We start from the raw sequence: 144179 nt of genomic DNA, 5'->3' as shown, positions 1-144179 counted from the left end.
CAATATGTGGTGGAACGTGTAAGGATGTAAACTAAGCTCATAACCTTATCAAATCAAGTGAAGATGAATAAATCCACTTTGTTGCTAGATTCCCTAAAATGTCTTCACAGGCATGGAGATGAGCTACAACATAAGGTTACCAGTATTGCAAAGGAGTCCAAGCTTTGGCATGCATACCTAGTACAAGAATTGCATTTGAATGTCCCAGATCTCTCTATAACTAGAATAGCAGAGTAGGAGCATGTCTTTCCTTTCATTTAATATGTTAGTAGTAGAATTTAGATTAGGATAGAGTATAGAGTCACATGATAATGTAATGGGTCATGGGGCAACTCGAGAGTCACAAGGGTAGACAAAATATCACCCGTTTTTCTATAAATATGATCTCATGACCCAATGTAAGGGACTTTTAGTTTTGGACTCATTGGTGCATATTGTTTGAGAACTAATAGATATTTTGGTAAATGCAAGAAGTGATTTTATATTTCCACTCATGGATTTAATGGACTTCTCATGTGATGTTTCTATGGATTTTTTGAGCTCAATGTTTCAAGATTTATGACCCTTAGCGTGGAGTGCTTTCATGTGTCTTCATATATTGTGGTATTTCACTCATGATGAATGGATGGTATATGATGTGTTTATTTTGTGTTTATGTCAATAAATTGTTTTATTGATTTGAGCATTATATCATTATGGGGTTGTGTGTTTACTTATGCTTTCATGGTGTTATTGATCACACACTTATTCATGATCAATAAAATTATCTTTTTAATATGCATGGGTTTTATTTGAAGCTTTGCTAACACTACTTCTCTTGAGATTCATGTCTTAATATTATGATGTTGATATTCATAGTGTCTCATGTGTTATTTTTCCATAAGTTGCTTACTTGAATTTGTTAACGCTTTATTTGTTCTCTAACGTTAGTACCTCTTTCATCCAAAGTGAATCTCAACCAAATGTGATGGAAGTCGGGCCTACATACTAGATGTGACTCCTAAACCAAATGGTGTAGAGTCTAATTTCGATTCTGCACTGGCGAAATTCCCTTGTTTTTGGCAGAACATTCCAGCCCTTCAATAAATTTTTGGTGCTAGAAAAAGGGCCCCTCTTATCTAATGGCTAGCATAAATACCTGTCTTCACCCCGAACCCTCTTAGCAAGCTAGTAATGAGCCTCCTATTCCTCCCTTACCTTCTCATCATCCCTCTCCAAGACCACTTTTTAGTGACACTCCTCCCATGGATGCTCAACCACCCCCACTTGAACATGTCCCAATTGATGATAGTCCACCTCCATACGAGGTCACATATGAGAAAATGAGAGCTTTACACCTTGTTACTCATCAATTTTATAAGAGCTTTGGAGTTATCCCTGCTATAGCTTCCCTTCCTCATACACCCTCAACGAAGCTTTACCATACCTGTAAGGGAGTCCTAGTAAGCTCAGTAGAAGATTTGATTAATATTACCTTGGATGACTATGCAGACATTGTTGAAAGACATTCTATCCAGGGATTATAGATCCCACCTAGTTCCGAAGAGGAAGATCGTGGGGGAGAGAATCTAGAATTTGGGAACCATCATCGACGCAAGAACATCGATAATTTTCAAATACCATGAGGTGAAGGGAATAATAGGAACCAAGTAAATTTATGGAATGAGGAAGACCCCCAGAATGAAATAAATCTTATAATTGAGATAAATATGAGAAACCTTAGGGAACCAAGAGACATAAGGAACGAGGAGGATCTCCCTCATAGTAATCAAGGCTCGAGGTCTGATTCTGAGAGTGACGGGGGTGGGGAGCGAGGAGGGAAAAACTAACCAAATGGCTCTTAATCCACCAAGAGATAACCAATGGATCAGTCTCCTTTGGACATCTAAGGTCATCTGCATGATATGCCTTGACATCCTGAGAAGAATCTCTCGAAATTTGATCTGGAGAAAGGAACTACCTTCGAAGACCACATCAGTAACTTCTATCTATCTCTCCAGATGATGAGAGTCCAATATGATGATGTTTCATGCAGGTCATTTCCACATACCCTAGAGAACAAGGTTGTTACATGGTACCACTACCTAATTGTAGCTTCCATTCAAAATTTGGATGAGTTTTAAAAATCCTTTATAGAAAAAAATTTCAAAGCTAAGACACCTTCCATGCTCCTCACAAAGTTGAGTTCCTTGAAGATGGGTAAGAAGGAAAAGGTTAAGGACTTCAATCAATTATTTACTACTATCTTTAATAAGTTTCTCTCGACGACTCCACTGTTGTTGACTATTATACTAAGGAAATACCTCATGATATTGCAATGTTCATGAAGAGGGAAGCAAAGGCTACATTGGTGGAGAAATTCGTGAAGGCTCTCACTGTTGAGAAAGATATGTTTTTGATAGGAGCACTTAAGCATGACACTCATGAAGATTCAAAATTTGTTGGTAAGAAAACTCAGGCCTCGTCTAGTAAATCTCATGACAAAGATTCTTTTGATTTTGAGGCTTATGCTAAATATCTAAAGTAGTTAACTAATGAATTGTTTGAGTTAAAGAGAAAGCCTAGTGAGACCTCACTAGGCAACAAAATTTACAAGCCTTTCTTCAAGAATACTAATAATATACCCGCGAAGTCATCTCAAAGCTCTAACACGAATTTAAATTTTGAAGAGCTTGGCATGGACAATTACCACATTTTTCGCCAAGCCGCTCACTCAGAAAATACATTCCCGCAATGGATACATAATATGATTGCGATGGTGAGCAAAGTGCCTAAGGATCAGACAGTTGGAGAAAAATATGGGGGAGAAAAATATGTCGAAGAGGAAGCTTCTCCTCCCGACGATAATACCGACTCCCCTATTTTTTCATTTGAGGTTATTCGAGGGGGTGAGTTTCAGTATATCCAAGAAGCCCCCATTAGGGAATCCCCTCCTCCTAAAACTGTAAAGACTTATCATTTGATTACAGGACCGATAACTAAACCCACACTGGAAGAAAAGAAGAAGGCGTTGTTAAGAAGGATTTTGGCCCCGAGCAACCCTACCCAACCTTCAACTCTAGCTCATAAACCTTCAATCAAACAAACCTAGAAGAGAAATTCAGTAACCAGTAAAGGTAACTCTAACACTCTGGAAGCTCCTTCTAAGCCTTCACAGCCTACTACTTTTCATCAACCATCTAAATAAGAGACCATTTATTTTGATATCAGGTAGAATACATGAAGAAGACTCGAGAAAAAATTTCATTATACGAACTCGCCAAGCTAGCCGGTCAAAGAGAGCTAATTTTCAATATCTTTGTTGCCATGTCATCCACTGGTAAGGTTCATATCTCTTCAAAATCTACTTCTTATGTTCAGTTCAAAGCCCCCATTAATCTTCAATCCATTGTCAGTCACAAACACTAATTCTAGAGGTTCAACTCCTCCTTTCCTGTTAACTTTTGAGATCTTTAATTACAATGTGCATAATTGTCTTGTCAATTCCGGTGCATCTACAAATGTCGTGCCCTTGTCGATCTATAATAAATAGAATATTGAGACAGAAAATATAGATGCCAAGATCACCCAACTTGAAGGTCTCAAGTTCTTTCCATGGGAGAGTTTAACAACATAATAGTTAAATTATCTTTTGATTTTAGAGTGCTTCAATGCATAGACATTGTGATCATTGACATAATTGAGGTGTATGAAGTGTTGCTATGTAGGGATTAGTATAGCAAGCTCCAAGGGTATTTTACTAAATATTATTTGCATCTATGGCTCCCCTAAAAGGGTAAGAATAATCAAATCAGTGTAAATAGTGAGCCATATATGAAGCATACAGTCACTTGATTGGAAGCACCAAATGAGCCCATCAATATTTCTTAGGAATAATTGGGAATGTGCTTCTTGGAAATTGACATCGAGCATTATGAAGTTATACAATAATTCGTCTCATTAGATACACATTTGGAAATCTTTCCTTGTACTTTGACCGATGGTAATGAACCTTGTACTTTAGATGTAAATAGTTTTAGTTTAGATCTTAATTGCAATGATATGTCGATTTTATATTAAGATGGATCTAAGACTCAAGATTGAGTCAATTCTATTTGTATTTTGATGGACCCCAAAAAAATAAGAACATGGGGCAGACATTAAGAATGAAATAATATGCTCATCAGCTCTTATTGAGAATTCATCCAAAACTAAGCACCACATATGCCTTGAAGACACTAATGTCATAATTGATGAAGATCTCTATTTCAAATGCAAAATTAGAGAAGCATTGGAGATCATCAAACACCCTAACAATGTAAACAAAGATGGTGGTACTGAAGTAAGCACTGGCTAGATACCTTTAATCTCACACATCTAATAATAATTTCCTTCCATTCCTTTTTCTTCCCTTTACTTTTCTCGCCCTCTTCCTTTATCCTTCTCCTCCTTCCTTCTCTTTCCTTTTCTTCTTTTTCCTTTTTTTTCCTTGTACCTCCCCCTTTTCCCTCTTTCTTTTCATCACAACATCCTTATTTTTTTGTTAGTTTTTTCTCATTATTTTTATTTTATTTTATTCTATTATTTTATCTTTCTTATTATTTTTCTGGTTGTTTCCTCCTCTTTTCCTTTTATTTCATTAAATTTATTTTCTTATTTTATCCTCCCTTTCTTTTCTTAGGTTCTTTTATCCCCTTCCTTTCTCTTTTATCTCTTATCATTTTCTTATTCTTTGTCTTTACCATTTTTACTATTTTCTTTTATTATTATTATTTTTATGTTATTCCTTTCTTAATTTATTCTATTTTTTTGTTTCTCTTTATTTAATATTTTCTTCCTTTTTATATTTCTTTCTTTCTTTAGTTTGTCAGCCTTCACTTTGCTTTTATTTTCTCTCTCATTCTCTCACTTTTACTACTATTATTATTATTCTTTTCCTTTTCTAATATTTATTTTATTTTATGTTAATTCTTTCTTTTTATTTTATTTCTTTGTTTTATCTCTTTATTTATTATTTACTTATCTTTATATCTCTTTCTTTTTTTTTGTCGGCCTTCACTCTACCTTTATTATTCCTTTGTTTGTAATGTGTATTATTTATTTCATTTTTCCATTCTCTCTTTCTCTCAACATCATATCCTGATGATGAGTCATGTTTGTGACTCAAAACGCCGATATAAAAATGACTACTATGGAATTATGAATCCTCACTCACTAAAACCCTACCACATAAATATTCAAACAAAAAAAGTTTTTAGTTTCTTGCAAGTTAGAATTCCAGTGTACTAACAACATCGCAGAGTATGAGGCACTAATCCTTGGACTGAAGAAGGCTATTGACCTCAAAGTTTAATTTTTAAAGGTAATTGGTGATTCAGAAATCATCACAAGGCAGGTACAAAACACCATTCATTATCTATCACCACATTGAAAAAATTATCAACAAGAGGTATGGTGACAAATTTCTTCTTTTAAGGCTTTTGGTATAAAATCACTTCCTAGAATTAATAATGTCATTATTGATACTCTAGCTAATATTGCAGCTAGGTTTACACCGTTAAGGGACAATTTTTCTATAGAGATTATTTATAAACCTATTGTCTCAAATAATGTAACTAATCTCTATGTTTTTAATGATGATCAGCAGATATTGGATTTTATGGCCAACACGGATGTATTTAAGGATGAAAAGATAGATGAGGAAGAGCATGAAAAATATTTACAAGAAGAGGTTGATACGCACAAGGGCAACCCTATGCCTAAAGGTGTTGTTACTCTTGAGAACCTTTTTGACTTACAAAATCGATTTCAGGGACCAACAAACACTAAGAATCAAAGTTCACATTGTTGCACAAGAAAATCAACCTTGGAATGGAAGTTGATCCAAATTACATCCTAATTCTTTAGAATTTGTAGAGAATTAGTTTTCGTCAATAGGTTTTTCTTAAAAATCATAATCTTGCTAACCACTAATCAACTCTTCAACCATTGCTTTACTGGCGGAAATTACTTCTACTTATGTTGTAGAAGTGCGTTATATAACATCTTTAGATGTTTGATCCAGAGGAATTTTGATCCGAACTTATCAAGGGTATGAAATTTAATACAGATTTAAATCCAAAACACAGAGATACAATAAAACTTGACTTCAATTAATAAATGGAAAATGATGAAATTGTATACATGCAGAATGGAAGAAAACTAGCTCGAACGATAGTAGCTTATCTCTGGGAAGATATTTCATCGCTACTCACCTTCCTAAACTATGTTACAATGAGCCTTGGAAGCCTTTTTATCATGAATAAACAATGTGAAACCCCAAACATCCAAAACCCTAACCCTAGGAGATGAAGCGTCAAAAGCTTATGGGCCCTCATAGGGTAAGTTGGAAGTCAATTTCTCGAGGTCGTAAATTTGGCATATAATCTTCATTTCGTGTGCACAACAACCCATTGGAAAGGTCTATCTAAGGAGTACAACTTTTGACTGAACTACCAAAAATAGAAAACTGCCAAAATAGGAAAATTGTGATGTTAGCAAGTGGAATAAATGGGTGGCCACCAATATCGACCTGGATCAAATTTCCAACTCAAAACTCTCTCCTTCTCGCTTTTTATTACCTACAAAATTATTAGCAAATTGAGGGGATCTTACTACACCTTTCCTCGTGATCTTGGATTACTAGACCTTCTCATGCATCTATATGCATCTAATTTTATATGAAAAACATTTAATATGTGGCTTTACAAAGAGGAATGTCAATTCTTCCTACAATGCAAACATCCTTACCCTATGTTATCTAATTCCCAACACTTTTAAATATCTTTTACCACCTCAAAAAAATTCTAAGAATGAGAAGTTTGCTATATACCTTATTGGGACTATTTCCTAGCTTGGTGTTTATGCATTTCTTAGAAGTCCAATTCTGTTTCTAATGAAATGAAAATGACTTAAGCTACATGAAATAAAATAAAATAAAATCGTCAAAGATAATGTTGAAGACTAAAACATGTATGATGATTGATCATACATTCAACAATATATAGTTATGTTAGCACATATAATGTTCTATAGCAATTGTTTATCAGTGAAATTTTGGAAAACACTTCCCTATCAATCTATACCAAAAAATAAGAGAATTAAACTATATGATTCATAACAACTATAAATTACATATAATAACTAATCAAAAGAAAATCAACTATTACGGAAATAAAATTAACTATTAATTGCAACATATGCCTCTCTACAGTGGGCCCTACGTCTATAGAGCTATGTGCTCAAATGACTTCATTTATTAACAACTATTCGCAATACTATAGAGATTAATTAATTCATAAGAAAAATACAAAAGATGAAAAGAATGCAAACTATTTTACAAAATATATTACACTAAATACCAAGTCTTTCATATTTCCACAATAGCATCACATAGCATAACATATTATGATGATACAAGAGAGAGCGCTCTTTTGTAACAACACACAACTTATCCTACTAACAACCACTCAAGAATTGAAGATACCTTCAGTGGTTAGAAAACATTGTTTACATGAAAAATAGAAAATTATAGCATAAAGCTATAACCATAGCGAATTGCTTGGAATTGATCAAAAATCCTAAACTTATATCTCATAAAAAAATAGGGTATTTTTGGCAGATAATTTGATGATGGTCTAATCGGCAACAGAGTCTCCCAATTACTTGTAGTCTACTGAGTGAAAAATGGAATATTCATTAAGTCACCACCAAGCATTTCATGTAATGAACCCTCCAATTTTGTGACAATAAATGCATAGTGATCTACACTTAAGATCCTTCTTGTAGTGGAATTAACAACACTATTGTGCATCACAATAATAGTACACATCATCAAGCATCCTCTAAGATGGAAAAAATGGTTCTACAATAGTGACTCATTCTTTGGTAGCATCACATATGTAGCATTTACAACTTATGAACGTGTAACAAGAAGTGTGGTGGATTTGTAGCAACTGACTTGTTGATGAGAAGAATACTTGTAGCATCTCACATGTTCTACAACAAACCTTATCTTGTGAGTTAGTTCTCAAAGCATACAAATTTCCCCTAATGTATTAGGGAAATATATCAAGAGTTTGACTAGATAGTGTATTGGTCTATTTGACTATGTGTACCTAAGGTGATCAAAGTTGACTATGTCTCCCATATTTTTTGAATATTAGTTATATTTTAAAATGTATATATAGACGATCCAACATATTTAAGTGCATATATCTGTGTTTGTGTGCGCGCTTAAAGACGTTGGATCATCTATATATACATTTTAAAGTATAACTAATATTCACAAAATATGGGAGACATAGTCAACTTTGATCACCTTAGGCACACCTAGTCAAATAGACCAATACCGTATCTAGTCAAACTCTTCATAGATTTTTTAATCAACCTCCCACCATCTCCAAGGGATCTAGATATATGATAAGCATGTAGCTCCAACGCCCCTCACCCTCCCAAACCCCATCAAAATTATGGTGTAATAGTCAATGGAACTAGAATTCTTCAAAATTTCAAATGAATCATTGCTTCGCAGTCCACAAGAAGGATTCAATAAAGCAATGTCTAAAACCCACTCATCAAATAATTTCTTATTTGATTAAAGCAAATAACCCATAGGGTTTTGACTCATCAAAGTATCGCACCATATAAAAGCATGGCTCTCATCCATCCCCTTATACCCATCCTTTGGAATATTACCAGGGAAAATTTTAAGGATGGAAATTTATCTTAAAGTTTAGAAACCTTGGCGAATCCCACTAGTCCATCATATGGAATCTATAAAATGTTTGGAGATATTTTTGTAAAAATATTCAAATTTATAATATTTTTATATAGTCTATATATAATTTTTTGGCTATTTTTAGGGTAAAATAATTTCACTCTATAAAATTTGGGCGAATCATTTTTACAAAAAAATGGAAATTAGTGAATCTTTTTTTTGGAAAAAGTATAGAAAATTAGCCCATGGGTGAATATTAGCCCCTAAAATTTTCCCTGAATATTACCCCAAGCTATACATCAAACACTTTGACATAGCGTTCCTACCATTCCATTTTTTAAAAGTCATCATTAGGGGAAACTAAGATTTAAAATGGGTCACTTAAGAAAACTATATATATATATATATATATATATATATATATATATATATATATATATATATATATATATATATATATATATATATATATATATATATAATCTTATTTTCAACCAATTCTTATTCTTATTTGTTTAAAATAATGATGTTAACCCCATGAGTGAATATTATTAGAGAATAAATTAGAAACCTACATTTTTTCATGTATTTTTATTTTATTTTCTTACAGGGTTACTAAAAGTATCAAGTATCAAGTCTGATATCCTTTAAATGCATAATTTTTTACATCCAATGAATACATATTCTCAATAATGTAGTAAAGCTACAAGGAGATAATAAAAATTAATGAAAATGTTTTATTTCTCTCACGACATTATTTATAACTCTTATTTTATTATTTTCTTTGGGAACGTGCATTTTATGACCCAAATTTCCCCTAATTTCTCAATCTAACATTGTTTATACTCATGTTTTGAAGGTAATTTAAACATGTTATAGCCACAACCCAAAACCCTAGTGGCATTCCTATGTAATGAAGCACACTATGCCATTTCGATCAAGGTCTAATTATTCCTTCGTACAGCAACATGTTATTCAGATGTGTAAGAACAAATCTCCTTGAAGAGATACTATTTGTCACAAGAAGCCCTAAAATTTATTTCTTACATATTCCTTTCCATTCTCAAATATTATACATTTCACAAGTTGACTATATTGTTTTTTATTGAATGCTCTAAATTCCTTGAACTTTTCAAAAACATGATCCTTATTCTTAAAGAAATATATACGAGTAAAAATATCATCAGTGAAGGTCAAAACATACCTTGCACCCATTATTGATGATAAATTCATTATACAAATGTCAGTACGGAAAATTTTCCAATGAGTCTTTTCTCTCTAAAAATTTCATATTTCAAATGTAACATGACATTAGGGGAATTTTGAGGTCTAAAATGGGACTCCTAAGGAAATTATAAAATAATAGTGGAAATAATAAAATAAGATTAGATTACATCATCAAATTTTAGAGGGAAAAAAGAAAAAACTATTTTTTCAACTCATATTTTCAACTTATCTCCCTATGGATTTACTCAAATTTCGAGCGGAAACACTCATTCGATGCAAAATTTGATTCCTCATATAAGGAATGCCCATGTTGCATACTTTCGATGGACCCTATTACATGAAAAATGAGAAATATATTAAAAAAGTGATTGCAATCACGTGTTTTCATGTAGTAGGGTCCATCAAAAGTATGCAACATGGGTACTCCTTGGATGAGAAATTAAATTTTGCATCCAATGAGTACTCCTACTCAAAATTTGAGTAAAACCTTAGGGAGATAAGTTGAAAATACGAGTTGAAAAAGTAGTTTTATTATTTTATTATTTTTTAATCTTTTTACTTTTTTAGTTCAAAAATGGTGAATCATCCTCCATGGTTGACATCATCATCTTGAACCTTATTGGTTCTTATAGAGTTTATTTTGGTTGTACATTTTTCTTAGGAGGCCCATTTTAGACCTCAAAGTTCCCCTAATGTGATGCTTTCCATGCACATACCCTTTGCATCCACCTTGAAGGGCAATTGTCTTAAGAATTACATTAACTAGAGCAAAATCCATTAAGTTCATGCTTCAAAAATTAAGATGTTCAAGTATCTCGCACTAAATTTTTCTTTGGTCATAAATCCTAACCATAAGTGTAGTCAAACTTAGATCCTACTCGGGGAAATCACAAAAATTTATCTATATAGGGACAATAATACCGTCAACAACAATAACAAAACCATTCTTAATACATTTCACAACACATTAGAAGAATTTTGAGGTCTAAAATGAGCCTATTAAGGAAAAGAATAAAATAATAATTAAAATAATAAAATAAGAGATGATTTTTTAAAGAAAAAGAAAGGAAACTAATTGTTTACTATATATTTGAATTATCTCCTTATAACTTTACTCAAATGTCAAGTGTAGACGCTCATTGGATGTGGAATTAAATTCCACATCCAATGGGTGTCTACATTTGACATTTCAGTAAATCTATAAGAAGAAAAATCAAAAATATAATTCAAATTTATAAATATATATATAACAACAACAACTTATTTTCCCTCCAAAAAATTTACCCTAGTGATGAAATCATCATCTTCAATCCTATTGGTTTTCTTAAAGTTGATTTTGTTAGTACATTTTTTGGTTTGAGACTCATTTTTTACCTCAAAATTCCCCTAATGAACCTATCAAAATAGAATTCAACCTTCTTGCCAATGTGGGTTAGTTATGGTACAAATAACAAAATAACACTCAAACTTGATACATGATACACATTAGTTTTCACACCAATCTTCAATCTGTAATGATCCTAAATAGGAATACAAGTGATATAAAGCAAATAATTTGTGCAGCAAATTATAAAAACGAAATACACATTAAACATTCATAGAAAAGCTGCAAATATGGAACTGTTGAGCCATTTTATTAATTTTCTGAAGGCCAAATACAATGGATGACAAGATGGTGCCCCTGGGCTTGTCTCAAGGACAAGCTGGACTAAACCCAGGTGATGGAACAGCTGAGATGATGGTCGTTCAGTTGCTGCACCACTTTGCACTGTGTTGTCCCAGCAAACTGCTGATCTGCAACTTCGACCTGCTGGAATGTGCCCAAAAACTGCCTAGAAATTTATATCCTTCCAACCTTAGACTCCTCGGAAAAAACCGAGAAGGGAATTTCTCTGGTTTTCACTTTGGGTTTTCGGCCTCCTTGGAGCCTCTCCCCCAACGGCTACAACCAAATTCGACATGCAGGAAATAACTTGCAGCTCTCTCCCAAAATACCCCTTGAATGTTGGGCTCACCTATACTGACTAATTCCTTTCTCCTTGGATGACCCTTGGTCCGAGTGACTGCTCTCCCAGCACCACGAGTTTGCTGCTACAGTAGCCTCTGCGCTGGTCCAACTTGTTGCTACTCCAACAGTGTTTCCTTTTTCCACACTGCCTCCTCAACTCCTGGCTCTCCCAGCAAGTTGTGAATCCCTTTTGATTGTCTATTACTGGCTCTCCTAGCACGTTGTGAGTTCCCCTCGCTGATTACCAACTCCTCCTGCGTGTTCTCTGGCTACCCAGGAATACGTAGTTTCTCCTTGTGATGAAGGATGAAACGTGTGACTGTACTAGACTCCCTGAAAACCCCTATGTAACAGCCTCCCTAGGGAAGGCACAGATGGTCCCCCGAAGAAGAGGTTGAATCTTCCCCACAGAAGACTCGTGGCTAAACAGTTGGTAGACTCGCTGAACAACAGAGCATACAAAATGAGTTTGTTTGCCAAAATAATTAGAATCCTCCAAAATGAGAGCTTATCTCTCTTTATATCTCCTTAGGCCCCCTTAGCCTCATGTGGGCCCCTCAATCCACTAGCTCGAATTCCCTCCAACGTATCTTTGGCCAATTTCGAATTATGCATGTGATGGCCCCCACATTCCAGTTGTTGCCAAAAATAATTCAAACTGCCTATAGTTCCTAAGTTTTTTTGTGTCGGGTCCTTCTCCTAAACCAAAATTGCTTCCAAAATTGTGTTGTTGCATCCCGTGACTAATCCATTTGAGAAGGGACATGACAATCCTCCCCTCCCAAATGTTGCTTGGCCTCAAGCAACCTCAAAGTTGGGTGCTCTAGTATGTTCTCACCCTCCTAGGTGGCATCCTCATTCGGTAAGTTCTTCCAGCGTACCAAGAACTCCCTGATGATTCTGCTCCTCAATTTCCTCTCCCTACTCTCCAATATGGCCTCTAGTTCTAGCACCAAATGGCCTTCATCATCCAATGGGGGTAGATCAACTACTGTAGTCACTTGTTGTCCCAGCACCTTCTTCAGGCATGAGACATGAAACACGTTGTGGATCCTGCTCCCTGGAGGTAGTGCTAGCTCATAGGCCACCTCCCCAACCCGCCTAGTCACCTGGTAGGGCCCATAGAAGCGTGATTGCAACTTCTCGACCCTCTTTTGTTTCAGCGTGGACTGTTTGTACAGTTGCAACCGAAGGTACACTAAGTCCCCCTCCTCAAAGTGCCTCTCTATCCTCGTTGATCTGCATACAGTTTTTGCTGATTTTGGGTTGTCGCTAGATTATCCTTGAGAGCTTTGAGGATATCTTGGCTCTCTTGGGCCCAGTCTTTAGCATTTGGGGACCAACTGTCTTCGAAAATAATATCAGAAAAAGTTAGAGCATCATAACCATAAAGGGCACAGAAAGGAGTCATACCAATAGACATGTGGTGCGTGGTGTTGTAGCAGAACTCACCCAAGTGCAACCACCGAATCCACGTCCTCTGCTGACCTGTCACATAGTTCCTCAGGTACCCCTCCAACCACTAGTTGACCCTCTCTATCTAGTCGTCCGTTTGAGGATGGTAACTGGTGCTAGGAGTAAGCTCCGTCCCAACCATCTTGAAAAGCTCCTGCCAAAATCCACCCATGAATCTAATGTCTATGTCACTAACAATGTTCTTGGGAAGTCCATGTAGCTTGAAAACCTCCTGGAAGAACAACTCAGCTACATGGGTTGCCGTGAATCTAGTGGGGATGGTGAAGAAGTGGAAAAATTTAGTCAGCCTGTCGACCACCACAATCCTTCCCCTGTACTGTGGGGAGCCCCGTGATGAAATCCATCGAGATACTTTCCCGTTTCCCCTCTGGAATTCAAAGTGGTTGTAATAGCCTTGCAGGGTGAGTCAACTCCCCCTTGTTCCACTGACAGACCTCACACTCCCTTACGTGTTGCAGCACATCCTCCTTGAGGCATTTCCACGTGAACCTCTCCCGAACAGCCATGTAAGTCTTCTGGAACCCCTAGTGTCCAGACAGTGGTGAATCATGAGTTACCTGGAGTACCCTCTCCCTCAGCTGCAAGTTGGGCACTAAGTATATGTGCCCCTTGTAATAGATGACCTCATCCATCACACGGTAACGCTCATCTTCATGTGTCCCCTCTAGCACCTCGCAGGCCCTCCTATCCTTGGAGTACTCAACCAACAGTTGAGCCTTCCAGTCCTAGAAGATGCTCATAAGAGATAACCCAGCTAGCCTCGTGGATAGAGCATCGACCACCACATTGTGCTTGCTCCGCACATACTCAATATCAAAGTTGTAGGCCTGCACCTTGCTGACCCATCTATGCTTCTTGTCATTGAGGCCCTGCTGCCCCATGAAATGTTGAAGACTGTTGTTATCAGTCTTCACTCTAAATCAGTTTCCCACCAAGTACTGGCGGAACTTGGCCAATACATACATGATGGCCAGCATCTCCTTGTCATATAAGGAATATGACAACTCATGCGGTAGGAGCTTCTGACTCTCGAAAGCTATGGGGTGCCCCTCCTATGACAAAATGTATCCAACTCCCACCCCTGATGCATCACACTCCACCATGAATGATTGGGAAAAATCCGAGAGTTCCAAGATAGGGAAACTACTCATCACCTCCTTGATGTGATCAAAAGCAGCCTATGCTCCCTCAGCCCATGTGAAGGCTCCTTTCTTGGTCAAGTCGGTAAAGGGCGTTGCCAATTGTGAGAACCCTTTGACAAAATTCCTATAGTAAGTGCAAATGCCCAAGAAGCCTCTTAGTGTAGTCACGTCTCGGGGTACTAGCCAATCCTGGATGGCCCTGATCTTCTCCTCATGAACCTTCACCCCGTCTGCTCGAATGATATGCCTAAGATCAAGCATCTCTGTCAAACCCAACTTGCTTTTAGAGAGCTTGGCATAGAAATATTGCTCCTCCAGAATGCGCAATACCTCCTCCAAGTTTTGGAGGTGCTCCTCCCATGTCTGGCTATAGAACAGAATGTCATCAAAGAACACTAGCACGAACCTCCTCAGCTACCCTCGAAATATGCGGTTCATGCAAGACTGAAATGTGGTGGGAGCGTTGGTTAGCCCAAACGTCATGACTAGAAACTCAAAGTGCCTATAGTGGCACCAGAATACTGTCTTTGGGATGTCCTGATCCTGAACTCTAATTTGGTGGTACCCCAAAAGTAGATCGATCTTAGAGAAGTACTTTGCTCCTCTAAGCTCATCAATGCGAGGAATGGGGTACCAGTTCTTGAGGGTCTTCCTGTTAAGGGATCTGTAGTCTATGCACATCCTAAGGGTCCCATCCTTCTTCTTCACCAGCACTACGGAAGAAGCAAAAGGACTGGAACTAGGCCTGATGTGACCCAAAGCAAGTGGCTCCTAAATAGCTTTCTCGATCTCGTCCTTATAATATTTGGGGTGCTTGTAAGGAGTGATGATGACTGTTGTATGCCCGGTTCTAGCTCAATCGTGTGATCAAACCCCCTATCTAGTGGCTACCTTGGTGGAATGTCCCCGAACACTACTGCATACCTGTCCAGAAGAGCCTGTATGTCTGCCAGTGGTCACTGTGCCTGTCCCCCATACCTCTGAGATCCTCAACTCGACTGCCCATGCGATGTCCCCAAGTCGAAGATCTGCCTCCATCCTGTGGGCCAAAACTGTCTGAGGCGGATAAGACTACATGCCTCTCAAAACCACCAGTTTGTCATCTAGCCCCATGAACTCCATCTCAGGTTTCCTCCAATCAATCGTAACTCTCCCAAGGGAATACAACCACTAGACACCCATCACCACATTGGTGTCTGGCACATTGACCACAAAGAAGTGGTATGTCATCGAGTAGTTCCCCATAACTACTTTCAAGGAGGGCACGTATTGGGTATACAGGATGGTATGGTCACCTGGCACTAGGACGGAAAATCCCTCAAACTCTCTCGTGGCGAGGTCCCTCCTCTGGACCAGTTGTGCATCTATGAAGTTATGGGTAGCCCCATTGTCCACTAGTACCGACACCCTCTTTCCCTTTACCGTACCTCTGATCCGGAGTGTCAAAAACTTAGGAATCTCGTATAGAGAAGCAAGGACTCCTCTTGATGAGGCAAGAGATGCCCCTCCCTGTGGAGGTGGTGGTGGTGGTGGCCCTCTGTCCCCCGAACTCTCTCCATCTACCCCACCGCAATCCTACTCCACCTCGTCCTCCTGGTCACTGTTAGAAAAGACCTCAATGTAGTGTGTTGTACCCACTGTGCACCTATGGCCTGGTGCCCAGGACTCCCTTCATGTGAAGCATAGCTTCCTCCTCTTGAGGTCCTTCCATGTCTCCTCATCTAGCTACCCCCTCCCCTGTGTGGTCCTCGATGGTGGGGGTCTAGTCTCATGCCCTCTCTATGGGAAAGGGGTTTGTGCAGGAAATGGCGCTCTAGTCTTGGGGATGGCCCCTTGAAAATATCTGGCACACACCATTGCCTCCTGCAGCGTAGAGGGTCTGTGTGACTTCACCAATCCACGCATAGGCTCAAGCAAACCTTCAATGAATGTGTATACCCTCCTAGCCTCGGAAAAATCCGGGACCATCACTAATACACACAGAAAATCAAAAGAATACTACTCTGGGTTACCAGTCTGGCGCAGTTGTGTCAACTCCCTGAAGGATGCCTTTGGATCCCTCTGATCAAACCGCTCCACCACCCTCTTGGTGAAGTCCTCATATGAAACTATCGGGGCATGCCCCAAAGTGGTTAGGTCGTGAAACCACCAGTCATGGGCTTCCCCCTCCAAGTGCAGCGTTGCCATATTAATGGCCTCCTGTTTTGTCATCCGATTGAGCTGGAAGTATGTGTCCATCTTTTCAACACAAGCCCTGGTTGTGCACTTGGAAGTGCCATCAAATGTAGGGAAGTACATCCTCCTTATGGTTCTCCACAGCTCATAGTTTTGGGTCCCCTATCCTCTATACCCCTTGTTCCTCTCACTCTTCTTGAGCTTGCAATAATCTCTGAAGGAGAGGACTTCTTTGAAATCTTCATCCATCGCCTTCCATTCTCTGAAGTAGTCCACCATTTGTGGAGTTTCTTCCTCCCATGTTGGTTCGATTTTTGCCAACAACATGAAGGAGGGTAGTGTGGCCCTAGTGGGCACACTCACTGAAGGGCGTTGCATTGCTGGTGAGGGCTGATCAAAGGGATGAGAAACCCTGGAGCTCTCTCCACACAGAAACCCTCTAAGTGTGACTCTATCTCGACTCTATGATTTGATCTCCTCTAGCATGTCTTTTTTCCCTTTGGCCAAGTCACTCAGAGCCCTCAAGAGGCTATCGAAAGCCATCTCCTCCCGGCTCTTGGGCTTTGTCATTTCCTCCTCTTCGACCACTGTTTTCCCTCTTTCCTTCATGTCTGGTGTAATTTCCAGCTCCCTTTCTCTGCTCCTGTACCTCTGCCCTCGATAAGTGATGTTATCCCGGTCTTCTCCTCTCATGGGAAACCAACCCCATAGCTGAGCCAAGAATTAGGCTCTGATACCACTGTAATGATCCTAAATAGGAATACAAGTGATATAAAGCAAATAATTTGTGAACCAAATTACAAAAATGAAATACACATTAAACATTCACAGAAAAGCTGCAAATATGGAACTACTGAGCCATTTTATTAATTTTCTGAGGGTGAAATACAATGGATGACAAGATAGTGCCCCTAGGCTTGTCTCAAGGACAAGCTGGACGAAACCTAGGTGATGGTCATTCAGTAGCCGCACCACTTTGCATTGCGTTATCCAAGCAAACTGTTGATCTACAAATTTGACCTACTAGAATGTGGCCAAAAACTGCCCAAAAATTTATACCCTTCCATCCTTAGACTCCTTAGACAAAACCCAAAAAAACCCAGAAGGGAATTTCTCTGGTTTTGAATTTGGGTTTTCGACCTCCTTGGAGCCTCTCCTCCAACTGCTACGGCCAAATTCGACTTGCAGGAAATAACCTACAAATCTCTCCCAAAATACCCCTAGAACGCTGGGCTCACTTGTACTGACTAACTCCTTTCTCCCCGGATGACCCTTGGTCTGGGTGACTATTCTCCCAACACCACAAGTTTGCTGCTACAATGGCCTCTGCACTGGTCCAGCGTGCTGCTACTCCAGCAGTGTTGCCTTTTTCCACGTTGCCTCCTCAACTCCTGTCTCTCCCAACAAGTTGTGAATCCCTTTTGCTGGTCTATTCTCGGCTCTCCCAGCATGCTGTGAATTTCCCTTGCTAATTACCAACTCCTCCTACGTGTTCTCTGGCTGCCCAAGAATATGCAGTTTCTCCCTGCACTGATGGTTGAAACGTGTGATTGTACCAGACTCCCTGAAAACCCCTGTGTAACAGCCTCCCTAGGGCGAGCACGAATGGTCCCCCGAAGAATAGGTTGAATCTTCCTTGCGGAAGACTCGTGCCTAAACAATCAGTAGACTCGTTGAACAGCAGAGCATACAAAATGAGTTTGTTTGTCAAAATAATCAGAATCCTACGAAATGAGAGCTGATCTCTCTTTATAGCTCCTTAAGCCCCCTTAGCCTCATGTGGGCCCCTCAATCCACTAGGTCGAATTCCCTCCAACGTATATTTGGCCAATCTCGAATTATGCATGTGATGGCCCCCACATTCCACTTGCTGCCAAAAATAATTCGAACTGCCTGTAGTTCCTAAGTTTTTGCATCCGGGGTCCTTCTCCTAAACCAAAATTGCTGCCAAAATTGTGTTGCTACATCCCATGACTAATCCATTTGAGAAGGGACATGACACAATCTGACCACATCTATCGATAATAAGTGTATAATCATCCACAACAAATTTTTTTTTGTAGCTTTGTTTAATGAGAAAAGATAGAAGAATCTTTAGTCGTATAATGAATTCAACCAAAATCAACTAGCCACTCACTTTTTAGAAGTGTAAGCATGCAATGCATAAGAAATACTAATGGATAATGTATAATTATCTCCCTTAGCTTATAAAAGTCAATGTCGCATATCATTCAGTTGACTAATCACACCTTATTTCCAAACTTCTTAACCTTATCCTCAAGACATTTGGTCTTCTTCTAGCGAACCTTATCAACATGTCATATCTTTCCAAGGTATCAACAAGTCTTATTCCTCCTACCTTTCTTTGGTGTTCATCATGCTTCTTCTTTTCAATCTAGTTAGCACTATCTTTATCATGGTAACCATCTTGAACTTTCTCCTTATTGTATCTTTGACCTCTTTCTTTGCAATTATATATAACTTTGCCCTTAAGGAGATAAAATCATTGTTTCTTCTCAAGATTACTTGATCAAGCAACTTTTCATGTGCCCTATTTAGCGTAACATAAAAAGAATCAAAAATATAGTCCTTACCATCTTCTTTTCTAAAATCCCAACTAGCACAAAATGTCAAACAAAAAGAATCATAGGGTTTCTTTGAATTCATCAAGATTAGTTCTATAAGTTAATCATTTTTCTTCAAAAGGTTCTTTTTGTATTCATCCAATTTAAACTAAAGCTGCTCCACACAATTCAAATAGCCTTCAATCATATCAGAGGGAGGATTAAAAGAGATCAACTCTTTCTCAATCTTCACTCGCTAACTCTTGTCACTTTTGTGGAATACAATTTTTGGTGACTTCTAAACTTGATTCAAACAGTTAATCTCACTTATATGAAAATGAATCTACCTAGATTTGTAGGTCTATTAACTATTATAGCCTCATCGTTTTTCACATTGTTAATGGACTAATATTGATCATCCTTAGAGTCAAGAACCACAAAGTTTGTAAGTTGCCAAAGTGCCTTACTTTTAATGTGTTTCCATGTCTTATGGTCACATGTCATAGGGATGGCCATTCACTACCACAAGGTCTTGCTTGGAACTCATAATTAATCTGGAAAACTTAATCCAGTCTACAAGTCGAAACCTAAGTCAATCTACTAAATACATTTGACTCAACAAGGGAACATATATAAGCAACAAGTTTCAAATTCACTACAAACAAGAAGCTAGATCTCAAACCAACAATTTTGATACCATGTTAAAGAGATGGGAAATTGCAAAACTGAAAAACGATGAGTTCCAAAAAGAGATGATGTTGATAAATATCATTATAGCATTAAAGCACTAGCAACCATAGCTCTACATAGAGAATATCACACATAAACTATATTACCTTAACATATAATAAATCAATTCATGGGATTATCTATATATACCTCTCACAAAATAAAAAAGATAGTGAACTTTGATCACCTTAGGCACACCCAAATTTCTTGCATTTCTATCTAGAACTACAAACTAGCCAACTTATTCATAACCAACTTTGGTCAATCCCACAACCTAATCAACATTCCACTGTTAACAACATTACATCATCCTAAAATCCAAAAATGTGACAAACATGTTCTAACAACATCCATCATTCATCTAATATCAAAGTATATTGTCATACATTCATTATCTTAATCTATTATAAAATTTTATAATTACTTAACATGACCGAAGCAAATTTTGACTATAACATATTTATGTCCAACTTCACATTATAAATAGCTACAAAATAAAATAAAAAATTGAATATTTAACAGATTATTATTTTTTCCTAAATATTAGTAATTGTGCAACATTGAAGATAAAAGAATTATTAAAAATATATATATAGAAAATTTAAAAATAAAAAATAATATATATATACAAATAATTACATAACAGAGTATTTCATAGAATTTTGAAAATCAATTCTCGGTCATATCGAGGGCTGTTAATGATAAATAATTTATCTGGTCAAACTTAACATTTTGTGGCCCTAACCAACCTTGCTTCCTTTATGAAAGAACGAATTCTCTTGTGATCCCACATTAATTTAAAAGCATAATGTGATGAAATAGAATAACTCGAAAAATAATTTACAAAATTTAATAAATATAATAAATATAATAAAATAGAATAACTCGAAAAATAATTTACAAAATTTAATAAATATAATAAAATAGAATGCTCTAACAAGTATTCACTACTCAACATGGTTTATATGTACGATTACACAGATTGAACTTTTAGCATTTAATATGGTTGTGTACGATGGAAAAAGAAAATGAGCATAGACCTTGATTTATAACCTTCTTACCCACAATCACTTGTAACATCTTAACACCACCACAACATTAACTGCAGTGATGCTCAACACAACACATTTAGTACAAGGTGTTGGCATATTTGGAGTAAATGAGATTATTGATAATACAGGGCATTTAATAGTATGTAAAATAATCTGGATTTTGAAGGTGTTTCGACACCGGCCATAATGCCAAAGCAATGTTTTTATGTTGTTACAAGTCTTCTCAAAACACACTCCCAATACGAAGTTAATCCAATAATGTGAAGGGTAACTTGTGAAAAACAAGACCACATAGTTGGCAATTCTTAATACAAAGTTAATCTAATAATGTGAAGGGTAAGTTAGCATACTTTGCCGTTTAGTTTAATAAAATATTTTAATGATATGATGTGTTATATATACTCCAAACAATAATAAAGTTATAAAATGAGTTATATGAATATTTGTTTAACTTTTTTTAATTAATTTTTTAATATAATTAAACATTTTTTTTAGATAAAAGTTATATAGATATAATTGGCATTGAAGAGAATATAACAAAATAATAATTATTTATTTAATATTGAATGATGACAATTTTTTTATATAATGTTCATATTATAATACACATGTCATGTCATTAGAGTATAGATTGATATAATGAGAGTTGTACAAATTGTACACATGTTATTTTAACATATTTTTTTCAAATTTATATTTTTTAAATCATTTTTTTTGTAAATTAAGAGATAAAACCCATAAAAATTGTCTATTCAATACTTTACACCAATGAAAAGATAAAATTTTTGAATTTAACTACAATCATTTGTGTTTATGGTACATAATAATTAATATATAATGATATTCTTCAAATTAATTATATTTATTGTACATAATAATTAGTGATATAGTACATAGTAATTAATAATAGAGTACACAAAAGTCAATTCTTGTCATCATTACACAATAAGAGGAGAGACATTTCAATCAATCATATTTGAGACAAATAGAAATAAATTTTATTTAAAAATAATAAATTTAATTTCATAATGTTAAACTTTGGATAGATTTTAAAAAAAATTAGTCAAAGAAAAACTAATAGCAAGTCAATAAAACATTGAATATGTTATATCCTGCCAACGGCAGGTATAATTAAAAAGATGGAAAGTATATTTACTCACAATACGAACTTTGTTAATTATCTTGTAAATTTAGCATCTAGCAAACCATTAACCTAGCAAATTAGATCACTGAATGAATGTACAATTAGCAGAAGCAAAATAAACCAATCTCACAAAGAAAATGATACAGATCCTATTTAATCAAATCAGTCCATCGTTAAAATTTTCAAAACCTATTTGGGCTCCCATCCTAAGATAATGGCTCAACTGAGAAAATACATGTACAACAATTAGATTTAACCTAGTTGATCAGGCCCTTCTTTACTGATCTAAATCTCCTCTCCTCCTCACTACTCCCTTCCTCAAACCCAACACACTAGAGTATTACACTCCTCATTGAGATGTCTCTCTCAATCTTGTGTTGATGTATGATGTGTGACTTCTCCCTCTCCTTTGTGTCGTTTATATAACTTTTTATTGAGCTAAATCTCTTAACCCTTATCTCCAAAGTGATTGACGAGCGCAATTAGATCTTGCCTCACTTGAGATCAGGGGTTGAGATTTAAACATAATGATTAAAGAAAATACTTTCTTTTTTCTAATGTTTCTTTAGCTCAATTTGCCAACATAACAATTATGTGCTTTTTCGAACTTAGGCTAAGTTACAAATGCAACTTGCTCACACTAGCGCAAGCGTCTAAGGAGACTTTGGGTGACTTCTGCATGCTTAGACACTTGGGCATGTGCAGAAGTACCTACACAAGCTACAAACATCAACACTTCCTCTTAGTGAGAGAGGTGATCCTACCCCTTGGAACTGGCTTCAATCATGAAATTGCATCTATTGCCATGGTTGCTCCCTTTGAACGGATAGACTTTCCTGCCAACTGATTTGGAAACAACTTGAAAGTTATGCTCCCCTTGTCCTGGTTCCTAGAAACCTCCTACTCTTAAACATCCTATAAGGTCATCTCATACCAAGAGACCACCTTGACAAATTTGGAGGAATCTGTCAACTACTTCTCCTCTCCTGAACCTAGGGGTTGAATCACTCAAAGTTTCTCAACCTTCGAAGCTTACTACTTCGTTTCATGTGTGGTTGTTCTACTTCTCCTTGTGGCCCCTGTGTTAAGTCCTCCTAGTACCCGTAAGAAACATGTTAATTTATAGATCTTAAAAAATCTTCGTAGATCTATCTCGATACTTCCAAGCATCCACTAAAATTTTTTCCAAAACCCCCAACTGGTATAGTCTCCCTCTCTCCCTCTAAGGACTGACCTCTACCAATCTTACTAGTGCTTTCTGTGATACCCTATTTTTGGTTATAACTTCCAACTTGTGCATGTCGTGGAAAATCCCTTGACCAACAACTTTGCACCATGTTTAGTAACTCTACCAGCAACCCCTTATTGGCCACTACATCCCGCAGCTACTCCATCATGCCCAACATGACACTCCTCCCATGACATGATCCTTCATGATGTCTCTACTCTGCAACACCACTTGCATTGAACCTAGTTGCTCCCTTTGCAATTTACCCGTCCATAGCTCAATTCTTGCACCAACACGCCCGATTGCTTTCTCCTACAACGTATGTGGCCCTGTCTTGTAGCAATTCCTTGTGCTTGTTTGACCACTATGGGATTGATCTTTGTCTGTTTTATTGCGCTCGCCTGCTACACCACCAGCAAAACCACAATCGTGCACAGCAGCACAATGCAAGCCATAGCCAAACCCAATGTTGTCTTAGCCATAACCCCCCTCAGAGGCCAATCCAACATGTATCTCCACAGCCATGGCATCAACCAACTGCCTCAAATGATGCAAAGGAGTGGAGCATCCCTTCCTCAGAATCCTATAGAACGCCCACCACACGGTTCTACTTTCTTGAGTGCCTCACCCACCTTGCATGGCAGCTCCTCCCAATAGCAAACCCCAACAATTATTACAACCTTTACTTGGTTGGTCAACCTGCAGCACTACATTGCCTCTGTAATCTTCTGTGTTGTTAATTGGGTTGGCCAACAACCTTGGTCACACTCCCTCAACCTACGAGTTCCCTCGCAATAAGCACATCCACATCTATTTGTGCGTTGGTTGGGTGGTCACTAACCTTTATTACCTAGATGGCGACTGCACCCACAAACGGAAACATGTCGCTCAACCCATAGCACGACCTCTACTATTCATTGTGACCGATCACGTCATTGTCTACTACTTAGCCAAATGTGTCCATGTCAATCACCTTACTTCGGTACCAAGCCATCCCCTAATCTATCTATGTCATCTATTGTAGTCAACCACCTTTTTCTTCTTTTCCCTCTCTACCTGAATCCATAATTTGCTCAACCCCCCGCACTGTCCTTCCTTTGTCGGTCTGCGACTTCTTCTTGTGACGACAATTGTTGCTGGTCTGATAGCCCTTGTCAGCCACCACGGGTTGTGTCCCCTAACCAATCCTTGTCATCACTCTACTGATCTTTGCTACTCCTTGTAGTTGTCGGGCCTGACAACCCTATTGATAATTGACCTAGTCTGCTAGCTAAGATTTTGCACAAACTCTAATTGGTGGCTAGCATGTCAGCCACCATACCCCCCTCCCCCAAATCCCTTTCTTAGCAACCTATGCGGGTTAATCGATCATTTTTCCTCTAACAATGACCAAATTCTGCAATTGGTCGAGTGGCTAGCATCCTTGTCAACCACTCACACCTTTTTTTTTCATTTATTTCAACAACAACAAAAAAATTGAATTCGGGCCCAAAACATGTCTCCCATTGTATAGATTCCATACAACCTTAAATTTATTTTTGCTCTGTACATGATCAAACCTAATCCCCACGATCCTATATGAACATGATACCTTGAGATCAGTTCTGAGAGTTTACAGCGATAATACCAAGTTAATTCTTCTACAAACCTAGCACCTGTAAAACCATTAACCTACTAAATTATAGATCTATTGAATGAATGTAGAGCTAGACTCTTAACATTACTTAGCATAACCAATCTCACACAAAATTTGTTGATTTCTAGTAGCATCATATGCGCTCTAGCCTCAAGATTTTCCATGGAGGTTAGAACACATGCATTCCAAAAAACCCAAAAATCTTTTTGGGAAATTCCACTCGGAGGAGGTTATTAAAATAATTAATTATTTTTAATGGATGCCTACGTCTAAACTTGGGAAATTAAAATAATTAAAGGGTATTAATTAAACTGGGTGTGAATCTTCTATAAAAAAATGAGGATCAAGTCAAGATGATCTGATTCATTGATTAGAATCTAATATGGGTTGTTGATAGATCAACGAGAAGATTATAAGAAGAGGCTTGATGGGCATTTGGAAAACACATCGAGAGAGATCAAGAGATCAATTTTCTCAAGAGAACAGCGCAGTAGTTGCCAGAGAAGTCATCGAGGAGATTTCTTGCAATGAGGGGTAGAGATAGTTTTCTGGCTGGAGAGTTTCCTGATCTAGGGATACATTGCAGAGGAGGCAGAAAGAGATCCAGAAGAGACAGTGTAGAGCCACATTGGGAAACGTAGAGCCACATTGAGGTAGTGCAGAGCTTGAGAGGAGATCTGCAAGTTCGCTAAGGAGCAGATCAGATCTAGTGCCAAGAGTCGGGGTGTGAGACCAAAGGGCCAGAGGATCGAGCATCCAGCCAGCAAATTGATCAGCGAGAGAGAGTGATGCAGTCCCCATCCGCCGTGACGCAAAGCAGCGAAGTGATTGCGCAAAGGCTACACAAAGGAAGTGTGGGGCTAGTCATTCAGTGGTTGGATCAGTGTCGAATCGCCAGTGGTAGTGTGAGGTATTTCTCATTAATTTCTCTATTAGTCAGATTCTCTGTAGTGGATAGCTAGTAAAGCATCCAAAGATTGTATTCAAAAACTATTGCATAATAATTAAAACCCTCAGTTGTTGCACAATTTTTCCCGCATTGGGTTTTTCCAAGGACATTGTCCAAAAACAACGGTGTCAATTGTGTGTGTTATTTCTTTCTTGCTCAATGCTTGTTTCCACATATTATTTATGTTGTGAAGGTTGCAGTTGTATTTATTTCGATGTTTACTATGTAACACTGTAAATAACTTGATTCAGAAATTATCAAGTAGGAGAAATTTAATCAATTGTTGTGGTGGAAAATCGGTCACAAATTTCTCACATGGTATCAGAGCACAGGTGAAGCAAGGGAGCAGAGCCGGAAGAGCCCAGTGTTGAGCTGAAGAGGGAAATCAAAGAACTACGTAGACAGCTAATCGAATCCCCAAAAGCATTGCGTAGTCTAGTGCCAGGAGGGCAAGATTCTCTCGGAAAAATCTCTCTGAGTGAGTCGACGGAGAGAGATTTTCCATATCGATATTTGTCAGCAGCAGAAGGATCAGCGTAGCAGCAGCTTCAGCAAGAGGAGTGTTCAGGTGGGACGCAGTTTTCTACGGCGATTGTTGGGGCAGAAAAACGTCAGAAAAAAGAAGGCGCACTAAGGGAATTTCTTCCTTAGAGAATTCTAGCAAAGGAATTAGATTTCTCATTCATAGCAGCAGTAATCGGGTACAGATCTGCTTGATCCAATAGGGAGTGCATAGAGCAAGCCAGCAGCGATGCAGAAGAGAGAGGGAGCAATTCGACTTTTTCTTGGAGAGATGGCAACAGGAGGATTGAGAGATCAAGATCAGTTGGACAGAGCTTCCAACTATGTGATCTGGAAGGCTAGGATCTCATGCCTTCTAGATGAGCATGATCTCAAGATGTATGTCAATAGTGTGGTAGTTGTGCCTGCCGATACAGATCCACTCAAAAAGTACAAGGCTAATATGGCGAAGACTAAGAGAATCATTCTCGACAACTAATATGTAGTATCCCATATAGCTAGCAAGGACATTGCCCAGCAGATGTGGGAAGCCTTAGCCAAGCTATACGAAGGATCTTTCGAGCAACGAATGACGTACTTGGGAGAAAAGTTGAGATGCACGAGGATACAGAAAGGGGAGCAATTAGTCCTCTTCCTTAAGAGGCTTCAGGATGTCCGAGATCAATTGGCTTCAATATGGTCAAGGCCCCAACTCACAGAGTTTGTTCGATTAGCGTTGAATAGTGTTTCTAAAGATTGGCAAGTGTTTGTCCAGAGCATCCTGGGCAGAGAGCACCTGCTAGATTGGGAACATATTTGGGTTGATATGTAGTAAGAGGAGGTGAGGTGTGATCTGGTGAAGGCCGCAATCAATGGCAGTAGTAGTAGTGGGACAAAGACCGTAAAGGAAGAGGACGTAGCGCTTGCATCAAAGGGGTTGCAGGAGCAGTGCAGGAAGAAAAAGGGCATTTCAAAGATCAAGTGTTTCAGGTGTGATGAGATGGGCCACTATAGCACTCAGTTTCCTCTCAGAAAAAGTGGCAAGGTGGAAACGTAGGGTCAGCAAGCTGCATTTGTTGATATTAACAGGCTTTCCTCTAGGCTGGAGGAACAATTTGCCATGATTACCAAGATGCCTCCAGGGGTGAGGTGGGGTGATCTGGAGTTGTAGCCTCAGAGAGCTATAGGATGGGTATGATCCTTGAGGAGTCCAACTCTTGGATCAATACTTTGTCACGGGAGCCCATAATGAGCAGTAGCAGGATGGACCAGTGTCAATTGGTGCAGTCAGGTGCCAGAGTGACGAATGCAGTGGCTAGTAGCAGTCAGACACTGAGCAACACAAAGCAAAGTTGGCAGCAGTGCAGATGGCGCAATGTAGATTCAATAGCAATGTAGAGGCTTCAGTGACAGCGTAGAGGCTAGCAGCGATCAGATCTCGAACAACGGATGCATCATACTGAAAACAGTGAGTTCAGTATTTTGAATGCTTTTCCGTTGCACAGGGTGTAGTGGCAGCAGCAACAGATGTTATGCTCTTAACCTGCAAAATAATACCCAGATACAGAATATGCGAAGAAAAGATACCCAGAACACAGAATAGCAATGATTTTATTATTCAAAGAGCAATGTTCACATGCCTCTTCGAGGGGGCAACCTCCAATAGAGCAGAGCTCGATTACAAAATAAGACACGATGCTCCTCGCAGGGAGTCTCTATCCTTTATATATGACTCATACATGCAATACCACGGGTCAATACCGTGAGTTTTATTAATACCATCTATCTAATACTACGGCTACGGCCCATTTGCAACTAACTGTGGTCCCGTCATTAATTTCGGGTTAACCACTTACAAAATATATGGGCTTTATTGACTCTTTGACTATGACGTGATCCCAAGGGTTAGGGTGGGACCCTAACATGCCCTCCCCCTTAAGACTAGCCTTGTCCTCAAGGCTGAAGCTGCCGAAACTGCTGAAGAATAGTAGCTGGTTCCCAAGTTGCATCTTCCGGAGAGGTGTCTTTCCATTTGACGAGGACTTCCTTAATCATGCGCCCGCGCAGGTGCTTGTCTCTTGTGGCGAGGACCTGTTCGGGTTGAAGCCAGATTGACCCTTCGTCGTCCAGTTCAGGTAGACTGGTTTGAACTCTGCAATTGTTCCCAATTACTTTCTTGAGGCATGATACATGGAAAACTGGATGGATTTTTGTAGTAGGTGGCAAAGCCAACTTGTAAGCCACTTCTCCAATGCGCTGAAGTACTTGGTAGGGTCCGTAGAATTTTGGAGATAGCTTCTGACAACCCTTGTCTTTGAGTGATGTTTGCTTATATGGTTGCAGCTTCAAAAAGACTTGGTCCCCTTCTTGAAACTGGCGCTCTGAGCGATGCTGGTCAACCTGTTGCTTCATGCGGTTCTGAGCTTGATGAAGATTCTCTCTAAGATGGGCGAGCATGGTGGCGCGGTGTTGTAGGAGTTGATCCACTGCTTGTACTTTGGAGCATCCCTGGAGATAAGAAATAGGGGAAGGCGGAAGTTGACCATATACTGCTTCATAAGGAGTCATTTTAGTACTGGCATGATAGTTGGTGTTATACCACCATTCCGCCAGCGGTAACCACTGTACCCAAAGGTGTTGCTTTTCTTAAGTGAAACACCTGAGGTAGGTTTCTAGACATTTGTTGACGGCTTCGGTTTGACCATCCGTTTGCGGATGATAGGAAGTGCTGAGTTTGAGTTGAGTGCCCTGTATCCTGAAGAGTTCTTGCCAAAAATTACTGGTGAAGATCGGGTCGCGATCAGACACAATAGAAGTGGGCATGCCATGTAGTTTGAATATCTGATCCATGAAAGTTTGCACAACCAAAGTTGGTGTAAACGGGTGGGGTAGGGCACAAAAATGAGCATACTTTGACAAACGGTCCACCACCACCATGATGACTGACTTGTTCCCTGATTTGGGAAGACCTGTAATGAAATCCATGGAAACCTCCGTCCAAATTGATGTCGGAATGGGCAATGGTTGTAATGTGCCGGGTGTGTTGACGGTTTCTCCTTTGTGGCGTTGACAGACATCACATTCTGCGACAAAAGTAAGGATGTCCTTTTTCATGCCGGTCCAAAAAAATGATCTTCTGGTGCGAGCATAAGTTTTCTGAAAGCCCGAATGTCCTGCAATGGGAGATGAGTGCAATTCGGCCAATATGCGACTTTTGAGGGTTGATGTTGGTGATATTACTACTCTGTCCCGATAGCGAAGAATATCATCCTGCCAGGAGTAGCCCTTGATGGAATTTGGATCGACCTGCAATTGAGAAATGAGTTGGGATAGCCCTGGATGTGAAAACCATTCTCTGCGAGCTTCTTCAATCCATTCTGGAATGGGTAGGGAAATTGCTAGCAGAGTACTTTCTTCCTCAAATTGGCGAGATAATGCATCTGCTACCCTATTGTCTTTCCCTTTCTTGTAAATGATCTCATAATCATATCCCAACATTTTAGCTAGCCATTTATTTTGTTGTGGGGAAGATAGGCGTTGCTCCAGAAAATATTTAAGACTGTGATGATCTGTGCGAATTTGGAAACGTCGCCCCAATAAGTAAGGGCGCCAGGTGTCGACTGCATGTAAGATGGCCATCATTTCTTTTTCATAGGTAGATTGGCCCAGATTCTTCCCACTTAGTTGTTGGCTTGTGAAGGCCAAGGGTCGCCCTTCCTGTATTAAGACTGCCCCAATACCTGTCCCTGAAGCATCACATTCAATGACAAAAGATTTGTTGAAGTCAGGTAGTGCTAAGACTGGAGTGGAACACATGGCATTTTTTAGGGCTGTAAATGCCTGTTGGGCTTCCTCATTCCAGAAGAAGGAATTTTTCTTTAGGAGTTGAGTGAGGGGCTTCGCTATGCGGCCATAGTTGCGGACAAATTTACGATAATAGCCGGTGAGTCCCAAAAATCCTCTCAAGCTCTTCAAGGTCTTAGGTTGAGGCCATTCTTGCATTGCCTGGATCTTTTTGGGGTCCACCTTGACACCTTCCCGCCCCACAATGTGGCCCAAATACTTAACTTCTTCCATGCCAAACGAACACTTGGACAATTTGACAAATAATTTATGTTGGCGGAGCAGTTGCAAGAGTAGATCTACATGGTGAAGATGTGTAGCCCAAGTGCCACTATAGATGAGGATGTCATCGAAGAAGACCAGGACAAATTTCCTGAGATATGGTTTAAGAAGGTGATTCATAAGGCTCTGAAAAGTAGAAGGGGCATTACAAAGACCAAATGGCATGACCAGGAACTCATAATGGCCTTCATGAGTTCGGAACGCCGTCTTGGGAATGTCGACTTCCTTCATGCGAATTTGGTGGTAGCCTGAGCGAAGATCCAACTTAGTGAAGAATTGAGCCCCATTGAGTTTGTCCAGCAAATCGTCAACCACCGGGATGGGAAATTTATCTTTGACTGTCAACTTATTGAGGGCCCTGAAGTCGGGACACATCCGCCACTCTCCGTCTTTCTTGAGCACCATGACCACTGGGGATGAATAAGGACTAACGCTGAGACGAATGACACCTGCTTCCAAAAGTTCCTTGATTATCTTTTCTATTTCATTCTTTTGGGTGAATGGATATCTGTATGGCCGCACGTTTGGGGGTTGGGCCCCTGGAACCAATGTGATGCTATGATCATGTTCCCCTCGCGATGGTGGAAGCTCCTTAGGCTTGTCAAAGACCTGCCGATATTTATTTAAAATTTGTTGCATCTCAGGATGAATTTGCAGGGACTGGGTTTCAACGACCTGGATGGCATTGAATTGAGCTACCACGCCATGATTGCCCTTTTTAACAATTTTTCCATCCTATGCGAGCTGATGATCGAGGGGGCTCCCGCCTGGAGGCCACGAAGGGTATATGTGGAGTTGTTTTGCTTAAAACTCATATATAACTCCTGGAAATCCATTGTGATTGGCCCAAGAGTGCGAAGCCATTCAGCGCCGAGGACAATGTCGCATCCGCCCATGTGGATGGCAAACATGTGTGTTTTCAACTGATAATCCCCCATTTGAAGTTTGACATTTTCGCAACGGCCTTCACATTTCATTGTGCCCCCATCCGCGATTTGGACTTGGAAGTTAGAGACTGCGTGTACAAAACAATGCACTGCGTCGGCGACTTTTTGATGGATGAAATTATGGGTACTTCCACTATCAATCAAGACTACTACTGGGCGATGTTTAAGAAAACCCCTGATTTTGAGAGTTTGAGGTGAAGAAATTCCTGCCAACGCATTTAGCGAAATAACTGGTTCGTCATATACAATCTCCTTTTGGTTGTCTTCTTCTATCGCCTCAGGTTCCTCAAGTGGTGGATCTTCCTCGGTTGAGCTGTAGTCGGTGGCATCTATTTGAAAAAACTTGGGCTCCTTGCATTTATGACCAGGGGAATATTTTTCATCACAGTAGTAACATAGTCCTTGCTTCCTTCTTTCGGCCATTTCCTGAGGTGACACCTTTTGGACCTTAAGTGTCTGAGTCGTGTTGTGAGCTTGTGGGGGACGACCTTTAGTGGGGAAATTGGGGCGGCTGTATTGGGCTGTTATGGCACGTTCCACCTTACGAGCTATCTGGCAAGCCTCCGTCCACGTGGGAGGGTGGTGGAGTAGAACTTGAGCTTTGATGGCTTCTTTAAGACCACTGATAAAACATTCCGTGTAGAACTCATCTGAGAGACTCTGAGTGCGGAAGGCTAAGGCTTCAAAAGCGGTGATATATTCATCCACTGTCCCCGTCTGTCGAAGCTTAGTGAGACGTCCCAAAAAGAAGTCTCCCTGTTCATAGCGATCTCGAAGAGCTTTGGTAAAGTGGGCCCAACTCTGAAAAGGTCCATTGCGACGTTGATGCCATTCCGCCCATTGCCATCGTTCATTGTCCAAGTACATGGTCCCCACCATAAGCTTAGTCCAATCATCTTGGAGACGATTCAATTTGAAATACTGGTCCATTTGTGCTAGCCATGCGGACGTGTGAGAACTGTCAAATTTCTGCATATCCAACTTGGGGGGTCGCTGACTGGGTGGTGAATGGGTGTGCCAGACGTGAGGAGAGTGGCTAGACTCACCCTCATGGTGTTCATGGCCATTATACGGTTCCTCGAGGGCTGGCTCCTTGCCCTTATCAAGTGCTTGCCGTACCTGGCTAGTTAGTCCGCTAATCATATTTTTGAGGTCGTTCATATCTGCGTCAATTTTGTCTAGCCTTTCATTGGCCATTGCTTGAGCTCTAGTTTCAATTTTTTTTATTTTTATTTTTTTGAAAACTCCTAACGGAGTTTTACTCCTTCTTCATCAATACTGCAGTCGCCAAATCCTCAAAATGTCAATGCTGCCAAAAGTCCTGCGAAAAGTATACCTCGGCACAGGAACCCTTCACACAACTCCGATCTGGTGGATCTGAGAGATCTGAATGGTGGAACAACTGCTGCTGCAGATCTGATGGAGCTGCGGGACTGATGTCTGCTGCTGCGGCACGTCTTTGCACACGCGGATCTGGAATAGATGATGTGTGATCCCCCAATAGAAAAGGGAACTATGGTCTAGAGGAGTGTCAGGTGCTACAGATCGCAATATACATAAGGGTCTGACAGTAGTACTCGGCCCAATGTTTCAGGGCTCTAACTAAGGAGGATCGACCGTACCCTTAGCCGTACAACCCGACTACCCTATCGTACGGGCGAGTAATCTCTCCGAGTGTTGTTCTCGGTGTACTGTAGTCCAAGACGGCCGAAGGTTTATCTATGGCGAGGTTTCAAGGAGCCTAGGGGGCTTCCTATATACCCAGAGGGTACGTGGAAGACAGTCCATGCGCGGTTCTGTCTAATGCGCTACTACTCGAAGGGGTACCCACAGGGGTTACAAGGGAGTCCAACAGACGTGACCACCTCTTGTATTTCCTACGTGCATGCCTCCCCAAATCCGCAGGTTTATGCGCTTAACGACAGATCCCGTGGTTTAAAGACGCCGGAACACGTTTCTAGCCAAAAAAAATTTGCTAAAAATTGGAGATCCCACCGAGCCCTGGAAAGTGCTCTGATACCACTTGTTATGCTCTTAACCTGCAAAATAATACCCAGATACAGAATATGCGAAGAAAAGATACCCAGAACACAGAATATGCGAAGAAAAGATACCCAGAACACAGAATAGCAATGATTTTATTATTCAAAGAGCAATGTTCACATGCCTCTTCGAGGGGGCAACCTCCAATAGAGCAGAGCTCGATTACAAAATAAAACACGATGCTCCTCGCAGGGAGTCTCTATCCTTTATATATGACTCATACATGCAATACCACGGGTCAATACCGTGAGTTTTATTAATACCATCTATCTAATACTACGGCTACGGCCCATTTGCAACTAACTGTGGTCCCGTCATTAATTTCGGGTTAACCACTTACAAAATATATGAGCTTTATTGACTCTTTGACTATGACGTGATCCCAAGACATAAATAAGGGGGTTAGGGTGGGACCCTAACAACAGAGTTGCAGTGCAGATGCAGTAGTTGACAGTGGTTCAACAAAGTCAGCAACAGCATGGATGCAGTGCAAATCAGAGTTGTGCAGTGGTTGATGAGCAACAACAGCGAAACATCAATGGCGCAACAAGAGATGATGCAAAGGCAGAGTGATGCTTTAGTTGGTTGCAACACTAGAGAACATTCCTCGCTAAGGAGTGTTGATGTTATGAAACCAACTCAAGAAAAGATAGATCAACACCTTAGAATTCAGCTTCTTCGAGGGGGCAACCTCCTTTACATTACATAAATGAACAATTCTTGGATGATTCAAATGAAAAAAACTCATTTCTATATATAGGAGTCTAAGGAGTCACAATATAACCCAGCCGACCTAACAATAATAATATAAAGCCACAAAAATAACAATAGAGGGATTCTATGGGGCACAGTAATAACAATATGGGACAATTGGGGCACAACAATATTAATAAGGGATGAAACTACAATAATAATGGGGTAATCACTAGTATTATAGCGACCCAACATGCCCCTCTCCTTCAAAAAAGTGTTGTCCTCAACACTTGAGTAGTTCTGGATGCTTCTGTATAAAATTCTCATCCTCCCATGTGGAATCTTCAACGGATAAGTTCTTCCACTTGATAAGATACTCCGAAATTGATCGATTTCGTAGCTGTTGAGTTCTTGTTTCTATGACTGCTTCTGGTTCCAATATAATTTTCCCTTCCTCATCAAGTTCTGGCAATATTGTTTGAACTGGGAGCTTGTCGCCTATAACCTTCTTTAAACATGAAACATGGAAAACTAGGTGCAATCGAAAAGCTGCAGGAAGCTACAATTTGTATGCCATAGTACCAATCTTTTGCAACACCTTGTGCGGACCATAATACTTTGGTGATAATTTATTATCCTTCTTAGCTTGCTTGAGGGACATTTGCTTATATGGTTGTAGCCGTAGGAATACCCAATCACCTACATCAAAACTTCTTTCGCTGCGATGTTGATCTGCCTGTTGTTTCATTCTATTCTGTGCCAACACGAGGTTATCCTTTAAGAGTTGGAGGACTTGTTGTTGATGTTCGATGTGATGTTCCACTGCTTGAACCTTAGAATTTTCTCTCAAATATGATGTGATGGATGGTGGCTGATATCCATAAAGTGTCATAAATGGGGTCATTTTTGTTGTTGTATGGACGGAAGTGTTATACCACCATTCAGCCAAAGGCAACCATTTGACCCATTGTGTTTGTTTATCATATACAAAGCAACGAAGATATCCTTCCAAACATTTGTTTACTATCTCAGTTTGCCCATCAAATTGAGGATGATAAGATGAGCTATGAGCTAACTGAGTACCAAGACAAGAAAATAATTCTGTCCAAAAATTTCCAGTGAAAATGGGATCTCTGTCACTTACAATAATCTTTGGGTTTCCATGTAGCTTTTGAATTGTTTCCATAAATGTAGTAGAAACTGTACTGGATTTAAATGGATGCGATAATGCACAAAAGTGTGCATACTTGGTAAGTCTGTCAACTACCACCATGATGACACTCTTTCCCTCAGACTTGGAAACCTGTGATAAAATCCATTAAAACCTCCTCCCAACGCTTGGAATGGATAAAGGTTGTAATAGACCTGGTGTCTTAATTGTTTCAACTTTATTTTGTTGGAAAACCAAGCATTCCGCCACAAATTTTTGAATATCCGATTTAAGGCCATCCCAAAAAAATTCCTTCTTAACCCTGTAGTATGTTTTTAAAAATCTTGAGTGCCCTCCTAAGGGAGAAGTGTGCAATTCCATAAGAATCTTTTGTTTTAGTTGGGAATTCTTACAGAGGTATAAGCTATCTTTGTACCATAATGAATCATTTTTCCAGCGAAATGTATCAACGTATTGGAATCTTGTTGTAACTTTCAAATAAGTGCCCACACTTCTTCGTCATTCTTCCATTCCTCCCTTGCTTCGTTTATCCACTTTGGTTGGATAATAGAAATGGCACACAACAATGCTTCCACATCCTCATCCTTTCTTGAGAGTGCATCTGCCACCACATTTTGTTTCCCTTTTTTGTAGATGATTTCAAAGTCATAACCCAACATCTTTGTGACCCACTTTTGTTTCTCTTCAGAGGATAATCTTTGTTCTAAAAAGTATTTAAGGCTATCATGATCCGTTTTTACCTTGAAGTGTCTTCCCATTAGGTAGGGTCGCCATTTCTTAAGTGCATGGAGTATTGCCAACATTTCATTCTCATAAATAGCTTTGTGTAAAAACTTTCCCTTGATTGGACGACTTTCAAAAGCAATGGGTCTTTCATCTTGCACTAAAACAGCACCAATTCCATTCCCTGAAGCATCACATTCCACAATAAAGGTTTTTGTGAATTCCGATGTAGCTAAGACCGGTGCTTGGCACATTGCCTCTTTAAGATGTTCGAAGGCCTTTGTTGCTTCTGGAGTCCATGAAAATGCATCTTTCTTCAATAATGTTGCTAGAGGTGCTGCTATTCTCCCATAATTCTTAACAAACTTGCGATAATACCCTGTCAACCCGAGAAATCCTCGCAGATGCTTTATGGATGTGGGGATTTTCCATTCCTTAATGGCTTTAATTTTGCTAGGGTCTACCTTAACTCCTTCATGAGATACAATATGACCCATATATTCCACATCTTGTACTCCAAAGAAACATTTGGATCTTTTTGCATATAATTGTTTCTCCTCCAATAGTTGTAGCACCCTGTCAACATGTTTAACATGATCCTTCCAAGATTTGCTGTAGATTAGTATATCATCAAAAAATACTAACACAAATTTTCTAAGGAATGGTTTGAAAATGGAATTCATCAAACCTTGAAATGTTGAAGGTGCATTGGTAAGGCCAAAAGGCATGACCAAAAATTCATAATGACCCTCATGAGTTCTAAATGTTGTTTTCGGAATGTCTCCAGTCTTCATTCTGATTTGATGATATCCTGAACGAAGATACAACTTGGTGAAATAAATTGATCCATGCAATTCATCCAGTAATTCATCAATGAGAGGAATGGGAAACTTATATTTAATAGTGAGCTTGTTGAGCTCCCTATAATCCGGACACATGCACCATGATCCATCCTTCTTATGCACTAATACTAATTTTTGCAACCATACGTTCAATTTCACTCTTTTGGGCATAGGGATATCTGTACGAACTGATGTTTGGAGGAACACTTCCTGGAATCAGATGAATTGCATGATCATGATCACGAATAGGTGGGAGACCTTTGGGAGTCTCAAATACCTTGGAATGATTATCCAAGACTTTTTGGAGATCTGGAGAAATAGATGATTCCAATGTGGAAACATCTGGCGAACATAATTGTGCAATTACACCTCTTTGTTCCTTTTTTAGAAGCTTTGTCATACCGTTAGAGCTAATTATCTTTCCCGGTTTCCCTACAATACCCCTTAATTCAACTTCCTTTCCTTCCACAGAAAATTTCACGAAAAGTTCTTGAAAATTAAAAGTTGTTGTACCCAAGGATTGTAGCCATTAGACTCCTAGTACAACATCAGCACCTCCCATTGGAATGGAAAGCATTGGGCTAGTCAATACATATTCTCCCATCGATAGCTTGATATTATGGCACTTTCCAAAGCAATTTATTGTTCCTCCATTTGCAACCATCACTTGACACTCTGGTGCTGGATATAAGAAACAATTCAATTCTTTTGCTACCTTACAATGAATAAAATTGTGGGTACTTCCTGAATCAATCAACACTATTACCTTTTTCTTCTTGATTTGTCCTTCTATCTTGATGGTTTGAGGAGTGGTAATTCGCGCCAATGCATTACAAGATATGGTCGGATTCATTTCTTCTTTATCTAGGCTTTGTTCCTGGAGTATATCCTCTTCTTTTGACCTTTCTTGCTCCTTTTCTTCTTCCTCTTCGCAATCTATGTAGAATAATTTCTTTTCAGCACACTTATGACCTTTAGTGTATTTGCTATCACAACTGTAACAAAGCCCTTTTGCTCTTTTTTCTTCCAATTGTTGCGCTGTCAACCTTATAGGTTGTGGAAGACTAGGGGCAACAACACTTCCATCTTTATAGTTGTGAGTGGTATGCTTCCTGGTTTCCATAATTTTGTTTTCCATATTTCTTGCTAACCTGAATGTCTTCTCTAATGAATCAGGTTCTCAAAGGCGAACATCATGTTGGATATTATCATTTAAAGACCCTATGAACACATCAATCCTATGCTCCTCTGGAATATTTTTTACCCTTATGTTCAATTTTTGGAACTCCTCAATGTGCTCCATTATTGAACCATTTTATTTGAGACTTATCAATTGGCTAAAAAAAGTGTTGCTTTTTGTATCCTCATAATGTGCTGTCAATTCTTCCGTAAAAATTGTCAAAGTAATAATGTTTACGAGAGCAAAACCATTGATACCATACAAAATGATTTGGTTCCAAATATAAAGTTGCAATATGTACCTTTTGTGTGTTTTGCACATTATTGAGATCGAAAAATTTCTCTATCTGTAATATCCATGTTGCGGGATCCTTGCCATCAAACTTCCTCATATCGATTTTTGGAATATGTTAGGTCTTCGATCCCACATTAGAGTCTATGAAATCATGATTAACATTTCTTTTGTTCGCATCATGAGTTTCCTTTACTACTTTTTCACCATTAGTAAGTATTTCTTGTAGAAAGTTTGTCAAATCCAAATCTACCATGTCTGTCTTCAAATCTGTCATCAAATCTGCCATGTCTCTCTTCAAATCTATCTTCAAATCTATCTTCAAATCGTCCATCTTAGCTTCCATGCCCTTTATCTTAGATTCCATGCTATTTATCTTAGCTTTTGTAAGAGTGACATTTGTTGCACTTGGTCTTGTAATTTTGATATATCATGTAGCATTTCTTCCTCTTCTTCATGAGTCATGCTCGAGCTTTCAGGTTGCTTACTAGGTGTTTGCATTTTCTTTCTTCGGGGCATCAGTGACCGATAATAACGCTATACTATGTCCTTTGAATTCTTTCAAAATAAATTTTCAAACCAAGCTTAAGCAAAAATTTAAAAGAATCTACACACATTTTTTCACTTTGTAGGAGCTCAATATTGCCTCTGATGTATCTTTGTACTTTCGGATCATCCAGTTCTAAAATTGCGACCTGCAGTAGCCCTTTGTGTCATCTTTTCAATGCCACCAGTGTGATCCAAATTGGATTCTCTAAGGAAGAGTTATGTGAAATCGCCCACAATGACCTGATTATAGACCAGTTCAGTAGAGCGAAATTGTACGACGTGCCACGAGTCACTGTTTCGACCTTTGGCTCTAAAAAATATACACAAGAAACTACAGTGCGTCCTCTTTCTGTACCTTCTTACGAAATTTCAATCCGATGCTCAGAGAGAAAGTTATGACGATTTTCTCCAGGTCACCTATTTGGAATGTAATTCATGAGTCTGCAAAAAGACCAACTTCCTCAAATCATATCTCCGCAAATATAGCGCGAAAAGCTCTGAAATTCGGACCCGAGGTTCAGCGCGATTTCTTCTCAAATGGGTTTTTTTTTTAGCTTCTGAAACGTCGCAGAAGCGAATAAAAAAAAAAGGAATAAAGTTATAGGGAAAATGCCACGATGACCTATTTGGAGCAGCGAAACCCTAGAATCCAAACCTCTGATACCAAATGTTATGAAACCAGCTCAAGAAAAGATAGAAAAGATAGATCAACGCCTTAGAATTTAGCCTCTTCGAGGGGGAAACCACCTTTACATTACATAAATGAACAATTCTTGGATGATTCAAATGACAAAACCTCATTTCTATATATAGGAGTCTAAAGAGTCACAATATAACCCAGCCGACCTAACAATAATAATATAAAGCCACAAAAATAACAATAGAGGGATTCTATGAAGCACAGTGATAACAATATGGGGACAATAGGGGCACAACAATATTAATAAGGGATGCAACTACAATAGTAATGAGGTAATCACTAGTATTATAGGGACCCAACAGTTGATTTCTAGTAGCATCGAATGTGCTATAGCCTCAAAATTTTTCATGTAAGCTAGGACACATGCATTCCACAATACCTAGAAATCGTTTTGGGAAATTCCACCCAGAGGAGGTTTAATTAAAATTATTAATTATTTTTAATGGATGCCTAAGTCTAAACTTGGGAAATTAAAATAATTAAAAGGTATTAATTAAACTGGGTGTGAATCTTCTAGAAAAAGATGAAGATCAAGTCAAGATAATCTGAGCCATTGATTAGAATCTAATCTGAATCATTAATTGATCAACGAGAAGATTATAAGAAAAGGCTTGTTGAGCATTTGGAAAACACATCGAGAGAGATCAAAAGATCGATTTTCTCAAGAGAGTAGCAAAGTAATTGTCAAAAAAGTAATCGAGGAGATTTCTTGCAGTGAGCGACAGAGAGTTTTCCGGTTGGAGAGTTTTCTTGATTCGGGGATACATTTCAGAGGAGGCAGAGAGAGATCAAGAAGACACAGCATAGAGCCACGTTGAGGCAGTGCAGACCCTGAGAGGAGATCCGCAAGTTTGTTGAGGAGCATATCAGATCCAATGGAGTCGGGGTGTGAGACTGAAGAGCGAGAGGATTGAGCATCCAACCAGCTGATCGATCAGCCAAAGGGAGTTATGTAGTCACCATCAACAGTGACGCAGAGCAGCGCAGTGATTGCGCAGAGGCAACTTGGGGCTAGCCATTCAGTGGTTGGATTAGTGTCGGATCGCCAGTGCTAGTGTGAGGTATTTCTCACTAATTTCTCTACCAGTCAAATTCTCTGTATTGGATTAGTCAGCAAGGCATCTAAATATTATATTCAAAAGCTACTGCATAATAATTAAAACCCTCCACTGTTGCACCAATTTTCCCACATTGGATTTTTCCAGAGACATTGTCCAAAAACAAGAGTGTCAATTGTGTGTGTTATTTCTTTCTTGCTCAATAGTTGTTTCCACATATTATTTATGTTGTGAAAGTTGCAGTGGTATTTATTTCGATGCTTACTGTGTAACATTGTAAATAACTTGATTCATAAATTATCAAGTAATAGAAATTTAATCAATTGTTGCACTAGGGAATCGGGTCACCGATTTTTCACAACATATCACATTCTGCCCAATCAAATCAATTCATCATTGAAATATTCAAAACCTACTTAGGCTTTCGTCTTAAAATAACAACCCAACTGAGAAAATACATGCAAAACAATTAGATTTAATCTAATTAATCAAGTCCTCCTTTGTTGATCTAGATCTCTTTGCCGCCCCCTTCCTCATACCCAACACACTAGAGTATTACACTCCCCTCTAAGATGTCTCTCTCAATCTTGAACCGATATATCGTGTGTTGCTATACGCTATAATTATTGAACTAAATCCCTAACTCTAATCTTGAAAGTTCTTAGTTATCGAGATTATATCTCACCTCACTTAGATCAAGAAATGAGATTAAAACATAATGAATCAAGCAAATGCTTTACATTTTCTAATGCTTCTTTCGCTGAATTAGCCAACATAACACTAACCTAAGTTATATATGTTATGTTTAATCCATATGCATAATTTTAATGCAACTTGATTTTCTATATTCCATAAAAGGTGATATTGCATTGACATTTTTAAATAAATAAAGCTCACTTATTGTTATTCATTAATGATGGGTCCATTATTGTTTCTAGTAAATAAAGTTCTATATGTTATGTTTAATCCATATGCATGATTTTAATGCAACTAGATTTTCTATATTCCATAAAAGGTGATATTGCATTGACATTTTTTATTAGAAAAAGCTCACTTACTGTTATTCATTAATGATGGATCCGTTGTTGTTTCTATTAAATAAAGTTCATTGACTCATCATCCACAAATAGTTATAGTTTCACTAATTCATTAATGATGGATGGATCCATTATTGTTTCTATTAAATAAAGTTATATAATAAAGTTATATATGTTATATTTAATCCATATGCATGGTTTCAATGCAACTTGATTTTCTATATTCCATCAAAGGTAATATTGCATTGACATTTTTAATTAAATAAAGCTCACTTACTGTTATTCATTAATGATGGATCCATTATTGTTTCTATTAAATAAAGTTCATTGACTCATCATCCACGAATAGTTATAGTTTCACTAATTCATTAATGATGGATGGATCCATTATTGTTTCCATTAAATAGAAATAGTAATAGTTTCACTAATTCATTAATGATGGATGGATCCATTATTGTTTCAATTAAATAAGGTTCATTGATTCATTAATGATGGATCAATGAGTAGTTACAGTTTCACTAATGAAAGTATAAGTGGTTGCTATTCATCAATAAATAACTGCAATCTTACTAATGAGAATATGTTTATACAGTTTCACTAATAAAAGTATAAGTGGTTGCTATTCATCAATGAATAACTGCAATCTTACTAATGAGAATCTGTTTATAGAGCTGCAATCTTACTAACGAGAATATGTTTATACAGTTTCACTAATAAAAGTATAAGTAGTTGCTATTCATCAATGAATAACTGCAATCTTACTAATGAGAATATGTTTATAGAGCTAGAAAGTCATATATTAAAAGTTTCCTTACTAATGAGAATATGTTTATAGAGTTAGAAAGCCATATATTAAAAGTTCCCCTTGATATTATAATATTATCAAAGTTTATTTTACTCCAAATTAAATAAAAATGAGTTAGGCCTAGAAATCTTTGTTTTTACATGATAATTCCCATCAACTTTGTAATAATATAAGAGTACCCATCATTACAATTTTCACATATTATCTATTTTCCTTTGGAAAGTAAAATTTTCTAGCTTATTTTACTCCAAATTAAATAAAAAGCATTTAGGCCTAGAAGTCTTTGTTTTTACATTTTACATCACAATACTCGTTAACTTCGTAATAATTACAATTTTCACAATTGTGAAAAAATGGGAAAGCAATTCACACAAGAAGGAGATCTGCTTTGTCATCAAACATTAAAAAGAAAAAAGCAACAAGATTAAAGTAACAATCTATCTGTGCAAACCTCTTAAACACACCCAACTGTACTGATACCCAAGACGATAAGTACTAGAAATGCTCAAGTACAATTGACATATAAAGTGGATGAACTTCCTCAATAGATCCGCTTATTCATCAAGCACAAGAAAGGCCACAGGACTAACGTAGCAAACTATCTAAATTGACCTCCGATACCAAGACTCCCAATTACACACAACACATGGGACATAACTCGATAACGATCAAATTGTATCCAATCAGCATTCCCTTTATACATATCTGTACAACCCTATCACAGAGCTAACAGGCCAAAGACTGTTACATCATTGGCAACCTACTCTTTTAACTTGGTCACTTGTGTGTTCCACATGGGGCACCCTGACAATGCCTCGTTTGATAGGCTCGTTAATCAAAAAGCAATGAGCCATTCCAAAGTCAACAGGACTTGCAACAATTCTGTCGCATGTGCATTAAACCAAAATCTTTTGAGGTTAAGTCCACATCCACACTTGGCATCCCTTGTAGTTAAACCACACCTTGATGGTGAACCAGTGAGGCACTTAGGTCAGTGCGGAGAAGCCCATGGGGCAAGTCCTGCTTTTGATTCAAAGCTCATCCAATTTTCATCGTATATTATTTTCATCATATATTTCAAAAATGGAAGAGTTCTTATATAACATATAGTATAAGGGTTCTTATATAACATATAGTAAATGACTTATTTAAGTTATCTTGTGATCCTTTGGTCATATGATATGTAACATTTTGAAAGTAGTCCCCACATGATGATTATAAACTGCAGTGGAAAAGGCAACTTGAAAACAGCCAATGCATGATGGTTTTTAAAGTGCAGTAAAAATGACATTTTCACTGATACAAAATGCACAGACGACAGACAAAAGAATCTATTTACAAAATAGATTTGGAAGTTATAATTTTAGCATGCCTGCACTAAAAACATTTCTTTCATACACAACCTACTTCTTTACTTTTTCATCTGCAACACTGCATACCACATCCCTTACAAAGGAACCAAAGCATTCATTACAGCACATAGGCATCAAGCTGGGAGATTGTCTCTGCTGGTTTAAATGGGAACAGGATATTCTTTGGAAGGGATGCACTCTCTTTCCATAATACTCTAATCCACAAGCTGCGAGAATTGAGTGCGTTGATATTCTTGCGATCTCCCTGAATTGATCAGCTCCTAAGCAAATAATCAAAACACCAGATACACTTAAAGTGAGTCAGTGAAACGAACGTAAAATAGTGTTTCAGACAAAAATTGAAATTTCAATGGCATATTCATCTACTAACCCCAAATAGCATAAACGTAAATTGACGCAGAACTCTTCAAAGAATTGAAGTTTAAATAAAATCAATCATATCCATCAAAAGTGAAGTATAAAATTGCGACAAGAGACGTCTTTAAGTTGAACGAATGAGAATAGCACAAAATTATAACCCATTGAAATAGAGTGCTTTAATTTCATAATCAGACGTTTGGCATGCACAGTAAAGCATCAATTTCTTCAATAAAGCATACATAGTATCAAACCATACCTAACTTCTTGCTTCTATAAATTGGGTGCAAGTGAGTTTTCACCATCGATAAGACTTTTTCTTTTGCACTGGAACCAACTTCACGAGACTGCGAACCAAAACAAGCAGAAACATTTGGACTAGAACATGGATTGTGGGTTCCAGTAGAGGCTCCAGAAATAAATACTATGCTTGGAGGATTAGTTCCTTGAAGCACATTATTACGACTTGGCCTTTGCAAGATATCTGCTGATAACCTATCGACATTTTCCCTCCCATTCATTGTAGTTGCAGCACCTTGATTGCCATTGTTTTCACAATCACCTTTTTGAGTTCTTGAATTTTCAGAAGACAGTGACATTGATCTAACAGGAGGAATTCTACTTTTTGAGAGAGAATTGTTATGTGGCACAATGGGTGTGCTACCTGATCTTGAATTTGGACCAGAAAATGTCCTTGAACTTGCATTTTGCTGAACATGAAGGGATTCTCCTTTAACCCGAGAAGATGATGAAGCCTGATGAGAGCTTTTGGCTTTCTGGCAATCATCAAAACCTGCATCCCTGCCTCCCAATGATTTTGCACGTTCCATCAAAGCCCACGCCTTATCAATATCATTTTGATTGTCAGGTCTTTGTGTATTTGCCTTTATGCAGTTATTGGAGGCAGAATGTACGTCTTTTCTGGATCCATCATGTGTCGTATCATTATGGGAGAAAGGATATGAAGAAAACTGCAGCTGACCACTTTGCAGTGCCCTCCAGTTTTCACGCATAGCTTGAATTCTTTCCTGCAACATGCGCCGATGAGAATGAGTTCTTGCACCTCCAGAAGGTGGTATGGACACAGACCCAGTTGCCTCGGCTGCACTGGCAGAAAGTGACACTTGGGACTGTGCGGCAAAGGCCCTGGTTGTATTTGATAGTCTTGGTGGTTGTCTTCGAATTACCCTCCTTTTCACTCTTTTTGGTGTTGAACTTGCCATATGCCTAGATGATAGCGATGATGATACAACAGGTTGCTGACAAACTTCTGACACAATTTCAGCAATTGCAGCCACTTCTCTTAACTCAGCACCTTCATTATGAAAATCAAGCACAATGTCATCAGCCTCATCTTCTGATGAACTGCAATTGACATTCCTGGATTCTTCACAGGAACGGCAAAACCAATCTCCCAGAGGAACAGCCCTACCAAGGCCAACACAGAATGTATGTGCTGCTGAATCGCACATGTCACAGAGAAGTAAAAGATCGTCATCACCACAATTGTTACATTCAGTACAACATACATCTCCATAAGGATCCGGAAGTGTTCCAATTTCATCCTCAGGTATGTAAACCTGCAATATATATACATCTTATAATTTTTCAGTAATATAAACATGCAAAAACAAAAGGAAAACCTCATATTTCACAGAAAAAACAAAAGAGACCATCTCTAGAGTCTTCAAAGGATGTGCATGGCACCTGACTGAAGGTGTTGTGTAAAGAAAATTATAATAAACTTGCAAAATGCAGGGTATTCATGTGAACAATTGGTTGAGAAGAAATCCAAGGAGAACAGAAAAATGATTTGAAGCTCCATTTGAGAAATTTTGTTTTACTAGTATGAATTGATCAATTCTGGTTTACTAGTATGAACCTCAAACATATAGAAGTCATTGTCTGCTATCTAATGCTGCTCTTTCTTTAAAAATTGGCATAGAAGATGGTTTATATGAATTGAGATGTTTTCCCTGGGGAAGCCCATGCTTATTAGACAACCATGTTATCAGTGTGGTTTGGTAGGTCTGGCATCTGCCCCTTGGAATTTTTTATCATTATGGTCTAGCCCCGCTTTAATTTCACTAACTGTGTTCTCAATGACCCAGGATACTATGCAGATCACTCTAGCTGAAACAATCCAATAATATCTCTTGAAAAGGGGCGATCCATTTCAGATCACTCATAATTTGACAATTTGTCATCTATTTTGATACTTTAGGGGGCCTCTTAGGGGTAGGTCTTATTTTGGTGATTTGTCATCCTAAAACTTCTAGACCCTTTATGGAGTACTCAATAGCCATTTTGGGGAATCAAAACTTTGCAGACAAAGTTGGCAGCTCTCCAACATTGTAGTCAAAATCTTTCCAATGGTGCAAAGATCATCTAAATTGGAATCCATATGAGAAAGTAAGCCTCCTGCAAGTTCACTTATGCTTTTAACCACCATGGCAGCGAGTGAATGTCATGTCAGGTCCATTACCCACGCATCTGGAGCTAGACAAGCGTAGACAAACAAGAAAATTCTAGAGAATCCAAAGCCCTAACCTTAATCGGGAGTTGAGGCATGCAAATCCCCTAACCCTAAACTTAGACAAGTATCAGGACATCTTAAATACTGAGCTGCTAGGAAGAGAGGAAGGGGTTCCAGTCTTGTTGTATTGATTGACTATTACATAGTTGAGAAGAAAAAGGACTGGGGCATTGTGAGCAAAACAAAGGAAATAGAAGACCCTATAGCAACAATAAAAAGTCAGAGTGTCTATAGCTTATCCCTATAGCAACAATAAAATGTCAGTGTCACAATGTCCATACTGTGTTTCCTAGAATATATCTTGTGTTCATTGTGTGGACGATGTGATGTTTATTGTTGTAGCTCTTTTTACTGCATCCTTAGTTTATCTCAATAATTTGATCACTACACTGAACTCTCGTAATATTAAGTTATAAAAATAAATAAATACTACATAATAGAGATATTTTGCAAAATATCTATTGTGACAAATTGTTCCAATGGAATATCCAGCGTCATTTACAAATCATATTGGTATCAGAGCAGTTTTCTTCAGGGTTTGTGAGAAATTGCAAGATCCAAATTGGCTTAAAGAAATAAGTCTCAAAACCCAACCCCGATGGATAAGTACAATAACGATACAAGGAATGACATAGTGTTAGAGAGCAAGTTTGAAGCTTATAGGGAATTTTGTAGCTCTAGGACTAGCTTTGACGAGGGATCTAGAGACAAAGAAGATCCAAAGTTCCAAACTAGAAGCCAAGAAAAGAGCCGAGGAACGAGAGAAATTCCACCATCATCTCTACCCAATCTATGTTCAAAGTGGAAGCAAAAGTGAACATCAAACCCTATCAAGGTGAGATAAATATTGCTAAGTTGATTAATGGTTGCAACATTTGGAAGTTTATTTCAATGAACATAGGGGAAGAGTAAAGGATATAATTTGCTTGGTTGATGTTAGAGGTCTATGCCCAAACTTGGTGGGAATGCCACACAAAGATACTTATGCTGGAGAGTAATCCCCCAATAACTAAGGTGGACGTGTTGAAAACTATTATTAAATCCCAATCTAACATTTTTGGTACAAAGGGAACCAATGGATCCATTGGCATTACTCCCATAGAAGTAGGGGTAGAGTGTACACGAGTACAACACTGAGTTCAGAAAAAAGTCATAATGTTGTAAATATCTTCCAAGAGCTCAAATGTACTCGAATATTTGGGCTTTCTCCACATCTTTTAAGGAAGTGATGCTCTTTAAACATAGGATCATTGATGAGGCCTGGGTCTAAGCACAATGACTAGAGATAAACAAGAAGAAAGGACAACCAAATAATTCCAAGCAGATAGGCCACCAAGTGCCTCCAATGAGGGAAGCAAGAAATGAAAGACAACAGACACTACAAACCAGTGTAAGAAAAGCAAGCATTGCGACCATTGTAATATCAATAGTCATACTGAAGACAAGTGTTGCAAACTACAACCAGCACTGAATCCAAAGAACCACAAAAAGAAGAACATGATAGTCATGAATTCAGGTAACCACGTAGACAGTAACTCAAATGTAGATGAAAAGATTGTTTTCACTATAATGTAGGAGGTTAACCTGAGTAGGCTCCATCCCAAGGAAGAAAAGGAGATAACCAACTTTTCCATATCAAGATCCAACACAAGAAAACAAAGGTGGATGATCTATTTCATTTTGACTCACAAGCCAAACTCATAGCAAAGGATCTAGTAAGGAAGCTTAGATTGAAAGTTCATGACTATATTCATCCATATCCATTAGGATGGGTAAATAAGGATCTAGAGCTTGAAGTCACCATGCAGTGTAAAGATCAAATTTAGTGAAAACTACATTAATGAAGAGCAGAGAGATGTACCACTTGATGTGTGTTGTGTAAGACACCTTTATAGACATTAGTAGTCAAATCGATGCACAGAGGCAGGTCCCTTGTCCCACAAACAAGGGGGTCTCATACACCAATTTGGTGTATGGCTTGGCCGTGACCTTAAAATTAGATTACTATTGTTAATATTATGGTTGGTGTTTGTAGCTCAGACAAGTACTTCCACACATGTCTAAGTGTCTAGATGTGTGGAAATCGTCTAATTGACACTTAACCTTAGCAACTATTTTAATTATTAACATAATTTATTTTTATAAAAGAAGTGAGTTAATCAAATGAAATGCCAAAATTATCTACATTACTGAATTAGATGAAACTCAACCGTTGATCTCAAGTGATGTTGAGATCTAATATCAACTGTCAATCATTTAGGAGATTAGGATTGTGGATTCAGTCAATAGCTCAATTTTATGAAAGGAAGGTTAGGCTAAGGAAAAAGAGACAGCGAGCACTAGAGAAAAGGAGATTTCAGTGATTGGGTGAAGGGCTTTCATCCAAGTGTTCAGGTTCCGAAGAGGAAATAGCAAGAGAGAATTCCACAGCAAGGAGTCAACCCCCAGCAGAGTCATACAACAGTTTGGAAAAGGCCGAGTCACCTGCAGGTCCAAGGGAGCACAGAAGTATAGCCGCACAGCCTCACATGTGTCGCGGATCACACAAGCAGGTCGCATGTGCGAGTGCAGCTGTTAGAACAGCGCACGCAGAGTCATATATGCACGGCCATACAAGCGCAACAAGGTTGTGGGGTCAATCGAGGGAAAATTCATAAGGTCGTACAGCTCATACAAGTGCCCAGAAAAATTATGAATTTGTTGTAGCTTGTATTTTTCTCATTTGGGCCATTCTCCCCATAAGGGAGCCCTTGTATGCTTTAAGATTAATAAATGAAAAGCATATTTTTGAAGGGCAACAAAATTTCTGTGTATTTGTGGAGATTGGGTTATAATTTTAACTTCCAGAAGTGCCCAGAAAATTTATGAATTTGTTGTACCTTGTATTTTTCTCAGTTGGGCCATTTTCCCCATAAGGGAACCCTTGTATGCTTTAAGATTAATAAATGAAAAGCATAATTTTGAAGGGCAACAAAAGTTCTGTGTATTTGTGGAGATTGGATTATAATTTTAACTTCCGTTGAAAATTTATTTATTTGCTATTTAAAATCCCCAAAGGTATTGTTTATTCAGCATAATGGCAATTTAACTTAAAATTAGCAAGGAGATTTACTAGGAAATAATTAGTCATTTAATGAGATTAGAAAATTTAACATGGTATCGAAGCTTACACTCTTAGAGGGAGGCCAATTTATAAGTTTTATACAAATCAGCCAACAATGGGATCCATACTTCAAAGGGAGAGAGGGAGGCCATACTAGTCAAGAGTTTAACAGAGTTCAATTTTAGTGGGTGTTTTAAAAGGACCAAAACACAAATCCGCAAATACTTGCAGCAGATCTATCATATCTACAAGGAGATCTTAAAGAATCTATAAACCAACAATATTTATATTCTTGTGGGTGATTGAAAGAATAAGCACACAGCAAATTTTTATCAGATCTAGAAATGGAAACAATTGGTCCCAAGTTTGAAGACCAGTTGGATGGAGCATCTAGCTTCCTGTCTTGGAAGGCGAGGGTGACCATGCTTTTAAAGGATCATGTCCTTCGGAAAACTTTGGAAAACCGTTGATAAGGAAATTCAACCACCAAAAGATGCAACACAGTTGGCAGCCCATGAAAAGGACATTAAAGCTCAGCAGATCATCATGGATGTCATGAAGGATCACTTGATCCCTCGCTTGGAGGAGGAGGAGACAACCAAGGAAATGTTCAAGGCTCTAGTGGACTTGTTCCAGAGTGACAACACGAAAAAGAAGATGATCTTGAGAAACAAACTCATATCTATCCAGATGTTGAAGACTGATAAAGTTACTAGCTATCTCATAAGGATCACCTAGACACGTGATCAGCTTGCAACAACTGGGGAGAAGGTGGAGGGCATAAAGCTCGTGAATGTGGCACTGAATGGCTTTCCCAAGTCATAAGAACCATTTGTCAAGGGACCCTGCTCTCGGGAAAATCTTCCCAAATTTGATAAGATTTGGGATGATTGCATCCAGGAAGAGGCTTGTGAGTTGTCTAAAGCCACCAAGCGAGGAGATGGAGAGGAGAACCTAGCCTTGGTTATCTATGCCAAGATATGCAAAGGAAAGGGTTCTTGCAAGAAGGGTAAGGGTGAGGGATCAACAACAGAGTCAGGCAAGGACTTGGGGAAGCTCAACTGCTTCATTTGCCATAAGAATGGGCAGTATGCATCATAGTGTCCCAAGAAGAATGGAAGGGGAATTGGTTGCAAACAACGGCATCAAAAGAAGTACAGCATGATGAGTTTGCAACAAAATTTGGAATGGACTTTTCAATGGTCCCCTGTATATCTACCAACATTATCATTGAGAGTGCTTGGTACTTGGATAGTGATGCATCACACCATATGATAAAGGCTAAGAAGGTGCTATATGTGCCAGGGTTGAGAAAGAACTTTCACTCAGTCTCAGCTATGGAGGACAGAGGATTTGTTGTGATGTTTCCGAAGGGATAGGTACTCACATGTCTAGAGTCAGCTAGTCCTAATACAGCAGGGATCATTGGAATTAGAGAAGGTAGTCTTTACAAGTTGCAGGGGAAGCTAGTACAAGCCTTGGTACATAGCAGTGACAAACTGTGTCAGCTGTAGCACAAAAGGATGGGACACTTGCACTACAAGGTGTTGCCAATTCTGAGGAAGATTGTCACTAGTCTCCCATAGTTCAATATTAAGCAACATGGAATGTGCAAAAGGTTTGCACATGGAAAGAATGCCAAGGCTACTTTTCCAACCAGGGAGAGAAGGTCCAAGGGAATCTTGAATCATGTCCATTCATATGTGTGTGGACCAATGTCAATGGCATTAGTGCAGTGGTCACTACACTATGATATGTTTATAGATGACTTTATCAGGAAAACCTGGGTCTTCACATGTTTATAGATGACTATTCCAGGAAAACCTGGATTTTCTTCAGGATCTTCTTCATGAAGACCGAGGATGATGTCCTTAGTTGTTTCTGTGAGTTCAAGGCATGGGTAGAGAACCAGACAGAGAGGAGGATCAAGGTCTTGAAGTTAGAGAATGGGAGTGAGTACACCTCCAATGATTTCAAGGATTTATGCAAGGAGGTAAGGATCAAGAGGGAGATAACAGTCTCGTACAACCCTCAACAAAATGGAGTTGCAGAGAGAGAATAGGTCCATCGTTGGTTCTACCAAGGCAATGATACATGACCAAGATCTACCTATGTTTCTTTGGGCAAAGGCATGTAACGTTGCAATGTATGTGCAGAACAAGAGTCCTCATAGAATATAGGGAAACAAAACTCCAGAGGAGGCATTCACTAGGTTGAAACAAGAGATAGGACACTTGAATATCTTTGGTTGTCCAATATACATTCGTGTGCATGTGGAGAAGAGGACAAAGCCGAAGCCTTCAAGGGAGAAGGGGATATTTGTTAGGTATAGTGAGACCTCAAAAGCTTACAAGTTCTTCATGCCAACACAAAGGAAGACAGTTTGTGAGCAGAGATGTCAAGTTCAAGGAGAAATTGTAATCTAGGAAGTCTCATGAGTTGCCACTAGCAGCGACAAAGGACGAGGAGCAAGAGGCTCCAAAGGTAGAACAATGTGCAAAGACTTCCAGATCAGGGAATCAACCTTCAAGTCGAGAGGATTCATTAACTCCCTCCAATTCATTCATGAGACCCAAGTGGTTTGAGCAAACATTGAGGGATGCTCAGGAGCACGTGAAGGCTCCTAGGAGCACAGTGAGGGTGAGTAGACCTCCGAGAAAGTTTTCAAACTACATGGCACTTATGAGCAACATTATTGATTATGAACCTTTCCGATTTTCAAGAGGCAACAAATAAGCAGGTTTGGAGAGATACCATAATTAAGGAGTATAACTCCATTATGAGGAATGATGTATGGGATATAGTGCCAAGACTAGAGGGCATGTCAGTGGTGAGTTTGAGGTAGGTCTTCAAGATCAAGCATGTTGCAAATGGTAGCATAAAGTACAAGGTGAGGTTTGTGGTGAGAGGATTCTCCCAAAAAGAGGGAGTGGACTATGGGGAGACATTTTCTCTAATCACCAAATATACTTCCATTTGAGTTGTCCTCTATCTATTGCTCCAGTCATGAAATGGAGGATAGATCAGATGAATGTGAAGACAGTGTTCCTCAACATGGTGATTAAGGAGGTATATATAAAGCTGCCTTAGGGATTTAAGGTACATGGGAGGGAGTCTCATGTGCGCAAACTCAAGAAGGCCTTATATGGACTCATGAAGGGATGCAGGGTGTGGTACTCTAAGGTTGATAGGTATTTATTAAGAATGGGCTTCACCAAGGGTGAGGCGGATCCCAAGTTATACTTCAAACTTGTTGGAGATGATCCACTCATGTTGGCATTGTACTAGATGATTTGCTTCTCACATGTGCAAAGAGGCTCGTAGTAGGGTTCAAGGCAAACTTGGCTACAAAATTCGAGATGATGGATTACTTCCAAGGGTTAGAGACATGGCAAAGGTCAGGGAAGATCTTCCGTATTCACAAGAAGTACACAGTAGATAAAATAACATAAATGTATTAAGGTCCAACCGATGACCACAAAGTTGAACAATGGGATTGTGAAAGGTAAAATAATATCGATATACAGCAAGAGCACTAAAGAGGCTCCTATATAAGACAAAAATCAAGAAATAAAAGAGCATGCTAATTTAAAACCCTAGATAGCCAACTCCAAAGAATGAAGAGGTGATTTAGGAGAAGGATTGTAATGTCCCCTATGGATTAATTGCTAAAGGGACGAAGTACCCTATCAATCCTCATAAGCTATCGTCTTTGATAAAGGGAAAAACCCCAATTACCCAATGTTTGGGTAACATGGGGTAAGTTTTGGTGTAGCTAGGGCAAAAAGCCCAAAGTTGGGGTTGTCTTGAACCCCTCTCAATTAAGGAGGGAAAACCCCCACAAGAAAAGCTATAAATACAAGAGAGTAGAATCATTTTGATCATCATTGGATTGGATTAATTTGTCTCCGCTTTTCTTGAGCCTGAAGCTTTGAGGCTTTTAAGACCCCTTCCTCTTCTTTGACTAGTTTCGGTGGAGGTGATCCCACCCTACCTAGCCATCCTTCTTGTCCTCGCACAATTTAGGAAAATTGTTCTAGTTTGAGGAAATTGAAGATTCTATATGGTCTTGGCACAAGTTATTCTTGAGCAACTCGGGTCTGGACTGAAGTGGTTTCTTATTGTCAAATGAAGTCCTTCGTGTGGCTTCTCTTAGAGCGTAGTAATTTGTCTAAAGAAGACTCGCATTAGGGCACCTCTAAAGTAAATTGGGCGTCTCTGGAGCAAAATTCTGAGGCAATTTTGAGCACTCCTGAGCCCTTTCGAGGCAAACTTGGCATCTCTAAGGCACTATGGCACATTTATGAGGCAACTCGGGCATTCTCTAAGGAAAACGTGGCACCCTAAGGCAACTTTGAGGCATCTTTGAGGGTTTTGTGGCATCTTTGTGGCCCAGATTCGTGGTCTGAGGCAATCTCGGAGGGGTTTTGTGGCATCCCTACAGGCTACAACAAGATTTATAGCATGAGGCAAACTCGTTTGGTGATATTCTCTACGTCATTCTGTTCAGGAAATTCGGGCAGTTAGGGTTGTGGTTTACAACTAGGAAGAAGAAATCCAAGACAGCGAGGTAGTAAGGATGAGATCAGCGCATTCATGATTGGAATTTGGCCCACCTTGGCTACGAACTGTTATAGGATTTCTTTAGTGTATTAATCAAGCTCTGTAGTATATGATAAACTGTTAATTTTTGGAAACAATCGAATTGTTGGATTAGTTTATTACTCTTGTTACAGTATTGGATTGTAAACTATTTATATCTCTGGTTAATTGGACTACTAATTCTTTTCAAGATTTCTATCATTTTTGTTGAATAATTGTGTGACATGAGAAAAAATATATGTTATTTGTATCCATGAAATTTTTATATGTTGGGAACCCAAACTAGAAATAAAACCCTAAATTCCCCTAGGACATTACAAGTACGTACAAGATGAGTGGCTCATTGGCCTATGATACTAGATGTAAGAGGCAATCCTAGAGCACTATATCTCTCTCCTGAGATCTAAGGTCGAATGGAGAAACTTGGTGTAGATGTTTGTCTTGAAGAATAATTGGCCAAGGAGCTTGAGCAAATATTGTGCAACTATCTGCGAGAGCGAACCTGTCACGAAAGTCTAGAAAGTCTTAATGTGAGACTGGACTAACTATTGGAATGAGGTGTAGTTTAGGGGTTTCTCTGGGATCTCACTGGGACAAGAATGGAGCCCTATGTCCTTGTTTATCTAGAATCATATATCTCTAGTCATCGCTTGGTGCCCTAAACCAAGGGCATCATAAAAAAGGAGGTAATTTACCAAGTAGAAGCTAAGTATATTTGAGATGGAGGACTATAGAGCTATGGCTACACCTATGATCACTAATTTGAAGAAAGCCTTGACTTCAGATTCAGAGTTGGCGGATCCCACTTTGTATAGATAGTTGTATGGTACTTGATATATTCGATCAACACCAGGCTAAATACTCATTTTGTTGCAAACACCTTGATCCAATTCATGGTGGAGCCTAGGCAGGTGCATTGGGTAGCAATGAAACATGTGTTGAGGTACTTGAGAGGTACAATGTAGTATGGTTTATAGTATCTTGGAGGTGGAGTGAAATTGCAAGGATAGACAGACTCAGATTGGGCGACAATGCAGCCAATAGGAAGAGCACCTCAGGGCGCTACTTCAGTCTTGGATCAATGATGATTTCCTAGTTCAACAAGAAGCATACTTTCGTGGCACTCAGCTCAGCAGAGGAAAAGTATATGGCAGCAAGTATTGTTACTTGTGAGGCCATTTGACTTCGCAAGTTTCTTACAAGATTATTTGGTCAAGAGTTGGAGCCTCCAATGATACATTGTGATAATCAAAGTTGTATCAAACTCTCTAAGAATCCAGTGTTCTATGACCATTCCAAGCATATTGAGATTAGGTATCACTTCATCAGAGACAAGATCTAGAAAGGGGCATTAAAGCTTCAATATATCTCCATACATGAGTAGGTTGCACACATTCTCACCAAACCATTGGTGAAAAGGAAGTTTGTGTTTTACAAGGACAAGCTAGGAATGGTGTAGAATACCTTCCCCACTATGAGGGAGTGTTGATGTTTGTAGCTCAAACGGGTACTTGCGCATAGGCCTAAGTGTCTAGACCTGTGGAAGTTGTCTAATTGACTCTTAACCTTATGCAATTACTATTAATTTTTCTCAAGTTTTATGTTGTTATAATTACTTAAACAATGTAGCATTCAATTTCATTCACCCCAAAATAGTTAAGCAATTATAGATAGAACAGTAAATAGTAATGCACAATAGAAGATAGCCAAGCAAAATGAGACACAAAGATTTTTGGTCAAAGACCAGGGCAAAACCCCACAAGGAAGAAAACCCAAATCAATTCTTCTTCTTCTTGGATATTCAATCAATGTTCAGCTGAGATACGTAATCCAATTTGTACATCCATAACAGTGGACTTTCCCAAGTCAACCAATTCAAATCCAGTGAAATGAGAGAGAATTATCAACAATTTGTTATCAATCAACAGTTTGGTCAAAGGGTCGAATTTCAGTCTCCTACAACTCTATCAAAGGGCCAAATTTCGGCCTACAATTCCACAAAAAAATCTTGATCGAAGTCAACAGTCAACCTTGTGGTCAACGCCCAAAAACAATCTAAATTTCGATCAACGCAAAGAGTTAAAGTTTCAGTGAACACATCAAAATATTTGGCCTTCTTTCCTCCGTCAAAATTCGATCAAACAGAGTCAAAGACCTATAATTTTCAGCCTCCAAGACAGTCAAACCCTAGATCCAACAGATGACAAATAGCCCAAGTCAACAAAAGTTGAACAGAGAGAAAAGAGGTTGGTCAACGTGGTCTTGAAATGTCTCCCTGCTCCTTCGCACATGTGGATTGACTTCTCCGAATTTCAAATCAGATGTGATGTTATGTTGTGTGTCCAGACTCCAAATGAGGTTCAGCGATGCTCTATATATATGCATTTTAGGACATGGCTTTTCAAAGTCCTCCTGCAATTTTCAGCCTCGAGATAGTCAAACCCTTTGTCAAACAGATAATAAATAGCCCAAGTCAACAAAAGTCAAACAGAGAGAAAAGAGGTTGGTCAACGATGTCTTGAAATGTCTCCTTGCTCCTTCACACGTGTGGATTGACTTCTACGAATTTCAGATCATATGTGATGTTATGTTGCGTGTCCAAATGAGGTTCAATGATGCTCTATTTGTATGCATTTTAGGATGTGGCTTTACACACATGTGGGGCTGACTTGGTCAAACATAAAATAATAATTTTTCCTTGTCTAATTTGAATTTTCTCTTGAAGCAGAATAGTTCTTCCTTGGGGTAGTTGGGCCTCTCCTTGGGGAAATCCATCTTGTCGCTGTCAATTTCAATGCTCCCTCTAAGTTAGGGAGGAATTTCCAACTGCATCATAACTCTCATCTCAAATGTACATGTCTCGACATAATGGAAGTTGATAGTTGCAGCACCATCTCATCTCATCTCAGTGGAACAATGATGACTCGATCCACAGAAGAAGAAAAATGATCCACACTGGCAATAGGGAAGATCGATGTACCACAACCAAGTCCATGGCAATCATAAATGACCTTGGTAAAGATCACACACACCCTATGTCCATTGATTGATTCTCACCCAGCTTGATCCTTGACAATCAAGTGGTAGAACACTTGCATCCAACACTTAGGGGAGATCAATTTACCACAACCAAGTCCATGGCAATTGCATCCAACCTTGACAAAGATCACGCACACCTAAGTCTCCTCACCCACTAGCCAAATGGGTGGCAATCCCAACATGCTTAACCATCTTAATATGGCCCTTGGTCAATAATGACACGAAGGTGACTTGCGGGTAGGATGCTTTGGGGTATGTACTCAGCCAAGTCCATGGCTCCAAGGAGTACCCTCACAACCCAGGAGCCTCATTGCTCACCCCCCCCCAACCAAGTCCATGCCTAGTCGAAAGACTAAGGGAAGGGCATATGCTCAATGTTCTCAACCAACAGTGTTCCCTCCCAAGGAGGGATACATTCTCTTGCACTCCAAGCTACTCTATGAAGAATAAGAACTTCGCTTTCGGCAAAGGCTTGGTGAGAATGTCTGCAACTTTTTCATCTATCAAGATGTGTTGGAACATCACTGCTCCTCTCTGTACCATATCTCTGATGTAGTTGTACCTGATCTTGATGTGCTTCGACCTATCATGGAATACTAGATTTTCTAAAAGCCTGATCCCGCTTTGACTATCACAATATATCACGGTCGTATCTGGCACATAATCAAACTGCTTTACAAAGAGCTTCGGCAGCCACACTGCCTCACAATTAGTCATCCTAGCTATAATATGCGACAGATCTTTGCTTCCTGCTCATCCAAGAAATCATCACAGATCCCAAGCCAAAGCAGCACCCTAATGTGCTCTTCCTGTCAATAACACTACCATCCCAATCTCATCTCTATATCTATGTAGTCTCAAATCATCACCGGAGGCATATCTCAGTCCATGACTGATCGTCCCATGTAGATATCTCAACACATGTTTTGTGGCCACCCAGTGAGCATGCAAAGGTTCCACCATGAACTAGCTCAAGGTGTTAATAGCAAAACATATATCTAGATTAGTGTTGACTAGAAACATTAAAGCCCCAATCAGCTATCGGTATATAGAAGGATCCACTAGATTTGGTCCCGCAGCTTCACCACATAACTTCTTGAAGTTTTCCTCCATCGGTGTGGCCATGGATTTGCAATCCACCATCCCAAATCTCTCCAAGAGTTTGACAACATATTTTCCTTGGCTAAGGAAAATCTCTCCAAGTTTCTGCCACACTTCTAAGCCCAAGAAATAGTGCATCAACCCAAGATCTTTCATCTCAAATTCGGAGGCAAGCTCCCTCTTACACTGGATGATCAGAGGCTCTGCTCCTGTCATGAACAAATCATCAACATATAAAACCAAAATCATAGGCATACCTTGGACAACCTTGAAGTAAAGGTTAGGATCAGCATTGCTTTTTTTAAATCCAAGCATCATCAGGTATCCATCAATCTGAGCATGCCAAGCCTGAGGGGCTTGCTTCAGTCCATAAAGGGATTTCTTAAATCTAGAAACAAGGGTTTCCCTGTCATGTTCCTCAAAGCCCTGAGGTTGTTCCAGGTACACTTCTTCCTTATGTATACCATGAAGAAAAGTTGTCGTCACATCCATCTGATGAAGACTCCACCCCTGATTATCAACTAGAGCAATGATAGACCAGATCGTAGTGTATCTGGCAACATGAGCAAATATCTCGTCATAATCTTTTCCCTTTTTCTAGGATAATCCTCTAGCCAAGAACCTCGCTTTGAACTTTTCAATGCTACCATCAGTTGCATGTTTGATTTTGTATATCCCACTTGGAAGCCACTACAGACTTCCCCTCAGGTCTCAGAACAACCTCCCATACATCATTTTTCATGATGGACTGAAGTTTTTCTATCATGGCATCTCAACAAACTTGTTCCTTCACTGCTTCTTCATAATTGGCAAGTTCAGATTGTATGATGTTGCTCTTCAATGTAGAATATCCCTAACATCTGCAAGGCTTTTTGTTGTCTCTAAAGGTCCCTCTAGGGGTTGAATGTTTCTTTGCATCCTGTAATGTATCACGAAGCCATAAAGGTCTCTTCCTAAAGGAAGAATGTGTTGAAATATGTAACTAGGTTTGGCCTTCATAATGAGATATGTAATCATGCTTTTATGTATTTGATGTAATGAGAAAAATAAATTTATTATTGTTGTTCTTGAGGCATGAGTTTCATGCTCAAGAAAAAATTTAGGTCAAGCTCCCATTGTGAGCTTCTAGAGCTTGCATTAACTCTACAAGTCAAAAGAGTCATTTTCATGTATAAAAGACCCTTCTTGGGCAAGAAAATTTTTAAGTCAAGCTCCCATTGTGAGCTTCTAGGGCTTGCATTAAGTCTACAAGTCAAAAGAGTCATTTTCATGTATGAAAGACCCTTCTTGGGCATGTTACATATTGTAAAGAAAATTATTTGAGTCAAAAGACCCTCCTAGACCTTGTCAAAGTGTAATGAACAGGTCGGCCTAGAGACAGTGACAGGAAGCCTATTTATAGGGCACTCGGCCTCATTCAAGAACCCACTCACAACTCACTTAAGTTCAATCAAGGAAGAGGAGAAGTGCGAAAAAGAGGAGGATGAAAAGAAGAGAAGAAATATCAAGTTTATATAGGATTGTTTTTGGGTATTCTTCTCACACGTGCAAAGTGGATTAGGGCATCCTTCTGCAGCAGCAAGTACCAAAATTGTAGTCATCATCAAGGGCCAAAATTATGGGTCAAGAAAGGCCTCTCTAGCTAGTTGAATTGTCAAGGAAAGGAAGTCAGGTCAAGCGAAGTTGAAAGGAGGAAAATCTGACCATTTTCAAGCCACACGTGTGACCTAGGTTTTCTGCAGAAGAACCTAAAATTGCAGGTCCGCAACAACAAGTCAAAATTCTGAACTAGGGTTGAAATTTGAAGTTGTGGAACAAGTTTGACCAGTGTTGACTTGAAGGTAGAGAAGTTCATAAAGAAGAAGCCTTGACTTGGTCTTGGAGGGGTTTTTGGTCAACGGTCTAGGTCTTCGAATTCGTAAAGTGAAGATTTTATAAGAAGAAAATTCTTGTGGGTTTTCCTCTCTGAGTTGGAGAGGTTTTGGCCCTGGATGATCGCCTATATCTTGTGTCCTTTGTCTTATTGTTCTTTATGGTTTGATAGTTGTTTGATTGAAGAAAAACACTGATAATAATCAAGTGAAAGAAGAAGCTAATTAAGTGAAGTAAAAACACACCACAAACAGTTATCAAAGCAAGAGAAATCATCCTTTGTCGTTGCCCCTAGATTTCCCAACATGATATCAAAGCTCAGGTGACAAGACAAGGAAATGCTGCTAAAAGCAGGACACTCAAAGGCGAAAACCCTAGGACTATCAAAAGGAGTATCAAGAAAGATCAACAATTGACATCATACCATCAAGAAGACGTTCACGAGGACCGAGTACAAGCAAAGAAGACCTCAAAACCTAGCTTACCAAAAGAAAGGTTTCTCACTTGAAAAATTGTTGGGAAGCTCGCACATCATCATCAAAGAAGATCTCAAGGACCCTACCTAGAAGGACTACACATTGAAGCATCTTGAAGTCTCTACATTCAAGGGAAGCAAGAAGAGGTATTGTCATCATCATCAAATCAAGGTGATCTCCCTCTTTGAAGGATCACTTTTGAAGGAAGACATCTTCTATTATCAACATCATCACCAAAATCAAGAACGTATCAAGTTGAAGATATTGTCATCGAGGAGTATCTTCACTTGACAACTAAGTACCTTTATATTTATGAGTGAATTTGCTATCAAAATGACTTCATTTTGCAAGGAAAGCAACAATTTGGTTGGGTCATCAAACTTTCTTGCATTGAAGAAGATGACAGATTTGATCCTCATAGAAAATGAAGTCGTTGAATATGTTAAGGGATCAATTACTAAGCCTCCAAAGGAAGAAGTTTAAGCTCTAGCAAACTATATGAAAGTGGAAGTAAGAACTCAAAGGATTCTCATTGAATCCATCAAGGATTCCCTCATACCTTATGTATCAAAGTTGGAGACATCAAAAGAAATATATGACAAAGTTAAAAGAATTGTTCTTCGTAAGTACTGCTAAAGAAGTGATATCATTAAGACAAGAACTCTACATGATAAAGATATCTAAGGAAGATGGAATAGCCTCATATTTTATGAGGGTATCAAAAATAAGAGACCAACTACAAGAGTTGGGAGAAATAATGTCTAATAGAGAAATGACCACCATAGTGCTCAATGACCTGAGGAATGGGGCAACTTTACATCAAGCATCTATGGAAAGAAGGAAGCTACCCCATTCAATGAACTTTGGTCATTGTGTACAATTGATGAAACCCCGCTGAAGGCAAAAAGCAATGTGGGATCAAACGAGCAAGCACAAGCATTTTTTGCCATAGCTAAGAAGAAAGGAAAATTTGGAAGGTTTGGTCCTCAAAAAAAGAATAAGAAGGATATGTCGAAAATTATCGAAGAAGTAGAAGAAACTAAAAAGAAGAAGTCAAAGAAAGAGGAAGTAAAAGATCTCTACTATGATTGAGATAATCTCCTCCACCAAGTTCTTTTCAGCTTTTGTAAAGTATAGCTATCATGGTAGGAAACATTAGAAGCATGATAAGATGCATCATTTTAGGAGATGGCATCATAATAGCATACAATTGAAGCAAGAGATCATAAGAAGCTTGAAAGATAGCTGAAATAGAAGTCTACCATAGTCATCAAAGGAGCTCTTGGTAGCCTCATTGAAAGCATAAGTAATACTTATGGGTAGCAGAAGACTATCTAGCATAGAGTTCATCATACATCATCTTCATTAGGAAGGAGCATTTGCAGGATGAGGATTCTACCTTGTATGGGATTCATTGTTTAGAATGATGACGGTATGGTGACAAAGGAATGCAGCATGTTGATATGGTTGAAGTACTCTCAATCAAGAAAAGGAAGTTGTTGAAGGAAGCCTAGATGACCAAAAGAAGGAAAGAGGTATATATGCATGTATTTAATTGAGTCATGTCAGCATATGGTTGCATGGGTAAATGCTCTATCTCATGAGCATGATCAAAGAAAAGGGATCTCCTCCTTTGAAAAGATACATAAGGCATAGTTCACATATTGACTAGATGAAACCAACATAATATGTCCTCATATGGAACATGAGGTAGTTGACAAAGATAAAGGAACTATGGATTAAAGTTCCTAAGAAGCAATATGTGAAGAAAGAAAGAAGAGATCGTGAAAGATGCAACTTCAATCACCGCAAGTGAACATCCGACGACTAGAAGTATTGATCATGACATCTCCATAGAGAAGAAGATCATGATAAGGTTTGTAAAGAAAGGAGACCCTTGACATATGAAGTCTTGGGGATGTGTTTATGAATGTGTAGGATGTTGTAGGCAAGCTAAATGTCATGATGAAAGGCCATCACAAAAGGTAACTATGATTTGATGTTCACTTTTTATTTTGAACAACATCTGGATGGGCTGATACATGGCTACCGAAAGAGGGTTGTAGATGTCACTTACAACTAGCAATCATGTGATTAGATGAAAGATCTTAAAGGAAGCATGAATTGGAAGAGGTCGATGCCCTACAAAGAAGTCCCAAAGATGAAGGCTCCATAAAGTTAAAGATGAACTTCATGACATCAAAAGAAGGAGCCCCACAAGCAACTGATAGTCCCATGATCTCCACCTAGAGAAGAAAGTTGTTGGAAGCAAGTTCTTGGTTAAGAGGGAGCTTGGTCAAGTCCCTGAATAACAAGGACCTTGGCTACATTCCTTTATAGGAATGGGTATATCCTCCCTAATTGAGAGGGAGAGATAGACACATCATTCTTGTTTTCACTTTGGGAAGAAAGAATGGAGGATTCGGTAGCAACTGGCATCTGATACTCTTTGAGGATGAGGTAGGGCATCCAAGATAAGCACAGTCATAGAGGACCAATATTCTTTGAGGACTGGGAATCCAAGATAAGAATAGTCCTGGAAGGACATACTCTGTGAACACCCAGGTGGGGTATGTACCTTGAGAGACAATGATGTTGGTGTCTATAAGTCATTGGTCTCACCAGCGTTGTGCTCTAATCTTGTAGAGAGAGAGTTGTTAGTAAAAGCCTTGCTATGTGACAATGTTGGATGATATGATGCTAAACAGATTGGTCACCAATTCGCCTCTTCTTCTAAGAATTCTTCAGTTTGAGAATGTCCAAGTACCTTGTATGGATTATGAATACCTCCCTAGTTAAGAAGGGGTGTTGAAATATGTAACTTGGTTTTGTCTTCATAATGACATATATAATCATAATTTTATGAATTTGAAGTAAAGAGAAAAATAAATTTATTATTGTTGTTCTTGAGGCATGGGTTTCATGCTGAAGAAAATTTATTTTTAGGTCAAGCTCCCATTGTGGGCTTCTAAGGCTTGTCATTAAGTCTACAAGTCAAAAGAGTCATTGTCATGTATGAAAGACCCTTCTTGGGCATGTTATATATTGTAAAGAAAATTATTTGAGTCAAAAGACCCTCCAAGACCTTGTCAAAGTGTAATGAACAAGTCAGCCTACACAAGCAACAAGTCGGCCTAGAGACAGTGACAAGTTGCAGCCTAATTTGAAGTGACAGGAAGCCTATATATAGGGCACTCGGCCTCATTCAAGAGCTCACTCACAACTCACTCAAGTTCGATCAAGGAAAAGGAGAAGTGCGAGTAAGAGGAGGACAAAAAGAAGAGAAGAAAGATCGAGTTTATAGGATTGTTTTTGGGTATTCTTCTCACACGTGTGAAGTGGATTAGGGCATCCTTCTGCAGCAACAAGTACCAAAATTGTAGTCATCATCAAGGGCTGAATTCTGGGTCAAGAAAGGTCTCTCTAGCAAGTCGAATTGTCAAGGACAGGAAGTCGGGTCAAGCGAAGTTGAAAGGAGGAAAATTTGTCCATTTTCAAGCCACACGTGTGACCTAGGGTTTCTACAGAAGAAGCCAAAATTGCAGATCTGCAACAGGAAGTCGAAATTCTGAACTAGGGCCGAAATTTGAAGTTGTGGAACGAGTTTGACCAACATTGACTTGAAGGAAGAGAAGTTCATAAAGAAGAAGCTTTGACTTGGTCTTGGAGGGGTTTGTGGTCAAGGGTCTAGGTCTTCAAATTCGTCAATTAAAGATTCTATAAGAAGAAGAATTCTTGTGGGTTTTCCTCTCAGGGTTGGAGAGGTTTTGGCCCTCACTTATATCTTGTGTCTTTTGTCATATTGTTTGTTATGGTTTGATAGTTGTTTGATGAAGAAAAACACTAATAACAATCAAGTGAAAGAAGAAGCTAATTAAGTGAAGTAAAAACACGCCACAAACAGCTATCAAAGCAAGAGAAATCATCCTATGTTGTTGCCCCTAGATTTATCAACAGAGGGATCACATGGAGGAGGATCTAAATGATCCAAAAGTGCCATAGGCTCTTCTGGAAGGTCAAGCTTTGGCCTAGATGGCTCTGCTTCTACATTCATAGTATCATCTCTTCTCTCAGTGCTGGCAAGGACAAGAGAGTCCCTTGCTTTTCCAAGGGAAGCATCTTCATCAAACGTCACATCCCAGCTAAACTAAATGTTCCTTTGTCCTAGCACATATATCCTGTAAGCTTTAGAATTTTCACAATAACCAACAAATGTACCTTTCTTTCTTGAAGCCTCTAGCTTTGACCTCTTCTCCTTCGATACATGAATGTAGACAGGGCAGCGAAATATTCTCAAGTGTCCAACTTCTGGTTTCACACCTATAAAAACTTCTTTAGGAGTCTTGTCCCCCAAGACTCGATGAGGGCTTCTATTTTGGGTATATACTGCAGTCTGCAATATTTGTTGCTTCTTCCCATAGAAACATGGGAAGCTTTTGATCATGAATCATGGCTTTCATTGCTTTCAAGATGGTCTTGTTCTTCCTCTAAGCAAGTTCATTTTGTTGAGTGTTGTATGGAACATTCACCTCCCTCTTAATCTCGACTTCCTTACAAAATTCCTTTAATTCGTTTGAAGTGTATTCTCCTGCATTATTTGTCCTCAAGATCTTGATCTTCTTTCCATTTTGATTTTCCACTAGAGCTTTTAAGTCCCTCAACATGTTGAAAACATGATCCTTGGTCTTCAAGAAGAAGATCCAAGTCTTATGGGATAAATCATCAACAAATATCACACAGTGTAAATATCCTCCAAGAGTTGTCACTGGCATGGGCCCACAAAGGTCTAAATGAATAAGTTGAAGAATCTCATTAGACCTACTACTGCTAGAAGGGAATGGTCTCTTGACATTCTTTCCACTAGCACATCCCTAACATACAGCTTCATGATCTAACTCAATCTTTGGAATTTTTGAAACCATTTTGCTTAAACTAGACAAGGCCCTGTAATGAAGGAGAGCAAATCTTAGATGCCAAAGCTCACACTGATTTGTGTTATCATGGACCAATGCTTGAATTGGTCAACCACACATTCTATATAGGCCTTCATTTCTGGCACCAAGTGTGAAGGTTGCCCTTAAGATGGATTTCCTTAGCTATGCAAGGACTTTTCCATTAATGAATGCAACCCTAAACCCTTTGTCTTCCATAGTTGAAATGGAGACAAGATTCTTCTTCAAGCCTAGCGCATATAACACATCCAACAGTTGAATGGTTTGACCTGAATCCACACAAAAAGACACAGAGCCAATTCGTTTGACGAGATGAATAGAATTATCACCAAGTATAATGTTCAAATTAGTCTCCCTCTCAACCAATTTTGAGAGGATTTCACGATATCTAGTCAAGTGTCCAGATGCCCCACTATCCACCAACCAGTTATCAATGTTATCTGAAGATGCACTAGAAAGCGCATGATCCAGGTGGATATTGGTGGCCACCCACCTATTCCACTTGGACCCCCAACACTGTCTCTTTCAATTTTTCGGTTTCCTTAACTGTAGCAGAGTTTACTATTTTTGGCAGTTTTTCCGGTCCTGAACTTCCAGAGCCATTTTGAGGCCCTATATGACATTTTTAGGGAAAACAGAGAGACCAAAAACATCACAAACTGGCTTGCCTGTGTGTTTTTGGTCGTCTCTTCAAGATCATCGAAATGAGGTATTATGATAGTCAAACGGAGATCGTATGCCAAAGTTACGACCCCGGAAAGTTGATGTACCAATTTACCCAAACGGGACCCACAGTTTTGGCGCTTCATCTCCAAGGGTTAGGTTTTTGGATGTTTAGGATTTTCCATTGTTTCTCAATAATAAATAGGACTTTGGGCCTCATTGAAACACAGTTCAGAGGTATGTAGCTGCCACATCTCTTCTCAGAGATAAGCTACCATTGCCCGAGCTAGCCTTATTTCCATTCTGTTTGTAAGCATATTTCAGTGTTTGATATTAATGAAATGAAGTGTTATTTCTACTCCATCTTTGTATTTATGGTTATATCTGTAATTTGTTGTGTTCCTGTTTAAATTCGGATAAGTGGTATCAAAGGGGTCTGCTCTTTCTCTGTTTTTCTTTGCATGTCCTCAACGAAGTTGAGATATAAGGAGTTACGGATCGATCTGGTCGAACCTTTGCAAGATTAGCCTCGCAAATCCCGACGGCCTCCCATGGCAAAAGAAAAGAAAGACGAGGGGGCAGGAGATCCTTTCAAAATGTTGCTCGAGGAAGCGCTTGAGCAACAGAGGGACGCAATGATGGATAACTTTGCCCAAATCCTTCGACGACTACCCACAGGCGATGCATCTTCATCCAGGAGCCACTCTAGAAGCGCCACTCCTTTTAAGGTACAAGTTAACTTCGATATTCCCATATTTGAAGGCCTGATAGATGCAAACATCGTAGATAAATGGTTAAATTTGTTGGGAGGATATTTTTCACTTCATGACTTTTCCAATCGGGAAAAGATTACATTTGCACTTCTCAAAGCCGCCAACCTACTATGAACAAAAGGACGAGTGAACCCTCGTTGTTCTCAGTCGCACGCACTTAGGATTCTTTCCGAGACGCCATCAAGGAACAATATTACCCTATTGGGAGCTATGAAGATAAATACATAAAGTGGACCACGCTACGACAGGGATGGGCCAAGATGTGCCGGAGTTCACAAATATTTTCCATACCCTTCGCACGACGCTGGGTATCAAGGATACTGAGTGGCGTTTGGTGCTCAAGTACTACGGCTATCTACACAAGTACATCCAGGACGAGATGGAGTTCTTGGACATTTCCTCGCTCAGCACGGTGTACCGGTACGTTGTCAAGATTGAGCAAAAGTTTAAACAGAAGAAGCAAGACTTTGGATCCGCGAATCCAAAGCAAGGAAAAGGCACCCCCAAACCACAAAACAAAGGACCAAGCCAAGGCGGGGCTACCCAGGACAACCCGCCGAAGCCGCAAGCAAAGAACAACACCATGAAGACAAAGAAGGACACGAGAAAATGGTGTGAGTTCCATAAGAGCTCCACTCACAATACGAGTGTCGGGCCAAGCAATCACTAGTGACCGAGCTAAAAGCTTCTGAATCAGACGCACATTCCGACTCTGAATCAGAACCTGATAAGGGAACTAACAAATGGAAGCAGATCATTAATGTGGAGTCCAGTGCCACCATGGCCACCACCAAGATCCAGAAGATTGAGCCTAAAGATCCAGAGCAGGGGGAACACCTCTTCCACTCACATATGTGGGTGAAGGGTTCTCCACTACAATTCATTGTCGACAGCGAGAGCCAAAAGAACCTCTTTTCAACAGAGGTCGTGAAGCTGTTTGGCCTAAGAATACAGCACATCCACAGCCATACACCATTGGGTGGCTTCACCAAGGACAAGATCTTCGCGTCAGCCCGCAATGTCGCCTTCCCTACAACATCAAGCCCTTCATGGATGAGGTACTATATGATGTTGCTCCTCTTGAGGTTTGTGATGTATTGTTAGGACAACCATACTTGTGGAAGCGACATGTTGTATATGAGTCTAGACCTTGCTTTGTGATTATTACCTTGGTCAACAAGTTGTACATGATACCGGAGGTAGCCCTGCCTACGCCAACTCTTTGATCACTGCAAAGCAATGCAGTAAGATCATTTCCCAGACCAGGAAATTTGTTTTCCTTATGATTCGCCCTTAGGGCAAAAAGAAGGTCGTTACCACGGCTTCCACGCAGGGCTCCTCTGCACAGCAGCAGCAGATGGACAAGGTTGTGGAGGAGTACAAGGATATTTTCGCCTCACCTACAGGGGTACCTCTGCACTATCAGGTCAAGCACTCCATCGATCTAACCTCGACTGTGTCGCTGCCCAATGGGCCGATCTATCGGCGCTCTGTTCTGGAGAACAATGAGATCAGGAGGCAGATTCAGGAACTATTGCAGAAAGGGCACATCAGGCCAAGCTCATCACCCTGTGGGAGCCCGATTGTATTGGTACAGAAGAAGGATGGGACCTGGAGGCTCTGTATTGACTACCGAGCATTGAACAAGATCACTGTCTGGAATAGGTACCCAATCCCACAGATTGATGACCTTCTTGACCAACTCAAGGGGGGCAAATATTTCAGCAAGATTGACTTGAAGTCAGGTTATCACCAGGTGCCTATTGAACCCTCTAATGTGTGGAAAACTGCCTTCAAATCCAAGGAGGGCCTTTTCGAATGGTTGGTCATGCCGTTTGGATTGACGAATGCCCCTACAACCTTCATGAGACTGATGGACGACAACTTGCAACCCTTCACCAATGCATTCGTGGTGGTGTATTTGGATGACATCTTGATCTTCAGCTAGAGTTGGGATAAGCACCTCCACCATATTCAACAGGTTCTTCAAACCCGATGACAACACAAGTTGTGTGCTAACTTGGAGAAATGCACCTTTGGCCTGAACCAGGTTCAATATCTAGGGTACATAATTGATGAGCAGGGTGTACATGTGGACCCATCCAAGATACAAGTCATTCGGGATTGGCCAGCCCCAACCACTCTAACAGAGCTCCACATCTTTTTGGGTCTTGCCAACTTCTACCGTAGGTTCGTGTTGGGGTTCTCTCATATCACTTGGCCTTTAAGTCAAGTCACTAAAGGCGGAGCAAAAGCAAAGGTTTTTTGGTCTGAAAAACAGCAGCAAGTGTTCTCCGAGTTGAAGAATCGCCTCTGTTCTGCACCAGTTCTCACATTACCAGACCTACAACAACCATTTGAGATTGAGACAGATGCCTCTGACTATGCTATTGGTGTGGTTCTTACTTAGCACGGGCATTCGGTGGCTTACCACAGTAAGACACTTTCAAACACAATTTGAAAGTACCCGACTTACGACAAAGAAATGTATTCCATCGTGTAGCCCTGCCGTCAATGGAAGCATTACATTTTGGGGAAGGAAATGGTCATCCACACAGACCACCGACCTCTATAGTTCATACAGACACAAGGGAAGTTGCAGAACAATCGCCATCAGAAATGGTCCACCTACCTGCAACAGTGTCATTTGAACATTAAGTATAAGAAGGGCAGCACCAATAATGTCGTTGATTGCCTCAGCTGACCACCGGTCATGGTGCTGATCACTGCGCTTGACTCCTGTGGGCACAAGACATCGAGGTGGCCGCATCTTTACCAGAGCGATCCAGAATTTAGCAACACATACCAGACACTCCTAGGAGGGAAGCAAGTTCCAAGTTTTCACCTTCAGGATGCACTGTTATGCCACCTGGGACACATCTGTGTTCCTTCAAGCGAGCATACCAAGATGATTTGGGAGGCGCACTACAGTCAGGTCGCTGGACATGGAGTAGAGAAAATAGTGGTGATATTGCAGAAGTATTTTTATTGGTCAAAACTTCGTCAGGATGTTGGGAAGTACATTAGATCCTGCATCGCCTGCGCCATTGCCAAACCAACCATCAAGAAGCAAGGCCTATGTACTCCTCTAACAACTCCTAGTTGTCCTTAGGAATCTATCTCCATGGATTACATGTCGGGCCTTCCTTCTACTAAGTATGGCAACGATTGCATTTTCGTGGTCAACGACAGATTCTCTGAGATGGCCATCATGGCGGCCTGCAAGAAGAGTATCACAGCAAAGGCCACTGCTAAGCTCTTCTTTGAACAAGTGTGGGTACACTTTGGGATTCCACAGTCCATTGTCTCAGATCAGGACAACAGATTCTTGAGTGCATTTTGGTCAAGTCTCTGGTCGATGATGGATACAAAACTTACTAAGTCCACGGCTTTCCATCCCCAAACTGACGGCCAAATAAAGGTTGTCAACAGGATGATAGTACACATTCTACACATGTACAACTCGAAGCATCCACGCACATGGGATGAAAGCCTCCCCTATGTCTAGCACAGCTACAACAGAGCTCTCCACAGCTCAACGGGCCACAACCCCTTTTAGGTAGGGCTGGGATTTCAGCCATTATGAACCATTGATGTGGCCATACCATTTGCAACTACTCAGGCAGATTCGGCTTATGTCTAGTCCACAGCCGATAGGGCCAACAGCGTCATTGAGTGCATCCAAAACATCTGCCAGTAGGTCCATGATATATTGGACAGAGTCAATGCTAAGTACAAGCAACGCCATGATCAGCACCGAGTGTCACACAAGCTCCAGGTGGGCGACAAAGTTTGGCTACATTTGCAAAAGGAGCATCTCGCAGGACCCCATCGCAAGCTTCGCCCACTCCGATATGGGCCATACACCATCACCAAGGTTGTAGGGACAATGCCTTCGAGCTTAGCATTCCACCGTTCCTTCGTCTAAATCCAGTGTTCAATGTAGACCGCCTTCGGCCATACTTTCCACCATTGTTGGACACATCCGTCGTTGCAGAACAGCTCACACCAACAGAGCTAAAAACCCAAACTGCATGGAACAAGCCACCACTGGTCGGATCATGGATACACAAATCAAGAACACTCGCCAGCAAAAGATCCAACTATATCGGGTTGTCAAAGTTGGCCAACTCAAGTGGCTCACCAGGGACCAAGTTCCGCAGAAATTTCCCCATCTCATGCTCAACACAATGGGGACCATTGCTTCCTAAGGGGGGAGGAATGATCCAGGTGGATATTGGTGGCCACCTGCCTATTCCACTTGGACCCCCAACACTGTCTCTTTCAGTTTTTCAGTTTCCTTAATTGTAGCACAGTGTACTATTTTTGGCAGTTTTTCAGGTCCTAAACTTCTAGAGTCGTTTTGAAGCCCCATACGACGTTTTTAGGGAAAACGGAGAAACTGAAAACATCCCAAACCGGTTTGCTTGTTTGTTTTCGGCCTTCTCTTCGAGATCTTTGAAACGAGGTATTATGATAGTCAAACGGAGATGGTATGCCAAAGTTACGACCCCAGGAAGTTGACGTACCAATTTAACGAAATAGGCCCCATAGTTTTGGCACTTCATCTCCTAGAGTTAGGTTTTTGGATGTTTAGGGTTTTCCATTGTTTCTCAATAATAAATAGGCCTTTGAGCCTCACTGTAACACAGTTCAAAGACATGTAGCCGCCACATCTCTTCTCAGAGATAAGCTACCATCGCCCGAACTAGCCTTATTTCCATTCTATTTGTAAGCATATTTCAGTATTTGATATTAATGAAATGAAGTGTTATTTCTACTGCATCTTTGTATTTATAGTTATATTTGTAATTTATTGTGTTCCTATTTAAATCTGGAAAAGCGCAGAAACGAGAAAATATTTAGATTGAGTATTAACAACATTATCAGCATACCTTGTATTTTTGTACTTCTTTTGAGGGCACTAAGTCTCTTCAACACTTCCATGGGCACCAAGACCTCTTCCTCTCCTATTATTGGAGTTGATGTTGTAGCTCTTCTTGTTGGTATTGGGTCTCTAAGCACTTTCTTCAGGACAATCTTGGGCTACGTGGCCAAATTTGTCGCATCTATAGCATTGGACTTGGGACAAGTCACTTCTATTTTGTTGAATGTTGGAGCTGACTTCTTTGACTTCCATTTGGAGGGCCTTCCTTTCCCTTTCCCTTTCTTAGTATTGGTTGCAAATGTTGTAGCCTTTCCATCTTCTTGTCTTTGAATTCTTCCTCTAGAAATGAGTCTGAATTCTTCTCGAGTAAAAGAGCCCAAAAGTTCATAAAATGAAGGGAGCACATTTCTGCTACTAATGCTTGTTATGAATGTCTCCAAGACATGGGAAGTCCTCCAAGGGTCATGTGCACTAGCTATTTGTCAGGTATGATTTCTCCAATGGAGAGAAGTTGATCTCTTATTTGAAAGATTCTCATGAAGTAGGTTGTTATGGATTTTGACTTGGACATCTTGATGTCACGGAGCTGACTCTTCAAGGAAATAATGTGGCTCACATTGTTGACCTCATATATCCCAATCAAATTGTCATACATCTCCTTTGACTTCTTCAGCTTGGACACATAAGTGATGAGTTGACGTCTAAAAGAATCAATGATGATCTTCTTAGCCTTGATCTCACCCTTCTTGTACTTGGATTTGACATTGGTATTGGCATTCTCAGGGGGTTTAGCTACCTTTCCTTCCACATACTCCATTGCATCATTCTCTTCAAGGGTAAGATCCACTCTAGCCCTCCATGCTGCAAATTTGGAGGCATCATTCAACTTCTCTTCAATCTTGAAGTAGGAGGAAGTCATCTTGTCCAAGAGAGTTGATCACCAATCAGCAAGAGAAGTGTCTCAAGGGGTGTATTCTCTATTCTCCAATGGCTAATCTTCACCTCAACTCTGATGCCATGTTAATTTTTCTCAAGTTCTATGTTGTTATAATTACTTAAACAATGTAGCATTCAATTTTATTCACCCCAAAACAGTTAAAAAATTATAGATAGAACAGTAAACAGTGATGCACAATAGAATATAGCCAAGCCCAATGAGACAGAGATTTTTGGTCAAAGACCGGAGCAAAAACCCCACAAGGGGGAAAACCCAAATCAATTTTTCTTCTTCTTAGATATTCAATCAATGTTCAACTGAGATACATAATCCAATTTGTACATCCATAAATAGTCAAAGTCAACCTTTGACTTTCCCAAGCCGACCAAGTCAAATCCACACAAATGAGAGAATTATCAACAATTTATTATTAGTCAACAGTTTGGTTGTTGGCTTGAAGGGGCTTGGACCCAAGTTCAAAGTTAGTTGCGCTAACCAACAAAACCCTACACTACCAGCCCTTTCGACATCAACCCGCTTAGCGCAAGTTGCAGTCTCACCCCAAGCAGTATGGGGGGATGCTAGACCAAGTTTCTGCATCCACAAGGCTATGTGATGTGGGGGCAACGCGTTTCTTCAATTTAAGGCTTGATCTGACCTTCGCAAACCCTTATTCTCAAAATCCCCAAACTTAAAGCAATTTCCAATTAAACAAAGTTATGAACTTCGCCCTAGGGTCTAATCATGCATAAAATAACATATAACAGTAGATCCAAATCTTCACAGTGTAATTAAGACAATCTTACAGATAAATGGCATTCAAGTTTTCAACTGAGCATAAATACAGAAAACACATAAGTATATAGTTTGGACATAGAATTGCTTCAAATACTCTTTATTATTCTGAATCTTCAATACATATACTTTTCTGACCCTGCGCACACATCTACAAGGGCCCACGCACTCAGTTGCAGACTTACCAAGGCCTCCACGCACACAGCAACAGGGGCCTTGCTCTTTGCTCGAATACAGAAAAGAACAATTTAGACTCTAAGCATCAATCATAGCATTGAACTTACTTCACTTAACTCCTTAATGACCACTCAAAGACTCCCTTTTATAGTGTTTACATTACACTACCATGGTCCGCGAACCATGGGCAGAGCTTAATATAACTCGTCCCTTTACAAAATAAGGGGCTTTGACTTGCCTAGAAAGCCCCTTTGACTCTTAACAACCTGCACTACTCGCACTCCGCTCTTCAAAATGTGGATTCTTTATGATACCTTGTCAAAATTTGACTTAAGACTTAGCAAAACTTAACCCTAGGGGGTCCCGTCCCAACAGGCCCCCAACACAAAGATGTGACTCGTCCCAAGTCACTCTGCTGGTATGTCCTCGACGCGTGCTTTAAGGCCGCTGAACTTACTTCAAGGCTTTAAGTTTTGTTGTACACTACGTGTCGACTTGCCTAACCTCTTCAACCAACTTCTCTATAGTTGGCCCTTCGACTGCTAAGCCCATCATCCTTTGCATCTGCTAAAGGGACTTTAATTTGCTCTCAACATTCTGCGACAGTTGGCTTGCTTCGTCGGCCCACGGCTACGTCCTTGCTAAAATGATAGAGGTCGTTCGACGCGACTCATTGATCTGAATCTGTATGGTTTTCCCTTCTTGGAGTCTGGCGAACCTCTGCACAGGAGCTAAGGTCCGCGTAGTCGCCCTAATCTCATCAAACTACAGTTGCTTCTCGCAGATGTCAGCGTCAATTTTATGCAAATGCGGGTCCTCCTGTAGCGGCAAGAACTTCCATAGCTACTTTGATAGCAGCCTCACACTGCTCTCGGACTTCTGGAGGGGTGGTAGGCTACAGCTTCATCTGAAGCTCTGAAATCTGCAACTACAGCTCAAACCACACCTTTCCCACCTCGGCCTTAGATTCTTTCACTGCGGCTGCTAGCTTCTGTAATTTCTCGGCCGAAGCTACCTCTGCTAGAATCTAGAGCTCAGGAAGCTCACTATATACATGTGATATTGTTGCTTCTAGCTGCTCACTGTGCGCAATGACCTCTTCTCGTTCTTTTAGCGCCTACGCCTTTTCCTCGAACATTTGTTGGTTGTTAGTCTTGACTTCACTGATAACCAGTAATGCCCGTTGTTCCCGGACCCTGAGCTCATCCGATACTCCTTGATGCAGCTCATGCAATGACTAAATGGGAAGCGTCGCAAGGTTAAGGCTCAAGTTCTTCATATGCAATAGGCATGCCTTGTCCTCTAAAGTCTCAACATGCAATGATCCCTCTGGCAACTGCACTGTGCGAAGGTCTATGGTAAGCTCTGTTGTTGAGGTTGTCTCGCTCGCTTGCTTTAGGCTCGCTTGACCCAGGCTCGCTTGTATAACGCATGTCTATACCTACAATTCCTTAAGGCCCTGTTGGACCTTCATCAATATTGATTGGTATTGATCTTCGATGTGTCCCCAGATATCTTCCGTCGCGGATCTGACGGCATCCCCAATTTCATCAAAGTCCCCTTCCGTGAGGGTCAGTGGCTCGATGCTGGCAGACTTGTCTGTAGTATGGGCAAGCGGTGCAAAGGTCATGATATATCCAAGCCCTCTGCAAGAATTCCCTCTCCAATTCTGTCCAATTCCACTTAGACATACAACAATTCTCTTGGCTTACACTTAGGCGCAAAATCACAATATAAGCTCTTTGAAAGCAAAGTGTCTGAATGTGGAGCGAAGTGCCATATTTATAGCCTTTTTCGAATTCAAACCACTTGATTCCCTCCAGATCTCCCTCATTAATGTGTTTTTGGTGGCAGATTTTCATAGATATGCTCCTTAAATGCATTTCCCCCGCTCCTTTTAACGACAAAATCGTTGTCAAATCAACTGTAGTTGTTCCAACGGTCACTTTCTGGGCAGGCTGCGCAGGACCCCTCCTTATATCACAGATACCTTGTTCTTCCACCTACGCCATCTTCTTAAACATCACGCAGCCCTCCTCCGATAGAGTTTTTCCCTGGCAGAGTAGTTTATAGTCCTGTGCTCTCTTTCAACTACCAGAAGCACTAAGATTTTCCTATTGTCATGTAGTCATTACGTACGGGCAGGATCGTCCCTATAGACCTTCAATCTGTTCCCATTAATTCTGCCAGGAAACACTTACCAATTCAACTTCGCGAGCTGAATTGCACCACCATCCGAAATATCCTTAATCACATATGGCCCTAGCGAATGCATCAGGACCAAATTTCCATTCTTAAAAGTATGTTGCTTAATGTGACAATCATGCCACACCTTTTCTTTAGCTTACTGCACCTGCTAATGAAAGCCAGCCAAAAAGTGGTCTTCCTCTAACACAAGTAGTTGTGCTAGGCGTTCCTGCATTACGTCGCGATCTGCCATCTCGGTTACTGTTGCAATCGTGAGGCTGGGCACTATATATTCCATCAACATCACTGCTTCTTGTCCATAAACTAGTCAAAAAGGTGTTTGCCCAATCTTACAGGTCGTCCTATATGCCCATAGAACTGTCAGTATGCGCACATCCCAAGCATTCCTATTAACATTGTTGACCTTTGTTAAGTCATTCTCCAAGATCTTGTTGAAAGCTTCAACAGTTCCATTTGCCCGAGGATGAAACCGTGTACTCTTCTGATGATGGTACATTTAGAATTCTTTTGTCAAAGCCTCAATTGTCTCATTCAAGAAGTGTGAACCTCTGTCACTCATTAGAATCTTCGGGCATCCAAAACTTGACAGAATAAATTTGAATATAAGCTTCGCAGCAGTTGTCGCGCTGCAATCCTTCACAGGTTATGCCTCGGCCCACCTAGTTAAGTACTCTGCCGCAGTGATAATATAACGTGCTCCCATCTTTTTCCCTGGTGGATGAATAGGTCCAACGAAGTCAATTGCTCGTTTATCAAATGTTTATAGCGTGACTTGTGGATTTAACGACAGATCATCCCTTCGTGATGGCCTCCTAGTCCTTTGACACACATCGCACGCACTGCAATACTCCTTAGAATCTTTATGTACCATAGGCCACCACAATCCTGCTCGCAAAATCTTCTGCGCAGTTGCCTTAACAGCATAGTGTCCTCCAGCGACACCACCCTGTGCTTCAGCTAGGATACTACGTCTTTCATATTCAGGTACATATCGGCATAGAACTTCATCCGACCCCATCTTATATAAGTGTCCTGCAATCATGGAAAAATTTGCAGCCCTGACAACTAATTCCTTCTTTTGTTGTGTCGTATAACCTTCAGGAGCTACGCCAGTAGATAAAAAATGAATAATGTCTGCAAAATGCTCATCCACAACTCTGACAGCAAAGAGTTGCACGTTAGGTAACCCTTCATCAATATTAGTGGGCTCTTCACCATTCTCAATCCGAGAGAGGTGATCAAGTCCAGCATTCAATCTCTTGGGCTTAACTATCACTTCAAAATCATACTCTTGGAAAAGAAGCAACCATCTACAGATCCCCCCCCCAACACAGGCTTATTGACCAAGTACTTCAAAGCAGAATGGTCCGTGTACATTTTAAAGTGCGCACCTAGCAGATAATGCCTGAATTTTTGTAGTGCATAAACCATGGCCAATCCTTCTCGCTCTATGGTTGAATAGTTCTTCTTTGCCTTAGATAGTTTTCGATTGGCGAAGGCAATCGGGTGATCAATATCTCCTGCCCCTGGTTGAGTTAAGACAACTCCCAACGCTATACAAGATGCATCCACATGCACATGAAATTCCTTCTTCCAATCCGGGAATACTAGGATTGGTGCCATAACCATCTTTTCCTTAAGAATATCCAAGCTCTTCTGACAGTCGTCGTCCCAACAGAACATAACATCCTTCTTTAACAGTTTCTCCATGGGCACAGTGATCTGCGCATACGCCTTAATAAACTTCTTGTAGTACCCAGTATGACCCAAAGTCGCGCGTAGCTGCTTTACGTTCCTAGGGGAATCCAAATTGATAATTACAACTACCATCAATCCTTGGTTACAGACAACATGTCCCAAAAGTATTCCATAAGGTACACAAAAAATGCATTTTTTCAAATTCAAGGAACTCTGATACTTTCTACATTTATCCAACATCAGGCATAGACTAGAGACATGCTTCTTGACTAGCCCAAACACTGTCCAATCATCGAAGTAGACTTCCAAAAATTTATGAATGAATTCCTTGAACGCTACGACTACAATCCTTGAGAATATCGCAGGAGCATTTTTAGTTCGAAAGGCATGACTATATATTGGAAAGACCCCCACTCTGTAGCGAAGGTAGTCTTACTTCTATCCTTTGGCGCAATCTTAATTTGTTGATATCTCGAAAATCCACCTGTGAATGAATAAGCTTCCTGCCCACCAACATTTTCTAGAACTTCATCTCTAAAAGGCATAGGAAATGGATCATGTACACATGCATCATTTAACTTCCGCAGATCAACACAGATCCTGATATCACCCTTCGTTTTCTTCTCCTGGACCACCATAGGACTGACCCATTCTAATTCTTCTACGGGCTCAATTATCCCTGCCACGAGCATCTTATCGAGTTCTTCTCCTACCTTTTCTTTGTATTTGGGATTCGACTGATATAGGCGCTGCTTAACCGGCTTCGCATCTGGTATTAGATTGATCTTCATCATACCCAAATCTCCTACTATCCCCTTCAAGTCAGAGAACTTAGTTGCAAAGAAATCCTGATATTCGTGTAATAATTCATCGACTTTATCCACTGTCTTCATCCCAATAGTCGCCAATGTGCGCGAATTTATGTTCTACTTCTGAGCCAATATCTACCTGTTTTGTGCTCACCAGTTGTGATATATCAGGGATCTCCACATCAAGTTCAGCAACTTCATGCAGTCCCTCTGACTCAAGGATATTAATATTTCGCGGATCCTCATCACCTTCTTCTGTAGTAGCATTGTAACATTCCAAAGCATGTTGTAGCTGCGTACTCCAGTCAAGATGTATCCAAGTGATAGGCTCTATGGGTGTTCAGAAGATTGCTGCTTTAATCTCTTGAAGCGCTTCATCAATGCATTTGAACCTATCTTCAAAACTGAAATTCAGCAAGAAACTCTCCTTCATTTCATCCCAATCAGCAGTCTTATGTCACAGCGCCATCTCTAAATACTAATTCATTGGGATAACATCCAAGGTATGAATAAAGATATGTACCCACTATGGTTGAGGTACCTCACCCCACACCTTAGTCAATCAATCCAGATGTTCGCGCAGATCATCCTTTCTTGTGTACTTTTAGTGAGTTGAGTGTTTGCGCAGCCAAATCTTAATCGCATCATTCTACGATATTCCTTCCAGTCAGCATTATTATCCTTGCGCGTACCCCCCACTTGCAAGCGTAGCTCTCAATGTTAGATCTAAGGCCTGGAACTGATGCTCCTCTAGTATGTCCCTTTCAAAATGGTCAAGAAACATATTGACATATTCCAAAACAACATAATAAGGCAACTTACATACCTCGGTAGATATACGGTGTAACGACTTTGTAAGTCGATTGCATCACAGCGTAGAGACCTCATGCAACCGATTATGCCAGTTTTCTAACTCTTCATCTGAATCTGATTGGCAGGAATTGTCCTTCTCCCAGCTAATCCTTCCATCCGCAGTGGGATTGATCCAATCTTCATTTCGCGTAGTTAGCTTATATATGTGCTCAATGTCTTCGTCTTCATAATAATCACGGACTGGTACTATGTATCGCGCACCTAGATCCAACAGAACAATCACTCGAAGATCATTATTTTCAAATACCATGCTTCGCTTCTTTAAATTAATGATTGCGTTCATGTTGAAGGCCCAATCAATCCCAAGCAACGCTGGGTATGGATTATTGTCATCTACTATCTCAATAACTTCAAAATTTTCCACTGCACTTGCGCCTTCAATATCTACAGTTACTCCATGCAGGCAACCCATTGGAATTATCTTTTGTTGGTTCGCCATGCGCAGCTGAATTGGCAACCACTGTAACTTAGGCTTCCCCATACGTTCCCAAGTTTTCTTTGGCAGTACGTTAGCATCAGAGCCCAAGTCTAGGATTACCTGGTCCATTTCGAAATCACCAATCTGCGTTGTCAACCACATCTCCCTACCAGTTCTCTTCTTGCTTCGGTTCACCTTATTGACTGCGCGTTGTTCTGGTAACGGCTTATCCTTGCTAGCGCAATTATCTATCAGCTCTTGCAGTCCTTCAACTACCTTCTCATCTCGTAATAACTTCATGCAGGTCTATAGAAACGATTTTAACACCGTGGGATCTGAATCCTACGTCGCAGTAACTTCTTCGGGTTTCTCCTTTCGTGGGACTAGCGGCATCTGATTCTTAGACATAGAAGCACTTGGATCCATAAAAAAAATTCTTGTCTCCATGAACGTCTCTTTTTTTCTATGTAAATCAAACCCAACATTCTTCTCACCGACCCTTCAAAACCATAGATCCAATACTGGTTGTTTGCCTTCACCAGTAGCTATACCGCTTCGCATGACTATGTTGATACTGGGATCATCTTCGCGCGGCTCGGATCTCATCACTTGAATATTCTACGTCAGTTGTTGGTTCTTCTTCTCCTAAATCTCTGCTATTAATAACAGACAATCTTCTATAACATGATCAAATTGCCAACGATATTGACAAGAAGGGTGAGTTGGATTCTGACAGTGGTGCACAAAGTGTCCTATATCTCCACAGTTGTAGCAAATGATCTAGCCCCGACCTCTTCCAGCTCCTCCTCCTTGTCCTCTTCCCCATCCTTGGAATCCTTCGCGAGTCGCAAGTGAGCCTTGATGGTTCTGCGCACAGTTTTCAGTCTGCATTCTATACATCAAAGTCTTGTCCATCATCAATTCATAGCTTCGATAATTCCTTTCATCATGACCAGCCGATTTACAAAAGTTACAAAAGAGTTGCTTTGTAGACTATACAAACTTCTGTAATAGATAACAATTATCTATCGAATGTTGTCCTGACACTTGGCAGATGCTACACCAGGCACTTGCACTAGTGCTTGATCCAGCAGGAGATTCTAGTTTCAGCGGGTTGGGACCCCCCGCAGTTATATAATGCCAGAATACAGGGCACTGATCTTTATGATGACCTTCAGTCTTGCACTTAGTGCACCAAACTTCACTAGTAGCTATACCGCTTCGCGTGACTATCTTGATAATGGGATCATCTTCGCACGGCTTGGATCTCATCATTTGAATATTCTACATCGATTGTTGGTTCTTCTTCTCCTACATCTTTGCTATTAATAACAGACAATCTTCTATAACATGACCAAATTGCCGACAGTATTGACAAAAAGGGTGAGTTGGATTCTGACAGTGGTGCACAAAGTGTCTTGGTTCTCCACAGTTGTAGCAAATGATCTAACCCCGACCTCTTCCAGCTCCTCCTCCTCGTCCTCTTCCCTATCCTTGGAATCCTCCGTGAGTCGCAAGGGAGCCTTGATCGTTCTGCGCGCGGTTTTCAGTGTGCATTCTATACATCAAAGTCTTGTCCATCATCAATTCATAGCTTCGACAATTCCTTTCATCATGTCAACTGATTTACAAAGTTACAAAAGAGTTACTTTGGAGACTGTACAAACTTCTATAATAGATAACAATTATCTATCGAATGTTGCCTGACATTGGGCAGATGCTACATCAGGCACTTGCACTGGTGCTTGATCTAGCAGGAGATTCTGGCTTCAGCGGGTTGGGACCCCCCGCAGTTATATAATCCCGGAATACAGGGCACTGATCTTTATGATGACCTTCAGTCTTGCACTTCGTGCACCAAACTTCAGAATGTGTTTCCGATTTAACCTCCTTTCCCTTCTTCAGATCCTGCAACTCCATATGCAGGCTTGCTAACTGCGACTGGATCTGTTGAACTCCTATATTCGTGTCTTGGATCGGCGAAGCTTCTAGCTTCATTGTGATCTCCAATGCTTCAACCTGAGACCCAATCTTCTACTAAGATAACAGCAATCTTAAGTGAGGCAATAGCGTAGCTATGTATCATTCCTTATGTTGTTCATCTAAAATCTAAATATTAGCTTGGCTCAGTAAACACTTCAGTCGTTGATCTATATCCCACGCAAACTCATTAACCCTCTACTTGATCTCCTTTATTTCAATCACACACTGAGCTTGTGACTTCGGCTTCCTAAATTCTGCATTCAGCGCATCCTTCGTCTCAGCTAACGAAGCAGTCGGATGAGTCGTACTATATTTGATGTACCAAGTAAGCGCTCTTTCCTATAGCGCTGTAGCTAGTTGCGCTTTCTTCATGTCATCATTGTTGACCTAATGCGCCTTCCACACAGCTTCTACGATGAACCAAAACTTATCGGGATCCTCTTATCCCTGACCCCTTCATACATGTATTTTCACTATATTTGCCATACTGAATAGCGGAGGTGGAGGCGTAGGTGTATGAGGTGGAGGTGGAGTGGATGGATGTGGAATTCCAAAAGTATCTTGATCTACTGACTGTGTCACACCTCTGGGCATACTAGGGCTACTTCTTTCTTCTTCACTTCCAAATTCTCCCAGTAAAGGAATGTATTCACTTCCAACGAATTTGTCTAGACCTACTCTGAATCGCTTTCCACTTCGCGTAGACCCAGTCTGACATCTCTTAAACATTAATGTGAAGGCATAACCCCTTTTTCGCACAACAACATTTTAATCCAGGGCTTTAGCTATTTCAAGGACTTACCTCTTGGACCTTTGAAGAAACAGTGTTCGGCTTCGCTATAAGACACGTATCAATTGCAAATTCAGTGATGAAACCGCCCAAGATACTATCAATCTAGTAATCAACAACCCTTGTAACCTTATAATCAGATCCTTAAAGGTGTTTGACTAATTCTGGAGTCTACACAATAGGATCGTCGTGCTTCCAAGTAGGTTCGCTATCCACTAATTTGGACAGCCACTCGTGTAATTCGCAAGGGAACGTCGAAAAGAAAACTTTGTGCTCTTCTGTGTAGAGATATTTATGTAACCACCTTTCTTTTGACAAACACAGATTTTGATTCTCCTGAGCTGCAAACTCGTGCAACTTTCGATCTATCCACTTCGCGATTTCTTTCTTAATTCGTATCCACGGACACCACATCACACATCCCTCAAATAGATCCCAGTTCTAGCAACAGAACCATTTGTTGGCTTCAGGGGGCTTGGACCCAGGTTCAAATTTAGCTGCGGTAACCAACTAAACCCTACACTACCGGCCCTTTCGGCAACAACCCGCTTAGAGCAGGGTGCAGTCTCACCTGAGGTAGTATGGGGGGGTGCTAGAACCAGGTTTCTGCATCCATAAGGCTATGTGATGTAGGGGTAAGGCGTTTTTTTAGTTTAAGGCTTGATCTGACCTTCGCGAACTCTTATCCTCAAAATCCCCAAACTTAAAGCAATTTCCAATTAAATAGAGTTATGAGCTTCGCCTAAGGGTCTAATCATGCATAAAATAACATATAACAGTAGATCCAGATCTTCACGATGTAATTAAGACAATCTTACAGGTAAATGGCATTCAACTAAGCATAAATACAAAAAACATATAAGTATACAGTTTGAACACAGAATTGCTTCAAATACTCTTTATTATTCCAAGTCTTCAATACATATACTTTTCTGACCTTGCGCACACAGCTACAGGGGCCCGCGCACTAAGTTGCAGAGTTACTAAGGTCTTTGTGCACACAACAACAGGAGCCTTCCCCTTCGCCCGAATACAGAAAAGAACAATTCAGACTCTAAGCATCAATCATAATTGAACTTACTTCACTTAACTCCTTAATGACTCCTCAATGACTCCCTTTTATAGTGTTTACATTACATTACCATGGTCCGCGAACCATGGGCGAAGCTTAATACAACTCGTCCCTTTACAAAATAAAGGGCTTTGAAGCCTAAAAAGCCCCTTTGACTCTTAACAACTTGCGCTACTCACACTCCGCTCCTCAAACTGCAGAGTCTTTACAATATCTTATCAAAATTTGGCTTAAGACTTAGCAAAACTTAACCCTGGGGGACCCCGTCATACATCTCATTTTGTCATACATCTCCTTTGACTTCTTCATCTTGGACACATAAGTGATGAGATGATCTCTGAAAGAATCAATGATGATCTTCTTAGCCTTGATCTCACCCTTCTTGTACTTGGATTTGACATTGGTATTGGCATTCTCAGGGGCTTGTACTTGGACTTGACATTGGTATTGGCATTCTCAGGGGGTTTAGCTACCTTTCCTTCCACATACTCCATCACATCATTCTCTTCAAGGGTAAGATCCACTCTAGCCCTCCATGCTGCAAAGTTGGAGGCATCATTCAACTTCTCTTCAATCTTGTAGTAGGAAATCATCTTGTGCACAAGAGTTGATCACCAATCAGCAAGAGAAGTATCACAAGGGGTGTATTCTCTATTCTCCAATGGCTAATCTTCAACTCAGCGCTGATACCATGTTAATTTTTCTTAAGTTCTATGTTGCTATAATTACTTAAACAATGTAGCATTCAATTTCATTCACCCCAAAACACTTAAACAATTATAGATAGAACAGTAAACAGTAATGCACAATAGAAGACAGCCAAGCCCAATGAGACATAGAGATTTTTGGTCAAAGAACAGAGCAAAACCCCACAAGGGGGAAAACCCAAATCAATTTTTCTTCTTAGATATTCAATCAATGTTCAACTGAGATACATAATCCAATTTGTACATCCATAAACAATCAAAGTCAACCTTTGACTTTCCCAAGTCAACCAAGTCAAATCCAGGCAAATGAGAGAATTATCAGCAATCTATTATCAGTTAACAGCTTGGTCAAAGGGCCAAATTTTGGCCTCCTGCAACTCGTTCAAGGGGTCGAATTTCGGCATGCAATTCCACAGAATAAAATAATAATAAAATAAAATGAAAAAAAAACTCAGTGGAAGTCAATAGTCAACCCTGCAGTCAACACCCAAAAGACACTCTGAATTTCCCTCAACGCAGAGAGTCAAAGATTTGGTCAACAAAGCAAAATTCAGTCTTCTTTCCTCAATCAAAATTCAGTCAAACAAAGTTAAAAGTCCTGCAATTTTCAGCCTCCGAGACAATCAAGCCCTCGGTCAAACAAATGACAAATAGCCCAACTCAACAAAAGTCAAACAGAGAGAAAAGAGGTTGGTTAACGTTGTCTTGAAATGTCTCCTTGCTCCTTCGCACGTGTGGATCGACTTCTAAAAATTTCAGATCGTATGTGATGTTATGTTGTGTGTCCAAATGAGGTTCAACAATGCTCTGTTTATATGCATTTTAGGACGTGGCTTTTCACACATGTGGGGCCAACTTGATGGTCATGAGGCCGACTTGGTCAAATATAACATAATATTTTTTCCTTGTCCAATATGAATTTTCTCTTGAAGCAGAATAGTTCCTCCTTGGGGTAGTTGGGCTTCTCCTTGGGGACATTCACCCTGTAGCTACCAATTTCAACAATTACTTTAATTATTGAAGTAATTTTTTTATAAGAAAAAGTGAGTTAATCTAATTAAATGCAAAGGTTATTTGCATTAGTGAATTAGATGAATCTCAACCATTGATCTCAAGTGACGTTGAGATCTAATCTCGATCATCAATCACTTAAGAGTTTAAGGTTGTGGATTTGGTCAATAACTCAACCTTATTAAAGGAAAGCTAGGCTATGGGAAAAGACACACAGCGAGCACTAGAGAAAAGGAGATGTCAGTGATTGGATGTAGGACTTTCATTCAAGTGTTCAGGATTTGAAGAGAAAATAGCGAAAGAGAATTTTGCGGTAAAGAATTAACCCCCAACACAATTTTTCAGAGACCAAGTCAAGCATGTAAGTTCAAGAGGGCGTAAAACCAGCCACATGGCCTCAAATGTGCCACAGATCACATGTGCAAGGGCAGCAATCAGAATGTTGATTTTCTACAATACCTTCTAGAAATAGGTTTTTGTTCACCTGATAACTACTTCAATGATCAATTAAAGATTAGTTTCACATAGCATTAAATTTAATATCATTTAGGCAGTTATACAGAAGAAAAACGTCGACTAATAAACATGAAAGAGCAGTAAAACAATGAGACAAGAGACACAGAAATTAGGCACACAGCCAGGGGAAAACCCAGAAAAGTTCTTCCTTATGAGAGAGAGTGTGTTTCCAAATTCATATATACATCATAAATAACAATAGCAGAATAATAATCAAACCAGTAACCAAAATCATGATGAACTGCCTTGTCAAAATTGAAATTTTGCCCTTCCTAAAATTTCAGCATCCACCTGAAGTGTTGGCCTCCTCTTAAAATTTCGGCCCTCCTGTAATTTTGTTGGATCAGAGGTATATACATGAGACGAAATTGATGTGTCCAAATGAGGAAAAATTATCTCCTTTATACAGCCTTCAAGTGGGGTTGAATGGGAGCCTTTTATGGGCCCAGCAGACCTATTATTTTTTGGAGGCAAAATTAAAAAATTCAATTTTCCATTTCTTTTTCAAGATGAAAGTACCGACCATGGTTACCATATTTTCCAACATAGAACAATGTGTGCAAGATCCCGTGTTGACCATAAAACCACGTGTGTGGCCGCACATGTGCAACAGTGAACCAACGGGGTTGTGGGATCAATCTAAAGAAAATTCAAAAGGCCATACAGCCCTTACAGGTGCCCAGAAATTTTCTAAATTTGTTGTAGCGTGTATTATTCTCAGTTGGGCCATTTTCCCAACAAGGAAACCCTTGTATGCATTGATATTGATTAATGAGAAGCAGATTTTGAAGGGCAGCTAAATTTCTATATATTTGTCGAGATTGGTTTGATTTTTGCTTCTGATAAAAAAAATTATTTCCCAATTCAAATCCCACTGATAGTTTTTATTCAATAAAAGATTAAATTTAATTTAAAATCAGCAAGGGAATTTACTAAGAAACAATTAGTCATTTACTGGGGTTAGAAAATTTAACAACTGTTTATTGTTTGGAAGCCGATAAATGTACATGAGTGATGCAAGCTTTAAGAGGGAACAAAACCAATACCATATGATCAAGGATGGGAAGTCTTTTATCATCAATGGCACAAAGGTAAATCCAAGATCTCTCTCATAAGTACTAAATAAGCCAAGAAACTAATTAGCTCAAGCAAAAAGTTTGTGATGTTCTTTTGAGACAAAAATACCAAGGAGATGAACTGATAAAGGTAAAGGCATCTCTAGAGGGTTGTACTAAAGAGCCAAAACACTAATTGAAGAAACATTTTTCAAAATATAGAGTTAAAGGGTTACCACCTAAGAGGGGAAGTGGAGCACAAGATATAAATGTTGCCCAATCCTCCATTAATAAACATAGGATTGTATAATCAATCCATCCTGGAAGTGGATGAAGAGAAGAAACAGTGGTAACAACTATTGGAGCACAAAATAATTTGACCAAGAACCTCACCTTATGGGTCACCTGTCATCATAATACTTGTGAAGGATGGTATATCAACTATAGAGTTTTTGAATAAGATTAGCCTCAAGAATCGATACCCTCTGCCTAGGACCGTTGACATGCTAAATCAGGTACATGTCAAATACTACACTAATTTGGATCTCAAATCGAGATACCACCAAGCACAAGTAAAAGAAGAAGATTCTTGGAAGACCGCCCTTAAGATGAGGCAAGGTTTATATGAATAGTTGGTAATGCCTTTTGTTTTATGTAATGCACCAGCTACACTTACGCATTTGATGAATAATGCATTGCATTTCTTTGTATATCCACTTGTAATCATGTACTTGGATGATATATTGGTTTTCAACTCCACCTAGGAAGAGCATATCTCACATCTCATGCAAGGGTTAGAGACCTTGAAAAAGCATCATCTACTATAAAATATTAAGAAATGTGAATTTTTCCCAAAGTCCTTATTGTACTTGAGTATATGATTGGAGTAGAATAACTCAAGATTTATCCATTGAGGAGGCTATCATTAAGTGGCCAAATCTATATCATTGAAGTCATGAGCTTTATTAGAGCACTACAGTACCTCTGGACATTTATAGCATCAATTTCAACTATGGTTAAACCACTCCTTGCCATTGCAGCCATCAAAGAGAGTTTCTAGTGGGGAAAGAATCAGCTAAGGCTTTTTGAAGAGCTAAAACATTTTTTTGAGCACCAATTTTTGCATTGCCCAACATACAGAAGCCCTTCAAAATAGAGACAAATGCAACTAGATATGTTGTGGGAATAGTCTAGATGCAAAGAGGTAACCTAGTATGCTATCATTCTTAAATGTCTCATGGAGTCCTCAACTATCCCATAAATGAAAAGGAGTTCTATGCTCTAGTACAAGTTGTTGAGAAATGGAAGCATTATCTAATCGACAAGGAAACCACAATCTACATTGATCAATAGCCACTACAATAATTGCAAGACTAAGCAAACAAGACACTAGAAGTGGATGGGGATTTTATAACAATTTCATCTCATCATCAACCATAAGAAGGTTAGTACTAATAAGTTGGCAGGCATGCTTTCAAAGCCACCCACACTCAAGATCACAACTCTAGGCACTCTTATGCACATGAAGCCTTTCACCCATGATGCATACAGAGCTATGTGTATTGGGCCAGAATGGTAGAAGATATAGTTCGATTTATTAAAGGATGCACACTTTGTTATACCAACAAACCCAATAATAGGAAGCAAGGTTTATACCATCCCTTACCTATACCTACTAAACCATTGGGGAGCATCACATGGATTTTGTGTGTGGTTTGCCAAGAACTAAGCAGGGACATGACTATTTATCTATGGTACAAGTATAGTAAGATGTGCATTCTCATGCCTTACAAAAGACAATCAAGGACAAGATGCAACAATCAGTTCTTTGAAAAGGTTTGGGTGCACTTTGGGATACAAAGATACCAGATTTCTCAATGCCTTTTGGACTACACTTTGGGAAAATATTGGCACCAGGTTGATGAGATTGTTGGAATTATGGTAGCACAGCAAACAAATATAAATTCACATACAGATACAAATGTACTTTGAACATCACAATGCATTGATGTTGTCTCTCACACATATCATCTATATCGTTTTCCAATATACTTGTCCCTCTGTAAAGCATTAGGTGGCCATAACATGATTATCATTTTTTAGACATTTGATTCAACCATCTCCCATAATCTCTCAAGTGATCCCATGAGATCCTCATCCCCAACTTCTCTCATTGTCCTCATCTTGTTCCTATGTACACTTTTGCATATAGTGACTTAGCCTACTTCATCACATACTACAACGCAAAAATATTATTAGACATTAATCATCACATGTATGAGTTAACCCTTCGTACTTATTATTCCCCCTTTTTGTGGCTCAATCTAGACATCTGGGTCGTCTTAATCTTTAGCCTTATACACTTTGTATCATATTCAATCTCTTTAATCTACATCTGCATCTTTAACTATTGTTGTCTTCTTGTATCATGCATGAGCTGCACCATTCCTTTTATAAGTTTACTTCTTAAGTCAAACATTTAGATAACACCATCTTCATATCAAGGATTTCTTTGGCTTTCCTTTAACCATCTCATGGGTTTTCTATGGGTTACCCTCAAACAATTCACCATATTCAAAGTTTTTGTTGGAATACCCTAATTACATCATCAAGGGTTTTCATTGGTTTACCTTTAACCATTACAACATGAAAATAGTCGTGATTTGATTCACTCAAAGAATGACTCAAGTATTAGATCAAGCTTTGACCTAACTATAATAAGTTGACATTACTCTTTTGAATTCCCCTTAATGACAACTAACTTTTGAAGACCAACTTCTATGGGGGCTTTTGTTATACACTAGAAAATTTTACCTTGTGGAGTCTTTTCAACAAAAGAGTAAGTTTGTGCCATTCATGTACAACTATGCAACCACAATTTACCTATATCCAAGGCATTGATATTTTCCTTTGCCAACATATGCAATGATAATGGTTGTTAATCCATAAGCACTACAAGGGTGCAAGTTCCAACACTTGATTTGCATGCCTTGTTCTACCAAAATGATTGCAATTATTCTCCAATTTCTAAACCTAGCTTGTTGTACTACTCAACGAATCACCTTCTCTATAAGCTTTTATTGTTACAAACTTGATGTCTTCTTTTTTTGTTTGACAATCATAACTAAGACCTTCATTTCTTGGTCGTATACATGGCTCTACGGGTTTCTTATGCCTTGCCCATTTTTCCTTGAGCCTTTGTCATCAAATCCCATTTTGTTCATGAGTTTGGAGCCAATTCATTTCATATACCTTTCAATATAACAATGTTACCATCTTCAATATTACGTTCACTTTCATGAGTATCACCAAGATCATCATTATGAACCTCATAACATGAGAGAGACACTCCTATCACTACTATTAACATCAATCAAATTACTAGTGTCACAAGAACTACCAAGCTTTAGAATCAAATCATTTGTATCACAAGTTGCATTAAAAAATAGTTTTTCTAGGTTCATTTTTTTCACGGCTCTTCCCGATGTTAACAACACATTTTCCTTTGCCAACAAGTCTTGTTTCAATGATTCTATCATTTGATCTTTCTTATCATAAAGTTTTAAAATATCAATTGCCAATTGATCAAGTGATTCCAAACTCTCTTCTAGTTCACTTGTGCATTGTGTAGTAAAAGTGATAAATCTTGATAAAGCCCTATATCACATACTCTAAGTTTAGTAACTTCATCCATTATTGAATTGTTTTGTTTATGTAACCTACAATATCCTACAAAGAATCATCATGATCTTGTTTAGGTAGTCCAAATTTATGATTTGAAATTTGTAGCCTTTTTCCTCCATTGCCCATTGTAAAATGTCAATTGCTTCTCAATCGCTTCTACAACAAGTGCTTCTCAATGAATTAACACAACAAACATAAGATGTAAAAGGTACAACCGATCATGCGTCTTATTTTTTAAATATAACAATTGTAGAGGCATCAAGTACTAACACCAATCACGCACCCAAAATGCCCCACTTCACCAAGAAACTTAAACCTTTATCCCTAAATTGGGACACAACCACTTCCATGAGACTTGTAATATTATTATTATTGATCTATGGAGGAGTTACAACTTTATTCTCCTTTCATGAGAAAATTACAAAGAAATTTAACTTTGCATAAAATGCCAAAACATTTGACAATGCTCCTCCTCAATTTTCTCTTTTACAATTCATTCCAATAAAAAAGGTCCTAAACAATATTTGAATCTAAGCCCTCGAGGTGTATAGATCACTCGAAGAAGCATGTTATATAAAGATTATGATGTCTTTGGTTCAAACCCTAACTTACTTGTGTCCATGTTAGGGGGACAAGGTGCACCTAGTGGCTATGACAAATTGACCCTATGTCACATACGTATGAGACCACCCCAGTTGTCAATTCCATTAGACACACACACACACATATTTGAATCTATTTTGTAAACGTCAAAATATAAATCATAAAATACTTGAATGATCTAATCAAATTAATAGAAGCTCAAAAAGTCACTACCACCACACCAATGATTTAAATATCTACTTCAAAAGTTTCTACCAATTCTAACTTCAAAAATATTCCCTCTAGAAAAAAGAACTACAAAATTTCGAATATGAGACAAATATCTCAAAAGACATAAATATACCTCAATGGTTTGTTGTGCATTTACTTTCCCCTTTATGCACATTGGTTGATGGTTGATTGTGCCTCCTTTATGACCATAAGGTTGCCTTCCTTATGTTGGTTGATTGTGAACATCATATATAACCACTCCACTGCCGTTAAGAAAGACAAACACCACTTTTGAACCATCGGGATCAAGGCAAATTGTAATCTTTGCGTTAATGCCAGACAATGGACTAGGTTCATGAGTTATGTTGCCCCACATCATCTAACTACTTCTTGTCTCCCACATAGGTCGTGCTCTAGCTCACACTCACATGACAAGACTAGGCTATCCGAAAATGTAAATATACCTTGCATTTGTGGAAAAAATTCTAGCACTTTCCACTAGTGCAATTCTTTTTTATTGATGCACTTCAACTTTCTTTTGTGTTTCACTACCAATGCAACGCCGCTTCTTATGACTTCAAGCTAAAACTCTCACTTACAGCCATAGGTCCTACATCAACTTTCACTACCATAGCGATGTGCTTCACATGGTCACTACAATCGCCTTAATTTTCATTGATACTTCAATGATTTGAGTTTCCTATTGATTTTTGTAGCTCGGGCAAGTACTTTTGTAAGGGTCTTCTAGCCATGTGCCTTGACTAGAAGGACCTTGGTTTTGCCACTTTAGAAGATTGCATGCAACATGCAAGGCCTGCATGTGAGTTGCATGCGACATGCAGAATGTGCAAGTGAGTTGCATGCATGCAGATGTGTTGCATGTCACAGGCATGAGATATGCATGTAAAGCAAGCTAAATTTATGACTTGCACTTGAGTTAAAGTAAAGAAAGCTAAAGATAAGAAAGATAACTAAATGCGAAGAAGAAAGTTAAAGATAAGAAAGTTAACTAAAGTGAAGTAACTTATCTTCAATTAACTTGACGAACTAATTTTGGCCGTCAATCTTAGCTTAGAAAAGTTACAAATTGAGCCTAAAGATTGAGAGCAGTATCTCAGTGAGCATGTGTTGGGGTTGGAGATCCATATTTGCAAGAGAGAGCAAATCTGATGGATAAGATCCAGCGTATTGTAATTTGTATTTTCTCATTTGGGCCACTGTCCCAAGAAGGGAGCGCAAGTTCTGAGTCCTATTAATGATGAACTAATTTGTTGGACAAAACCCTATTTATGATTCATGTGATTCAGATTGTGATCCAGACTGTAATTTTCCAGATCTATCCAAGGCTCAAGCCTCACCTAAACGCCACGGCCGATAGGTCAACCGCACCCACTCATTGGGCACAAGAGAGCATAGGAGTCGACTAATCGTTGAGCGCAAAGGTGTTGACCAACGACAAGCAATGGTCGACTGGACATGGCTAGTCGACACAAAGGAAAAAGTGACCGCAGAGATGCAACAAGTCAACGAACAGACAAGGAAAACAGCGTAACTAGTTGCACACGTAGGCTATCGGGTTAGTAAGGGGCAACGTTGAGTTGATTGTGGCAGAGTATACAAGAGGCGCTAGAAGTGGTTGACGCTGGCACAAATAAAGGCCGACAAAATGCAACAAACACGAGAAATCAAGGTCAACAAGCCACATAATACTAGCACAGAGGAGCAAACAATGTGAGGACTGGTCAGGGGGGATGGCAGTTTTGCCACTGGCCAGCAAAATCGTGACCAATCGTCTAGCCATAAAGGCAACATGAACATCTGAGCCACAAGCTTGTAAGTGCAAGCCAAGCATTAGACCCTGCAGTCACAACCACCCAAGAGTTTGATGCAAAGACTCCTCACACAGGAGGCATCAGAGCACCGACAGTGGCCAACAGTAACGACATGCAGGCAAGAGAGCAGTCAATCATGGAGATTGCACAAGGATGTGGGCGACAAGACGTGACAAGACGCTACAATTCAGACCAGTGAGAGAGTGTTGGCAGCAAAGGAATTGCAGAGCCACCAATTGTCGTCAAGAAATCGATAGGCTACAAACAAAAACAAGTAGGGGTGTTGGGCCAAATCTGTGGAAGGCAAGCAAAGGCACAAGGTGCAGTTCGCAGCTAGATCAATAGAGAAAAATAAAAAATAATAATAAAAACTACAACATGTGCAGACCAACAGGTTATGTAGAGTTGACAGGTTGGTGAGTGGGTTCAGCAGCAAACAATCTACATGCACACGAGACAGGCAGTCGGTGTTCAGCACGTGGAGGTGTCGCAAGGGACAATGACAGCACGTCCCATGACATAGAAGCACAGGAAATTTCATCAAGGGAATTTGTTTTTGGCAAGGTTTAATCAATTGGATAGGATGGCGATTGGTCTCAGGTTTGAAGATCACTTAGATGGGTTGTCCAACTACGTAATATGGAAGGAGAGGATTGCATTGTTGTTAGAGGAGAACGAGATTTGGTAGTTTGTAGCACAAACTCAAATCCCTCCTACCAATGGAGCACTTATGGCCGCCCATAATAAGAAGGACGTGAAATCCATGAGGATTATCATGGACAAGTGAAGGGCCATATTATCACTCATATCCGTGAAGAAAACAGCCAAAGAAATGTGTAAGGTGTTGACCAAATTATACCAAAGCATAAACGAGAACCGAAAGATGGTGCTGAGAAAGAAACTTGGCAACACCAAGATATCCAAGAACGAAACCATTTCTTCCTATCTCACTAGAATATCTCAAGTACGAGATGAGATTGTTGTAGTAGGGGAGAGTGTCTGACTCAAAACTGGTAAGGATGGCTCTGAACAAGTAATGGGGTGCCTTCGTTAAAGGAGTCATGGCACTAGAGAAGCTCCCAACCTAGAATAGGTTGTGGGATGTGACCTCACCCAGGAGGAGACTCATGAGGAGGCTCTTCGTGGCAACGAGGTAAACAGTGAAAGAGATGAGAACATTGCTCTTTCAAGTCATGTAAGAAAGGGCAAGGGAGCTTCCAAGATGAACAAAGGAGAGGTAGAATCCTCTTAGGATGGGGAGAAGAAGGACATGAGCAAAATCAAGTACTACATGTCACAAGACAGGACATTATGCAAGCTAGTGTCCAAACAAAAAGAAAGACAAAGGGAAAGCACAGGTTGCAGCATCTTCCAAAATTGAAGATTTTGGAGCAAAGTTTGAGGAGTTATCATTAGTGGTTGCTTGTCTTTCTCACACTAGTGTTAGAATTGCCCAGTTTGTGGACAATGATGTATGGTTCATAGATAGTGGAGCATCTCGCCATATGATGAGATTGAGGGATGTGTTCCTTAGTGTTTCAGAAACGGATTTAGACATGCAGGTGAGAGTTAGTATGAGTACCATACATGCAGTGAAAGGGGTTAGAATCAGGAAGATCTCTGGAGATGGCAAAGGTGTTATATGTCCAAGGGCTCAAGACGAATTTGCTCTCAATCTCAGCGCTGGAGGATGCAAGGTATGATGTAGTGTTCCAAAGGGGCAAGTATTCATACATTCAAAGGGAGCTACCTTGAACACAACAGTGAGGCTTGGTGTCAGTAAAGGTAAGTTGTATAGCTTGCAGGGCCAACTTGTAAGCAGATCCAAGGGGATCTTGGATCATGGATTTATGTTACTAATAGAGATTGAGCCAGAAGCTCTGAAGTCTAAGTTGATATCAGGGACTCAACGTTCTAATCTAGAAGATGGGCAAGGGTCCTCCTCCAGATCTGTAACAAACAGTTGGCATAAGCTAATATTGATGGATGCTCAGGAGCAAGTTCCTAGGAGCATGGTTGGAAGGAACAGGTTTTTAAATCAGATTCCAAAGCAAGCAGCAGGAAAGTCTTCTAGTTCAGAGGGAGCAGCTACAACAGTAGATGTCGTGGTGGGATTGGAGACAGATCTAGGTGGAGAAGGTTCTTCCAGAAGTAACTCCTCACGAAGAGGGAGTGTTGAATTTTGTAGCTCAGGAAAGTACTTTTGTACTTATGGAAGGTTTTCTAGCCATGTGTCTTGACTAGAAGGACCTTAGTTTTGCCTCTTTATGAGATTGCATGCGACATGCAAAGCCTACTTGTGAGTTGCATGCGACATGTGAAGTGTGCAAGTTGCATGTATGCAAATGTGTTGCATGTCACATGCATGAGATATGCATGTATAACGGGCTAAATTTATGACTTGCACATGAATTAAAAGTAAAGAAAGCTAAAGATAAGAAAGTTAACTAAAGTGAAATAACTTATCTTCAGTTAACTTGACAAGCTAATTTTGGTTGTCAATCTTACTTACAAAAGTTATAAATTGAGCCTAAAGGTGGAGACAAAGACACAACAACAACACAATGTTGAGAGACGCATGTCAGTGAGGGTGTGTTGGGTTCGAGAGAGCGAAGGGCGACTAGAGATCCAAATATTCAAGAGAGAGCAAATCTATTAGATCAAATCTAGAGTATTGTAATATGCTTTTTCTCAATTAGGAATTTATCCCAAGACGGGAGCCCAAGTAAGTTTCGAGTTTTATTAATGATGAAATGATTTGTTGGGCAAAAATTTATTTGGATTCATGTGATTCAGATCATAACTCGCTTCCGCTAAATAATTTCGTTAATAATCTAGTTTTGTATTTGTTCAGTAATTTATTGCTTGGAATTAAATATCAAGTGTTGGGTTCATGTAAAAATTTAACATGGTATCAGCGTTATCACTCTAAATTGATCTCAAATCATAAGTGTCAAGTTCACACCAAATCACCAAAGCCAAGTTTGGATGTGACCGTGACGAGACGTGAGAGGTCGTTACAGTTCATACTAGCGAGAGAGTGTCGACAGCAAAGTAACCAAGGGGTCACCTATTCTCATCAGGAAATCGACAGGCCAAAGACAAGAACAAGCAAGGGTGCCAGGCCAAATCTGTTGAGACAAGCAAAGGCACAAGGAGCAGTTCACAGCTAAATCAGTTGGGAAAAATAAAAAAATTTAATTAAAAAAACCACAACACGTGCAAACCAACAGCTCACATGGAGTTGTTAGGTTGGTGTGTGGGTTCAACAGCAAGCAGTCAACATGCATGTGGGACAAGCAATCAGGGTTAGGACGTGGAGGTGTGTCATGAGGGAAGTGATAATGTGTCTGAGGACATAGAAGCGCAAGAAACTTCTCCATCAAGAGAATTTGTCTTTGGCAGGGTTTAATCAGTTGGCCAAGATCGTGATCGATCTCAGGTTTGAGAATCACTTGGATGGGTTGTCGAACTACGTAATCTGGAAGGAGAGGATTACATTGGTGTTAGAGGAAAACAATATATAGGAGTTTATAGCACAAACTCAGATCCCTCCTACCAATGAAAGCCAAGAGGATTATCTTGAACAGTGTGAAGGACCGCATAATCCCTCATATATCCAAGAGGAAAACGGCTAGAGAAATGTGGGAGGCATTGACCAAATTATACCGAAGAGAACAAAAACTAGAAGATGGTGTTGAGAGAGAAACTTGGCAGCACCAAGATGTCCAAGAACGAATTTGTTTCCTCTTATCTCACCAAAATATCTCAAGTACGAGATGAGCTTGTTGAAGTAGGGGAGAATGTCTGACTCAAAACTAGTGAGGACAACTCTGGAAAGGTTAACAGAGTAGTAGGGTGCCTTTGCCAAAGGAGTGGGCACAGGAGAAACTCCCAACCTGAGATAGGTTGTTAGATGATTTCACCCAGGAGGAGACTCGCGAGAAGGCTCTTCGTGGCAACCAGGTAAAAGGTTAAAAAGATGAAGAGAATGTCAGAATACGAATGAAAGGACAAGGAAGCTGCCAAGATGAACAAAAGAGATGGAGGATCCTATCACAGTGGGAAGAAGAAGGACATGAGAAAAGTCAAGTGCTTTGCATGTCACAAGATAGGACATTATGTGAGCTAGTGTCCAAACAAAAAGAAAAACAAAGTTGAAGATTTTGCAACAAAGTTTAAGGAGGAGTTCTCATTAGTGGTTGCTTGTCTTTTTGGCACTAGTGTTAGAGGTGCTCGATTCTTGAACAGCGATGCATGGTTCGTAGATAGTGGAGCATCTCACCATATGATAGGAATGAGGGATGTGTTCCTTAGTGTTTCAGAAACAGATTCAAACATGCAAGTGAGAGTTGGTATGAGTACCACACGTGCAGTGAAAGGGGTTGGAACAATGGCATTCCAACTGGAATCAATAAGATCTCTAGAGGTGGTAGAGGTGTTAGATGTCCCAGGGCTGAAGACAAATTTGCTCTCAAGCTCAACTATGGAGGACGTAGGGTATGATGTAGAGTTCCAAAAGGGACAAGTATTCATACATTTAGAGGAAGCTACCCAAGACACAACACTCATGCTTGGTGTCAAGAAGGGTAAGTTGCACAGCTTGTAGGGGCAGCCTGTAGGCACATCCAAGGGGACCTTGGATCATGGATCAATGTTAGTGACAAAGATTGAGCAGAAAGCTCTAAAGTATGGGTTGATATCGGGGACTCAGCATTCTAATTTGGAAGATGGGCGAGAGGTATCCTTCAAATCTATTAGGACCAACTGGTATGAGCTAAGGTTGATGGATTCTCAAGAGCAGGCTCCTAAAATCATGGTTGGAAGGAACAAGTCTTCACATCAGATTCCAAAGCCGCTAGCAGGGAAATCTTCTAGTTCAGAGTGAACAACTACAACAACGGATGTGCTGGAGGGATTGAAGCCATATCTAGGTGGAGGAGCTTCTTCCAGAAGTACCTCCCTCACTAAGAGGGAGTGTTTATTTTTGTAGCTCGAGCAGGGACTTTTGTACCTACAAAAGGTCTGCTAGCCATGTATCTTGACTAGAAGAACCTCAGTTTTACCTCTTTAGTAGCTTGCATACGACATGCAAGGCCTGCATGTGAGTTGCATGCAACATGCGGAGTTTGCATGCGACATGCGAAGTGTGCAAGTGAGTTGCATGCATGTGGATCTGTTGCATATGACATGCATGAGATCAAAGTTCTTTTCTTCACACGTGCACAGGAGAGAAAGAAGAAGATCAAAGTTTGACCAGATGTTTGAGCAAGCATTGACCAACTTTGACCGATTTTTCTGAGGTCTGTTTGACCTATGTTGACCGAGAGTTTTCTAGGTAAAGTTGATAATATTATGGGCAGAGTTGGCCGAGTTTTTGGGCAGCTGCAAGAGGCTAAATTTTGGCCTATTTGACTCAGTTTGACCGAGTTTCTAGGCAGTTGCAGGAGCGCCGAATTTTGGCTTGTTTGACCAAGTTTGACCTATGCTAGATTGTTGATCAAAGTTGACCAAGTTTGATTTGAAATATTAGATTGTACTTTGCTAAATTGAACAATTTCTCCTAGAAATGATTGTTGGGTTTTCTCTTAAGCCTGGGTTTCTATAATGTCCCCAATTTTTGCATTACCTTGTGCTGAGGTTAGGAAAGACTCCTAGAGCTTAAGTTAGCTAGGTCAGAGGAGCGAGATTGCATTATTGCATTATTGGTGGGTCTGGAGGGTTTGTGAGGAGTTTTATGGAGGCCGACTGGGATCGCTTGCCATTTTTCACCATCAAGATCAGTTCTGCACACAATTCGATCTTGGTTCCACAACATTTTGACAATTTCCGTAAAACTGAGTTAGTAACAAGCATATTTTAATTAATTATGCTTAAGGTGTTGCTTCGGGTTGATTATTCGGAAAAACACCTTAGTGTAATAGCTCGTCGGAATCGGGATGAAAAGATCTACAAGATAGGTTGATGAAAAGCAGCTTTGGGAGGCCAGTGTGATCATGGTGGCAGTTTAAGTATTTTCTGGAGATAAAAGTGACTTTAATTGGTAATAAAAAAAAAAATACTTATTAAATAAAAGGAGAAAAAAAAGTTTATCTAATGGATAAATAAAAAGCCAGCAAAAGGGTCAAGTGAGTTATAAAAAAGGGAAATGAGGAGTCTCTCATTCTTGCATTTGCTCATTGAAATTAGAATTTTGGAGAGTTCCTGAGAAAGAGACAAGGGTTTTTGGAACTCTCATTTTGGTTGTTGATTTCGGTGTTGAAACTATACACCCTAGCTGGTATTGGAGCAAAATCACTCAGATTTCGACATTGGGCTTCACTGTGGATGAAAACAAAAGCATTGACTGAAAAGGAAAAGCTCTGAAGGTGTTATCAATTGATTTTAACGTTTGTCCTTTGGTATTCTTCATACCCTATACAGGCTGAGCTTTCATCATCCTTGCTGGAAATTGGGTCTGATTTACTTGTGTTGTTGGCGGCTGAGTTCTGAGCTGCATTCAGCTGAGTTTACTCATCTAAAGGGGTTGAATCACTTCCCTTATATCAGGCCGAGTTTGCTCCTCCTTAAGGCCGAGTTTGTCATCTTTTGTGGGCCAATCTACCATCTATTTGTGCTGACAGCTTTCAAGGGAGCCACATTCAGTCATCAAGGAGACCGAGAACCTCATCATTTGTTGGTCAAGGTCACTGGATTCTTGGAGTTCAAGTTCTGTCCTATTTTCTGGTGGTTGTGGTACATATTTGCAGAGGTTGTCACCGCTTTTAATACCAGAGTTCGAGTTGCTTGCTTAAGGACACTATTTCTGGATTGTCTTCACTGTTAGGAGGCAGATTTCCAGTGTCAATGAAGCTGAGTTTGGGACTGTTGTGTGATGACTGAGATTTCTTAAGTTTTGTATGCCTCTACAGCCTAACTGTTTGACGAAAGGTGGCTGCCATTTACTTGTGTATTTCTCTATCATTTTGCTGATGCAAGCTTCTATCAGTGGTATGTACCATCTCTGAATTTAATATAAATTATTTACTGCTGTTTTGAAGTATTTTTGTGGTGTTGTTTGGTACTGCATACACATGTTCTAAATAAAATACAAAGAAAACACACCTACAGCCACACATATGCAAACTGTTTGACAAAATGACTCAGTGAGGAAACACAAAGAAGCTCAAAAATTTTAAGGTATTCCAAGGGGGAATCTTACAGTTTCCCAGGGCAAAACTTGTGTCTCTTTTGTGTTTGGCTGTCTCATTATGATCCTACTGTGATTATTGTATTACTGTTGAGATTTTCTATGTATAGCTGCTTAATGATATATATGACATAAAATGGTAAAGAAATCATTGGAAAGTAATTATCAGATTAGAAGATCAATTTCTCTTAAGAAAATCAACATGGTATCAGAGCCTTGCTGAAAGAGCAGCCATTAAAGTATCTTGAAAAAGCCAAGTTTGAAAAAGTTTGAAACCATCTTGTTTCAAGTTATTCTACTAGCGCTTGTTCTCTCACAGCTGGCAATAGCCCTTCTCATTTCATAGACTAATCACATAATTCAAAGATCATCCTAATGTAGAATAACAACCCTAGAAGTCTAGAAGCCGAGTATCCTTCTAAGGTCCTGTCTGAGAAGAAGCAAGCTGTGAAGTTCTGTTTGAGATTGGAAAGATGGTCAAAGCCCTAGTCCGAACTCTGTTTGTGATTGAACGGAGGCCTGAAGCCCTCATCCAAGTCTTGTTGTGATTAAAAGGAGGACCAAAGCTCTAGCCTGAGTTCTGCAGCCCTAGTTCAGGGTAGAAAAGCCTTAGACCTATAATCAACAAGGCCGAAAGGCCTCAGGGTATGGACAGACTAGGCCACAGGCCTAGAAGGAGTGTCAAGAGGCCTTAGAAGCTTATGGAACAAGTCCGAGGTGCCTCAGAATGTGGAGAGGCCAGCAAGTTGGTGGTGGACTGTTGTTAGTTGTAAGATGATTGTTGAGCATGTATTGTGAAGTCTGTAAGCAGCTGTGTATACAGGGCACTGAAAGGAGCCTTCCTTGTGAGTTAAGGAGGCATTTGACTGGTATCTTTGACCTGATGTTTGGCACAGATTCCTAGAATTATTTTGGATTTGCTGAAGAAGCAGAGTGTTGCCATATATTGTCATGAACTTTATACTATTATGGAAATATGGTCAAATAAGGGTCCTTGATAAGTATGTGTAGAAGATGCCTTGTATATGCTGTTAAAGTTAAAATTGTATTTTTAAGGTGCCATTACTTGATTCTTAGTACTCACCAGAATAGATTTATATGTGACAGGTCTTTTTTTTCAACCAATTGAAATATGGTCAATTTGATTGAAATTTGGATCAAAAGAAAGTTGTTGATATGATTCAAGGAGGTTACTCCAGATCCAGAGGGAGCTGAGGAGAAAGGCTCTCATATAAAGCAAGAAAAATCATAACACTTGTGCTAAATTATGAGCCCTTCTTGGAGATTCTGATATAAGATTTGAAAGTCTTAGGGTTTGTAAGCCATAGCAGTTAAGAAGGATATGAATTGTATTGGAGTCTTGGTCCTAAGGGTTTGTGAAACCCTAGAATGATACCTAGAGTGCCGAATGCCAGTGCAGTTTGTACTTGGATCATCTTCCTGAAGATGTCTTAGCTTGCAGTTGAGCCTTTGGTATGGCTGGATAATCGAGGATGAAGAAACCCTATCTCATACAATTCATGCAAGGAAGAAAAGGAAAGCAACATGCATTAGTAGTTGTTGATGAAGACAAGGATGATGAGTTTGCAAATGGATTTCAATGATTTCTATAAGGAGGCAAGGATCAAGAGGGAGTTGACAATCCTCTACAATCCTCAGATCAAAAGAGAGGTTTGCAAGTACATCGTGAAGGTTGTCAAGGCAATGATTCTAGCAGCAGATGGAAGCATCAAAAAGAGTGAAGCAAAGTTTGTGAGAAGAGGATTCTCCCAGGATCAAGGAGAAACTCAGCTAGAGTGATTTGTGTTCAAGATGGAGAAATTGTACTGACATCTAGAATCGTATCAGATGACCGAAAGAGCTTCTAGTCGAGAGGCAATAAGCTAGCAAGTTTGAAGGATGCCATGATGAAGGAAATTTTATCGAAACCTGAGGAGAAGTCAGTGGTAACTTCCAAGTGGATCTACAAGATGAGGCATACAGTGGATGGCAACATAGAGAAGAACAAAGCAAGATTCATGGCAAGAGAGTTCTCCTAGAAAGAGGGAGAGGACTATGAAGAGACATTTGCTCCAGTTGTCAGGTACACTTCTTTTAGAACTATTATTTCTATTGCTTCTATTATGGGTTGGAAATTGCATTAGATGGATGTGAAGAACGCTTTCCTCAATGGAGTAATTGAGGAAGAAGAATTGTACATAGAGATACCTCAAGGCTTTGAGGTACATGAGAGGGAATCTCATGTTTGCAGACTGAAGAAGGCTTTGTACGGACTCAAGCAAGCACCTCAAGCATGGTATTCTCGAATTGATGGATATCTGATGAGTCTTGGTTTCACCAAGAGTGATGTTGATCCTAATCTTTACTACAAGGTTGTTAAAGGTGAGATTGTGATCTTGCTATTAGATGTTGATGACTTGTTTATGACAAGAGCAGAAAATCTCATTGATCGGTGTAAGAGGGAGTTGACCTCTGAGTTCAAGTTGAAGGATCTAGGTTTGATGCATTACTACTGGGGATTAGAACTGTGGCAAAATCCGAGTGAGATCTTCCCTGGTCAAAGGGAAGTATATTATTACAATCCTTCGGAGATTTGGGATGATGGACTACAAGTCCATGGCCACTCCCATGGTAACCAATCTGAAGAAGTTGACAGGCTCTAATTCAAATTTGGTGGATCCTATAATGTATAGACAATCAGGGAATGTGGAAGGACTAGCCGTCCAAGTGGATATCATGTGATTGAGATTGTCAAACTAGATGCTCATAGACGAGAGGTCTCTAGGAGCAGTATGCCTTCTATGAGTGGACCATGCCAGACAACAGATATGCTTCAATGACTAGGCAGCAGCAATGGCAAAGGAAGCAGCCAGATTTGCCATAGCAGGATTTGTTTCAGTGTCAAAGGGGGAGCACCCAGTCAAGGTGACCAAAAAGTAGTTGTGGTAATGGATCCAGTGAAGGAAGTTGGTTAGTTTATGGTTGAGCCAAGGCATGCGGCACAACATGTGTTGAGGTACCGACATGGCATAGTTGGATATGGATTAAGATATGTCTCGAATGATTAAGTATAGTTGCAGGGATATACAGATTTAGATTGGGCATAGAGTGCAGAAGATAGGAAGAGCACATCAGGATGTCGTTTCAATTTAGGTTCTGCTAAGATATGTTGGATGAGCAAGAAGCAGACATCTGTCGTAATCAGCGCTACAGAGGCTGAGTATATTGCAATTAGTCTGGCGAGTTGTGAAGCAATATGGCTTCAGAAGCTAATCGCAGGATTGTTTGATCAAGTGCTCGAGACGACCATGATACATTGTGACAATCAAAAATATGTGAAGCTTTTGGAAAATCCAATTTTCCATGACAGGTTGAAGCACATTGAGATCAAGTACCATTACATTCGAGATATGGTATAGAAGGGAGCATTGAGGCTCCAATACATTTCTACGAATGAACAAGCTACTGACATTCTCACAAAGCCTCTGTCCCAAATGAAGTTTGTTTACTTCAGGGACAAGCTTGGAGTGGTTGAGAATGCCTCCCTCGGTGAGAGGGAGTTTTGATGTTGTAGCATCAAGGGCAAACATTCTCCCTAGGTCAAGGGTATTGACCAGGTGCCATGTAATGTGGCTAGGGAGATTGGCCCAGAGAGCATCAAGGCCCGGAGTACTCCCTCGCTCAAAAGGTTCTAACCATATTGCCAAGGGTTACTTGGCTAGTGAGTGCCCCATAGCATCGGGCAAGCGTTTTACCATTCAAGTATCATGTGACGACATGAGGGAATGATAAATTGGCCCAAGGCTTCACCACTGGTCGAGGAAACTAACCTAGTTCCAAATGACGATTGGATAGTTGGAGACCTCGGAGTAATCTTGTGTTTACTTCGGTCAGGGGTACCTAACCATAATGCCAAAGGGTATTTGGCTAGTGGGTGACTAGATCCCTTGCATGATACTAATGCAGGATTCTTTCCACATGGTTTTGGAATAGAACATGAAGTGGATGGATACATTAACATAGCAGGCTCATTCAACCTTGGGATGGAGAAATTTTCAGTAAAGTGTAAATCTGAGTAAGTCAAGGTGAATAACTCCCTAGCTAAGAGGGAGTGTTGATTTTTGGGTAGTTGTGGGAGGTATTCCCCTACTACAAGTCGGCCTATGAAAAGGAGGGAAATTAAAATTTAAAATTTGAATTAAATTGCTCATGTTGGCCCCTCAAGTTTAAGTCGGCCCAACAAGGAGACATGCCCCTTGGGCACCACAAAACCATTATAAATACAAGCTCGGCGACCATCATTTGGACGCAAAATTCAAATCATCTGTTTTTTTGTTCACATGTGTGAAGGAGAGAAAGAAAATCAAAGTTTGACCAGAAATTTGACTAAGTGTTGACCATCTTTGACCAAGTTTTCTGAGGTATGTTTGACCTGTGTTGACCAAGAGTTTCTAGGCAGAGTTGAACAAGTTTCTGGTCAGCTACAGGAGGCCAAATTTTGGCCTATTAGACTTAGTTTGACCTAGTTTCTGGGCAATTCCTGGAAGGCCAAATTTCAACCTATTTAACCATGTTTGACCTGTGCTAGATTGTTGGTCTAAGTTGACCAAGTTTGACTTGAAATATCAGATTGTACTTTGTTGAATTGAACAATTTCTCCAAGAACTGATTGTTGGGTTTTCTCCCGAGTTTGGGTTTCCCAGGACAAAAATTTTGTCTCTCTTTTGTGCTTGGCTATCTCTTTTATGATCCTATAAGTCATTATTGCATTAATGTTGAGATTTTCCATGTATAACTGCTTAATGATATATGTGACATAAGATGACTTGATTAAGAAATCAATGGAAACTAATTATCAGATTAAATGACCAATTTCTCTTAAGAAAATCAACAAATAATTTTGTCAACAACCTAGTTGTGTATTTGTTCAGTAATTTATTGCTTGGAATTTAATATTGGGTGCTAGGTTCGTGTAAAATCTAACATGATATCAAAGCTAACACTCTGAATCGATCTTGGAATTACAAGTGTCGAGTTCCCACAGGATCGTTGGAGATAAGTTTGGTTGCAATCATACAAAAAGAAAAAAAATTAAAACAACCAAGAGAAATTTTTTATCCAAGCCGAAATGATTTTAGCAGTGTTCCACGGGGACGCGTCCCCCAGGGTCGAGTGCGCGCACCCCTCGCACCCCACGCACTCGAGACAGGAGGACATCCGGGGAAACGTTTCCCCATGTCCCTCTTCTGGGGAGACGGGGGGGGGGTCGTTTCCCCAATGTGGGGCACATGACTCCCCAATGTGGGGCACATGACCCCCCTCAATATGGGCTATGCGTCCCCTGTTAAATTTGCTTGTAAACAATGATTTATGAAAGGGAAAACCTAGTATTTGACCATATTTCCCTACTAATGCTATGCAATTCATGGTAATGTCATCCTTTTACTCAAAATTTTAACATTACCATGAAATGACCCAGGATGTTTGAGAGTGGTTCCGGCCTCATTGGATTTCATATGGAGAAAGTAGAATTTTAGATCTCACTCAAAATCCAGCAGACTTAAAAGTTTTTCGAGAATTCAGGATTCGATGGATTGCAATGTTTCCATTACATTTTGTCATGTACAAGGGTATGGAATTAGTATTTAATCAAGAGCACTAGGCCCTCTTTGCACTTTAGAGTGACTTTTAGACTCATCACTCCACTGCTTTTGAGTTTTTGCTATATCAATTTACTATTCCAATATTTAGATTTCAGTATCTATTATAGTCTATTTTGCTTAGTACTAATTAGATTCTAGAATGATGAATTTAATTTTTAAATCAATGTAGATTCTAGAATGGTGAATAATGAATAATGAATATGGATTGGAGTATTTCATTATTGAATCTCGTGGTCTATGGATGAATCATGTATGTATTAGTAAGGATGATGAGTATGGATCAATGTATTTCATTATTTAATTCAATTATGTATGTATCATTGTATTTATGCTTTCATTTTGAATATGAATTTGAAATATATATATATATTAAAAAGAAGCAAAAAAAAAATATATATATATATACACCTCGACGTCCCCCCTAAATTTCCCTCAAATTTGAGGGTACTCCCACACATCCCCCTTGTGCATCTCGCCGTCCCGGAGTCTTGGTGGAACATTGGTTTTTAGTGGGAACAAAAATTTAAAAATAATAATAATAATAACAAAAAAAATGTAGCCCTGATGGGTAGCCCAGTTATTTGAAGCCCCCACTTAACAAGTCATTGGCCCTCTGTCATGAGGCACGGGTTCAATTCTCCTTGGGTGCATCAGCATCAGGCCCCAATAATTGGGTCGACTAGGCATGAGGCCCCTCTGGGTAGGCCCGCCTAGGGACATTGCGAAGAAAATGAAAGAACAACCAAAAAAGTGTGCCAAGGGGGCGAATGGGTGGCCAAACAAGCCATCACAACCAACATGTCAATTGCACCCAGTCGTTGGGCAAAGGGGAGCATAGGAGTCAAACAGTGTTCGAACGTAGACGTGTTGAATGACGACAAGCAGCGATCAATCGAACAGGGCCAGTCAACATAGAGGAAGAAGCAACCGCAACGATGCAGCAAGTTAGCGAACAGATAGGGTGAACAGCAGAACTAGTTGTAGATGTAACTTATCAAGTTAGTAAAGGGCAGCATCAACTCGGTTGTGGCAAAGGATTCAAGAGGCGTTGGATGTGGTTGATGCTAGTGCAAATAAAGGCCAACACAGTGCAGCAAACGCAGAAACGTTAGGGTCGACAAGCCACATAATACCAGCATTGAGGAGCGAGCAATGCGAGGAATGGTCGAGGTCGATAGTTTCACTGCTAGCTAGCAAAATTGTGATTGGTCCACTAATCATAAAGGCAGCATGAGCATCTGAGCCACAAGCCTATAAGGACGAGCCAAGCATCGGACCCAGCAATCACAATCGCCCAAGAGTTTAATGCAAAGGCAGCTCGCACAAGAGGCATCAAAAGACCGATAGTAGCTGCTAATAATGGTAGGCAACCAGGAGTAGTGTCGGTCATGGAGGTTGCATAGGGACATGGGCGACAAGACGTGAGAGGCCACTATAGTTCAAACTGTTGAAGGAAATGTAACTAGGTTTGGTCTTCATAAATGTACTTTTGATATTTGTATTTATTCAAAAATTAAATATTGTTTTTATAATATATGTCAATGAGTTTCTTGCTCATTGAAGTAGGTCTAGCACATGTTAAAGTGCTATAGGTAAATCAAAAGGTCGAAAGACTTATGTTAAAGACCTTAAGGGTATGTTACATTATGTATAAGAGTCAACGAAGTAACCTCCAAGCAAAGTCAAGTCATCCACTAGCAAAGACACCATCAAAAGAAGCAATGGCACCATTAAAGGTACCTATCACAGCAAAGGAAGACAAGTCGGCCTCAAAGCAGTAAGTCGATCTACAAGTTGGCCTACAGAAGGGACAATCCTCTATATATAGAGGTTGTCCACTCCTCTAAAGACAACGAATTAATATCTTTGAAATCTGCGAAGTAAGGAGGCAAGAAAAGGGTAGTTAAAGGACGAAAGAAAGATCTCCAAGGACAGCGAAGAAGGAGAAGTCACCACCGAAGATTTAAGGATTGTTTTCTAGGGTTAATATAGTCACACGTGCGAGAAAAGATAGGACAGTCTGTGATTATATCAGCAGTAAGGTCACAATCACATGTTCATCATTGTTTGGGTTAGAAATTAGGCCTACAAGGCCTCTCAAGTCAAGCGAAGAAGACTCTCTCTATCGAAGGAAAAAGGACCCTAATTCTCTAGGGTACCTCTCTCACGTGCAAGAATTAGGGTTGCAGTGTTGTCACACTAAGGAAGAACGAAGTGCTGGAAGAAGGACGAAGTGCTAGGGAACAAAGTGCCAGAAGGAGGAGAACAAAGTGTCAGGGAAACATAGTGCAGAGAAAAGGACTTGACTTGTGCTTGGAGGATCTTCTAGTCAAGGGTGTAGGGTTTGGCATTGATCAAGAAAGAAGCTTCAATAAGAGAAAACTTACCAAAGGGTTTTCCTCTCAAGAGAAGAGAGCTTTTGGCCCTGGCAGAGAGCCAACATTTGTGTTCTTGTCTTTACGTTTTTGGTAGCAGTTTGATAAAACACACACATTAATAATAAGAATAAGGTCAAGCTAAGATAATTGTAAAAGTGCTTCACAAATTACTATCAAGTCAAGAAGAATCACACTACACCTAATTGCCCTAGATTCTTCAACACAAACCAGCGAGAGAGTACCGACAGCAAAGGAACCGCGGGGCCACAAATTGTCATCAAGAAATCGACAAGACAGACAAGAACAGGCAGGGGTGTCAAGCAAGATCTATCCAGACATGCTGAGGCACAAGACACAGTTCGCAGCTAGATCAACCAGGAAAAATAATAAAAAAGACTACATCACATGTACACCAACAGGCCATGTGGAGTTGATAAGCTAGTGTGTGGGGTCATCACAAACAGTGTACATGCATGCAGGACAAGTAATCGAGGTTTCGCACGTGGAGGTGTGTCACAAGGGACAGAAACAATGCGTCGCAGGACGTAGAAGTGCAAGAAGCTTCTTCATCGAGAGAAATTATTTTTGGAAAGTTTTAATCAGTTGGACAGGTTGGAAAACAGTCTTAGGTTTGAGGATCAATTGGATGGGTTGTCCAACTATGTAATCTGGAAGAAGATGATTGCATTGGTGTTAGAGGAGAAAGAGAATTGGGAGTTTGTAGCACAAATTCAAATCCTTCCTATCGATGCAACACTTCTGGCGGCCCATAATAAGGGTGTGAAATCCAAGAGGATTATCCTGGACAGAGTGAATGACCATATTATCCCTCATATATCTGTGAATAAAACAGCCACAGAAATGTGGGAGGCGTTGACCAAATTATACCAAAGCAACAACAAGAACCAGAAGATAGTGCTAAGAGAGAAATTTGGTTGCACCAAGATGTCCAAGAACGAAACTGTTTATTCTTATCTCACCAAAATATCTCAAGTACGAGATGAGATTGTTGCAGTAGGGGAAAAAGTGACTGACTCGAAACTGGTAAGGACAGGTCTAAACGAGTTCATAGCACAGTGGGGTTCCTTCATTAAAGGAGTCATGGCATGAGAGAAGCTCCCAACCTAGAGTAGGTTGTGGGATGACTTCGCCAACGAGAAGACTCCTAAGGAGGCTCTTCATGGCAACGAGGTAAAACGTGAAAGAGATGAAGAAAACGTTGCTCTTTCAAGTCATGTAAGAAAGGGCAAGGGAGTTGCCAAGATGGACAATGGAGAGGCATGATCCTCTCAGGATGAGAAGAAGGACATGAGAAAAGTCATGTGCTTTGCATGTCACAAGGCAAGACAATATGCAAGCCAGTGTCCAAACAAAAAGAAAGACAAAGGGAAAGCATAGGTTGCAGGATCTACCAAGATTGAATATTTTGCAGCAAAGTTTGAGTTCTCATTAGTGGTTGCATGTCTTTCTAGCACTAGTGTTAGAAGTTCCCAGTTTGCGAACAATGATGCATGGTTCGTAGATAGTGGAGCATCTCGCCAGCAGCCATATGACAAGAATGAGGGATGTGTTCATTAATGTTTCAGAAACGGATTGAGGTATTATATGTCCCAAGGTTGAAGACAAAATTGCTCTCAGTCTCAGCTCCGGAGAATGCGGGGTATGATGTAGAGTTCCAGAAGTGACAAGTATTCATACGTTCAGAGGGAGCTACCCAAGACACAACAGTCAAGCTTGGTGTCAAGAAGGGTAAGTTGTATAGCTTGTAGGGCCAACCTATAAGCAAATCCAAGGGGATCTTGGTTATTTGATCGATGTTTTAGTGACAAAGATTGAGAAAAAAGCTTTGAAGTCTGAGTTAATATCGGGGACTCATCGTTCGAATCTGGAAGATGGGCAGAAAGCCTCTTCTAAATCTGTCAAGACCAATTGGTATGAGCTAACATTGTTGGATTCTCAAGAGCAGGCTCCTAGGAGCATGGTTGGATGGAACAGGTCTTCAGATTAGATTCCAAAGTAGGTAGCAGGGAAGTCTTCCAATTCAAAGGGAGCAACTAAAGCAGCGAATGTCGTTGTGGGATTAGAGACAGATCTAAGTGGAGGAGGTTCTTCCAAAAATACCTCCCTCATTGAGAGGGAATGTTGATTTTTGTAGCTCAGGCAAGTACTTTTGTACTGCAAAAAGTCTTCTAGCCGCGTGTCTTCACTAGAAGGACCTTATTTTTGCCTCTTTAGGAGCTTGCATGTGAGTTGCATGTGACATGAAGTCTTCCAGTTCAAAGGGAGCAGCTAAAGTAGCGAATGTTGTTGTGGGATTAGAGACAGATCTAAGTGGCGAAGGTTCTTCCAAAAATACCTCCCTCATTAAGAGGGAGTGTTGATTTTTGTAGCTCAGGCAGGTACTTTTGTACCTGCAAAAAGTCTTCTAGCCGCGTGTCTTCACTAGAAGGACCTTATTTTTGCCTCTTTAGGAGCTTGCATGTGAGTTGCATGCGACATGCAGAGTTTACATGCAACATGCAGAGTGTGCAAGTGAGTTCCATGCATGCGGATGTGTTTCATGTGACATGCATGAGATATGCATGTAAAGCAAGTTAAATTTATGAATTGTACTTAAGTTAAAGTAAATAAAGCTAAATGTGAAGGTCACCAGTCCGAAACTCCATGGGCAAAAATACATCCATGTTAAGGGTTGGTGTGGCCCAAGCTGGGTGCGATCCTCAAGTGATTTTGACAACTTAGTTGCCCCTGGGTCACGGTTTCTCAAGCCACAGGTCAAGCCTGAAGTAATCTCTGGAAACTCAGACAACTTTACAAACAAACAAAAAAGTAAAGAAAGCTAAAGATAAGAAAGTTAACTATAGTGAAGTAACTTATGTTCAATTAACTTGACAAGCTAATTTTGGCCATTAATCTTAGCTTAGAAAAGTTATAAATTGAGCCTAAAAGTTGAGGTAGAGACACAACAGCAGCACAAGGTTGAGAGCAGTGTCTTAGGGAGCGTGTGCTAAGTCCAAGAGAGTACAGAGGGGTTGGAGATCTAGATCTACAAGAGAAAGCAGATCTAATCCCCAAAGTATTGTAATTTGTATCTTCTCAATTGGTCCATTATCCCGAGGCGGGAACCCAAGTAAGTTCTGAGTTTTATTAATGATGAGGTAATTTGTTGGGCAGAAATTTGTTTGTATTCATGTGATTCCGAACGTAATTCACTTTTGCTAAATAATTTTGTTGGGAACCTAGTTGTGTATTTGTTCATTACTTGGAATTAAATATAAAGTGTTGGGTTCATGTAAAACTTAACAGTTCCAATCTCTAAGATTGAGGTGAATTCATTTAATTTGAGTGGGATCACTACATCAATTCTTTGAAATATATTTATGAGCATATTTTTTTATCAAATCACCATTTCATTACTATGGTTTGGGATTCAACAACACACCTATAGCCGAAAAAAAATCATGACTTGGATACATGTATATCTGCTTGCTTGCTTCACAGATAGAGCATAGATTCATTGTTTCCTCTCAGAAAAACAAAGCAAACAACAAGCAAGTCAATTTTTTCTTTTGCATGTTAATTCTCTAATGGAAGCATTCAACACTTCTTCAATCACATCATTCCAACAATAAAAACTCTCAACATTCCAACAACATGAACAACCACATTAATAGTTATACAAAAGTAAAGTTTTAAACTTGTCATCAATTCCATATATTGGGATTATAATGTAACAAACAAACAAAATTCACATACAAGGCACCAATATGATTTGAACATCACATTATATTGATCTTAGCTCTCACAAATCATACATAGTATTTCCCAACATATATATCCCTTTATATAGCATTAGGTGGCCATAACAAGATTACCGATTTGTAGACATTTGGTCGACCATATCCATAACAAGATGCCAATTTTTAGACATTTGGTTCAACCATCCCCATAACTATCTCCCATAATCTCTCAAGTGATCCCATGAGATCATCATCCCTAACTTTCTCATTGTAGTCATCTTGTTCTAACATATACTTTTATGTATAGTCTACTTCATCACATATCATAATGTTATTATGTCATTAGACATCAATCACCATAAATATGAGTTGATTCTTCAAAGATCTACAACTTTCCATCCACAAAAGGATGGGAAAACAGAGTGAACAGGACACTAGTTCAATGTTTGAGGGGTTAAAATCGAAAGCATCCATAGACCTGGGGGGGAATTTTGTTTATATTCAGCACTCTTATAATAGAAAAGTCCACACTTCGACTACTAGGTTCCTTTTCCAAACTTGTCTTTTATATATATATATTTGCCACCTTCGCCTTTATATGTTACATATGGAGAAGGAGGAGAAGCAACAAAAAACAGCACAAGAGAAGCATTGAACACTGAACAATTCAGCGATAGATCAATGAGATCCATTTGAAAGTACAAGAGACATTGAAGAAGCCACAAGAAAAGTACAAGGCCCAATGTGACTAGCACAGAATTGAAAAGATATTTGAGGTAGGAGACAGAGTCTAATTGCAATTTAACAAAAAATGGTTACAAGATCCCAATAAGATGATAAGAAGATCAAGGCTCTATGATATGGTCCTTTTAAAGAGTTAGAGAAAGTAGGTAATAATGACTACAAAGTTCAAACCTAGTCTACCTCCATATATGAGTACTTTATTAATCGTAAATATGAAAATTTTGAAATTATATCAACCTTTCATGTTAGACTGGGAAAATGACCAGCAAGTCCTCACCTACCATAGAGAACCTAGCACCAGAAGCTCAAGCAGATTCAACTGAGGATACAATTTTGCAGAAGTCCAAAACAACAAGATAGGGGTAGCAAGAACTCTAATAATTTGGGTTGAAAGAACAACTCCCATGCAAGGCCAAATGGTATTCCACAAAGAAGGTAGTGAAAATTTCCTCACCTCCTTCACTGAAAACATTTGAAGACCAAAAGCCTCCCAAAATGGGAAGGTATGATCTATAAAATTTGTCATCCACTTTGGTACTTTATAAGTGGAAAAGTTGGAGCTATTGACTTGTAGAGCCCATTTTAGGGGCAAGTCCTCTTTCGTGATTTGGGATCCTAAAACTTACAGAGCCCATTTGGGGTACTAGACAATGACCAGCAAGTCCTGACCTACCATAGAGAACCTAGCACCAAAAGCTCAAGCAAAGTCAATTGAGGATACAATATTGCAAAAGTCCAAAACAATAAGATAAGGGTAGCAAGAACTCTAATAATTTGGGTTGAAAGAACAACTTCCATGCAAGCCAAATGGAATTCCACAAAGAAGGTAGTGAAAATTTCCTCACCTCCTTCACTGAAAACATTTGGAGACCAAAAGCCTACCAAAATGGGAAGGTATGATCTATAAAATTTGTCATCCACTTTGGTACTTTATAAGTGGAAAAGTTGGAGCTATAGAAGAGCCCATTTTAGGGGCAAGTCCTCTTTCGTGATTTGGGATCCTAAAACTTACAGAGCCCATTTGGGGTACTAGACAATGACCAGCAAGTCCTGACCTACCATAGAGAACCTAGCACCAAAAGCTCAAGCAAAGTCAATTGAGGATACAATTTTGCATAAGTCCAAAACAATAAGATAAGGGTAGCAAGAACTCTAATAATTTGGGTTGTAAGAACAAGTTCCATGCAAGCCAAATGGAATTCCACAAAGAAGGTAGTGAAAATTTCCTCACCTCCTTCACTGAAAACATTTGGAGACCAAAAGCCTCCCAAAATGGGAAGGTATGATCTATAAAATTTGTCATCCACTTTGGTACTTTATAAGTGGAAAAGTTGGAGCTATTGACTTGTAGAGCCCATTTTAGGGGCAAGTCCTCTTTCGTGATTTGGGATCCTAAAACTTACAGAACCCATTTGGGGTACTAGACAGCCATTTTTAGTGTCAAAACTTGGCAGACGAAATCTACAATCCTTCGACATTGTTCTACACATTAAGAACTTTCGAGTGGTGCAAGGATGAACTAAATCAAAGTTCATATAAGGAGGTTGTGCCTCCCACAAATTTACCTATGTTTTTGACAACCATAGTACCGAGTGGACGACACATCAGCTCCCATCACTCGCACAGATGAAGCTCATCACATGTGGACATTCAAGAAGATTCTAGAGCATCCAAAACCCCAACCCTAATCAAGAGTTGAGTCATGCAAAAACGCCAACCCTGATCAACAGTTGAGTCATGCAAAAACCCCAACACTAACCCTAGATATCAAGCATGACATGTTCATTATCAAGCTGCTAGGAAAGCAAGGAGTTCATTTTTGTTGTATTTATTTATGGTTCCATAGTTGAGTAGAGCAAAGGAGTGGAATATTGTGCACATTGTTGGAATTTATAAGTCTAACTGTTAGAAACCCTTCATGTACTTTCTGATTTATTCCTTCCTACTTGTTCTGATTAATTAACAAGTTATTTACAAAGTAAATACTGAAAATAAACACAAGTACATGCACAACACATTACAGATCATCAACTGAAGGAAACAGAAACAAGCACACAAATGACACCATTATTTTTGGACTAATGTCCCCAAAAAAACCCAATGCGGGAAAACCGGTGCAGCGCTCTGAGAGTTTGATTTATTAAGCAGTTTCAGAATACAATTTGGGTGCCAGATTATCTGAGAGTTTGATTTATTAAGCAGTTTCATAATACAATTTGGGTGCCAAATCTGGCTCACCCAATAGAGAAAAATCTTGGCAGTAGTACCTCTCCTTCGGAAACAGATGCTCCATCTAAAACCCCGGATAAACACTCCGGCAACTCCTCAGCTCCAATCTGCCCCACGAAAAACCCCAGCGTCAGCCTCTAGGGACTGCGTCAGCCTCTTCTGCCCTCTGCATCAGCTTTCCCGACAGTCCCAATAGTTCCGATTGTTCCCGGCAATTTTGGCTTCTGCCCTCTGCGCCATCTTTCCCAGCAGTTCTCGGTTGTTCCCGACAATTCCAGCTTCTTCCCTCTGCGTCAACTTTCGCAGTTGTTCCGACAGTTCCGGCTTCTGCCCTCCGCGTTAGCTTTCCCAACAATTTCGGCTTCTGCCCTCCATGTCAGCTTTCCCAACAGTTCCAGCTTCTGCCCTCCATGTCAGCTTTCCCAGCAGTTCCGGCTTCTGCCCTCTGCATCATCTTTCCCGGGAGTTCTGGCTGTTCCCAGCAATTCCGGCTTCTGCCCTCTGCGTCAGCTTTCCCGGCAGTTCCGACTTCCCGACAGTTCCGGTTGTTCCTGGCAATTCCAGCTTCTGCCCTTTACATCAGCTTTCCCGGTTTTTGCCCTCTGCGTCAGCTTTCCCGGTTGTTGCGTTGATCCTCCTAGCACTATCTTTGCCTCTCTGCTTCTGTATTCATTTCCCCTCAGCTGCAACTCCTGATCACTCTCTCAACTTTCTCAGCGAACCCAGCCCCAAAAAGTCGAAATCTTAATCTCTTGGTGTATTCTCCAAGTGACCCTCAAGCCTCCTCTTATACTTTCTCGTTGACAAATCAACAGCGGAGATTAAGTCCCTAATCAACAGCTAAGATTAGATCTGGCTTGATCCATGACTTTTGGACCATTCTAACACATTTTTATATTAATTCATATTAATATTTTATTTTCCTTAAGTTTAGACTTAGGGACTCCATTAAAATATTAATTATTTAATATCTCCCAAACTGTTTAGAATCTGCCCAAACCCTTTCTGGGTATTGGAGATCTCATGTGCCTTAGCCTCTCCACCAATTTTCGTGGCTAGAGCACATCCGATGCTATGCCAAATCAACACACATAGTAGAGTAAGTAGAAGACCTGTAGCAACCACAAAGCCCACAATGTTTATGGCAACTCCATAGTGAGTTCAATTTTCCTTTTATTTGCATTTCATATTTGAGATTTGAGAATAAAAGAGCAAAGCATAGTCCTCACCTTATGGTTATATTTTCCCATATTGGGTTTCCCATGGTATATCCGTAATGTCCCCATCTCAAATCATGAAGATTAGCAGCAGATTGGCTGTCCATTCCTTGGATTACCTGAGAGGAAGAGGATGCAGGGCAGCATTGGGTGAGTTTTGGAGTCTTTGGCTTGTTCTAAATTATATTCTTAAGTTGTGTGCATGTCTTTTTAAGCAACTTAAGTGAACTTACGATATTTTAAGTGAACTATAGGTTATTTTAAGTTGGCATGTCTTTTTAGGCAACTTAAGTGACTCGTAGCCAAAAGACATAAGTCGTTCCCCTTTTTTACTTTTAAGTGATTTTAAAAAATATGTGACAAAAAGGCAAAGTGGGGTGGGTTTCTAGGAGCCTATTGGCTCATTTTTAGGGTTTTAATGTGGAGCATTGGATTAAGGGGTGGTGGATCAAGGGCTGAGATCCATTCATCTCTTTGGGAGTTACTATATAACCCTCTAGGGTTCTTTTAGAGATTATTATGTTGTGAGTTTTCTATTTAATGCTACTGCAACTTTGGCTTAAGGTCTGAAACCTTGAGTATCCCTGGTTTCAGAGAGACATATGGGATCCCCCTAGTCAGAAGGGTGTGTTTTGGTGGAAGAGCTTCAGTTTGTGAGACCCTAGCACATCATTTTTTTCTGGGCTGCAGTTATTTATCAGGCTTGGAGACCGATTTGGAGATAAAATTCTGAGTATAGATTCAGATTTATGTCTACTACAACAAGAAAACTTCATATTTCTGAACATTCAAGAGGACAGCTAGGGTTTAAAAACAATGTCTGAGGTACTTTATGTTTAAATCTACATACTTATTTATGTTTTAACTTACAAAAATTAAAAGAAAGTTATTGTATTTCATTTCTGAAATTTCTGAGCAGAAATAAAGGGATTTGTTGTACTTCTTCTAAATTCACAAATACTCAGAAATTTACTTCTTTTAGCAGAAAAATAATAACAGAGATCTGAATATAAATCTGGCTTTATTGGAGAAATTTTTATATGGAAATAAATTTTCATATTCTTCTGTGCCCTAGTTTTGGAAATATTGATATTTTTCTACTATCCCTATTTGGGGATAGTACAGTGGCATCAGAGCTGCAAGAATTGGCAGCCTATTTAGGTTAACTGCATGCATGAAGACAGAAAAGACTGAAGGAAATAATGGCTGGAAATGATCCACCACCGCCACCAAGTGAAGAGGAGGCAAAATAATTGTTCGCAGAAATGTTAAGACAGCTACAAATGAACAACCTTTTTTGAGTGAGATGGCTCAAAAACACATCAAATGGAAAAAACCCGGTGCATACAGAGGGAGTGGAAAGTAACAAGGATGCAGAAAACATTGAACATTATTCCAGCAAATCTCAGGGTCAACACAATCTAAACTTCATGCCTATGTTTATACAAGAGGATGAGCCTACACAAGAGGAACCTATGAAGGACAATGAGGATGTTGAAATATTTATTATTAGCTAAGTATAAAGCTTTGGGGGCAGATTTTCAATCAGCCATCTCTTTTAAGGACTATTTGGATGTCACCAAGTGCACAAAGCCAAAGCAAAAGCAATGGAACCAAGGGAAGCAAAATTATGGGTTGCGGAAGAGGTTGGGTGTCTATCCTTACCAAGTTTTGATGTAACATCCAAGTGTACGCCTAGGGCCTGGATTCATAAATAGGATACTTATCTTGCCCTAAATCAGATGAAGGAGATTGAGGCCATCAAGTTTGCTACCCTTCACCTTGAAGGAGCCACACATGAATGGTGGTATCACAGTTCAGCGACACAAGGAGATGGTGCAATAGTCTCCTATGATCATTTTTGCACTATATTGATAAAGCAGTTTGACCACGAGGATTCAGAGGCACACTCCAGAGAGTTCGCTCAGTTGAGACAGGTGGGGACACTTGATGCATATATTTTAGAGTTCCAACAGTTGCCAGTTATGGTTTCCTATGTGACTTAGAAGAGATTGATTTCTTGGTTCATAGAGGGTTTGTTGGAACCTCTCAACGGTTGGGTCAAAGCTTTTGATCCGCCATCCTTACAAGATGCTATCAAGCATGCGAGGAATATGGAGCTATCTACACCACAGGCTAGGTTTCCTAGAAGTTTCTACATAGATCCTTGTTGCAGAGTTTGTCGTAGGCGAAGGTCAAGAAACCAGAATATAGTAGACATGCGAGTGAGATGTCTAGGCCAGTTGGTGGTGCACCTCGTGATTCGAGGGATGAGTTGAGATGAAAAAGGACTTGCTTTGACTGTTGTGAGCCTTGGACACATGGGCATAAGTGTAGAAGTGGGGGCAGGGTCAATGGGATTGAGGTCTATGAGAAACCTAGTGATGATGAGTTTGAAGAGACGGGTTCTTAATGAGCAGATGGATGGGGAGACAGGTATAGATTAGCACCAGGATGATTTAGCACATATGGATGGTGCAAATTGCAACCTTCACTACCACTCCTCATTATAACGCCTTCAGAGTAAGGGGTGTTATGCAAGGACAGCGAGTTGTTCTGATGATTGATAGTGGGTCTACCCACAACTTCATTGATTCATCCTATGTGAAGAAGCAAGGTTTGCAAGTTGAGGAGCATGATGGTTTTCAAGTGTGGACAGAGAGTGGCATGATATTGTGTTGTGTTAACCGTGTTCCACAGTTGAGTATGACTTTGGGTAATTACACCCTTACTGATGACTTTTATGTGGTTGACATTGAAGATACCAATGTTGTGTTGGGTGTTCAGTGCTTGCATTCTATAAGTCCATATGTTATGGACTTTAAGACTATGCAATTGAGTTTCACAACAGATGGTCGGAGGGCGATATTACGAGGCTTATCTTCAAATGCTCCTAGAGTCATTTTAGCTAAGAGGATGGACAGAGTTTTTCAATATTCAGAAGCCGAATGGGCAGTGCAGTGTTTCATTTCAGATAACTCTACTGATACAAGACACTGTGGATATCATGTTGACATACAAGGCTTCTTGGACAAGCATAGTGTGGTGTTTTCAGATCTATAACAAGGTCTACCTCCAAATTGTGGTTTTGAGCATGTTATTGAGCTTGTGGATTAAAATATAGTTGTTACGGATCCCTACCATCATCCTAAACAATTCAAGGATGAGATTGAGAGGACTATTTGGGAGTTGTTGGATGCTAGACATATACGGCCTAGTTCAAGTCCTTTCGTTTCTTTTGTTGTCTTGGTGAAGAAGAAGGATGGTACTATGAGGATGTGCATCGATTATTGTGCACTAAATAAGTAGACCATCAGGAACAAGTACCCTAATCCGCATATCGATGAGTTGATGGATGAGCTACATGGAGCGGTCTATTTTTCCAAAATAGATCTCCGTTCAGGATACCATCAAATTCGAGTACAAGAGCAAGATGTGCAACAAAATAGTTTTCAGGTGCCACTTTGGAATTTTTGAGTATTTGGTGATGCCCTTAGGGTTATCAAATGCTCCAGCTACTTTTCAGCCTTGCATAAACCATGTGTTCAACAAGTAGTTGCACAAACTTGTGTTGGTTTACTTTGATGACATCTTCTTATATAACAAGTCATGGGATGAGCATCTTCGACAACTTGATGAAGTGTTAAGCATCTTAGCAGCTAATTCCCTTTTTGCGGAAGCCTCTAAGTGTGAGTTCGATACAGCTAAGCAACTATATTTGGGATATGTCATTGGGGAAGCTGGTGTGAAGGCACATAAGTAGAAGATTCAAGCTATACTTGATTGGAAACCACCAAAGAATGTGTCACAATTGCGGGGCTTCACTGGTCTATGCACATACTATAGATGGTTTGTCAAGGAATTCTCTTCGTTAACCGCTCCTTTGACAGATTTGACCAAGAAGGATGCTTTTGTTTGGACAGATGAAACTCAAGGAATCATGAATCATCTTAACAAGGTAATGAGTACTTGTCCTATTTTGGCTTTACCAGATTTCCCTAAAGCTTTTGCGATTGAGTGTGATGCATCTGGTATTGGTATTGGTGTTTTGATGCAAGACACACATTCCATTGCTTATGAGAGCTAAAAATTGAATGAAGTTGAAAGGAGGTCCTCCACATATGATAAGGAGATGTTTGCAATCACACCCGCACTTGACAAGTTCTGTCAATATCTTGTGGCCAACAAGTTTGCTGTGAGGATTAATCGCAATAGCCTCAAGTATATCATGGAGCAAAAAGGATTAAATAAGGGGCAACAACATTGGGTAAGTAAGCTACAAGGGTATGACTTTGACATTGAATTTGTCAAAGGGAAAAATAATGTTGTTGCTGATGTATTATCTAGAAATCCTTCATTTTGTTCACTTCAGAAATTTCAGCCTATTAGAAGAGTCACATACTAGCAGAATATGCAAAATAAAGAGCATGCTTGTAATATTTTAGATGATAAAGTCATTGATTAAAGGTATGAAGTGTTGAATCACATCATCAATTACAAGGATAGAATCTACCTAGTGCCCAAACGTAAGTTAATGCACAAAATTCTAGCATCTGTTCAGAACAATCAGCTCATTGGTCACCTATTTATTCGAAGACAGACAGTTATATTCATGAAAGATTTTCATGGAAGGGTATGAAGGATGATGTTCTTAATCATGTCAAGGAATGCATAGAATGTAATGTTCCTGAGGGATTAATTGGCCCAAGAGTCGAAGTAGGTTATCGATCCTTGTAGGCTATAGTCCTCGATAAGGGGGGAAACCCCAAAATACCCAATGTTTGGGCAAATTTGGGGCTTGATGTGAATCTCACTCAACTAATTAAGGAGAAAAACCCCCTCAAGGAAATATATAAATACAAGGGGGTTGGCTTCATTTGATCATCATCGGATTGGATCATTTTGTCTATGTTCTTCTTTGAGCCCGAGGCTCTGAGGGGTTTAGACCCCTTTCTCTTGGACTAGTTTCGGTGGAGGTGATCCTACCCTAACTAGTCTCCTTCTTTCTAATTTTGGTGGTGAAATATTCCACCCTAATTAGTTTTTCTTCTTTCTACTTTGTTCTCGCGCAAGATTATTGGAGGAAGTTTGGTCTCAGAAAGATCATCAAGTCAAGCGAATCCTTTCTAAGAGCAGCATATGAAGCAAGTTAAGTTGAATCTACTTTTGAGCTCAAGCAAGTATGTTTGAAGTCAACAATAACAAAATTTTAGACAAACCTGGTCTGAGGTCACATGAATTGCCCTATGACAAAAAAGGTATTACTCCTGAGGCAGACAAATATCTTGAGCCCAAGTGAAGGTCAACTCCAGTAAATTTGAGGGTTCCTGTGCCTATACAGAAAGATCATCACCATTATGTGACAGACAGGTTCGAAGGAGCAGCAAGGTCAAATTGTCGAAGGATTAGTAATAAAGCAAGTCGAGTCATTTTAAGGTTGGGCGGGTTCTTCTTGAGGCAGATTATCAATTCTCCTGAAGTAATCGAGGTCTCTTATAGCACAAGACGAAGTCTGACACACCCTGAGGCAGCAACCTGAGTTCTCTGAGACAAATTGGTAGGGTTCTTGTAATAGTCAAGATATACAGTAGTCGCAGGTCAAAATCCGAGGATGCCACCTGAATTTCTCCAAGGAAATGTTCTAAGTCTGAACTAATGCAAAGCCACTCTTGAATTTGGGTCGTTTCCACATCCTAAAGCAGTCTGAAGATAACAGAAACATCACAACATAAGACAACCCCTCCTTCAGCTTGTTTGGTTAAGACTGGAGCAAACCCTGAGGGCAGGTTGCGGAGGAAGAGCCCACAAATCCTGAAGCTCAGCCATTACCCTCCTGTAGTTGTTTCATATTTGAGGGTACTTTATTAGTTGCATCTTAGAATTTATTAAGGATATTAGTTGTGCACAGATAGATCAGGTTATTGGTTTATAGGTGTTGAATTATTCATTGGCTACTTTCTCGGAACTTGAAACTCCTTATTGAGTAACTACATGTATAGATGAACAGTGACTTCATTATTAATGAACAATTTTTATGGTTGTTGATAATTGAGCATTGATAATAAGCGTGAATTAGATAATTCAATGTATTTGAATGAGTTGTTGGTTTCATTGAATGAGAGATGAAATTTTATTGGAAGCCCTAGATATATAAAACCCTAGGTCAAAAATTGCCCTAGTTCACTACAGTGGTATTGGAGCTGACTATCCTGCCAGCCTAGAGGACGTTTGAAGATGGGGCAGCTGGAAGCATTTTTTGGCAAAGAGTATGAAGAGTCTCGGAGGAAGGTGGAAGAGCAGCAAGCGGAAACTATGAAAAAATTGCAATATTGGAACAAAGTGGCTCTTACAAAATTAGAGGAGTTGGACAAGGAAAATGAAGAACCTGATGCTAAGAGCACACAACAAAAAATAATTATAAGGAAATTGAACGACTTTTGGGCTAACTACAAGAAAAACAGATCGAATGATACTAACAATGAGCCCAAGATAGAAAAACAAAGTGCAGAAGAAGCTAAAGAAGAGATAAAACTCTAGAAAGTGATCATGGCTATACAAGAAGCAGACTAGTGCCTACGAAAATCTAATAATTGAAGAAAAGGAGCATGATGATGATTTTCAAACATTTGCTTCAGATCATTTAGCAATTACAAGCACTGAATATGGAAAAGATACATGACAGCAAGTCCGAACTAGTCAATCTAACTGCATAAGATGTGATTCAGTAGAAGAAGAAAAGACTGACACCATTAAGCAATAAAAAGAAGATCAGGGCATTGTCATCTCTCTAGGACAGCAAGAGAAGGAGCTACGACCCGAATCACTATCCCAGGGGTCTACATGTTTGTCATTATGAAGATTGTGGGAAGAAATTTCTAGATAGCTCCAAGTTGAAGAGACATTTTCTCATCCATACAAAAGAAAAACATTTTACATGTTCACATGGAGTTTGTGGTAAGGCATTTCCTCTGGATTTTAACTTGTGTGCAAATATGTGAACACAATCACCAAAGAACCATCATATTTGTCCATTCGAGGAATGCGGAAAAAGATACGCAGGTGAATACAAGCTAAAAGCTCACATTACATCCACACATGAGAGGAATTTGGCCAATGTAGTGAGGCTACCCCTTCAGACAAACGGATTCGTAAACTTCATCAGGGTCTCAAACCTTCTGATCAATGAGTATTAGCTACATAAGGAAACGGTTGGCTTTTGTTTCAAAATAACAACCAATGGCAGTATCATGAACGTGTAGGAAGGATGGGCTATTGTCAATAGAGCCAAGAAAGACAAAATCTTTGATATGGAAAAAAAATTGGGCTATTATTTATAAAGCTATCCTACAGCCAAGAAGTTGGTTGGAAGTTCTCAATTGTCAAGTGACTGCGGACGAGAGAGTGATTATTGGCACCATCTCCTCCTATACATACAATTACACAATTTGCAATGAACCATCCTACCCCATCTACCTCTATAGTAGATACCAGGATTCATGAAAGAAAGAGGTAGACTAAAGTCTAGGGCTTGAGCTAGAGGTGTATATAGTCTAGGGCTTGAGCTAGAGGTGTATATAAAGAATATACACTGTCATGATTACAGTTACATCATTTGCAAGTATGATACTAGATCTAAGGAACCTTTAGATCTCATACACTTGGATGTATGTGGACCTATGGTTGCAAAATCTCTTGGTGGGCATCAGTACTATGTAACCTTCATTGGTGATTACTCAAGGAAGACTTGGTTATATCTTCTCAAGAACAAGGATGAGGTATTCGAAAAGTTTCAGGAGTTCAAGAATGAAGGGGAGAACCTGACCGAGAGGAAGACAAAAATTCCAAGGTCAGACAATGGTGGAGAATACACCTCCAAAGAGTTAATAGCTTTATGCAAGGAAGTATGAATCAAGAGGGAGTTCATTGTTCCCTATAATCTTGAACAAAATGGTGTGGCAGAAAGGAAGAACCGTATTATTGAAGAATGTGTTGGGGCTATGCTACATAATCAAGATCTCCCTCAATTCCCATGGGGAGAAGCATGCATGACAACTATCTACCTACAGAATCGAATTCCTCATAGGATTCTTAACAACATGACTATGGAAGAATCATTTACAGGAAATAAGCCAAGAGCGGATCATCTTCGGATATTTGGGTGTCCTATGTATATTCATATACCCATGGACAAGAGGAAGAAGTTGGATCCTACCAATCTAAAGGGCATCTTTGTGGGATATAGTGCTTCATCAAAAACATATAGAACCTATATCAAGGAGGATCATTGAATTGAGGTGAGCAGGGATATCATCTTTGATGAGAGCATAGCTTACAAGAAATCAAGGGATGTTCAGATTGACTATGATGAAGAAGAGATACTTATTTTTGAGGATATCTCTAGGGATAATGATGGTCAAGAACCAGGACCTGCTCAAGATTTGAAGGTCCTTGTGAGCCTATACAACAAGTAATTGTTCCACAAAATCAGAAGATACATGTTTGGCTAAAAACTACTCTTCAAGAGGCAAAAGGACATACAACATTAGGGACATCCAGGGAAAGTAAGAGACCAAAGAGGTATTCTGGATAAACTACATACATGACAAGGCTTATTAAAATAGAACCCTCCTATGAAGATGCAACCAAACATCAAGAATGGAGGAATGCTATGTAGGAAGAATACTAGTCCATAATGAAGAATGGTGTCTAGGAGATTGTTCCTAGGCCAAGTGACAAATCTACAGGCACTTCAAAATGGATTTACAAGATAAAGCACACTACAAATGGAAGCATAGACAAATATAAAGCAAGGTTTGTAGCAAGAGGCTTCTTGCAGAAGGAAGGAATTGATTACGAGGAAACCTTTGCTCCCACAGCTAAGTATACAACAATAAGATCGTTTGTTTCATTCGCTGCTGCTATAAGATGGAACATTCATCAAATTGATGTTAAGACAAGTTTCCTGAATGGGACCATTGATGAGGAGGTTTACATTGAGAAGCCTCAAGGATTTGAAACTACAGATTGAAGAAGGATCTATATGGATTAAAGCAAACACCTAGGGTTTGGTATGCAAGGATGGATGCATATCTATTGAGACTTAGTTTTACCAAGAGTAATGCAGATCCTAACCTATATATTAGGGTGGTCCAAGATGAACCAGTTATCATACTCTTGTATGTGGATGATCTACTAGTTACAGGAGTAGAGCATCAGATTCAAGAATGCAAGAAACAGTTAGCAACAGAATTCAATATGAAATCTTGGGATTATGCACTATTATTTGGGACCAATGTTATCAGAACCGAACCAGTGATCGAACCGAAAAACCTTGTGGACCGAGAACTTGTCAGAACCGGTAAAAAACGGGAAAAAAAAACAGTTTACCAAAAACACATAAAATATTCATATTTTAAAAAAAAACATACATATTCATGTGCATCCATATGAATCCAAACCATTTATACACATGCAAAAGTTCTCATTTACATAGAATGTAATGGTGCACATAGCCAAAATAGCATTGTGTGCAATCCATCTCTAAACCGAAATAAATAAATAAATAAATAGGCTCTAGATGGCCTCTAACATCCAAAAAAAATCATGCTACAACAAATGCCTGCATATCATCAAAATCATGGCCTATATTAGGGTCTTCGTCATTAATATAACCATTTAGGCATTAAAATAAGATAGAAAAAACGTAGCATGTCATGTCAAGATTTTGTTTGAGTGATGTGTACATTTTTAGTAGAGTCACGATAGAGGAGTTCAACAACTAATGTCACTAACATCAAAGTACATTGAGGGCTCTCTTTTTTTTTTCTAGTTCCATACCCTTGTACATGACAAAATCCAACAGAAACGTTGCAATCCCCCCAATCTTAAAATCCTAAAAAACTATTAAGCCTGTTGTATTTTGAGTGAAATATAAAATTCTACTTTCTCCATATGAAATCCAATGAGGCTAAAACTACTCTCAAACAACCTGAGTCATTTCATGATAATGTTAAAAATTTAAGTAAATGGATGAAAATGAAAGATAAAGGAGAATGTCACTTTTACTTTAAGAATGTAACATTACCATGAATTGCATAGCAATACTAGGGCCATAGGCTTGATTATTAGGTTGAGGGCCATAGGCTTGAATATTAGACCAGCCTAGTGGAGAATTAGAAGTGGGCCAACCAACTGAAAAAAGTATTAAAAAAGGCAAATTTTTATGCTGGTTTACATAGGTACAAACTGCACTGAACCGCCCCTAAATCAGCCAATTTCGTGAACAATGAATAGGCTGGTTTGGTAAACCGAACCTATTCTAGTTCGAATCGGTTTTGGGCCAAAAACGGTCGGTTGACAGAAGCCAGGAGAGATATATCTTGGTCAAGGCAAATATGTGATCAAGATGCTTAAGAAGTATGGCATGATGGATTGCAAGCCTATGATGACTCCTATGATTACCAACTTAAAGAAATTGAGGAGTTCAAAATCTAGTCCAGTGGATCCTACTTGCTACAGACAATTGATTGGGTCCTTGATGTATCTAATAAATACTAGACCAGACATTTGTTTTGTAGTAAATGTCCTAAGTTAGTTTCAGATGGAGCCAAAACATGATCAATGGATTGCAGCCAAGCATATCCTAAGATATTTACTTGGCACAATATATCACTGCCTCTGGTACACTAGTAATGAAGTCCAACTCGTGGGATATACAGATTTAGATTGGGGTGGCCATGAGACAGACGAAAGAAGCACAACAAGTGGGATGCTGCAGCCTAGGATCTTCCATGGTCTCGTGGATGAGCAGAAAGTAGGATACAGTTGCTTTAAATAGTGCTAAATTTGAATATGTTACTGCAAGCAAGGTCTATTAGGAAGCACTTTGGCTCAGGAAGTTACTATCAGACTTGTTTGAAGGACCACTTAGCCCTACATGGATAAATTGTGATAATCAGAGTTGCCTAAGGCTGACAGAAGACCCAGCGTTTCATGCTAAGACGAAGCATATAAACAACAAGTACCACTATATCAAAAGCTTGGTATGAGATGGGGTCGTGGAGCTGCACAATCTACCTATAGATGTACAAGTAACAGACATACTAACTAAAGCATTACCAAACAAGAAGCATGAGTACTTGAGAGGTAAGCTTGGTTTGGTGGACATTTCTTCCCTAATTGAGAGGGAGTGATATCAGATAGTTCTTGTCTTTATGGGTCAAGCACTAGACTAGGACTAACAGCCATAAGTCTTAGTGAAGTCAATAAAGAAAGAATGGAGTCTGGAGGATTGGATAAGCATCTAGATTGGAACTTCTTATGTATTATAGAATCCAGGGAAAGAAGTTGTTGACCGTTTCTGTTTGAGGACGAGGTAAGGCATTCAAGATAAGAGTAGTCGAAGAGGACCGATATTCTTTGAGGATCCAGGTTTGGGAATCCAAGATAAGAATAGTCTTAAAAGGACATACCTTGTAGACATCCGGATGGGGTATGTGCCTTGAGAGGTAGTGTGGCGGCTCACATAAAACCTCTCGGCATAATGCTCATAATTAAAGACGAGCTTCCCCAATTAAGGCCTTCAGGGACAGTGTTGGTTATGATAAAGATGCTTGACAAAAGATGGCTTATCAATCCAACTCTTCTTATGAGAATGCTATAAGATTGAGATTCCTTGTACCATGAATACCTCCCTAATTAAGAGGTAGTGTTGAAAATTGTAACTAGGTTTGGTCTTCATTATGATGTAATTGTAATCATGACAGTGCATATTCTTTATAAAGAAAGAAAATGAGAGAAAAAGAAATTATATTTTTGGAAGTATGGGTTTCATACTCAAGTTTGAGTCAAAAGCATTTTCTTCATGCTTTTAGGTCTTTCTAGGATAAAGAATAATATTGGTCATGTGTCATAGTCCCATTTGAACTCGTTGTAATGAAGAAAAAATTTTATTTTATCAAGGAAAAGCCATGGATAAACCTAAGACCAAGTCGGCCTAAGGGAAAGATCAAAACGGCCTAAAGGAGGGTTATTCGACCTTCAAGAAAGGCTATAGAAACAAGGGAGCTCGACCTCATTTGGACACACATCTCAAGCAAGTCCGATTTGCAATAGCGAAGGAGAAGAAAAGTAGATGGGAGGACGAAGAAGAAGAGCAAAATTCAAAATTTTGTCAAGGAAGCTTTTCTCTTGTCTCAGTAGGGTTTGTGACGCTGCCAAATGCAGGAAGACGAAATTTTGTAGCAATTGCAGGGGGATGAGATTGCAAGGCTAAAATTTTGTTGCAGGGGTCGAAGTTGCAGTAGCAGTGACACGGTATCGAAGTTCTGGAAGTTGTCTCAAGGAGGATCTTGCTAGGGGTTTGGAGGGTTTGTTGGCTTTGGCCTTTGGGTCTTGGAAGTCTCTTTTGTAAAGTAGATTCTAAATATTGGAGTTTTCATCTAGGGTTGGAGCCCTAACCATTATTATACTTGATTCATTGTGAAGAGGATTGGTGTCCTCGTTGTTTCTGATTAATAAAAGTATTTATTTTATATTGTTTATTTTGTGTTATGTCGATAAGTGATCTAAACTGTTAAAGTAACAATTGTAAAAGAAATATTGATTCACACCCCCTCTCAGTGATTCCAACATGGCCATGTTGATTTGATAGGCTCAAGCATTTTGTCCACCTCTTTCTTTGACTTAGACACATTTGCACATGCTCCAATTCCACAACCTGGTAAGCGCAACAAATGAGCTTTCACACAAAAGTAAGTGCTCATGAAATGATTGTTGCAATAGCTACATGTCCAAGAAACATTGCCTCCTCCCTTTAACTTGTTGTCTGGCCCATGATCCCCCGTGACATACTTCCACAAGGGATATTTATTTTCTTGAGCCTGTTGTCTTTCTAAATTTATTATGCCCTCAACATTTGAAGTTGTTGTTGCAGCCCCACTTCCAACAGAGGGAACATTTGCAGACCCTAATGAAATTGGAATAAGAGGGGCACCACCAATGGGGACATTCTTCCCTTTCTTTTGCCCCTTTCCTATTGCCCTTGATTGAGCCATGAATGTTGTAAAAAAATGAAAAAATGCACTAGCATGTAAACAAAATGGACAAGCAAATTGTTGTAGCAAAAATGGAAAAAATTGCACTTACTGGTTGCTTGAATCACCTCCAAAACGCTCCCAAGCCCTTTGTTAGTCGCTCCCACACACCCACGGTAAGAGAGGGAAACAAGAATGAGGGAAAATTCGGCCCAAATCGGGCTTTTAATGACCTGTAGCACGTTTTTCAGAGGGATACGTGTCCCAAGATAAAGATTCGCTGACTAGTCAAATTAGATTCACGTGTCCGGCAAATCCCACGTGTCAAGACACACTCGAGCCACAAATTGGACATGTGTCCCTCGAGAATCGTGTCTGACACGTGAGATTCAGGACATGAAGGGGGGAGGGGAGGACAAATTTGGTTTCTTAGGTTGTGAGTTTTCTATCTAATATGTTGCTCCAAATATGGCTTAAGGTCTGAAACCCTTGAATATCCCTGGTTTTGGAGAGACATATGGACTCCCCCAGTCAAAAGGGTGTGTTTCAGTAGAAAAGCTTCAATTTGAGAGACCCTAGCGCATCATTTTTTCTGGACTACAATTATTTATCAAACTTGGAGGCCGATTTGGAGATAAAATTCATAGGGAAGGTTCAAATTTGTATCTACTCCAGCAATAAATCTTCATATTTTTTACCATTCAATAAGATAGACAGGGTTTAAAAATAATGTCTAAGGTACTTTGTGATTAAATCTACAAACTTATTTCTCCCCCAATCGGGGTGTTGGTCGATGGGACGTTGGAGGTCGAGGGGGGGAGCCTGCCACCCCACCGCCTCCCATAGCATTTAAGGGGGAGGGGAAGTGGCATGGTCAACCCTCCACTCACAATAGACATGTGAACCATATACACTATCCCCATTCCAATGTCAAGCTTTCCTACATTCGACTGTTTTGTGAGGGGAGATCTTGCTCCCTGTCATTTATGGTATGCCCGGACCATTTCCCTGCCGCAGGTGGGACAATTCCATGTGGTGTCTGACAGAAGAAGGTCTTTTTACAGTGGAATATTCTCTAAGTCATGGCAAAATCCACGAGCTTTTAACTAGGCATGGATGCTGGCCTTTAATGATGGATTAGAATTAACTTGTGCTTGCATGCAAGATATACTGCTGGTCTCTGGGTCTGGAGCCCTGCGACGCAAACTTTGGGAGTCAAGCAATGCTCATGAGATAGGCTTTGGGCAAGAAGAGATTTCAAATTCCAAGACTTCACTAGTTGTATTAGAGCTAGAGGCTATAGGAGCCCATGACATCTGCCTTCCTTCAAAGCTCACATCTTTGATGGTCCAAATTTGGTGGGTTGGAAAATTCAGGGTATTGTCTTATTCCTTTAGTTTATTAACCCTATTCTTCAGTTTTGTTTCTCGTTGGTGGAAGCTTGTTTGCTAGGTTTTGGGTTCAATTGAGTAGGGTCGTGGCCAGAATTTCAATGTCTCCTAGTGTGTTCGAGGTCCTAACAGAAGACTTTCATCTATCATTTCCTTTTATTTTCTCTTCTTTGTATATTGGCCTTGCCTACTCTAGTTTCATAGAATCCCTTGAATTTGCATCTTGCGAGTTTTCTCAGTCTTATTCCTCTACATCCTGGGTTGTTGTGGGCAAGCTATCTAGCTTGGATATTTCTTTCCTGGAGCAATATGCCTTGGCAAAAAATGCATATGTCGTAGCCACCGAGGAGCGGGCGGCAGAGGCCTTAAAGGCAAGCCTTGTGCCCAAGCCCATGCCCAGGAGGCTGCAGCCATCTTCCATTCTACCACACCCCAGAAATTTGTGAAGAAATCTGTCAACTTGAAGCCCTCACAACCAATGATCGACAAACTTTTTCGAATTCAGAAATCCAAGAGGACGTAGCTAATTGGGTTCTTGACCCTGGTCATACCAAGGGAAGACAGAGCTAGTACTTGAATTCCATCACCCTCTAATGGTAGATGAAAACTTTTCTAAGCAAGGTCTTGAAGGAAAAGCATGAAGACTGCAATGATACCATCTCTTCTTTGAATAAAAACAAGCAGGGCCAATGATATCAGCGCTCCTTGTCTTGCTAGTTTGGATGCCCGGCTAGCTCACCTAGAAAGCAACCTTCAGTGTGACATGAAACCTACTGCACTAGCCGATACTGGTGCTCAAGGCCCAGCTCCAGTTACCTCTTCAAACTTCTGATATCATGTTATGCCTTTTGGCAACTATTTTATTTCTTTTCGTAGTCCAGTATATGGTAGCCTTAGTAGTTTCTAAGTATCAGATGTTTTTACTTGATGTTACTTGAACTTCAGTTAATGATCAACAGATCAGATTTCCCTAATGGTAGATTGAGACCGAGTTTTGCATGAACAGTGATATATTTATCTGATGTATGCTGAAGTTTTGAGGGAATACAATCATAATTAACAAATATATATATATATATATCTGTTTTAACTCAAAAAAAATTAAAAGAAAGTCATTGTATTTCATTTCTGAAATTTCTGGGCAGAAATAAAGAGATTTGCTCTACTTTTTCTAAGTTCAGAAATACTCGGAAATTTACGTCTTTTACCATAGAAATTAGATCAGTGATCTGAATATTTTTCTGGGTTTATTGTAGAAATTTTTATATGCCAATAAATTTTCAGATGTTTCCATGCCCTAGTTTCGTAAATATTGTTATTTTTCTATTATTCCTATGTGGGGGTATTACAATATTTTGTGTTAATTGCATGAATGGTGTGGTGTATTAGTTCATTTTATTACATTCATAATTTATTTCGAAATATTGTTATTTTTCTATTATCCCTACGTGGGGGTGTTACAATATTTTGTGTTAATTGTATGTGGTGTTTTATTTTAGTTCATTTTATTACATTCATAATTTATTTCAATAATTTGAAAGCTATGCTTCTCATATTAAGTTATAATAAAAAGTAAATGCTACGTAAAATCTATTGTAATGACCTATTTGAAAAGACTATCAATGGCAATATACAGCTCATCTGGTAAATAGTAAAGGCCGATTAGTATATTCTGAAAAAAGCATATACCATATTTCTATGAACTTGAGCCCATAGAGCTGAATTCCCCCAAAGACGATGCTACAATAAGTATGTTCAGACCTAAAAACATTTAGATGGCACTTACAACATGTACCTCACAAAATGTACCTCTAAAATTATGACACAAAAGCTACCTGCCATAAATTGGCACAAGCCCTTATCAATTGCACGGGCATCTAATCCGAAGAATTCTGATTCTCTAAACCCTCCTCTAAAACTTCGCAGCCATTTATGAAACCTGGCCTTAAAGTACCCGCATTGTTTAAATGAACCTTTTGTTGTTTCAGTGCATAAATAAAATATCTCATTAACAAAACACTACTTAATCGAAGTCCAAAACCCTACTTAAATAAAGCTACCTGATTGCGTGTGGGAACTCTGACAGTCCGGCCTCTGTATCCAACCGAAGACGTGCAAGGCCTGGATATTGTAGAAAACCGTTGTCGGCACGTAGGGCAACGGGTTTCGACCTTGGCCCATTCCAAAATGCACGCAAAGCAATAGTAATGGTCGCAGCAATCCAATTTACCTCTCGTATTTATACCCTGAACAGTAAGGCATATCCCGCACTCATCCGTCTCCTTCGCCGCCGTTGCATCGGCGTCATCTTCAGCAATAATTTTTTTCTTCTTGTCGGAATGTGGTGGTGGATTCATAGTATCCAGCTTCTTATCCGTATCTCCCTTGCTTCTGTTTCTTTTTTTGTCCTTCGTAGATCCGTTGCTTCTTAAACCCTCAACCTCCTCCTCCATCATAGAGCCGTCTGGTCTACAATGGAATTTGTCTTAAGTGTTCCCGTAATCTTCATAGAGAAACTATAGCCAGAGATTCATGGGTGGTTTAAATATTTGTTTATCTGACAAAAAAGGCCAGGTTATGAGATGAACCTGCCACCTGTGAAGCAAATGCGTGCCGCTCTATTTAAAACACAATGGATCAATTACAATTGTAGACTGCATCTGACTGCGCAGTCGATCCCACCCAATGGTTGTGTTTTCCTCAATTTACTGGAGTTGCAAATTTCAGATAAGACTTGGTTTTTCACCGAGTTAGTTATCGAAAAAAATTCATTCAACGAGGCGTACTCCTCCTTTTAATGCTTTATATAAAAGCTGTACTTAACAGCTAATTTATAATATTATTTTTAAACTTTGCCTACAAAGATATTTAAAAAGATATTTAATTTCAACTTTTCAACCTAAGGTGGATGAGGATTTGTTGTACTGATTATGAGGATTTGTTGTACTAGTTTATAACATAAAAAATAAGGGGGTGTGGATTTTTCTTTTTAACTGTGGAAAATTAGTAACTTCTCATCAGCCACGCTTAGGATCAAGACCAATTAGTAACTTCTCATGAGACACACTTAGGATCAAGGCCAATATTAACCAAACTTGTAGTTTATAGTTGGCAAACTAGATATACTAATAACATAGGACTTAAACACCTACATACATAGATATACTAATAACATATGACTTAAACACCTACATACACATCTATTAGGGGGGTCACACTCCTAGGGGCATCTACCTTTTTATTCATGTGTGTATGTGTGCACGTCTATAAAGGTGACAAAACCTATCATAACTTAATGGTAAGTCAACAATGAGGATATAATATTTACTCATTACTACTTATGAATGGGGTTTGACTCATCATTATTATTCAAGGAAAACCACCCCCACCAAGATGACCCACTAGTGTCACATAAGGGTAGACTTTCACTTGCCTCTAAGTTTTGAGTCGCTACCTTATTTCCTTGAGTCCAAGGAAAATGAGTTCTTAGTCAATCAGAAGTAGTTTTAAATTTTATTATTAAACCAAAACATAGTTTGAGCCTAGATAGTATCCTCAATAAAGTTAGTTTCCCTATTGGTCATTATTAAAGCTACCTCCAATGGAGTCATGTTCTTTGAATAACATTTAACTTTAATCCCATACATAACACAATACTACCTAAATTGCAGTTTAACCCTTACCTAAAAACATAACCTCTTACCTAAAAAAAATTAACCTCTTACCCAAAAAATTATTAAGTAAGCATACTTACTTTAGAATCAAATTACTAGATATAATTACTTTACAATCAAATTACTAGATATAATTTAGATAATTTTAAGATACACAATATAACTATATTTTATATTAAGTCACAATACATCCTCTCCTCACCATATACATGCACCAACAAGTTAAGAAGTATATATTTTATAGGACCCTTGTCACTATTGGAAAGATCAAGTCGTTTTCCATGGTGTGTGATCTAAGAGGGGGTTGTACTCCCCCTCATGATATTGAGGCAACTACTTTTCGTGCTCTTATTACCTCCTTGGGGAAATAGACTGACAAATCCAAACCAACTTGATTTGTAAAAAAAACTAATCACACTAAGGAAGTTGTTCTTCTAGTGACTTTGTCTAGGTATATGGCATCGACTCTGGTTAAAAGAGGACTCATTGGTCAGTTCACTAATATTTGGTCATCACCCAAATCCACGGATATGTGGTTTCAAAAAGACCAACAAGTTATGATAAAAGGAAAACTTCCATACTATTTTTGTGGCAAAGGACTTTATGCCTTCTTGTTCAAATCCAAGGAAGATATAGAACTTATCTTCATAAATGGACCTTGCTTCTTTGGAACTATGGGGTGTATTTGAATCATTGGCCCTTCACCTATTTTGGATGTCCCTTCACCTTTTTTTTTTGGGTCCAATTGCCTCACTTTCTCCTAAATTGGTGGGGTGAAGATGCTCATAGATGCACTAGAAATTCTATTCGAAAGTGTATGGATAAATCTAAACAAAAAGTAGGCATGTTTGCATGTGTGGGAATTTGTGTTTAAAGTTAATCTAAAGAAGGGCCTCCCAAAATCCATCCTTCTCAATCTGGAGGGTTAGAAACATGTGCAAAAACTAGAATACGAACAATTGCCCTTCAAATGCAAGACCTATCATGAGAATACAGACACTCTGCCAAAGACTACAAAAGAAATCTGCCACAAACACAATCAACTCGGAAAAAGGAAGAGCAATGTCAAATGATGAAGAGAAACATTGATTCTAAACCTAATAATACAAAAAAAGTTATTCCATATAACCCATCGTAGGCTAATTGTACTTGACCAATTGCAAGTTGTTCCTCTACTTCAAATTAGGTCAACCCCTCCATCAGGTTGCCTACTCAACTTTGTCTCATGCAATATTAGCTATAGTTAGCACTCAAACCCAAATCCGACCTCCACCCCCAACATGTTTTATATTCTCACCCTAAACGAGCAAGCCAGCAACAAAGATCGAAGTCATCATCCCTATGGTAAAAGAGCCAATACCTATCTTTCCAGCTAGGTTGACCTTATTTTCAAATTCTCAAGTGGATACTCTTCTAACCCCTAAGGAAGAACTAGTCTCAATTAGACTTGAAGAATTAGATCCTGCACCAAAGAAAACCTTCCATCAGTCAAGTGGAGTGATGGCCAAAATAAAGCCTAACAATAGCATGATGAAGAAGGCAAAGAAGATGAAATAAAAAAAGAGTAGTTGATTAAGGCAAGGTAAATGCCAACAAAGGATAAACGTGAGGAAGCAACACATAAGGAAAATTTAAGGGCATGTATACCACTACTAAAAGTTCAAAGGGAGTAACAACAAAGCTCCACTCATTGGAAAGCCCAAGATTTCAAGTACCTGCAAACCCTCAAATGTGAAATAATGAAATTGGTCTCACAAAATTGCAAAGGCTTAAGTAGTAAGTTTAAATAAGATGCTTTGGGAGATTTGATCAATATTAAGAAGCCATCTATACTACAACTCCAAGAGTCCAAATTAAGAGAGGTTTAGGCTAGACTTGCTATTGAGAAAATAAGCAATGGAAAAGTAGTTCAATGGGTTGTAGTTCAAACCAGAGGAGCTTTAGGAAGAATTTGTGCAATATGGGACAACTCTATCTTGAATCTAAACTACACACGCCACATGTAGCATTAGATTCTAACATGTCCAATCCAATGTTATCAGAATTGGATCAGTGCTTGAACTAATGAACCCCAAAAATTGAAACCAAACCAGAGTTGGACAAAAACTAGAAACAAAATCAAACCACAAAACTACTTTACTGAAAAAATGTGTGTGTGTGTGAGAGAGAGAGAGAGAGTGTGTGTGTCCAAACCATTATACACAAATATGCAAAGTTTTTAATGTATATAACAAATAAGGGTTCATATAACCAAAATAACGTTGAGTGTAATCCATATGTAAACCAGAATACATCAACAAAGAGGAGGCTCTAAATGGCCTTTAGAAACTGAAAATAAGCATAGTACTAATTAATAACTATAGTCCAATCTCTAGGCTATATAATCTAATCATCTAATTGTTTGAATTGTCATTGTCTACATCCTCAATATGACTAGATTCAACAATGAATTTTCGACTTGATTTTTGACAACAATGTTCAGAAACTTTGGTTGTGGAAAGTCAAAAGGAGGGTGTGGACCTCTTTAAATAACATTAAGAGGGGGCTAGGTTTAGGTTTAATATTTTACTTTTTTATGTTTTTTATCGGTTAGAAAAAAAATTAAGTTCAAGTGATCCCCATAACTAATCATTTTGTACGAAACCAACCAATTTTGGCATTATTGGTTCCATACAAAACAAGTCAGTTCTAATAGGGAACCTTCAATCAAACTAGTAAGACCCTTGAGCCAATTGAACTAGTCAATTTTGTTGGAATTGGTATGGTTATGATAATGTCGATCTAATCCACCAATTGTCAAGTATAAGCTTGCACACTTTCAATGTTTATATGTCAATGTTATACAAGGAAAATGAAGATTGTTGGAAATCCCTGCATGTTTTGAAGGATTCACAATTTACAAAGAATATTATTGTGGCTAGAAACTTTAATCTAGTTCTATCAAATAAAAAAAGAAAGGTCACAATATAGCTAGAGATCCACATAAGAGAAATATGGAAGATATTCTCGCATATTGGGATCTTGTGGACATAATCAAGGGTAGATACACATGGACCAATGGAATATGTGTAGCTTGGCATTATTACCAAGTTGAACAAATTCTGCATTCATAGTGACCTTTATCAAGTTAGAGAACATTCCATCTAGAATTTCAGTTGACAAACTCTTAACTCTCACCCTTAATCAACCTCAAGATCTAGGGCCTATCCCCTTCTATTTCTCACCCCTTTGGCTCTATAATCCAAAAGAAATGGATATAATTGTAGAAGAGTGGAAGAAACCAACTTGTGGACGCCCATCCTTTCTTTGGGAAGCAAATTTGAGAGGCATCAAGCATGCATTGTAGGAGTGGGCTAAGTCATCCTTCACACCTCTAACAAAAGAGAGACACAACCTGCAAGCTCAATTGGCAACCCTAAAAGACAAAATGGATGATGGAAAGGTCCTTAAGAGAATTTTGGTTGAAGAAAGAGAGCTTTGCAACAAGACACATGAAGGTAACATAATGGAAGAGGAGATGTATCCTTTGAAGTCAAGAAGTTTAAGGCTTAAGTGTAGTGATAAAAACAATTATTTTTTCCATAGGCCAACGAAAGCTATAGTGTATAAGAAAATGGTTTAAAAAAGAACTAGAAGATGTCACTAATAGATTTTTTAGTTATCTAAGAGGTTGTTCATTCCCATTTGAGCCTTTGTACATAGAGGAGGAGGAGGTGGTGGATGTTGAAGCATTCACTACTATGTTAGCCAATATACCTTAGTTTATTTCAATAGAAGAAAAAATAGAGCTAATTGGAGAGATTGAGCAAGAAAAGATAACTAGAGCCATTGGGAATCTTAATCCAGACAAAGCCCCAACCCTAAATGGCTATCAATCCACTTTTATTGTGCTTGTCACCTGATTATTAATTAGGACTTGAAACACATGCTCAACCATGCCCAAAAAAAGAATAAACTTGGGGGCAACACCAACTCTTCCCTCTAATTATTATCCCCAAAGAAATTAATCCTTCTACCTTCTCCAAATTCCATCCAATTTCACTTTGTAATTCCTTCAATAAAATAATGATCAAATTAATGGAAAATGCATTCAAAAAGGTTCTCTAAAATTATCTCTAGCAACTAGGTGGTTTCATGCAAAAGTGACAAATTATTGACAACATTATTTTAGTGCATGAGACCATACATTCCAACAAGGAAAATAAAGAAAAGGGAGTGATCATCAAAATGGGTTGGTGAATGCATTTGATCAAATAAGGCATTCCTTTCTTTTTATTATCCTTTGCAAGTTTAATTTTAATAAAACCTTTATTTCTTGAGTGACAACTTGTATTAGTACACCCTAGATTGCTCCTATGATAAATGAAAGGCCCACAAAATTTTCCTAAGAGTGATAGAGGATTAAGGCAGGGGTGCCCCATTTCACCTTTGCTTTATATAATTATGTCATATTCTTTAAGCTAGCATATAGAAAAAGAAAGGGCAATAGATAAGCTACAAGGAATTAATTTTGTTAAAGGAGTTAAAGCTATCAACCAATCTTAGTTTGTAGATGATACCCTCCTTATAGGGGGAGCATCTACAATCATCGTGCATTACAATCTTGTTTTAGATCATTACCTTAATGCTTTCAGGGTTAAGATTAATAAATATATTGCTATAATATTAGTGTTCAACTAATCCAAAGAATTGCCAAAATTATTCGATTTCCATACTTATCAATTTGGTATTCCTTTAAAAATTGGGCATGTTAATATCTCGTGGAAATCCATCCTCAATGATTTGGCATAGAATCGTTAGCAAAATAAAAATAAATTACAATAGTGGGGATCCTTGTCGTTCAATCCTATAGAGAGGGTGGTCCTAGCCAAATCAATTTTGTCTGCACTACCTATATTCCAATGCATTTCCATGCTTACTCCAATGGTATAATGAACCAGGTAGTAGAAAAAATTCAAAAATTCTTGTTGTAGGGATGCAAAACCAACACAAAAATAGCTCCATTTAGTTAATTGGACCATTGTTCAGTCTCCAAAGGGAAATATTGGGTTGGACATCAAAGATTTGGTGTTTATGAATCTTGCATTAGAAGCCAAAGTTTTCTAGTAACTGGTAACTGGAAAGATTGAGTGGCAGAAGCAATTTCTATTTAAAAAATACTGCAAGGAAACAAAAACACATGCATAGATTATGTATTCCCTAGCACAAAGAGTTCTCCAATTTGGTAGTCATCCAAGGTAGTTGCACCTAATATTCAATCCAAGCTCACTTGGATCCTTGACAATGACAAACTCATCAAAATTGTTATAAAAAAAGGAGAGAGATTAAAATATAATATGCACACATAAACACCAACAATAACAAATTCACAAGAAACAAAACTTATGTGGTTCAACCAATTTGGGCTATGTCCACCAAGAAATGGCTAGGCCTTTTATTATGTCACCAGCAAACTCTTCAATAATTTTATAGCCTCCTTTTTTATGATGCCCTCACAACGGTGCAAAGGCAATTTACAATGGATTCATTAAATAGGCTATGTAACATGAGGATACCATGGGTATCCGAAACCTAGAGTTTGTAAACCACCAACAGTAAATTGACTCTATGACCAAGTCAAATTTCCCCTACCTACCCTAACAATCGCCCTCTTAAACATGAGTTGGGGAGATTAACTTGGTCCCAATATCTTTGTTGAAGTCCATATAAAAAAGTTACCATCCATTGGAATATATGGGTAACCAACATCTATATCTGCCAATTTTCTAGAAAACTTTTTCACTTATATTGTTCATCAACCATCTCACGTTCTTGAGATCTCACATTCCCCCTCTCAAGCTAGCATATGAGTACACCCACCACCATTGTACCTATTCAAGTGGTCCAATCCATAACTTGATTGTACATAACTTCATGTGCCACCACACTACAACATGTATGCCTATATAACAAGTCTTACAACAAACCAACCTCAATCTAGCATGTGAGTACACCTGCCACCCTCATACCTATGCAATTGGTTCATTCTGCAAATTGACCTTCCATCCTCTCTATGCATGAGAGGGATCACATCATGTGTTATTGTGCTACATGTATCCCTAATCAATAGGTTTTACATCAACCTTGGGAATGCTTTATACCTATGGATATGCTTTACAACTTGGACCAAACACTATAGGGTGTTCATGCACTATTATGGCTCTTAATAACATGTTGGCTCCTTCATTGGGCCTTGGCACCATTGATTCAATCAACATTCTTTTGTCCATGCAGCTATGGGACCTTTCTCTCACTATATCTCTAGCCCATGTTGATCCATAACTTGCATGTACTCCTTAAACTCCACTATGCAATCATATATTCCTCTCGTCTCACCTTGATCTGGCCTTCCAACATCATTTGCAATCACCAAATCCATGGATCTCTCATTGGACCATCTCTCAAAACTAATCTTACATATATCCATCCCAACAACCACTAAACCACTTTCCTCAACTCTCAACTTATTACTAGTAACATTTCATTAGGCTCTAAATCTTGGAATTCAATGTGCAATTGCACACCACTACTAATTACTCTCGCTTTTGCTTTCCAACTTCATTGTAACTTCATAATGCTAGCAAATATACTTTTGCACACTTCCATAGTTGACTGTGTTAACTTCAATAATCAATATCAAATGCTTCTATTCAATGAACTATCATGAGTTTTCCTTGGATGGTCACTACTTCCTCTTCACCCTAGCCAACAGGTTGATTCCACCTCTCTTATTATGGACCAGTAAGCAACAAACAATTTGCTTCACACATATTTTCTATCGCAATAATTTTTCACCACAACTTTGATACCAATTGTTCTCAAAGAAAAATAATATAATAGGCACACATAACACCAACCATAACAAATTCACAGAAAACAAAATTTACATGGTTCAACAAATTTGGGCTACGTCCACCAAGAAATGGCTAGGCCTTTTAGTATGTCAGCAACAAACTCTTCAATATTTTTACAATTTCCTCCTTTTAACCATGCCCTCACAATGGCCTAAAGGCAATTTACAATGGATTCAGTATGCCTTTAAATAGGTTACATAAAATGAGGATACCATGGAAAAAATCATGGGTATCTGAAACCTAGAACATGTAAACTGCCAACAATAAATTGACTCTATGATTGAGTAAAGTTTACCCTATCTACTCTAACAAAAATACTGGACAAAGGGATTATGGGCTAGCTCCTTCAAATCCACATTCAGGAGCTTTTAATATTACATGAATGGTTGGATGCTCAAGGAGTCACAATTCTCTTCAACCTATTGATTTAGGACACTAAAGAGTTGGATTGGCTGGAAATCATGCTCTCTTCCTTCTCCTCTTACCTCCCTCTTCCATTCCCTTCTTTCCTATCTTAGTGTTTGCACTCTAATGGTCAAATTAGTGACTAACAATAGGGGTTAGGGTCATTATGGTAGCTTGCATGAGGTTAGGAAAGATAATATCCCTAAGGTTTAGAATCTTCCCCTGCCTCAATGTTCTACGATTTGGAAACACATTTGGAATGGTGGTGGAATTAGGAAAGTGAACATATCTTGTTTGTTAATGGGCCATGGCATATTACTCATGTAGATTTTCCATGAAATTATGCAACTGCTTGAATGAAGAATCTGAGACTAATTTCTTTTCAATAAGACACATAATTTCGCCACAATAGATAAGCAGCGGAATAAACACAGAGATAAAGAACACAGTCACACAATAACACGATGATTTTTTTTTGGGAAACCCAACTAGGAAAACCCACTTCTTTATTGTAGAATTCATTGATAAAGTTTAAGCAATAGATTTCTTACAATGCAATATTGTTTCACTAGAAAACACACTTGTTCTCACTGCTAATACTCAGCTTGAAACACCGTACAAGCAACCCAACCTAGCTCCTACTTCCATGCGCAATCCCTACCCCTATTTTCTAGCATAGGAAATCTCTTATTTCCTAGCGCAATAGTGGCCCCTATTATTTAGGAATTTCCTCCTAATTCCTAGCGCAAACCTACAACAAAAATATCTCTCTATCTCAATGTATGGCTCCTCCAAAGTACACTCTATCTACAACAAGCTCTCCTCACACAAACTCGTGCAAATAATAATAATGAAAAGATGTGCCTTTGTCCTCCTTTTAAGCAATTCGATCCATGCTATATCTGGCAAGTATAAACTTAGAACACAAGTTGAGTTTGACTTGTTAACTAAGTCGAACTAACTCTCTAACTCGTCCTTACCTCAATTCAAAACTGAAGCTCCCACACGTCCTCTTCTAAATTTGAATGGTCACTTGGAGATCCACTTAACTGACCCTCCAATCTCTGCGCATGAATTTCTTTGCTTCACGAACTCGTCCATCTAAGCGAACTTGTCCATGCCAAAAGAAAGATTGATCGTGGTCTATCTTGACTAAGGCATAAGTCAAGAATACCTTCCACACTACCATTTTCAACACTCCCTCTTAGCAAGCAAGGGATTTTGTACTACTCCCAACTTATCTTTGAAAGAGACAAAACAACTTCTTGTCATTGCCTTAGTCAAGATATTTGTTGTCTACTCCTCTATTGGAATGTACGATAGCTTCATTATCCCTTTCTGCACACAATCTTTGAGATGATGATACCCGATCTTGATATGCTTGGAGTGATTGTGAAACATTGGGTTCTCGGAGAGATTAATGCAACTGTGACTATCACAACGTATCATAGTAGGCTCCATACCCTATCTAAAAAGTCCCACAAGTAACTTCCTCATCCAAATAGCCTTGCACACTGCCAAAGTGGCAACCATGTACTCGCCCTTTGCTGAACTGGGTGCAACCAATCTCTGCTTCTTGTTGTATCGGGGAACAGTTGTTGACCCAATGCTAAAGACGCCACCTGAAGTACTCTTCCGATCTATGGAGCTCCCTACCCAATCTACATCTATGAAGCCCTCAAGCCTCACTCCATCAACATATTTGTACCATAATCCATAATCCGTTGTGCCTCTAAGATACCTCAAAACATGTTTCGCAGCAACCCAGTGAACTCTG

At 39.5% G+C, this 144179-nt stretch overlaps 1 protein-coding gene across 1 annotated transcript; it reads right to left on the bottom strand.

Annotated features, from left to right (window-relative positions):
- Positions 1–43914: 43914 nt before the first annotated feature.
- LOC149207323 (uncharacterized) lies at positions 43915–134217 on the bottom strand. The gene is made up of 3 exons (XM_089395683.1): positions 133491–134217; positions 44722–46042; positions 43915–44365 (listed from the first exon to the last, which is right to left on the bottom strand). Exons 1-3 carry the CDS (start codon positions 133884–133886, stop codon positions 44136–44138), a joined length of 1947 nt encoding a protein of 648 aa, XP_089251809.1. The 5' UTR covers positions 133887–134217; the 3' UTR covers positions 43915–44135.
- Positions 134218–144179: the final 9962 nt, after the last annotated feature.

This window comes from Pinus tabuliformis, chromosome 1_2 (genome assembly GCF_031772625.1).
Source record: "Pinus tabuliformis cultivar Carrire ecotype Pingquan chromosome 1_2, CPIR1, whole genome shotgun sequence".
Taxonomy (NCBI): domain Eukaryota; kingdom Viridiplantae; phylum Streptophyta; class Pinopsida; order Pinales; family Pinaceae; genus Pinus; species Pinus tabuliformis.
The sequence above is the reverse complement of the archived record's forward strand: the minus strand, read 5'-3'. Positions and strand labels throughout refer to the sequence as shown.

What these genes read in the sequence shown, in the direction of transcription:
- LOC149207323 (XM_089395683.1), bottom strand. Translation starts at nt 133,886, where the DNA reads ATGATGGAGGAGGAGGTTGAGGGTTTAAGAAGCAACGGATCTACGAAG. An exon ending in GAGTTCCCACACGCAATCAG is followed by an intron (nt 46,043 to 133,490) that starts GTAGCTTTATTT and finishes TATATATTGCAG; the next exon opens with GTTTACATACCTGAGGATGA. An exon ending in TTATAGAAGCAAGAAGTTAG is followed by an intron (nt 44,366 to 44,721) that starts GTATGGTTTGAT and finishes TTATTTGCTTAG; the next exon opens with GAGCTGATCAATTCAGGGAG.